The following is a 144,179-nucleotide window of genomic DNA, read 5'->3' as shown; positions in this document are numbered from 1 at the left end:
TATCTGAGGAGGTCCCATGGAGATCCACATAGAGAAAAGTAAGTAAACAATTATTATTGCTTTATTTAAGAAATAATGTAACCTATGGTAGATTTTTAACTGAAAGGTTATAGTTTTATAAATTTATGGTGTCAATTCAATCTCTGATTAGTGAGCTGGTTACTTTACTAAACAGAAATTCAAATTAGAGATCACTTTAAAAGGTAAGGAAAACACAGATCAAGCCTCATTTCATTTTATCAGGATGAAAACTATTCATGATAGTATCTGAAAACCCTTTAAATGTTATAGTCTACACTATGTTGGTATAGACTTTGCCTTCCAATTAATTTTTTTACCATTCAGTTTTAAACCAAAAATAGGCTTGATCTTTTCTCTATCAGATTTTCCCATTCATGGTACAAGTTCTACCACATTAAAAAGTATATTAACATTTCATTTTAATCTCTTCATGTGATCAGACTCATTTATAGTTTTTTACAGTTTCCTTTATTAGAGTGGCAATGTGTGTGTTTAAAAATAAGGGTAATAGGAGCATGGTGTAGCTATGATCAGTCTTAAAGAAAAAAAGAATTGTTTTTGCAGTGGTTTAAATGACTTTATTACATTGTAGCATACAATATATTTTCAAAATCCCTCAAGTCCAAAGATAATTAACAGAAAAACTTATTTCTTAATTACATCAGACAACACATTAAAAGTGAAATAAAAGAGAATTTAAATAAAAGTTCGAATATAGTTATGAACCAAAAAAGATGATCAGAGATCTAAAAAATTTAACCAAAGAATGATCACACCTAAGATGAGGAAAACAAGCATTATGGTACTGATAAAAGAAAGTTAGAGGTAATTAAAAAGGGCTTTTTTGAGAGATAATTGTTAGAGGGCTTATAAAATGTGTTATTAACAAATCTTTGAGGAGGCAAAAATCTAAATTTCACAAATGCAATTTTAATCTTCAATCACAAATTCTTCTACTGTGACTGGGAAAGTCTTGAGTTCCTTAAACTGTAGAATTCAGGATTTTATAACTTTGCAAGCAAGAACTGGCCAGATCTTACAATCTAGCATTTCAAGGAAGTTCTAAGAAGCTTTACAGACAATAGTAAGTTATTTTCTCAATAAAAAGATAAGGTGATCATAAGACAAGGAGTTTCAGATCAAATTTTTTTGTAAAAAGATTTAGTTTTTAAACAGTATTTTGAAACAAGAGAGTGATTTCAATCTAAATTTCTAAATTATAATTTAGCTCTGAAAAGATATTTAATGGGAGATCATTTGGGGCATTATTTTGAAAACTCTCAAACCTTAATTCACTTTGCCCAGGATTCAAACCATTAATGATGTTTATCAAAACTCTTTAAGTATTGATAGATTTTGCATTTCAATAAATGTTTCATCATTCATTAATATCATGATTTGCTTGAACATTAAAACTATAGGTTAGAGAATAACACTTTTACTTTTGAGGTCAATATCATTATTATCATCATCTTCATCATCAAGCCAGGAGGAGTGGGGAGATAGGCTAGTCAAAGGGAAAGTGGTCATTGAACAACTGCTGCTGCTCCTGCTCAGCCACGTTCTTCAAGGTATCCTACACCGTGTTCAGCTCACTCACTAGGCTGGCCAGATCTTCCCCAGAGAGCTTCTCTATGGCACAACTCTCTCTTTGGCTACAATGGGGTGGTAGACAGAATCCTCGGATATTCCGACCAGTTCGACCAGGCGAAATCAGCACATAATTCGGGTCCAGATCATCACCATCCTGCAGATCATCAGCATTGAGATCCATCTTATGCTCATCTGAAGGCTTGTAGCCTCCAAGTCGGTCTTTGATGATTGGATCAAACCCCTCCTTGAGCAGCACATCAAAGTTCTCTTCATTTCCGGCCACACTGCCCATAGTTATGACGAAAGAGTTCCCTGGGTTGTCCACACCAATCTGGATGGCATCATCCAGGGTGAAACCGCTGGGGGTGAATTTATCCCGGAGTTTTTCATAGAGCTCTGGGGTCAGCACCTTAGTTATATGGTTGTGCAAGTGGAGGTCAGGGTTTTTCTCCTCAGCGGCAGAGCAGGATTTCAGCATGTGGCTACTGGAGAACGGCATGATGCCGAGAGGCAAGGCTGCTGCGAGGGTCGCAGAAAGGGTTAGGATTAGGATGAGGATCAGAGGATGTTGTGACCGTGAGGAGTTGCTGCTGCGTTCCCAAGTCATATTCACCGGGGCTCAGTCACCAAGTCGTTTTCCTTTTTTTAAACAATTATTTTCCTTCTTCGTTGATCAGACCAAGGCATAAACTAAGACCAACATATAAGACATAGATAAATAAAGCATGCGTGTTCAAAGCCCAAATAGTGAATTAGACTAGAGTATCCCCTGTAGTTCTTTTCAGTTTTAAAAATTTTAATTTAATTCCCCCAATTACATGTAAAAATGATTTCCTACACTTTCCAAAGAATATTGAGTCTTGACTCCTCTCTCCTTCCCTCCCCTGCCAACTCCTTACCTCTTTTGAGATGGAAGGCAATCTCATATGGATTTTATTTGTGCATTCATGTAAAACATTTCCCCATATTAATGCTTTTGTGTAAGGAAACCAAAATAGAAAAAAAAATTAAGAAAGTGAAAAAAGTTTGCTTTTGTCCAGATTCAGACAGTTCCTTTTCTCTGGAAGGAGATGGCATTTTTTATTATGAGATCTTGGGGATAGTTTTGGATCATTGTATTGCTGAGAATAGCTGTTATTCATAGTTGTTCACTGTAAAGTAGTCCTGCCACTGTACAATGTTCTTCTGGTTTTGCTTATTTTACTCTGCTTTGATTTGTATAAGTGTTTCCAGGTTTTTCTAAGCTCCTTCTGCTTGTCATTTTTATAGCACAATAGTATTCCATTATAATCATATATTGTCACTTACTCAGCCATTCCCTAATTGAAGGTTATCTCCACACTTTCCAAATCTTTGTTCCCTTAAAACGAACCGCTTTAAATATTTTTGTACATAAAGGTCCTTCTATTTTTTTTTAATCTCTTTGGGATATAAACCTAGTAATTGTATTGTTGGGTCACAGCCTATGTACTGTTTTATAGCCCTTTCAGCATAGGTCAAAATGGCACTCCTGAATGACTGAATCAGTTCACAGCTGCCCCAACAATATATTTGTGTCCCAACTTCCCCATATCCCCTCCCAAGTTTTGTCATTTTCCTTTTCTGTCATAATAGCTAATCTTATAGGTGTGAGGTAGTACCTAAGAGTTGTTTTAATTTGCATTTATCTAAATAAGAGTGATTTAAAGTACTTTTTTTTTTCATGAATAGAGAGCTTTAATTACTGTCTGAGAACTGCCTATTCATATCCTTTGACCATTTATCAAGTGGGGAATGACTTAAATTCTTATATACTCAACTCATTTCTCTATGTATTTGAGAAATGAGGTCTTTATTCGAAAGACTTTATAAAGAATTTTTATACCATTATGATTACCATGCATTACTTTTAGTTCTATTTATCTCGCTAATTTATGACTCCCCTTCCCTAATTTGCCCTCTTTTCTATCAGCCCCATCCCTTTTCTCTTCTTCCCTTCCTCATCTACTTTCCTGTAGAGTAAGATAGCTTTCTATACCCATTAATTATGTGTGTTCTTTTCTTACAGAACCAATTCTGATGAGAGTAAGCTTAGTTCACATGCTCTCCTCCCCATCTTCCTCATCTTCCCCTCCATTGTGAATTCTCTTTCATGTCTCTTTATGTGTAAAAATTTACTCCATTCTATTTTTCCCTTCCCTCTCCTCCCAATATATTTCTCTTTTTCATGCCTTAATTAAAATTTTTTTAATCATCTCAACATTTTCAACATGTCTCATGGAGTCATTAGTTTCCACTTGCTAAATTCTAATTTTTAAGGCACAATTTTCTTTCTTTTTTTTCCTTCATCTTTATATTCTTTATTTAATTTATTAATTTAAAATATTTTCCCACAGTTACAAAATAACTTTCTATCTTAAATTTCTTTTTTGCTCATTTTCCTGCTTTTTCCTTTTCTTTTAGTTTAAAAATCTGTTAAAGTTATGCTTTGTAACTGGTAAAAGAAGTACTGATCAAAGCTTCAGATTCTTTATGCAGCTGCCTTTAGAGTTGGTACTGGAGATCTGCTTTCATTTTTTTAAGATAGTATGACATAAGGAGAGGTGTATTTAATATTCTCTAGGACTTTGTTCTGGTTTGTGAGGATCCCTGAGAACTCTTTTACCCCTGGGTGCTGTTACCAGGGTTCCTTGGTCCCCTGTGGTGGCAAGTGCTGGTATAGGTTGGTGTGCCTCCTCACCCTGGGACTGTGTCCCAGGACTGTGAAGTGGTTCAGTGTGTGACAATGCAACAAAAGTCATGTACCCAGAGCCAGCAAAGGGACCCCTATAATCTCCCTCTAAACAATTGCCCAACCCCACTTATCATCTATGGTTGAGATTTCAGAGGACCTGGCTGCTGTTTCACCTGTCCCCAAAGCCTATTGCCTTGGTAAGGCCTGATCTGGAAGGCTATACTCCATCTCCACCCTGATGCACTAGATCCCTTGTGTTAGCTTTCTAAGGTGTTTTGGCCTGAAATATTAATTCACCTTGTCTTTTTCTAGGTTATGTTGCTCCAAAATTCATTTTGAGTTGTTATATCATTGCTTTTTAGAGGGAAATTTGATAGAAATCAGATAGGTCCATGCACTTTCTCTGCCATCTTGGCTCTGTCTCTCTTTTTAGCTTATAAGCTATTACTGCCACTGCTGTTTTTATTTTATTTTATTATTTTTTAAACTCTTACCTTCTATCTTGGAGTCAATACTGTGTATTGGTTCCAAGGCAGAAGGGTGGCCAATATATATATATATTGGTTACAATAGTGGCAAATTTTTTTTTTCCTGTGGCAGGGAAAATTTAGAGGACTATATTCTTTGCCTTAGTACAAACTGGCCCTTCTGTTAATATGGGTTCTGTCATTTGGCACATTGGAGTAGTTGAATAAGAGAATGGAGCTGTGGAGCTTGTAGCTCATGTAGGGCAAGATATTTCAGATAATTCTGCCCAAAGGCATACCTCTCTTTCCCAAAGCAGCTGCTTTAGTGTAGTCTTGACTGAAACAATTGTTTCCTCTTCATGGATGATATTGCAAGCTTCTCGGTTCTCGATTCAATAGTCTAGATTTCTATAATGCTTCTTTCCTATTCCATGAGACAATTATTTATAAAACATTCATTTATAGGTTTATATACAATATATTTACAACAGTATTGAATGAGGACTTTTAATATTAAGCTGTCCCTTTTAAAAATTTTTGAAGGCTATTTTACTTTGCCTAACATATAGCCTATTATTACTAATTTTGAACTCTAAATTCTATAGTATCAAAAAATATAAGCCCCTAACTGACTTTTTCTCTAAATAAGGCTAATCCATTTGAAGATATTAGTAATGGTTAGATGCAAAATTCTTAAATGTAGCCCCTAGAGATTCTATTGTTTGTCTATATTCAATTCTCCAACTAGTTAACTATTTACTAAAAAACATTGTAAGATTTTATAGACTTCTTTTGAGGTCAGACTATATATAACTGATAGTCAGACAGACTGACATGAGTGGAGCTGGATCCAGCTGACTCCCACAGCCACTTTTTTAAGCAATTTTCAGATAAAACAACCTCCCTGTTAGTTTTATTTATTTATTTAAATCATTAACTTCTGTCTTAGAATCAGTATCTTGCATGGTTTCAAAAGCATAAGAGTGGTAAGAGTTAGGCAATGACGGTTAAGTGACTTGCTCAGATTCACAAAGCTAGAAAGTATCTGAAGTGTAATAGTGGGATTTGGTAAGGGAATGCACAAGAAGGAAACATAAAAATCAGGTTTATTTTTTGGGAAAGGGAAGAAGGAAAAGGGGTAGGAAAAATATTACAATTACTCTTAAACCCTAATTTCTATAAACCTATCTTAACCTAATTTTTCTAAGCTAAACAACAAGTTTCCCCAACACCAAATCTCACAAGTGGTGTCCAATCAAATTGGCCAGGATCTTCAAATGAAAATTGTCCAAAGCAGGTCCAGTGGAGAAGTGGGTCTTCAGTCCTCTGTTCTAGCTGCCAGCAGCCAGTTCAAAAGATTCCTCTTTCCTCAGGTGGTATCACCAAAAGTCAGAAACCTGTTGTCAAACCTCAAAACCAAGGTCCTTCAGGAAAGAAGTGCCAAGACTGTTGGGACCTTAGAATCTTTACCTTTAGGCTCCCATGTGACTCTCTGTCATATGCTCCTGTCAATAAGTTTGCATTGCACAGTTCTTTTGCAAAAGTCCTCTTCCTATTACAGAGGTCAGATTTAAACCCAGGACTATCCATCTCTAAACTTGTTCCCTATTAGTTGTAAACCAGATCCTTTTGGGGCAGTTTACCCCAATCCCTTCACTTTTAAACAGAAAATATGGAGCAATTTTGATAATTCAAGATCTAAGAAATGGATGTTTTCCAGTGTCACTGACACGTTGCCAGTGTGGTAGGCCTTTCTTGACTGATAGCTCACATAGGTCTTTTAAAAGTGTCCTTTCTCTGAAAAAAAACAGAGAAAAGGACCTGTCATAATATATCTTGGGAAACTAAATCAATAGCAAATCTGTCAGGCATGTGTCTAATCACTGAAACCCAAAGTACTTTCCTACCTATCTAAGTCCCTAAAGTAAATCCATATGTAACTAAATTTCTGCTTAAATACTTTAACTTGAGGTACCTATGAAGAAGAAGCAAGGTGTAAGAAATATAATTTGGGTTTTTGATTCAATATGAGAGTTATAAAGTAATATCGTGGTCACTGATTTTAAAATATAGCTTAGGTCAAAATGACGTTTAGTAGTTTTTATTTACAAAGAGGAGGGAAGAGTGAAAGTGTAAATGTAGAAAAAGAGACAGATTCCTAACAAGACTACCAACCTTTTTTTGGTGAAGTCCAGCTGAGCCGTGGCAGGGGCTTCCCCAAGACTCTCTTTCAAAGTGGATTTCCTGGTAGTCCTCAGCCAGAAGTCCTGGTGATGTCTTCAGTCATGGCTCCACCAACACAGTCTCCTCCAAAGCCAAGGCAGGAATCTTTGCCACTCACCCAGCAAGCCAGCTCAGGATCCAGGGGAAAAGTCTCCTTCAAATCAGGAAGGGAATCTCTAAAACAAATTTTTCCAAATGCCAGGAAGGGAATCTCTAGAATCAATCTCTCCAAATGCCAGGAAGGAATGAATGCTAGACCATACCGGTCCCTTCTTTTATGCTTCTTTTTCCACATCATTTCCTGTTACTTCTTGTCACTTTCCCTTCTTCACAAAAACCAATGGTAATCTTTCAATTTGCCTAGCACTGCCTAAGTAGGGGGCTGGCGGTGGCCTTTGGAGGTGTGAGTTTACTCTAATAAGTGACTTGTGAACCCTCATACTTAATGGTATGTAGGGGTACTTAAAGTTCTTGATTTTATTAGCTAAAAATAGACAAGGGGAGAGTTAATCCTATCTTCACAAAGGCAAAAAGCTACACTGAACTGCATATAGAACAAACACAAAAGATTTAATGAAAGTGAAAAAGATCCAAAAGAGAAAAGGAAAAAAAAATCTACCTAGTTCAGGGTGCTTGGTGGACAGGGAGCTCAGGCTTCAGGGGTCCCTCCAGGAGAAGGTCTCACCATGGAGATCCAGGGAAATTCTGCTGGAGGGGCCCCTGGAGTCTGGAGTACATTCCAACTGTAAAAAAAAAGGAAAAAAAAACGGGGCAAAGATCTGAGTAAATCCAGCTTTTTAAAATAAGAGCTACAGGTTACAAAGCCAGGGCCTATAAATTCCCACAGCCTGGTCTGAGACCCCTAGTCTTAGTTTTTACAGATTTTATGAGCATAGGTAGTGCCTCAACACTTCAAACAGATGAACAGGGATTATGGATAGTGCAAGGTGCTCAGGTTCTGAACAGGGGTGATGAAAAGGAACCTCTGCCCCTTTTCCCCATCTCTATTTCTTAGGTGACTTGGTCATGAAACCTTGAGGCTAGGGGTCCAGTTTCCTTATGTCACCACCTCTAGAATGTGTGACAAGGTAAGGAAATCCTTATACTTTTCAGACTTGCAAAAGCTCTTAACATTATTCCTTCTTTTATTACATCTTAATACTTATGAGTGATCAAAAGCCACTTAATTAAATTTCTTCTTACAGAGATTAGAGCGGGACAAGTATATCTGAGGGCTTTTGGTATAGATATTATAGTTGAAACCATGTGAGCAAATGAGATCCTAAGGGGGAGGAGAAGAGAAGAGGGTCTATTGAGGGAGGCCAAAATGACCAGCCTTGAAAATACAGGAAAGCCTTAACAAGCTGGCTAGCCTTGGAAGTTAGGAAGACCCCAATAAACATGCAGCTGCAGTAGGTACCAGATAAAGGCCAGGAAGACCCCAATAACATAAAATTGTCAAGGTCCCAAGAATAGTATGATAAGGGCTGAGGGGAGCCAAACATGCTGGCAATATTCCAAGAATCATATGTAGCAGATAAGGGGCTGGAAGGGGGGGGGGCACATATGCTGGAGAGTACTTAAGGCCCAGCCTCTCAGAAGCAACTTGGAACTCTGATGGCAAGGGTTCCCACTGATGCACGTATCAGTTCAATAAATGGCCTTTCTCTGCCTGTTTGCATTGTCCATGGATCTTCCTTGGTGGTGGGTGAAATCCCAGACCTTAACATTTCGGGGCTCGCCCATACCCCCCCACCTTGGAACCTCCTGGACAGGAGGGCCTAAGGCACTGCCTTGGACCGGACCATCAGGTGAACTGAGTGTGGTGTGGCTGTGTGGGCAAATGGTGACCGAATGTAGCGTTTATGGTCAGGGGTGGGGAAGGAATACGGTCCGGGGCACGTCGGCACTCGGAACTTTCAGGGTTGTCGAGGCCCCTGAGCACGGATTTCAAGTCTCCGTCTAGTGGTCAGGTCCTGAGCACGGGATTTCGCGTCCCTGTAAGGTACCCTGGCACTTTTGGGAATTCCAGTTCCCTGGGGACAGAGTTTGAGTCTCTGTCGAGAAAGGGGTTGTTCAGTCCCCTTTTGGGGAAGATTTTGCACCCCTAGGAGAGACTGGGGGATGCCCCACGATCTCTAGGTGATTTTTAGACACACTGAGGTTTTTTGGTTTTTTTTTTTGCCACAGGGAGGGATCTGGTGGCCAGCCGCTGGCTGCTGGTCCCTGACAGCCAGCCAGAGGCAGTCGGAGATAGCCGAAAGCATCGAAAGCATCGGGCCACTGAGGAGTAATTGCTGGCATCAGGTTTCTTCACTGATTAAAACCAAGCTGCTTTGAGCAGTTGTTAACCCTTTCCTTGCAACTTCTCGGTCTCAACAATTGAAAATCAGCCTGCTTGTCAAACAGTTTGCTTAAGGTTTTACGGTCCTTACAAGTAAGAAATGAGATATTAAGATAAGCTCCTGGGATCGGGGCAGTTTACGTGTCTGTGTCTCTGTTGTTTGTCTTCTGGCTTTTGCTGTTTGTCTTGTGTGTCTTTCTGTATTTGAACGCAGGTATGTGGATGTGTGGGAGAGGGTGTCCTATAGGGTTCTTTGAGTCTTTGTTGTGGTTGGATTAACAGGAAAAAAAGGGGGGGGGAGTTTGGGATGCAGGGTCACAAAGGAGAATAGATTTTGCACCCCTGCTCCCTCTGCCTGAGTTCCAACCAAGCAGGCTATGATGAAGTAACACTGTGCCTGCTCCTGCAGCCAGCTTCAGGGCGGGAGAGAGAGTGCAATTACCTGTTCAATGATTTTTCCCTCCTTCTCCCTTTGGATGGGCCCCCAAAGGAGTGGAAGAGAGAAAATTCTGAGCAGAAAAGGGAGATTCTTACTCCACAGTTAGAAACTTTCACTTAAAATTAATTCTCAACTTGGGTGGATTGCTAATGATTTTGATATGGTACAAATGTAATATATTACAACAAAACTCCTGATTAGAAGTTTGCTTTGTTAAACCTTGCAATGCATAATGACTTCAGTGAATTTGAGAATTGTGTAAATGTAATTGATAGCAAGTCTGATGCAGAGAGGAAAGTCTATTCTGTATGGCAGAAATTGTACTGACTACTTTATAGATGTAAAAGTCATTCAGAAAAACTTGTGTTGTTGAAAAGAACTTATTCTAGAATTTGAATTTGGGAATCCTTCAAATCACATTTATTTTAATGTATGTGATGTCAGAAATAGCAGCAAGAAATTATATTACACACAAAGAGTTTTTTTTTTAATAGTTAATCTGTGCATGGGATTAATGAGATAAGTGCTAAAAATTGATATTTTACAAAAGGGGAAATTTTTAAATGATCAAGGTTATATGAATTGTTTTTAAATGTGCAAAATACAAAGGAAGGAATTTGTAATCTAGAAATGAACATATATGTATTCAGATGCCAAATGCTGGAAATTAGTAATGCTGAGTGAATGCTAAATATGTATGCATTATATTATGAAGAGGATTAAGTTTTCCACCTAAATAGGTTAAGAGTATATGACATACAACCTGTATGCCCTTAACAAGATAAATTCAACCAGCCCTGTAATCGAGAGGGCTTTTCATGAGGATTAAATACAGTCTAGCTCCAGATATATCCGAGAGGTCAGGCTGGAACGCCAGGTAACATGTAGCTAACTAGGGAAAGGTGATTAAGTACATGTGAAAGGAAATAACTTCATATCTTATAACCTAGCTAGATAAGTTAATAATTGGATTTTGGGGTGTCTGGATTCATTTTATGAAGTGCTCCATTTCAATGAGAGTAATGAATAGAGATATTAGTTGATATTATGATACAACAAATTATAAATTGGAATTTAATCAAGTATGTAGCAATATTTTGAGCTAAAAGAAAACTAAAATGGAGGATCTAAATGCTTTGTACTTCAGTTTGGTTACACACTGAAACATTGCTAAAGAACTTAGTCAAAGTTATTTGGAAGTTGTGGAGTTCAAACTAAAAGTTCACTGAGAGTAAATTATTATGAAAGAGGTTTGATAAATTCAAAATTTTAAATTGCAGTAAGCTAGTCACTGGTTAAAGACGGATGGGCCAGGGTTGCTAAGTAATAAAATCTAAGTCAAGGCTAGCAACCTTGGGATAAAATTGCTCAGAAGCTATTAACCCCTTCCTTAAACCCAGGAAGGAGAAAGAAGTGCTTATAACATTATGAACTGACATAGGGGCTTCGAAGAGTTAACAACCGCTGTGTGATAGAACTTAAAGATGAGTATGTTTTAATTGTAGGAATGGAGGTTTTAAGGTGCTCAAGCAAGCAAATATTGCCAGCCCTGGCTGAGCAAAAAAAGCTTGTTTGCAGCTGTGGAATCTCACTACAAACATTCCAGGTCCAGAATGATAAAATGAGTTCAGTAATATTTAATTGATAAAGTTACCTCATATGAGTTCTGGGATTGTTGGCTGATATTTTGATTACATTTTGATCTGTATAAATATACTTGTGGTAATGGCCAAAGAATGGGTAGGGTATTAAAAATGGCATATATGTGAAAATGCTTGCTCAGAAATTTATGATTATTATGTGAATGGCTGCTAAAATGTGTTTAAGTATTATTTGGATGTAAACAAAACCTTATTGTAAACCTGACTCTAGCATATATTTTGTTACCTCAGTCTACCAATTTGTGCTATGAACTGAAATTTATGGTTGAGCTCTATGCTAAAGACTGTTCAATGATGTCATCTTTTAAATCAGAATTCTTTTGGGTTACCGATTAGCAGTTGAAGTGCTACCAGGGGGCTGGTTGTTTGACTTATGATGGTAAAAGCATGTTAGAGAAAGTGGGGAGGTATGTTGGGTTTGGATTTGGTAGAAGGGGACTTTGATTTAGAGTCCATAAAGCTTTAGTATGTGGGTTTGTAAAGGAAGGATGGACGGTGTGTTCTGCTTTTAAGCAGAGGGTTTTGAAGGAACAGAAAGGGAGAGAGAGGGTGAAAGGGAACAGATGAATGTTCTGCTCTCACAATTGGCTCTTTAACTTAGGGATAATATATAAAGTGATGTATGTGGGAAACTCACACATGATTCTTTCATTTCTCTGGACAGTTACCCTGAAGTGATTCCTGCATGACCTTGTCTTAGTCTTTCAGATGGCCTAGGTCCAGGAGGTGATACAGCCCTGATTTATAGGGAACTACTTAATTCAGCACTCATGTGACTACACCTGATGTGTAAATACATGAAAATAATGGAGTGATCAGCCTTGTAGGGATATTAAAGGCTTGTTTGGGGGTATGGAGATTTGTTCCTGGATTGCTGATAAGCAAAATTTCTCTCAGCTGAAATGGGGGAAAACTTGTCTTTTAAGGAAAAAGAAGGCTTCTGGGACCCAGTGGCAAGTGCTCTAAGGAGAGAAAAAGTCCTAGGATGGTTAGAGAGAAGGCAGCCCAAGGCTCACTTTGGACTGAATTTTCCTGACCATCCTCGAGTGGAACAACAGTGGCAAGTGACAGCCTTGCTTGGTATGTCTTTTGTGACTTGGAGATATTTCCCTTTCAGGGCCTTCTTCCTTCGTGACAAAATTCCCATGATCAGCACATAATGCAAATTGTGATATTAAAGTTTCCATTTCCTCAAACAACCCTAATAATTGGGAATTCTCAAATTGTTAGGAACATGCTTTGAGAAATAAGTGGAGTTTATTCCTAGATGGCTTGTATTTGTAGCCTTAATTTACCACAGTTGAGGTTTGGTTCTTGAGCTTGGGAATATAGCACACAGCCTTCTTGGTTTCCCCAGCTTCTGGGGTAAGGAAATACATCTGTAAGATATTGTTACTCCAGTGTTTATAGATGTTATAGTTAATGTGTACTTTGCAATGGGATATTCTTTAACAGAAACATCACCTACCAGCTCTGCAAACAACTCAGGAAGGGATCTGTTCCTGTCAGAAGATGATTTCTGAGGATGAAGTCTGTTGGTTAAGATACCCAAATGCAAATGTTTAATGTTCATTGCTATTGTATTAATGTCCTGTTCCTATCTGCTATTTGCCCCAGTACCCTTCTATCTTAGAAGCTGACCTCCCCTTGTGACCCATCTGCCAATCGAGGGAAGCAGTGGCTGGACACCCTTCGGATCTCCAGGCAGTTCTCCACCGACATGGGACTCTGGAATTCACTGAGGACGCGCCCCTAAAGACACTGTCTGCAGCCTTCCCTCCCCCTCTTATACTCCTCCCTCTCTCTCCTACACATAGGTAGGGACAGCTCTACACCCATGCTCAGCACTGAAGAAACTACAGAAGATCTGGACCTTCGCCATTTTTCCCTTAGATATTTGGAGAGGGGAGGGGAGGGGATGGCAGGGGGCACTGAACCAGGTGGGGCCTGAGATTCTGGCCCTCTGGGAGGCTGTGTGGTTCCCCTATGGATGGCTGGGCCTGCTATATAGCAGGACTCACCAGAAGCAGTGGGGAGACAGCTAGCAAAAGGAATACATGACCCACTTACTTCACTTTCTCCCCCGCCTCTTGGTTTCCCCCTCCCTTGTCACAGAGTATCCCTCAACTGGGAAATACCTTATCCCCCCCACAGGAGCGCACTGGCTGTGCCCCACTTCTGGCCTACAGCCCTGTGTCTCCCCCAGCTCCCTCACTGCCTCACAATAGTACCCCAAGTGACCTACTATGCCAAGCAGGACCTCCTCTTCCCTAAGGAGGGGGCCTCTGTGCAGCCTTGGGTGAGGAGTGCTGCTTCTATGTTAACCACTCAGGGATTATTAGGGACTCCCTGGGCAAGCTACGAGAAGGTCTAGAAGCTCTGACGGAAGGAGAGGGAAACTGCCGGCCCCTGGTGCGCCCACCTTTTCAATTCTTCTCCCTAGTCACGTCCCTTATAGGACCCCTCATAATCTTAACCCTACTCTTGACATTTGGCCCCTGCGTTTTTAACCACCTTGTTCAGTTCATGAAAGACCGGCTGGATGCCATCCAGGGTTTGGCTCTTCGACAACAATACCATCCCCTAGCCACTACCAAGAGCCATGAGCTGCCCCAGTGGGCAGGCCTTCCCTCTGCCCCCTAAAAGAAAAAGAAGTTGGGAATGAGGGAGGCCAAAATGACCAGCCTTGAAAATACAGGAAAGCCTTAACAAGCTGGCTAGCCTTGGAAGTTAGGAAGACCCCAATAAACATGCAGCTGCAGTAGGTACCAGATAAAGGCCAGGAAGACCTCAATAATATAAAATTGTCAAGGTCCCAAGAATGGTATGTAACCGATAAGGGCTGAGGGGAGCCAAACATGCTGGCAATATTCCAAGAATCATATGTAGCAGATAAGGGGCTGGAAGGGGGGGGGGGGCATATATGCTGGAGAGTACTTAAGGCCCAGCCTCTCAGAAGCAGCTTGGAACTCTGATGGCAAGGGTTCCCACTGATGCACGTATCAGTTCAATAAATGGCCTTTCTCTGCCTGTTTGCATTGTCCACGGTTCTTCCTTGGTGATGGGTGAAATCCCAGACCTTAACACTATGACAGAGCCTTAGAGGATATTATGTAAATGAAGATCCAGAGGAGCTGTCAAACAGGTAGGAAGAGAGTGAGGAGAATATAATGTCATGAAAACCTAGAGAGAGGCTAGCCAGGTGCCTCTGTGGTAGAAAGCCAAGCCTGGAGACAGAAGGTTCTGGGTTCAAATGTGGCCTCAGATACTTCCTAACTGTATGACTGTAGGCAATTCACAACCTTATTTGCTTAACCCTTACCACTCTTCTGCCTTGGAACCAATACTTAATATTAATTCTAAGACATAGTAAAGGTTTAAGAGAGAGAGAGAGAGAGAAGGAGGGAGGAAGAAAGAAAGAAAGAAAGAAAGAAAGAAAGAAAGAAAGAAAGAAAGAAAGAAAGAAAGAAAGAAAGAAAGAAAGAAAGAAAGAAAGAAAGAAAGAAAGAAAGAAAGAAAGAAAGAAAGAAAGAAAGAAAGAAAGAAAGAAAGAAAGAAAGAAAGAAAGAAAGAAAGAAAGAAAGAAAGAAAGAAAGAAAGGAAGGAAGGAAGGAAGGAAGGAAGAAAGAAGGAAAGAAAGAAAGAAGGAAAGAAAGAAAGAAGGAAAGAAAGAAAGAAAGAAAACATCTAGAGAGAATAGAGCATCAAGAGAAAGAGGGTAATCAACTTGACATGGGCACTGTACCCCCAAGAAACCCAGGGGGAACTATTACCAGGGAAACTCCCTTGCCTTTGCATTCTTGTGACTCTTAACCTAGAAACACCCAATGACCCCACCTAGAGTCCTGAGATGTTTATCCTCTTTTGTCCTCTAGATTTAAGATGGACAAAGAAATGAATCTTTATGTCTCCAGGCAGGCCCCAGTCAGATGACCATCTCACCCCACCAAATGCCTGAGGGACTAATACTCTAGGTCACATCCACACCAGGACATAGCATCTAAAGAATATATAAACCCCAGAACTGATGTGTCTGGGGGGACAGCCTTTCCATCCATGCTGTCCCCATGGGGGAACAGCCTTTCCTTTCATGCTGTCTTCCCAAGGAACTGCTCCCCATCTTGCTGTTCCACCTTGCTATCCTCCTGGCCACTCTCAACATTACTTTCTAAATTAATAAATCTCTTTTTTGTTTTTAAGCTAAGTTCTGGAGTCTTGCATTCTTGCAAAAGGTATCCTTCCCAAACCCCAGGGGTATCCTTCCTGCCCATAGCATTTTGGCGCCCAGAAGAAAGAGGGAAACCCCAGGGGTACACATGGCCCCCCATAACAAACTGTATCAAAGACAATAGAGAAATGAAGAAGAATGGGTATTGAGGAAAAGGTCATTAGACTTGGCAATTAAGACATCATTGGTAGCTGCTTTGGAAAGAGCATTCAGTTGAATGATGTCAAAAGTCAGACTATAGAGAGTTAAGAAGAGCATATGAGCAAAGGAAGTGGAGAAAGAAATTGTAGGTGACTCTTTTAAGGAGTTTAGGACCAGAAGGGAGGGAGGTGGTAACTAGTGGGGATGGATTCATTTCCCCCCTGTCCTTTGGCATCATCTTTGGGGACTTCATATTACTAATGAGAATTTCTCTATCTTACTTTTGCTCAAATGTCTCATCTCAGATAATTTATCTATCCACACCATTTTAGCTCCACACTGGTACAATTAGACCTTATCTCTCACTGTCATACATAATGTGAGATTTAAAATGATGGCATATCTTCCTTCAATTTTTTTAAATCCTCAGGGGTAAAAGGTGTATGATGCCTTACAGATATTAAGTTTCCATTTTTATTAAAAGTGGGTACTTCCCTTAAAGGAAATAAGCTATCCAAATTATTTGGTACACCTGTATCTAGGCTTCTTGCTCCATATTCAATTGGGTAAGTCTGAGAAATAGAAGAGTTGGGCACATTAAAAGGAAGGATTTGTTGTTGTCCCATTGTGCCAGAAAATTCAGAGGTAGGATGTGAATTTAGGTTGGAATGTGAACTTAAAGTAGATTGTGTAGGATGAGAAGGAGGAGCCAAGGAAGAAGTGTGAAAGGATACAGAGGTGTTTGGATTGGAAGAATCAGTAAGGTGTAAAGTAGAGGGATTAAGATCAGAAGCACCAGTAGGGTGTGAATTCAGAGTTGATTGATTAGAGTTAGAGTTTTCTGAGGCCAAGGGGGCAGGGGGAGGGGTGGGTTCGTTAAGAGGGTTATTGTCCATAGCAGGGTGGGACAGAGATTCTGATATTGTTCTTAACTCTCTGTTAATGCTTCTTATAAAAGTTACAATCTCTCCCTGACCTTCCTCTATAAGGTCCTGTCTAGTATTTAGTTTTTCCATTTGTTGAATATGAGAGGGAGCAATTAGTTGGTTTGACTGAGAATTGAGTTTTTCAAGGAAATACAATATTAAAATTACAACAATCAAAAACTCAAGGAAAAGTAGTATGTTGATTAGATTTTGCCATAAGTTCCATGTGATGAGCCCTTTCAGAGACACAAGGAATTCTGTATTTATAAGATTGGTCATGGGGCTGATGAGCCAGCTGCTAAGTAAGCTGCAGACCAATGCTAGTTCTAAGAAAAGAACAAAGTATTTACTGAAACTTCAGTTGTTAACTAAGTTCTGAACTGTCTGTGTCTGAACTGTCTGTGACTCCATATTTCCAAAGTAAAAACGTGGGAAGCAGGGCAAGGCCAAAAAGTTTTCCTAGGTTTTTCTAATCCTAATTTAGGCAATTGCTAGCCAGGACCTTAGGGCCCTGTTGCTAAGATCTAAAACAGCTTAATTTAAGGAGAATCAAAAAGGTTTTTTACTCACCTGTTCTTGCAGCTGTAAATTGAAGTCAAGTTAAAACAGAAAACAAAACTGATTGATAGACAAGTAATAAGGCAAAGAGATAAAGGAAAGAGATTTCACAGAAGTCTTTTGAGGGTTTCTCACCAACTTTGTAAGGTCGCCATAAACTGTGAGATTTAAAATGGTTGAGGTGTTAAACTGTAGTGATTAAAATAGTGGAAGATATAAATTGTGATAGATATAAGAGAGGGTGAGTAAATTTGACTGCAGTAATATGTTTCACTACAGTGTCTTGGGTTTAAAATCATATATCAGGTGGTCGCCAGGGAAACATTCCCAATTATTCAAATACCCAAGTCAATTGGGTATTATAGAGATTTTAATTAACAATACAATGAGTAATCAAAGAAAGAGAGAGAGAGAGTAAGAAAGGAATAAGTATGAAGGGCCTCAAGCCAATATGGCCTAGACCTGAGTCTTAAAAGAGAAATCAGTTTTTTTTAACACTCACCACAAGGTCTGACTAAACAAGGATACTAGTGACACTAGGCCAGCATCCTTCCTCAAAGAGTCTTCCAGCCAGAGATTGTTTTAAAGGGCCTCTCTCAAGAGCCTCCAGAGCTCCTACCCCAGAGGGACAAAGCCCCTCAGAGGAGCTCCTCAAGGAGCTATCCTTCAGAATGAGAGTCAGAAATTGAGATTCAGATCCTTCATGCTCTTCTCTGAGCTCTTATTTTTAAGGGCAAAATCTCCTCTGTCACCTCCCCTAAGTCCTTACATCTACCAATCACTGTAGATGTTTCTAAAGGACTGCCCATTTTGAATTCACAGCTGAGTAGTTTTAATCTCTTTAGTAAGTCAGGAAAAAATGCTGCTGTGTCGACAAATTTCATTAAGAAAAAACCTCTGAATAAGTTATCACCCTTTTAGGTTTAAGTAGTTTACAAGTTGCCCCACCTTTATAGGTACTTAGTATCCCATTGTATCAATTCTAAAACAGTCATGACTCAAAGAACTTCCTGTCCCTTCCATAAGCATGGATCAAAGTACTTTCATTGTTTAGCAAGCAGTTTCTGTCCTAAAGCAGTCTTAAGTAGGGTGGAGCAGGGACACTCCCATAGCTAGGAGCCCCCACACTCAAGTAGAGTTCTCACCATCTGCTAGGGAATTTTTTTAAGTAGAAGATTCCCCAATGGGGGAAACCCCTAACATTCATAAGTCTGAGAAATTTTGAGGTTTACAATAACTAAAACTCATACCTTTAAGGCTCTGAACTCTGAAATTTTACTTTCTGTCTACAAGTTTCAATCTTTCTACTTGTCTTGCTCTTGTGAACAAAACCTCCATTATTCCACCCTTTCATAGTTCTTCCTGTCTGTGAATCCCATTTTGTCTTCATTTTCTTTTCTACTCAGTTTTGAGCCCATGATCAGTCCCTTCAGTTTTTGCTAGCAGCTACCTTAGATCCCATCACCTTGTCACAGCACCTCCCCACCTCCCCTTTTCCCATCCCTATGACCTTCCACAATTTGCACTCAGGTAATCCTCAACCATATGTAACTCTATCAGATTTTTCAATATTCTTTATCTGTGTAATGTCACAAGAATATGCTGGTTTGCTTCTGCATGTGTGTGTGTGTGTGTGTGTGTGTGTGTGTGTGTGTGTGTGTGTGTATATATATATATATATGTCATTATTGACTTGTCTTCTTGTCATTACGAACAGCATCTTATGCAAGAATTTGTCTGACTTTGCTTCATAAGTTTCACATAACATAATATTTAATTTTACATGCTAAACTCAATGCAAATTTAGATGCAAACATCAAAGAATTTTTGGGTTTAGAGTTATCTAATTTCTCAGTTAGTTCCCAATGAAAAATGAGAGAAGGGGAAATGACTTGGGAATGAAAATAAACAGAGGGACAGCTAGATGGCTCAGTGGATCGATAGGTCATGAGATGGGATCGTATGTTTAAATCTTTTTTCAGACATTTCTTAGCTGTGTGACTCTGGGCAAGTCATTTAACCACCATTGCCTAGCCCTTACTGCTCTTCTGTCTTGGAACCAATTGATTCTAAGATGGAAGGTAAGGATTTTTATTTAAAAAACTAAAACTAAAAGTAAATTGAGAGCAGGGTCTGATGTCCTTCCCCTGCCTGGCTACATACCTGGCCTTTCATGTATTTTCACAACTAGAAAATTTTTCTAGGCTTTCAGTCCCATTCATCCTCATCTTTTTCTTCCCCCATCCTCTTTGTCCTAGTTAGCCATGACTGATACTAGTTTCTTCTTAGGGTCAAATTCCTTTGCAAAAATTCATTTTTCCACCAATCACTGAGCACTAAAGATCTTCATGATGCTTAAGATTAAGTTCCAATAAGATCGTTCTGAGATAATTAGTATTGTAATAAATAGATGCTGGTGCATCAGTTGTAATAAAAAGGATACTGTGGAGATATTTCTAATTGTAATAAATGAGATACTCTGACTGACTAGAGAGTAGTAGGGGAAACCTCAGGGTGCCTAGTTGTAATAGGGAGATACTACTACTAGGGGAAACCTCAAGGTGCCTAGTTGTAATAGAGAGATATACTAGGGGAATACTTGAGGGTGTCTATCAATTATCTAGATGGCTAATTAATACTTTTCCTACCCTCTTCCTCCCTCAATACCACCCTTTACCACCCTCTTCTGAAGCCTTTAGCTTTGCCCTCCCTCCTCCTTCCCTGAGTGGACTATGAGATTTATGAGGAAAATTCTCTTTTCTCTTCCTTTCTTGACTAAGGGGGTTTATTGGGAACAACAGGACAAGGATGGAAGATGAGGTAAGAGGGATGGGGTTATCCCTAGTCTATAATGAGGATTAGGAGGATTTTGGGAAATATCAGTCCTGTCACAGCTGTTTGAAGGACAATTGATTTTCTTCTGTCTTCTAATCAGACCAGTATATAATGGTCAGTCACCAACATCAACCACAACAAAGCCTCAGCCTAGGTCAGAAGACACCAGTCTCTCCCTTGGTCAGAAGCCAAGGCTTCTGATGGATGACCCAGTTCATCTGCTGGCCAGGATCCAACTGTTTTTTCCTGGGAATATTCCAAATGGAATGTTCACCTTGATTGACAGATGATGTCCCCAGCTTTCTGTCTTGCATGCATGAAAATTCTCTCTTCCTTCATGCCTCTATCTCTTTAACTTTTGTTCTATTTATTTTACAGTGAAGAATTCTCCCCCAATACCCAAGGCTTAAGATCTTAACCCTATCCTAATACTAAAATTTTACATACATATCCCAAAGAGAAAGTCATTCTGATATTCCCTAACATTAACTCTATTTAAAAAAACAGACCCTCACTTATTTCCCTCCCTCTCAGGATCTCAACACCTCCCAATAGGCTGCTTTGGTGGTTTCTGTGATGCCCCATGCCCTATTAATAATGATACCCAGAATTACAGTTGTTATCCACACCACAAAGGCCAAGAAGAAAAGAGGGGGTGGCAATGCTAGCATGTAATCCCTAACAAACCCATGCCCAAATAGTAAAAATCCCAACAATACAGATTCTACTTTGTCTTTCATATCACCATCCCATTCCTTATTGATAGTCCCCTCAGTTTGTGTATCTTGGTTCCAGAGTTGCAGAAACTAGGCTGAAAGAAAAATCAATTTCATGATGGCCAGGCATAAGAAAATAAACCAGTTGAAACTCTATAATTTCCCAAACAATTTTCCAGAGATCAAATTCAGAGAACAAGTTAGTTCTTAGTCTTCTCCATTTTAAACCATTCCTGTTGGAATCTCCTGATGATTGTTTTCTTTTTCTAGCATTTATATATTTTCTCACATAAAGAGTCAAAAGCAGACATATGATCAAGTATTAAAAGAAAATTTCAGGAAGATTGTTGGGACATCCAAGGGGAAGAGAAGCAGAATAGCTATCTTCAAAATTTTAAAGGGATGTCATGTTTGTTAACTGGCACAGTGGATAAAAGAGTGCCAGGCCTGAAGTTGGAAAACTCATCATTCTGAATTTGAATCCATTATTGGATACTTATTAGCTGTGTAATCCTGGGTAAGCCACTTAATTCTATAAAATGATCTGGAGAAGGAAATAGCAAACCACTACAATGTCTTTGCCAACAAAACCCCAGAGTTAGGCAAGACTGAAAATAGGCAACAATCTGTTGAACAGAAATTAGAATTGTTCAGCTTGGCCTTTCAAGAGAGCAGGATTAGGAGTAATAAATTGAAGTTACAAAAAGGAAATTTTAGGTTTGACAGCAAGAAAAACTTTCTAACCATTAGAGCTATTCAAAAGTGAGATGGGCTCAAAGGTGATTGGCTCTTTCTCCTCAGAGGTCTTTAGGCAGAAATTAGATGATGTCTTGGATATATTGGGAGGTGTGAAAGAATTTTCATCCAGGTATGGGTTGGCCTACTTGGCCTCTGGAATCCTTTCCTCAGAAATGCCATTCTGTGCCCTTTTTGCTTTCCCACTATTATTTTCTGCTTATAGCTTGTTCATAAATTGTTGTTTGCATTTTATCTCTTCCATTAGAACAAGAGCTTTTTGACAAGGACATTTTTTTTTGGCCTTTCATTTTATCTGTGGCTCTTAGCACAGTATCAGACATGTAGAAGGCATTTAATAAATGCTAATTGACCTAACTGACTGATTTGCCTGTGGTCCCATAGCTAATTAGTGTCAATGCCAGGAGGGGACCTGAGGTTCCTTGACTCAAAAACCTAGTTTTAAAAATTATATCTTATGGGAGCAGCTAAGTGGCTCAGTGGATTGAGAGTCAGGACAGGACGGGAGTTCCTAGGTTCAAATCTGGTCTCAGAAATTTTCTAGCTGTGTGATCCTGGGTGAGTCACAACCCCAATTGCCTAGCCTTTACTGCTTCTTCTGCCAATTCACATTGCTTCTGAAACAGAAGGTAAGGTTGTTTTTTGTTGTTGTTGTTTTTAATTGTATCTCATTACCTTCATAGATCGCTAAAAATAAAACCCAGGTCAGGTTGTGGGAGAATAAAAGCTCAATGAGGATAGTATTACTATTATTATGAGTTTACAGATGAAAAAACTGAGGCTGAGGGAAGTTGACATTCCCAGGGTCACATAGTTGCAAGTGTCAGAGGATTGATTTGTACTTCTCTATTTTGCCACTTCATTTTCCTGATCGCTTCTAGTTAAATTCTTACTGCACTCATTGCCCTCTGGGTACTTAGCTGTATATCCCTGTGGAATCTTAGAAGTGGTTGCTGCAGGGTCTGGCCAAAGTGTACCACACACATCTCTCCTTTTTTGATGAATGATTAGGCTATGTTTTCTGGACATGTTGTTTTGGGTTGCAGCTAGAGTACCATTACATTTATGTTACACTATTCTACTCCTTCCTGCAATTTCACACCATTTAAGAAAGAATCTTGTGCCATACATTGCTTAATATTTGAAGGAATATGCATGCTTCCTGGCTGCTCACAAATTTTTCCACTCAAATTGTTGTTTCACAATTACATACCTTGGAGTTTGAAATGTGTTTTTGTTGGCTTTTGTCTTTCTAATGGTATTCTTGTGCATTCTCTACATTGATGTTTGTCGGTTTTCCAAAGTCCTGGGCAATTTTCTTGAATATTGCTTACATTTTAGTATTTAGGAATTTCATTTTTTTTAAAGTGTGTGATCTTTTGGGAGCCCTTAAGTCCCTAAAATTATCTCTGTCCATCCTGTTTTCAAAATCACACTTGTGCTAGTATAGAATGATTTCATTTAAAAAATTGTTGCCTTTTGTTTCTTTTTATATTATACTTTTTGCTTTATAATCTGTTCATCTCTTTCATGCTTTAAAAGAAATTCTCTATTTAAAAAATCTGCTAATTGAATTTTGAAATTTTGCATGGAGAGTTCTAAGTTCTCTAAGTAAAGGAATTGGTGGGGTTCTAGGCAGTCTTCTGAGGTTTTGCAAGGTTCCTAACCTAGAACTTGGCCCATTAAAAGGCAGCCTGCTTAATTTCTCTTCTGCTTCATTTTCACATGGCAGGACAGATCAGATTGGGAAGAGGACAGTGGAATGTTCCAATAGTCTGCAACAAAGGATGCCTTGTTAAAAGATCCCTAAATGAACTAAGAATTAAGGTTCTTGGATGCCAATTAGTATTTTACTTTTGGGGGTTCACTTCTTTCTCTTGTGGATTTAGGTGGAAATTCTCTCTGGTATATAATCCCTTCTTTGGGGAAGAGTTAGAGTTGAAGTGGTTTAGAGAAAAGCAATCAATCCAGGTTGCTGGTCACATGACATGGAAATCTCAGGTATAATTCTGTAGAATATACCAGGCAGCAAGGTAAATTTCTAGGTAATAGGGTGAACTGGCATCTGAGATTTATAGAGCCATTATTTGGGCATATTCTGAGTCAGGGAAGGCCATTACAAAGTGACAAGTTTAGGTTTGATATAGAGATGGCTACAAAAGGCTTCTTCTGGAGGTTGTGGCTTTTCCTACTTCAAATGTTCTATTGGAGATCCTTGGTCAGCATGAGTTTGGGTTAAATAGCCTCCAGCATGATTCTGTGTTAGTCATCCTATTTTCCTGTGTTAAAAATCAAGACAGCTTTCTAAGGGAAATTTATTTTTTAAATTCTTATTAAAATGTAATTTATTTGCTTTAAATCAGAATTTGGGATCCTTTTCAGCTCTGACATTATAAAAACAGTAGGTCAGCTGAGATCCTAGATCTAGAGCTAACACTCTAATATTTATTGAGTACTCACATTAGACAAGGGCAGATAGGTGATTCAGTAGATAGAGCAACCAGTCTGGAGTCAGAAAGATCAGAGATAAAATTTAGATTCAGATATTCATTAGCTCTGTGACCCTTTGCAAGTCACTTAACTGTTTTGTCTCAGTTTCTTCAAACATAAAAAGAATTGGAGAAAAAAATGGTAAACCATTCTAGGATACCAAATGGGGTCACTAAAAGTTGGACACAAATGTACAACAGCAAACATTGGATAAGTTGTTTTGGGGAAAATAGAAATAAGAATAAGGCAAGGTTCCTGATCTTAAGAATTTGGAATATCTTGGGTAATAAGTTTAATATATATGTGAAATAATAGTAAAATGGGATATAATTAAGTGGCAAATTATATTATGCACACTCTTGGTGCTACAGATGTTCATAAGAAATGAGATAAATGTGGATAATAACAGCTTGGAAGATAGGGGAATTTGATCTGAGATTTAAATAGGCAAGCGCTTAACCCTATCCACATCCAGAGAAAGAACAGTGGGAGTAGAAACACAGAAGAAAAACAATTGCTTGATCACATGGTTTGATGGGGATATGATTCAGGATGTAGACTAAACGATCACCCAAGTACAAATATCAATAATATGGAAATAGGTCTTGATCAATGACACATGTAAAACCTAGCAGAATTGGCTATGGGGGGGGGGTGAGGGGGGACATGAATCATGTAACAATGGAAAAACATTTTAAATTAGTTATATAAAATTTTTTGATTCAAATCTAAAAAAAAAAAACCCAACTACTGCCTTAACTGAAATATTTAACCTGTCTTCCAAAGAACATTTGCTATACTTGAAATATTTAACCCGTCTTCCCTATCTTTTCTAATCCATTAAGAATTAGAAATTCAGGGGCAGCTAGCTGGCTCAGTATATAAAGAGCTGAGCCTAGAAATAGAAGGTCCTGGGTTTTAATTTGACCTCATACACCTCCCTAGATGTGTGACCCTGGGCAAGTCACTCAAGCCTACATGACTAGCCCTTACTGCTCTGAAGAGATATTTAGTATTGATTCTAAAACAGAAAGTAGTAGTTAAAAAAAAGATGAGAATCTGAAGGAAATGTTAGTGATTTAATGTTATTTGTAACAGAGGGTATGTTTTCACATAAGACACTAATAAAGGCTGGACCTAAGATTTCACTGGCACAGAGAATACAACATGAAAAACTTCTACCACCAATGCAGGCATTTTGTAAACTTAGGAAGCACCATATGGGTACTGCTTCAATATTTTCAAACATAATGATTTTAACTCCAACATAATTATCAATCCATATCATATTACCCAAAGACCAAGTGCTTTTAAAAGATTATTTCTCTTGAATTTTGAAACCTCTACCAAAATCATGCTCCAATGTTTCCAAGGAATGTCTTTTCAACAATCACTCTTGGACCCTGTAGGTTATTTTAAGTACATTTTTCCAAGGTGTCCCCCAATATCCACATCCTAGATAGGTATTTCAAGGTGTTCTGTTAAATGTTAAACAACCAGATTTCTGAAGAAAAAATGTAGATAGGACATATTTTTAAGTTAACATTTTATCCATCATTCAAAAAAAAATCTAAACAATCAACAAAACAATAAATCAATATTCTTTTTATTAGCATTTACTGATTTCAGAGATGTAAATGCTCACATTGAAAAATTTTAATTGGTTAGAGCCAGCTCCAGCACATCACTGGATAAAGTTAGAAATGCACTTTACAAATACTGTCTCATTCTTTTGTCACAACCACCTTGGGAGATAGCACACTATAGTTAGGTAGTCCCAAATAGGTTTCATTTATTGTCCTGATGTTTCCCACAATCTCACTTCGTAATTCTGCAACCATAATCAAACCATCACTGCTACTGGAAAAAATGTGGCAACCTTGTCTGACTATAGATCCACTCACCACCTGTATCTTTCTGAAATCAAAATACTCATTTCTTGCCATCACTCTCCTGCATGCTGTCTCACTCATAAGCATTTTACCTTTTTGAGGACAAGGATTTCCTCTGTCTTTACATTTATACCACTAGTGTTTAGCATAGTGTGAGTATTTAATGCTTTTTAAAAAAATGTTTAGTCAAAAGGTAAAGCAGCAGAACCTAAATAGTAACAAGTTCTCTCAAGGTAGAAAGGCTTCAGGTAATGACTCAATAAGATATGGTGTCGGACTTGGCTAAGGTAAGTTTAGAAAGGCTTATCTTTAGAGGGTTGTCACCAGATAAATTTTATCAGCTACAATAAATGATTAAAAAAACAAAATAATATCACTGTCTTGTGATGTATCAGTCGCTTGGAAGATCTTTAAAATATTGAAATAATTTTGAAATAGTTAGGACTCCAAGGGATCTATCTGTGATAATAATTACTAGGTAGCATTTATAGAGCACTTTAAACAGGGATGTGTTGATAAGTTTAACAACCAGATGGCTTAAGGGGGGAAAAAAAACCAAACTGTAGCCAGGATACATTTTAAAGTTTAACCTGATTAAGTTTAATCTGCATTTTAAGCATCACTCTTAAAAATATAGACCATCAACAAACAATTAATCAACCCCCTGTTTTCTTAGCATTTGTTGCTATCCAAGATGTAAATGCTCATTCTTAGAGCAGTAATGAGGGTTAAATGACTTAGCCAGTGTTAACACAGCTAGAAGAGTCTGAGTCCAAATTTGAACCCAGGACCTCTGATCTCTAGGCCTGGGTCTCAATCCACTGAGCCACCTAGCTGCCCTCCACAATGAAAATTTTAAATTGGTTAGAGCCAATTCCAATATACCACTGATTAAGGTTTGAAAAGCATTTTGCAACTATTATTTCATTTTATTATCATCAGAACCTTGAAAGATAGATAAGTAGTATTATAATTTCCATTTTATATTTTATAGATGAGTTAACCCAGGCTGAAAGGTTAAGTGACTTGTCCAAGGTCACACAGCCAGTAAGTTGTTGAGACCGAATTTGAATTTAGGTCTTTCTGATTACAAGTCCATTGTGCTCTATCCACTGTGCCTCATAGCTGCCTAAATTCTACGAGCTCATCAATGTCATTAATTCCCTCCAATGGTGAAGACTGAAACCTATCCATGGTCCCCCACCCACTGTAAGTACCTTTTATGTCCACCCATAAATTTGCCATGTCCATCCACTGTGCTGAGAATCTTCCTCATGTTCTGCTGACATTGTATAATTCTAATGGACCATATAGGCTTTCCCTTGTTCTTGCTATGTGATTAGTCCATCTCTTTCCATTTATGTATTTCTGTCATGATAGCTATTGGTCCAGAGGCGTCAAAAATAAGATTATGGCATGTATGGTACCTGAACAAGATTAAAATGAACCGGGAAATGTTTAATAAAATATATAAAAACAAAGATAATGTCAATATATAGTTTCCTAAGTCAATATGCAGCCCTCAGGGATGCTTACATATATTCTAGGGCACTAACTCTTTCTATGAGTTTATCACCAGTGTCTTAAACCACTTCTCATATCACACTGATGGGGAGACTTTGAATTATTCCCAGCAAATTAAAGAAGGCTCTTCTCATTTCAACTTATTTTGATCAGTGAATTTTTATGCCAGAACTGCCTCCAGCTAATAGCCTTTTTCAAAGGATTTTAACCAAACAGTCAATTAACAATATCAGTAAATTCTACACATTGTCCTATAAAGGTGGAAATTAATATATTAATTTATTTCCATGAAAATACAACATAAAAGCCATTCAAAACAACAATATAATCAGTAGCTTAAGGGCACACCAAGGAGACCAGTGATCATCTATCAGCTAGAAGCTCCCTTACTGCCTCCCCTTACCCCTGAAAAGTGTGTGGGAGAGCTATAGCTAAAGTGTAAACATCTATTCCTGAAAGATTTCTCCTCCCAAAGTCCAGTGTATAAAACATCCTTTTGTTTCCAGCTTATTTATTTATATCTTCAGAATCTATTTTCTAATATCGCTGGTTACAATTTACTTATCCCTCCCCCCCATTGGTCACATTTTTTTTTCATTAACAGAAAAAGTCATACTTTGGCAAAGTTGGTCCTCTTAAATGTGACAAGCATAGATTACAGAAGAAAAATACAGTTTTCTTATATAAATACCATTGGTTCTCTAGTAAGAATTTTAGTCAGGAAAAAAAAAGTAGGAATCTAAAGGATTGATGGGATATCAACACAGACTTCAATTAAATATTACTGAGAAAGGTGGCTTTTGTCATAGTGGGAACACATTCTGTTCACAGTAAAATAGACTAAGATGATATATAGCAGAATGCAAAATGGTTGATTCCTCTAATAAAAGAAGAATTATCACTTCTATTTGCCTTCTGAGTAGGTTCCAGATCAAGAAATGAATAGAATGTTTTAATAGGAAAAACCAGTTACTCAAGAACCTGTAATATTTCTTCACAAGGTGGTTGTCTGTTTTCCTTAAGTACTCCCTTCAATTCCTGGTCTCAAACTGGTTTCTAACCTGAAGCCTCCATGGTCCAATAACAAATCTGGAAAATTCAGATGAGGATACACTTATCACTGCAATTCTGTAGAACCTCTACAGGGGTGTGCAGGGAGGGCTGGAATCTCTGATGTGAGGATTTGTTGAGCTCTTTTTAGAGCTGTTCAGCCACCTTTGGTGTCCATATGCCACCCAGCTCTCACCTGTGGTTGCAAGAAACTGTAGCATGTGCAGTGGCCATGTCCTGGTAAAACCATCTCAGCAAACAGACTAAAATAGGCTGAGGGTAACTGACAGGTCTCAAATCCTCAGTGACTTCAGAAGATGTCTACTCCAAGTACGTGAAGACTTCCCCCAGCAGAATGGATGCAAGAGAACAATTTATCCTAATGGCCATGATGGCAACTAAAGCAGGTGCTGTGAAGCACTTAGAGCTTGGTCAGACTTCAAAGAAACCAAGGTTGTCCACTGCATCTTGGGCCATCACCAGCTGTCCTGACTTTTGTCTTGCCACTGGACTTTGATAACTCTGGAAAGAGAGTGAGGCCACCATCTTTGTGCAACTCTGCCTCATCTAAATCCAACTCATGCTCAAGTCATCGCTGAAGAATGAACAACAATTGAACCTCTATAATTCCTAGTGCTGAGGTAACTGCCTCAGTTTTCAGGGCCTGAGAATCTTCTTCCTGTGAATGAATGCTCAGAATTGCTTATTTTGCTTTACTACATGAAAGGTAAAAAAAGAGGATAGAAACAAAATCTATCACTTTATATTCCTATAGCTGATACAACCTGGCAAAAACTATTTAGTAGTGGCTCAAGGTAAAGCTCTGCTAGACAGAGTACAATCTACTTTCCAGAATGCTATTATTAAGAAGGCATAGAAAGAAACACAGAATGGTGTAGTGATTAACTTTGATGCCACAGAGAGCTCAAGCAGCACTTAGGGATTTACTCCTCTTCAAATATAAAAGTGCATTGTCTTCTCCATACACACAGAGAATAGAAACCCACGCTTGAGTAAAGCTGAAATTTTCTTCATTTCACAGCGGCTCACCAACAAATTCCCAGGCTGGCATCTTAATTCCTTGCTCCACGAGTAAATATAGAAGAGAGTCAAGGATACAGAAAAGCCTAGAATTTGTAAGAGAAAGCACAATTTCACAGACCTTTTTTTTCAATGAAACCAAAAGCATTCAGTGTTTCAAGCCTTGCTCTATGATCTGCTGCAAACATTATGAAATACATAATTTTTAAATAACAGAAAACCCAAAACACTAGTACTAAAAGAACCAATGTATGGCCTTAATTGTAACAGGGGGAAAGAGAGCCAGATATCTAGTTATTGCTAAGCATATATGCACTAGGAAGAACAAGATATTTAGACACCTCACTGTGGCACTACTATAAACCAGAAATAATTCCTTCTTAGGGGTGAACTTGTTTTGCTTTGTCAAAGACACAGGAACAAGAGCATTCATTCTTTTTCTTTCTATCTCAGTATGCTTTGGATATCCGATATGCAGCTATAACAAGGGTCTTATGTAAAATCATGGTCCAATTATTTTTTAAAATTACATATTAATATGTGAAATTTTTAGAATGAAATAGTCACAGGTGTCCAAGTACCTATCCAGTCCATGCTCATTGCTGGAAAACCAGCTTCTGCTTTGGCCAACATTTTGTTTTCATTTTATAACCAGTCCTTAAAAACTGTGACTTTGTTCTTTCACAACAAAGAGCTTCCTTTCCAAACTTGAAGTCATTAAGCTTTTGTTGCCATCTTGACTCCTTTAAATCCAGAGTTGCAGAGGATCAAAGATACCAACTTGATCTTATTGGAGTTTCACTTTGGTTTAAGGCTCTCTCCCGAAGTTTCAGTTCCAAGCATTCTAAAGTTAGTGGATATGTTTTAAGCTCAAACTTGTTTGCAAACATATTTGGGGAGTCATATAACCACTTTAAGTCACCATTTCCAAAGATGCAAATGCCATGTATGTAGTGACCTGTAAATAAAGAAGAAAAAGGAGTTAATAAAACCAAATATTTATTTTCAAAAGACAGAGTGTATGCTGCTTTTTTTTTTTTATCCCAAACCTGTATCGCCTGTCTTAGGATTAATACTAAGTATCTGTTCCAAGGCAGAAGAGCCAATAAGGACTAGGCAGTTGGGGTTAAATGACTTAACCAGAGTCATACAGCTAGGAAGTGTCAGGCCATATTTGAACCCATGTCCTCCTGACTCGAGGCCAAACATGCGATCTATTGAGCCACCTCACTGTCCCAAGAATATGCTTTCAGTCTTTAGAAGCATATTTTTTCCTCCTTGCCCACTTTATGTCTGGCATTGTTTACAGTATAATGCAATTCAAAAGAAATAAAACAAGATCCATGTCCATGGGGAGTTTACAATCTACGAAGTCACAGGGTTCATGAAAAATTAAATAACAGAATGCAACAAACTAAGCTAGTATATATATATATATATATATATTTTTTTTTTTTTAATGGCTTTTGAGTGGTGCCCATTAGGAGTACAGAGAGAAGTTAGAAATCCAGTTACCTAGTGCTCACTCCTCTTCTGCCTTGAAACTGAAACTTAGTCTCAATACTAAGAGAGAGGGTAAGGGTTCTTAAAAAAATTAGTGAAGGAAATTATCTTCTTAAAAGATGGGTGGTATGTGGCTACATGACAAGGGCATTGGAGAATGCCATATCTAAAAGCCATAGGGAATAATTAACATAATTTTAGGGCAAAAAAGGTACAATAGGACTTAACATCCAGAAGAAACTTGAAATAATGTATAATTTAATATGTTGTATAAATGTCAGCAATCATTGTCGTTCTCATGGGTCATTTGGTCTAATATTTTAATTAGCTGATAAAAAAAATTCAAGCTCAGAATGACTTATTCAAGGTTATCCAACTTATCCAACTAGCTCAGAATTTCCTGAGTATCATAGTTGTGTAAGATAGAAGATGGAAAGGCAAGCTGAACCTAGATTTTAAATGGTCTTAAATGCCAGAGTTAGGAAATTTGATTTTATTCTGTAGGTACTAGAGAGCCATTGAAGTTTTTTGAGTGAAAGTGTAGAGGATGACTGTGTCAGGGTTGGGTAACTGGGAGAGAATGAGACTTCTACAATAATCAAGGCTTAGGGTTGGTTCAGTGGATAGAATACCATGCCTGGAGTTGGGCAGACCTTGGTTCAAATATGGCCTTAGACACTTCCTACCTGTGTGACTCTGATCAAATCACTTAATGTCCATTGCTTAGCCCTTGCCATTCTTCTATCTAAGAACTGATACCAAGACAGAAGGTACTAAAATATGTATGCATATATATATATATGTGTGTGTGTGCATATATATTTATATATGTATATATAAAAGAAAGATAATTTTAGACTTTTAAGTTTGAGATAACAGTTATATATAAAGAATTCTGAAGAGAAATTGGGACTGGACACAGATTTGAGAGTCATACACACTAAAGGCATAGTCAGATATATAAATTTTCCAAAGGGCAGTGTATAAATGGAAAAGATCAGAACCCAAAGGTTAAGCTCTGGAGGTTACTCACAATTAGGATGGAGAATGAGAAATTAGCAAAAGGGAAAGAGGAAGCATTGTTAGAGAGGTTAGCAAAAGATCAGGTGAGCATTAGGGAACCAAAAGAGAAGAGAATCTCAAAAAGGTTGCGGTCAGGGCTGTCAAAGTCTCCATGACTGTTGAGAAACGGGCATTTGGCAACTGAGAAATAAATGGGAATGCTGTTTTAGGAGAGCTGTGAAAAATGAAGTTAAATTTGAGTGGGATGAATTGGTTGTGAAAAAAAAAACAAGCAGTAAGAATATGTTTGATGGCAAATAGCAGGAAAAAAAATAAGATGGAAACTTGAGTATATTTGAAGACTGAAGGAAGGAAGCTTTCAGTGGGGAGAAACTAGAGCCTACAGAGAGAAGATTCCGGACTGGGTGAAGGAGACTGATTGGCACAATGGATACGCAATAGCTTTAGGAAGGAAAAAAGGTTTATCATCCGTAAAGGCAGACAGGTGAAGCTCTTCCCACATCAGAGCATGTTCTACCCTTGCTCAAGTGATTTATCCTAAATCCAGTGCTGCCATGTCACTTTCCTACTACATGGTAACTACATATGCTTACAAGATCAACTATAAATTCTCCTGTTTTTCTTTTAAAGCCTATCAAAACCTTGCCCCAACTTGCCTTTCTACCCTCACTGGTCATCACATGCCCTCCTGCAATTGAAGCAAACTGACCGTATCTCTGTTTCATACACAAGATAATTTGTCTCCTGCCTTGTGTCTTTGCACTAGTCATCTCCAGGGCTCTGAAGGCAACAACTTCTCAAACTTCTTGAATCCCCTCTTCTGCTCAAGCATAGCTCTATTACCTAAGCCTTTCCTGGTATATTAACTGCTAGAGCCCTCTCTTCAAACTCTCCTATACTTAACTACTTTTGTTTTGTTAGTTACTCTCTTCATATTTATTCTGTATACATTTACACATATTTACTGGTTGTATTGTCCATTAGAATGTATGCTCTTTTCGAGCAAAGTCAGGCATTCATTGAAGCAGTTGGGAATCAGGGCTACAGCACTAGGCCTGGAGTCAGGACAAATCTATGTTCAAATCCAGCCTCAGACTCTTATTAGCTGTGTGGCTGGGCAAGTCATTTAACTTCTATTTGCTTCAGTTTCCTCAAAAAGGGAATAATAATAGAGGAAACCTCCCAGGTTTGTTGTAAGGAGCATATTTATAAGTTAGCACAGTGTCAGGTACATAGCAAGTGCTATGTAAATGACAACTATAATTATGCTCATTATTTATTGTATTTGTATCTCTAGTCCCGAGTGGAGTACTCAACTTATTTTCATTTTTCAATTGTGTCTAATTCTTCATGATCTTTTTAAGGGTTTTCTTAGAAAAGATATTAGATGATTTGCCATTTCCTTCTCCTAGCTCCAAATGGGTTTGTAGGTCTGATCCAGAAACAATGTGGTGTAAAAATAATAAATGATGAGTTAAAAAATAAAATATTTATTAAAATATATAAAGATAAAAAAAGGATTTCTAATTCTAAGAGATTCTAAATCCACCCAAATAAACTCTTTAGTTCCACAAGGAACTGCTTCTCCTGTGTTTCATAGGCTACACTACTCCTCCCTGATCTGACTAACACAAATTTATTCTATCTAAATAAAAACTACACTATTGTCCTTATCATTCTTAACTTTCCCTTCAAATTATAAAATAGCGAAGGCTATCTGGTTGAGTCTCAACAAGAATCCTTAACAGACTCAGAGTCCAAACCAAAGACCAGGTTTTTCTTTGGTCTTCTCAGAGTTAAATCAATCTATAAAAAACACAATAGAATAGTTAATAGTATTTCCCAACTTGGGAAAGGAAAACACTGAGCTCCTTCAGATCTTTCCCTCAGACAGAGAGAGAGGGAAAGATGTTACCTCCTCCAGCCCTGAGAGAGAGTCTTTGACAACTGCCAGAGACCAACTCCCAATTGCCAGAGAGATTAATTGACACAGAAAAATGGTTATAACTGTCAACAAATGAGATAACATGCTCTCTCAGCTCTGCTTCAAACTCCACTTCTTTCTTAAGCCAGCACTCTACTTTTTTTTTTTATCCCTAAACTAATAAAGAAATACTTGTCTAATATCATCCTTACAATTTTCCCCCTTCGAGCATATGGAGAGATAGAGATAAAAAAATCTCTCCCATATGCTCGATATTCTATATAATTCTAAAGCTATGCCTAACCTTATTGTTATTATATTTCCTAAAAATAGTCTTAATCTTATGCTTATCTTATCTTATTCTTATTGCTACACTTTTATCTATGCTAACCTGTACTAGGGATATAAATGAAAGGAAATAAAATTTCTATGAAAATAAATAATCAAGGAAAACATATTTGCAGAAATTCAAGAGCAAAACATACAATTACAGAATTTCAAAATGGAAAATACAAAATGCAAACTTTTGAAACAGTAAAATACAGTTACAAAAACTAACTTATGTTTTACAAAAAACTAAAGTCTATCATTATTTATTTCTATGGATACTTATCATCTGGTTATAATGTTGCAGAGTTTGTAAGAAATGTGTCCTATATGTGTATGTTATTTTGTAGTGAATACTTATCAAATCTTTAAAGTTACCTCCTCTGCTACTGTCTTCTGTCTTCATGTTGTTACTATGTAGTGTTTGTTTGCAACTATAATGAAAGTGTGTAGTGTTACAATGGCACAAAAATCTTACAGTTTATGTCCATAATCAGTCTGTGTTCTTCTTCTCTGTGTTGATTTGTTTTTCAATGTCTTTATTACAGTTCAATCATCTTTTTGCTGTCATCTATGTTTCTTCTGTTGTCTTCTCCTTTGTCTTGATCTTGATCTGTCTTCATTTCATTCTCCTTCTTGAATAATTTCTTCTTCTGATATCTTTTTGACTGCAGTCATGTTGTCTGATATAATCTCTTCTGTTGCTTTTCTCATATGCAAGCAATGCAGCCAAGTTTCTCTAATACACGAATAGCTGTTGGGGTTGTCAAAATAATATGGAAAGGTCCTACCCATAATGGTTATGTTGAGCTAGTTCTATTAAAGTTTTTTATGTAAACGGAATCCCCAGGTTTTATTGTATGGAGTGTGTACTCTAACGGACCCCCTTGAGTTAAAATTCTCATTTCTTGTACTTCTCTAACCCTATTTTGTAACTCCATGATGTATTCAGCAAGTGTAAGATCCCCTCCACACATAGATACATAAGCTGTTTTAAAACTTTTTGCCTGCAGTGGTGAATGTCCAAATAACATTTCATATGGTGAGATATGCACATCTCTTCTTGGTCTAGTGCACAAATAGAACAGCACTAGAGGCAAAATCTCTGGCTACTTCAAATGAGTTTCCATGCAAAATTTCTCAACCATAGTTTTGATTTCTCTGTTTAGTCTCTCCACCTGCCCAGAACTTTGAAGGTGATATGGGGCATGAAATTTTGGTGTGATACCCAGATTCTCATAAACTTGTCTTAGAACTGAATCTGTAAAATGGTTCTCTTTGTTAGAATCTACTCTTAGTGGTATACCATATCTTGGAATGATCTCTTTCAACAAAATTTTGGCTACAAAGCTTGATGTGTTTTTACTAGATGGAAAAGCTTCTGGCCATCTAGTTACTTGGTCAACTATTACTAGGCAAATTTAAATTGTCCTGATTTGATCATATAGATATAATCTATTTGCAAATGCTCAAATGGTGTGTGAGATAGTGGATGACCACCAAAAGCCTTTTGCTTAAATATGCTTTGGTTAAATCGTGTACACACATAGCAAGCTGAGCAGAGCTTACTTGCCACAGTGCTAATTTCCGGAGTTAACCAAGTTCTTTTAACAGTATCAGTTAATGCTTGTGTTCCAAAATGACCCTTTTTGTGTATTTCTTGGTAGATGTTAAGAGTAAAATGCTTTTAGAAGAATTGGTTTTCCCACTGATTCTATCCAAATTCCATTTTCTTTTCTAGCTCCAAAATTTTGCTCCCATTTCTGAACCTCTTTGTCATTGTGTACTTTTAAAAATCTGTAGTATCTATAACAGAGAGATTCATAATGCAAGCTGGAGCATTTTGTGCAGCATATCACAAAGCCATATCCACTCTATGATTTCCTCTGACAACTAAATCTTGTCCTAAAGAATTCCCTTTGCAGTGAATCACTGCCAACTCTTTTGGTAGTTGGAGAGATGACAGTAATTCTCAAATTATTTCTGCATGAGCAATTATTTTCCCATCAGATGTTAAAAATCTTCTCTGAAGCCAGAGAGAACCGACAACATGGCAAATTCCAAATGCATATTTGGAATCAGTGTAAATATTTGCACGTTTGTCTCTTGCAAGCTCACATGCATGTTTTAAAGTGATTAATTCTGCCCCCTGAGCGCTTAGCTTTCCAGGTAGTGAAGCAAACCATAGGGTCTCAAATTCACTTACTGCTGCAGCACCTGTAAATCTTATACCATCCTGCATATATGATGCTCCATCTGTGAATAAGATCATGTCAGTGTTGTCAAGAGGTGTGTCTGACAGATTTTCTTAAGGCCTTTCTATTAATTGCACTACAATTTCACAATCGTGCAATGGTCCCCCCATATTGGTAAATCAGGGAATAATGTAGCTGGATTTAAGGTGTTACATCTCTTTAATGTGATATGTTCATTCCCCAAAAGTACTGTCATATTTAGCCAGGTGTTGATCTGAAAATGCCTGCGTTCTGAACTTTCAGAGAAGTGCCTCAACTTTGTGTGCACAATAAACTGTCAGTGGGCAATCTAACACCAAGTCTGAAGATTTGGTAACAAGCAATGCAGTTACTGACACCCCTCTTCAGCATGGAGCTATTCCTGCAGCTATGGGATCTAGTTGACCAGAATAATATACAATAGGACATTGGTTTGGTCCTAAGCTCTGAGTCAAAACTCTTAAAGTTATTCCCTTTCGCTTGTGGACATTGAGCGAGAATGGTTTAGAATACATAGGGGACACCAAGAGTAGGAGCTGATAATATTGCCTCTTTTAACTTTGCTGGCTTAACTAAAAGTTGAGGAAGGGTATTCTAGGGGGTTGATGAAAGCTATAATGAAGAGGCTGACCTAGTAATACAAGCTATTAGGGAGTCAAATATATTCAAAAGTGAATTTAATAGATTTCACAAATAGAGAAAAGTTGAATCAGAGAGCTGGGCCAAGGCATAGAAGATGCTCTGGGTACATGGGAGAAGAGGAAAGATGAAGAAATTTTAAATTTGTGATGAGAGTTTGAGATTTTAGAAGGTAGTCCTGATTGGTTGTAGTAGTGCATAGAGTGGAAGAAAGTGAGGGCATACTCTGAACTGAGTCATATAATAGAAGGATTTGAGAAGGGAACGGGGAAATGGAAGGAGAGAGGGAAATGGGGAGAAAGGAGAGAGATAGCCAAGTCTAGTCTTCCTGACAGAAGGAATATGTCTCCTCAGAGAATAGTTCTGGGAGGTAAAGGACACCCACTGTCACATCCCTTCAAAAACCTAGGGTCACCCCACTTTCAAGGACAGATGTTGTTCCTTGAGTTAGGTAGTTTGAATCCCTGGGATTCTGAGGTAATCTTCCCATTTTGGGGAGAGATGTGATTCTTCCCAAATCTTCTGTCCCCTTTCCTAGCATCAGAAACCAACTAGACCTAATTCTAAAGTAGTAAACAATTTATTTTGGTTCACACAGGGAAGGAGAGATAAGGGTGTCTGGCAAGGAAAGTGGGGAGTAGGAAACCCTAAAATTGGCCCCCTCTTGTAGACCAGTCCCCCAAGTTCTCAGGGTTCAAGACTGAGTACCTTGAATCCTCCTCCAGCCAGCTACTGGTTGATCCCTATTCCTCAATTAACTAGCTTTTAATTCAGGAGTCTAGGAACAGGTCAGGGAGAGAGAGAAATCTCAGGGAGAGGTCTGTATGTCTTTGGCCAGCATGAGTCCAAATCCAAAACCCCCTTGAGAATTCTGGTAGCTGTTTTTGAAGAGTCTTAATAGATGTGTTTTTGGGTCCCAGAAGGAATAATAGGTCCCATACAGATAGGCTCTTTCTCAGCTACCAGGGAAACCTCCTTTTCTTTTCCACCTCCCAGGCTGGAAAACCATTGACAGTTGGAGCTTCTCTCTCACTATCCCTCCTCCACTGCTCTTCAGCTGATCTCTCTACTTCAGCTTGGCTTCCCATTGTAACATCCTAGATCTCTCTTTCTTACATTACAATCATCAGTGTAGAGGAAGAAGATGCCACAAAAAGAAGTGGTAGGTGGTGACAGCAAAGACCTGGTGGTAGTGTTATTACTTAATCGCAGAGTTGTTAAAGTGAAGAGAAATGGACTGGTAGGGTGCTAGGAAGGAAACAGCAGTCCAATATTTTCTATTATATCTCTGAGCTTAAGGTCGAGGGAAGAGAAGAGACTTCTAAGGCAGAAAGCAGAGGATTACTCTGTGTCTGTTGCGAACAGTCAGTTGTTATGATATTAGAAAAAAAGGTTATGGGTCAAGGTGTAGTTTTCCCACAATCAAGAAGAATTTCTCAGGGTTCAACAGAAGTGGCAAGTAAGGTACTGCCTAGTGGATAAGGCTGGGTAGAGACAGGCTGGCCTGGAATAGAGTGTGGTGAAGAGGAGAGAGGAGAGAAGAAAAAAGTGAATATGTGGGATGGAATGGGGACCAACAAGTGTGAATGATAGGAATAAGGAAATGAAAATGGGAGGCAAAATAAGAGTTCATTTTTTTTAACTTATGAAAATTAAAGAATATAGAAGGTATTAGGGAGAAACACATACACACACACACCCCCACACACACCCCCTCCTCCCTGTTATAGACAAAAGAGCGGGTGCCATAAACTGTGACCACAAAAATATGAGTTTAAGTCTTTGAATTGCCAAAACTGCAAAGATAAATTTTTAGTGTCTTGATTTTATATTAAAAATAAAGTGGTCACCATGAGAAAAATTCCCAAATATGAAATACACATCAGCTGGGTTTTATGGAGATTTTAATCAATACAAATTAAGGAATTAAAGAAAGGGAGAGAGACAGAGTAAGAGGAAATAATAGGAAGGCTAGGGCCATTGGCCTAGGCCTTTTCTTTTAAGAGAGAAAACTAAGTCAGTCTTTAATCCAAGATTGCCCCAAGCAAAACTCTAGTGTTCAGAGAGACCCTCCAGTTCAATTCCTGAGCTCAACTAAGTTCAGCCACTGAGAGACCTCCAATTAAGCTTCCTAAGCTGAACTAAGTCCAGAGGCCTCTGACCTCCTTTTAAAGAGAATTTTCTCCTATGTCACCTCCCCTAAGTTTTCACATCTACCAATCACAGTAGACTTTTTACAAAGGACTGATCAGTCTTAGTTTTTAGTTCTCACCTTCTCTGGGTAGATTATATCTTCTGAGTAAGTTCACACCTCTTTGCCCCTTGCAAGTTGCCTGACCTTTTAGTGATTAATTTGACCTTCATAGGTACTTAGCACCCTTTTGTATTACATCTAAAAATAGACCTAGCTTAAGGGCTTTTGCCTCACCATAAGTATGGGTTAAGTACTTTCATTGTTCAGTAAGGAGTTTTACAACTTTATCTTCCCCTAAAGTATGCCTAAGTATGGGTGGAGTAATTTTAAAGTTCCCAATACATTCCTGATCAAGTACCTCCATTGTTTAAATGGGAATAGCCTTAACCAAATGTTTTAAGGTAGAGTTTGAGAAATTTTTAAGATTCACACCCCCAGATGAAATCCATTCTAAACAGAAGAACAATGATGCTCCCTCTCTTTTTAACTGGTTAAGTAATGGTCCTTCTTCATTACTTCTAATTAAAACTTTCCCCTCTCCTAATGCCATATACAAAGCCAGTTCTAAGGAGCCCTCCGTGCCACAGGCTTTATATCATCCTGTGCCAACAGGATCACAAAGGCATCTTTCAAAGCACATATCATAATATAAAGGTCCACAAAGGAAATGATTGAAAGGGAGGGGAGTTTCTGTCACTGAAAAAAAAAAGTGGTTAATAAAAATAGGGAAGAACTTCTTTACTTAATCAGTTGGATCAGGGAATGTGGTGGAAAAGAAATGAACTGGATTTCTGCCCAACCCTAACCACTATCTACAACTTACAGAGAACAAGAAGGGAAAGAAAAAGAAAAGCAAATGAATGATTTTTCTAATGATGCAAGAGAGATTTCTTGTAGTTATCTGTAGGTACACACATCCACAGAGAAGAATGACCTAATATAGTATTTTCTTGGTAGCTCCCTAGTACTTCAAGGACTTTAGAGACTGTCATTTCAAACTATGAATTGATGATGTGATCAATGTAATATAATGTATATAATAATGTAATTAATGATTAAGTGATGGACAGATTGGTTCAAAGGCAACTGGCAAATCAGTTCTTCTAACATGTATTTTGCTTTATATGCTACAAATCTCATTTGTGCAAATATTTCAAAAGAAGTTCTTTGGACCAAACTCTGTTCATATATAAAATGTCTCTATTATAATCAATCAAGAACCCCACCCCCCCAGCAACAACCCAACATGCAATAAATAATTAATATTATGCACATTAGTATTATATTTCATATTATCTATACTAATAATATTAAGTGTCAAGTATTTTAAGCAATGTGCAAAATTTTGGGATTACAAAGATAAAGGTCAAAGTGTATGCCCTTAAGAAGGAATTCTGTGGAGAATACATATACATAAATACATATATGAAATAGGTACAAAGTAATTCTGAGGATGAGACACTGGTGACTTGGGGGAAACCAGAGAAGATTTTGTATCTTCTTTACAAATCTTCTCTGATTTCAGATGAATCTTCTAGCAAATGGAGGAATCTAAGTGGCATAGGCAAGGAGAGCCTGAAGTCTCTGCATGGGGGATGGCTTTTGCAGAGGGACAGAAACAGGAGATGTTGTGTTAATATATGAGGAATAACAAGACCACCAAGTTGGCTGGGTCACACGGTTTGTGAAGTGTAGGAATGTGTAGTTAACCCGGAAAAGTAGGGAAGGGTCCAGATTGTAAAGGCCAAATGTTATTCGATCACTTCAATTGTGTACAGCTCTTCATGACCCCATTTGGAATTTTCATAGCAAAGATATTGGAGTGGTTTGCCATTTCCTTCTCCAGCTCATTTTATAGATGAGGAAAACTGAGGCAAACAAACATCAGTATTACATAAGAAATTCAAATATAAACTTGTCTATTTGGCATTAAGACAAGTTTATATTTGAATTTTTGAGGTAATAGATAACTAATAAAGAGTTTAATGAATAGAAGAATCAGTTCTGTACCACATGAAAAACATTTTAGCAGCGAGTTATGTGGAGGATGGAAGAGATTTGAGACAAGGAAACCAAAAAGGATACTGCTGCAATAATCTAGATGAAAGATAACAAGGGCCTGAATTAACATGGTACCTTTTGGATGAGAGAAAGGTTGAGGAGGTAGAAATCAAAAGTTCTGAATTAAATGTACATGTAGGGTGAGAATGAGGAAGGGTGAAGATGACTGAGATAGAGAACCTGGGTAACTGGCAGGATGGTAAAAAAAGGAGCTCTAAAGAGAAATAAAAAGTTTAGGAGAGAGTGGATCTGAGGATGAAAATAATGAGTTCTATTTTGTTGGAAACATACAAAAATGTTACTGATTTATTTGGATTTATTTTGTATCCTGCTACTTTACTAAAGTTTTAATTATTTCAACCAGTTTTTTTAGTGGATTCTCTAAGTATACAATAACATCTGCAAAAAAAGTAATAGTTTAGCTTCCTCTTTGTCTATTTTAACTCCTTCAATTTCTTTTTCTTCTCTTATTGCTGTAAAGATAATTTTAGGATTGTGACCTAAAATCTAGATTTAATTGGCTGCCAGAGGAAATCCCAAATAAAATATCCAAATCGGTCTGGAAATTTATGGTAATTTAATTAATATAGAGGGAAGGAATTTAAGGAGAAGGTAGGAAGAGAATATAGGATTTCTCCTGACTGGCCTATGCCAGGGGGAGTTTTAAAATCCCCAACTCTAGGTCTCTGAAGATTAGAGGCTTCTAAGAGGATAAATTGGAAAGTAAAGGAGGAAAACTCAGCCAGAAACTCACCACTGAACCGGACAATAGCTTGTAACCACGCTAAGATGCCAAAAGGCCCAGCATGCTGCTACCAGCCAACTCTCTGCCACCAAAGGTACCGGAGAGAGGAAGTGAGCCAATATATAGACCTTTCACCCTTGTGTCCCCTCCTCTAAATGCCCATTCTTTAGTTCTCATCTTCTTTGATTAGATTATATCTTTAGATTTACTTAACACTTCTTTGTTAAGTTCACCTTTTGTTAGATATTTGACCTTTTTGTGATTAATTTACCCTTTATAGTTACTTAAAACTTTTTGTAATAAGATCTAAAAATAGGCTTAACTTAAAGTTCTAGCTTCACTATAAAGTAAGAACTAAGTACCTTCATTATTCAATCAGGAGATTACAACTTTATCTTCACCAAAAAGTAAGATCTAATGTAGGGTGGAATAATTTAAAGTTCACATTGCTAAAGCTAGCATTTCAAGTATAATATTAAATAACAGTGGTGATAATGGGCATCCTTGTTTCACTCCTGATCTTACTGGGAAGGCTTCTAGCTTATCCCCATTACACATGATATTGCTGTTGAATTTAGATAGTTATACTTATTATTTTAAGGAAAGGTCCTTTGATTTTTATGCTTTTTAGTGTTTTTAATAGGAATGTGTATTTATTTTATCAAAAGCCTTTTCTCTATCTATTGAGATAATCATGTGATTTCTGTTAGTTTAGTTATTGATATGGTTAATTATGTGGATAGTTTTCCTAATATTAAACCAGCTTTGCATTCTTGTTATAAAATCCCATCCATTCATAGTGAATAATCAATGATTTCTATTTTGGATGTGCTAAGTTGGAGGTATCTTATGAGAAACTGCAATAAAGATGAAACAAAAAAGGACATTACCATGACAGCCTCCATGGTCTTTTTCCATGTCATGCCATTTTATAGCTCTGAGATTTCCTTCCCAAGATGCATTTGGCATTGATCCAGGGACACCTGTAATGTGGAGAAAGGAGAAAAAGAAATAAGAGCCATCGAAAAAAAGATGGGTGAAGACTAGCATCTGGCTACAGAAAAATGGAAACTATTCTTTACACTGCTCAACAACCAGAATTTTAATGCTTCAGTGATGACCAAAATAGTTTATGAAATGAACAGACTAAGGTGTTATGGTTCTATCCTTTCTTTTGTACTCCTGAATTGTTTTTCTTTGGAAGGATAAAGACTGGAGGAGGAAAAAAGAATTTGACTGGACCTATGATTTCATAAGTATAGTGAGGAATGGATTCTTACAATGTATTGACTGACTTATTTTTACAGTTTAAAAAACTTACAAGTTCTGCTTGTAAAGAGTTGAGAAAGAAAAATAAATTCCTTGAGATACTAAGTTTTGGTTAAAAATCTGAATTTCCATAATCTAAAACCATATTACAAACAATGCCAAGCCTTTGATTGGTCTTTCTAATAGTTACTTCCTCCCCTATTATAAATATTTCAATGTCTGAAGTAACAAATAGGTTATAGGATCTTAATATTAGAGCTAGAAGAGTCCTTAGGTGACCTGCCCAACATCAGGTGGGGGATAAGGGTTACTGGTGGGATCTGACTTTTGAATTCAGAGCCAGTATGGTTGTTATACCATACATCTTGCAGATACTTATTAATTTAAGTTTTTATTAGGCAGCTACTATCTATAAGGATCTGTGCTTGTTAACAGAGATAAAAAGATTAAATAAGAGAAGAAGATTGGTAGGTACAATGGAAAGGGTGTGCTTTTTCTGGGAACAGACCATTTTGGTTCAAGTTCTGATTATATGATGCTGGTGGGTTCTTTAATATCTCTGGGATTCAGTTTTGTCATCTGAAATTAGGAATGATGCTTGCAATAAAATGCTTTTTAAACCTTAAGATACTGTGGACTTTCATTATTTTTAAGACACAATTTACCTTCATGGTATTTACAATCTAGAAGATGAAATACATGCACAAAAAGAAAATTATACAAAGAGGAATGGTAAAAGTGAAAAGATGAGGTACAAATTGTGCTATGAAGAATCTGAAGACGATGAAATAACTTTGTTTGAGGAGTCGGGAGAGATTCTGAAAGGATCCATGCAATAGGTTGGCACTTCATAGGCAGTGGAAAATGGGAGGAATTTTTGCATATGGACACTGCAGAAGTCCATTCTAGGCATGGTAAATGATGAGTAGTTCACTTTGGCTAGATTACAGGTTGTTGTTGTTGTTACCCAATGAATATAAGTAAGGGATCTTTTATTTTGTCAATATGGGAGTGCTCCTAATCTGAGAACTCCCTTCATCAGTCAACTGCCACCTTTATCACCAGTAAATCTCTATTATATAGGATATAGTTTACAAGTCCTAGGGGAAATCCAGAGGCACAGAAGTTAATGTCATGTCTGTAGTAGGATTATAATAAAATTTTGAGGTAGGATTTGAACCCACATCTTCCATGATCCAGAGCCTAGCACTATATTCACTGTCATAGTTTCTATGTGCTATTATTCTGTCTGAGAGTGAGAGAGACAGACAGACAGACAGACAGACAGACAGACAGGGAGAAAAAGAGTGCTATCAAAAAAAGTTACCCAAGCTTAGCAAGAAAAGTACCTATATTATAAAGCGGCAGTCATCAAAACCATTTAGTATTAGTTTAAAAAAAGAGAGGTATATCCATGAAATCAGAAATAATGGAACCTAGAAATCCAATGTTTGATAAACCTTAAAGTAGAAATTTAAGCTTAAAAAATATATTGTAGAATATATTCTACAATATATTCTAAGTGAATGTGATCTTGATATTAAAGATCAAACTAAAATATTAGAAAAGTAGCAGATCATATACTTCTCAGCTACAGGTAAGAGATACATCCATACCCAAAGAAAGGATAGAAGCAATTACAGATGATAAAATAGAAAACTTTGATTATGTGAAACTGAAAAACTATTGTACAAACAAAATTAATGCAACCAGGAAAAAGAAGGGAAATGGTCAAATGAGGAAAAAAATTTTTGTATCAAATTTCTTTGATAAAGGTTTTGTTTCCAAGATATATTAATAATTTGTATATAACCAAAAGCCATTTCCCAATAGGCAAGTGCTCAAAAAATAGAAACAAACAATTTTTAAAAGAACTATAAACAATTAACAGCAACATGAAAGAATGCTCCAAATCACTTGATGGGTAGCTAGGTGGTTCAGTGGATAGTGGAAATGGGAGGTCCTGGGTTCAAATTTGGACTCAGATATTTTCTAGCTGTGGCCTTGGATAAGTCATTTAACCTTAAGTGCCTACCCCTTACTACTCTTCTACATTGGAACTGAAACTTAGTATCAATTCTAAGATAGAAGGTGTGTAATGGTAGAAATTTTAGGCTTCTGGGAGAGATTATGAGCACTGTAATAGTTACAAATGTGGCTACAGTATTTATGTAATATTGAACAATGGCCGCCAAGGAATTTACTTATGAAATTCCTAAAATGAAACACTCAAATCAGAATGAAGTTTATGGAGGTTTAATCACACTGGGAGTAGGGAAAGGAGAGGGAGAGAAGGAGAGAAGAGAAAAGGGAAAGGGGCTATTCAACCTCTGACCAAGGCAGAGGGAGTTTAGGCCCAAAGGGCCAAGGTGGAAAGAATCAGTCCTTAACTCACGTGAGTGATCTGAAGGAAAGCTGTCTGCGGGTGTCCTCCCTGTCCAAGCTCCTAACACCAACCCTGTCTCGCTCTCTCCACAGGAAGTGAGCGAATTCCAGAGGCTGTTCCCTACCTCACTTCCTGTGTCTCACAAATGCCAATGGTTGGCTCTAGCTTGGCTTAGGACAGCCCAGGTGGGCAGTTAGTTATTTCTGATTTGTCATTGACTAGCACATGCCCGTGTAGTGTGGGTGTGCACAATTTTTGGGTGCTATACCAAGATGGAGACTTTTAAAATTCACAGGTGAGAGTCAAAAAAACCCAATAACCTTGAAGTTTTACTTCACCCCCTGCAAACTGGCAAAGATGACAAAAGATTGTAATAATCAATGATGGAGGAGTTATGGGAAGGAAGATAGACATACTACTACAATACTGGTAGAGCCATAAACAAGTAAAACTACTTTAGAGGCCAATTTGAAATAATGCAAATTAAGAATTAAAATGTCCATGATTTTTGACCCAGAAATTCAGTTACTAGACTTATACTAGACTTTGATATATATATATATCAAAGGAAGCAATTGATAAGAAGTCTTCATATCTCCAAAATATTAATATTAATTAAAAGATAGCACTTGTGTTAGCAAAGAATTGAAAACAAAAGTAAGTACTCATTGATTGAGGAATAGCTGAATAAACTTTGATACATGAATGAAATGGAACATCACTGTACTTTAAGATATGACATATTTGATGAATATAGAGAAACAGAAATATCTATATGAACTGATTCAGAATGAAGCAGAGCCACACAGTGACAACAATGTAAATACACACATACACATACACACAAATCAAAACTGAATGTTATAAAATTATAAAGAACAAGCATTATTCAAGAGTTTTGAGAAAATACTCCCATTCCACACTTTTGCATAGGAGAAAGGTGGAAGATACACAAAAATGGCACATTGTATGTGTTTTTAGACTTTTTCAATGTATTGATCAAATGATTCTGACTTTTTCCTAAACCTTTTTTGTCTTTAAAAACATACTATGCTATAGGGGATAGCTCTCTGAGAAGGGTAGGGGAAAACTAGTCATACAAAAAAACCAAAAGACATCAATAAAAACTTATTAAAATATTATTTCTAGATTCACTTTCCCCTCCCTCCTATTACCACCCCCTTCCCTTATCTTTTTCCCCACCTACTTCTCTATATGGTAAGATAGGATTCTATACCCCAGTGAATATGGTTGTTATTCCCTCTCTGAGATAGGTGGAATGAAAGTAAAGTTTAAGCATTGCCCTTTACCACCCTCATCATCCTCTCCACTTAATAGTTTTTCATACCTCTTTAGGTGAGACAATTTACCCCATTCAACCTTTCCTTTCCCTTTTCTCTTAATACAATGTTCTTTTTCACCCCCTGATTTTTTTTGCATGTCATATCATCCTAATCAGCTTATTTCCCCACCCTCTGTCTATATATACTCCTAACTGCTATACTATTAATAAGAATTTTTAAGAATTTAAGAATTAGAGGGAGTAGAAACACCAAGGAAAAGCAACTGCCTGACTACAATGGCTGAGGGGACATGACAGAGGAAAGACTCTGAGCGAACACTCTGATGCAAATACTAACAACATGGCAATGGTTTCAAGTCAAGAACACATATGATACCAGTGGAATCACAGGTCGGCCACGGGGGGTGGGAGGGAGGAAAAGAAAATGATCTTTGTCTTTAATGAAAAATGCATGGAAATGATCAAATAAAATACTATAAAATTTAAAAAAAAAGAATTTAAGAATTACAAATATCCTCTTTCCATGTAGGAATACACACAATTTGACCTTATCCTTAAAAGTTTCTATTTCTTATTTACCTGTTTAGGCTTATCTTGGGTCTTGTCTTTGGGCTTCAAATTTTCTGTTTTAGGTCTGGTCTTTTCATCAGGAATACTTGGAAATCTTCTGTTATTGAATGACCATTTTTGCCCATAAAGAATATATTCAGTTTTGCTGGATAGGTGATTCTGGGTTATAAACCTAGATCTTTCGCCTTCTGGAATATCATAATTTCATATCTCCCTATCCTTTAATGTAGAGGATGCTAAGTCCTGTATAAATCTGACTATAGCTCTATAGTATCTGAATTGTTTGACTTTGGCTGTTGTAAGAGTTAAATTAATGTCCAATAATTCAAGTATTATTTTTATAAAGCTTATTATGACAAAATAGAACCACGTGACCAAGTTTTCTACCTGCTCAAAAATCCCCACTCCACCAAAACTGCCAATAGGAAGGAAAGAGTGCTAGACACGGACCTCCACCTAATTTAACCTGTCTACGTCAGCACGTAATGACAGGAAGTGTGTGGGGTTCTGGGAATCATAGTTTTTGTTGAGGACTGTAGTTTTTTAGGGTAACAGATTTTAATTTCACACTGTTTACATTTTTTTCTCCTTGACTTGGGACTCTTGAATTTAGCTATAATATTCAGTGAAGTTGTTATTTGGAAATTTATTTCCAGATGTGATTTGTTGTTCAATTTTTATTTTACTCTCTTGTTCAAGAATATCAGGGCAATCTTCCTATCTTCCTTTTTTCCTTCCTTCTCCTTACCTTCCACCTTAGCATCAATACTATGTATTGGTTCCAAGGCAGAAGAGTGGTATGTCAATGTGGGTTAAGTGACTTGCCCAGGGTCACACAGCTAGGAAATGACTGAGGCCAAATTTGAACCTAGGACCTCCCATCTCTAGGCCTGGCTCTAAATTCACTGAGCTATTCAGCTGCCCCGGTGCAATTTTCTTTGATAATTTCTTGTAATATTATGTCCAGGTTTTTTTTTTTAAACCACTGCTTTTAGGTAGTCCAATAATTCTTAAATAAGCTCTCCTGGATCTATTTTCCACATCAGTTGTTTTTTTAATTGAGATCTCATGTTTTCTTTTTCTTTTTTTCCTTATTTTAATTTTGTTTTATTGTTTCTTTTCTTCCTTTCTTCCTTCCTTCCTTCCTTCCTTTCTTTTTTCTTAAACCCTTACCTTCATCTTGGAATCAATACTGTATATTGGTTCCAAAGAAGAAGAGTGGTCAGGGCTAGGCAATGAGGGTCAATTGACTTGCCCAGGGTCACACAGCTGGGAAGTGTCTGAGGCTGTTTTATTGGTTTTATTTTTTTGTTTGTTTTTGTTTTTAAAACTGTACCTTCCATCTTGGAGTCAATACTGTGTATTGGCTCCAAGGCAGAAGAGTGGTAAGGGCTAGGCAATGGGGGTTAAGTGACTTACCCAAGGTCACACAGCTGGGAAGTGTCTGAGGCCAGATTTGAACCTAGGACCTCCTGTCTCTAGGCCTGGCTCTCAATCCCCTGAGCCACCCAGCTGGCTCCCTATTTTATTGTTTTTTAATGTCTCCTGAAGTCATTAGCTTCTAGCTACTCAATTCTAATTTTAAAGAAATTATTTTCTTCCATCAACATTCGAACCCCCTTTTTCATTTGGCCCATTCCTTCTTGCATTGCTTTCATTTCTCTTCTCTTCCCAATTTTTTCTCTTCCTCCCTCTCTTTTTTTCCCCTTTGCCGCTCTTAATTGATTTTTAAATGCTTTTTTGAGCTCTTCCAGAATTTGAATCTGAGTCATATTTTTCTTTGAAGTTTTGTGTATGTGTTTGCTTTACCTTCATGATGCCCTTCTGTGTCTGTACCTTGCTCTTTGTCTCCACAAAAATGTTCTATGCCTAGGATTTGTTTTTTTTTTAAGTTTGCTCATTTTCCCAGCCTTTTTATGGATTTTCACTTTTATTTTATTTTAAAAGTAGGCTCTGTTCTCCAGGGCACTGTCTTAAACCTTGATTCTTCCTTGATGCTACCCATAACCTTGTTTCTGGGTTTCTGTAAGTTTCAGTTCTTCATTGACATTTTTCTTAAAAGTTCATTCCTGACTCTATTTTCCTTCACCCTGGTAGTCAATTAATTGCTATGTCTTATACTAAAGATTCTGCTTCTGCAAATCTCTTGAATTCATTGATCATGGCCATTATTCTAGTTAAGCTCTCATCTTCTCTGACCTTGACTGTTGTATTAGGCTCCAAATTGATCTCTGCTTCAAGAGTCATCCTTCTCTAAACCATTCCAATAGCTCCTAAAGCTACATTCCCTTAAGCCAGTTCTCTCTGTCCATGGAATTTTCCTGCTCCAAAAGCACTAATGGCTCCCTGTTACCTCTAAGAGAGATTTTTCTGTATGTTTTAATAACCTTCCTTTCTGTCTTAGAAACAATTCTTAAGACAGAAGAGCAATAGCTAGGCAAAACGTTTTAAGTGACTTTCCCAAGTCACAATACTTGTGGGAGAAGATTCTGGAGTTAAAATCCATCCTTTCTTCCCCTGTACAGGGTCAGGTGGGCAAAACCTATAGCTTAGCCTCACATTAGCTATGTTCTCCAAATTCTTGATTCAGGAGCCTCAGTAGACTACCTCCATGATCTCATTCAGCAGAAACAAATGGAACTCTTGACAAGAGCACCATTCTGTCAGGAACACTGATATTATAAGTGTTCTAATGCATCTGAGGAGATACTTTATATTCTCAGGCTTAGAAAAGACATATAAACTCACACATGAAGTGTTCATAACCCAGTTTAATTCATTTCAATTCAATTAAATTCATTTCAACACTTAGTAGCTTCAATAATATGTGACTATGGGCAAGCCATTTTATCCTTGTGAGTCTCAGTTTCCTCATATGTAAAATGGAGATAATGTTTTCAAGAATGTATAATGAGCTTAGAATCTAGATCTCAATAAACCCTGGTCATTTTCCAGCTGTATGAACCACAGAGAAGTTATTCTGCTGTCCTAGAACCTCAAACAACTCTCTACGACTTATCTAAATAATAGTGGGACATAAATTGTATCGAGGAAGAGAATTCCCACACTGATGAAATCACAGTTCCTTGACATGTTGACTATAGATGTAAGAACTGCCCAGTAGAACTGCCTTCTCAGAAGAAGAAGGCACTTTTAAAGCCTTAAAAAACAGCTTTTAAAATGGGAGGTATTATTGTAACTGATAAAGAGAAAGCCAACTGAAGCAACCCTTCAAGAAAATGTGCTTCCTGCAGATAGTCTAAGCTCTGTAGGGGAAAGAAACCCAGTTTCTTGTGAAAGTCATTGAATATACAACATGTCTTTATCATGCATCCAGTATCTTCAAATACTATGTGAGGTTCTGGGGATACAAAGATAAAAAGTGAAAGTCTCTGCCCTAAAGAGGCTGCATATATTCTATTGGATTCATGCAGTGTGTCTGCATGTTTATATTTGTGTATGTGTGTGTGTTGAGATTAACTTGTACATTGATAAGTTAATACCAAGCAACCTGGGGGGGATGATATAAACAACACTAGGAACCAAGGAGGGAATGTTAAAGAAATAATCCAGTGCAGCTCTTCATCAAGAAGGTGGCTGATGGGAGGAAGAAGCCTACTGTAATGGAAACAAAAAGATGGGTTTCCTCAATTGCATGAAAACATCCATGAGACTTTCTGATCTCTCCCAGAGGAACCTCAGGGATTAAGAGAACATAGAAACACAAATTTAGAGATGTAAGGGACCTTGGAAGCCATCAAGCCTGATCCCATCCTTACATAAATGAGAAAACAGGCAGATGGAGGTTAAATGACTTGTCAAGAGCCAACACAGTAAGTGTGTAAGATAGAATTTGGATGGAAGTCTTCCTGGCAGTGAAATACAGGACTCCATCTAAGTTTCAATCAGACCACTATCATTGCTGTTAGAATCCAAAATAAAGAAATGTTCCCAAATATACAGACATAGACTGAACAAAGTCAAATGAGTAAAACATCAGAACTAATCAGATGCTGCTCCTATAGCACTTCTGGATATGAGTCTGCCAGGCAAGACTTTATCTTAGAAAGACCTAGGTAAGATCAAGGAAAAACTAATATTTTAAGCAGTAGTGCTATATTGTCAGAATGTTTCAGCATTGTGTTTTTTAGTAACCAAGAAAGGATTTTCCCCTGGACATTATATAGATATCAATCATTTGGTGTCCTCATCAGCTTTCTGGCTTCACTGATCATTTTCTTCACAGATCACTCTTGGAGCAATATATCCATCTTAGTGTCATTTCTGAGCATGTCATCAACTAATCAAATGGCCCTTGCACATCTCAAACTCAGTGATGTCAAAAACAGAACATACTCATTCCTATAAACAAACCTTCTTGCTAACTCTTCTAGTTCTGTCAGGGATTCTGTTGTCTTTCCAGTCACTGAGATGTATAACCCTTGAGTCATCTTCTATTTATCACTCTTCCCCACCCCCACATTCAATCCATTGCCAAGTATGGCCCCACCTTCACATCTCTTGCATTCATGACCTTCTTTCTATTCATGTGGCCACTACTTTTATCATCTCTTGCCTGGGATATTTTAATAGCTTTTTAATAAATCATCTTGTCTTTGGTCTCTCCCTCTCCAAATCCATCCTCCACAGCTGGTAAATTAAAATTTCTAGAGCCCAAATTTTGACCATGTTACTCACTACCTTGCTTATTTTTGCTTGATAAAATAACAACTCCTCCATAAACTCAGAATGGGTGAATGACTTGAATATAAAGAAGGAAACTATAAGCAAATTAGGTGAACACAGAATAGTATACTTGTCAGATCTTTGGGAAAGGAAAGACTTTAAAACCAAGCAAGAGCTAGAAAAACCACAAAATGGAAAATCAATAATTTTGATTACATCAAATTAAAAAGTTTTTGTACAAATAAAACTAATGCATCCAAAATTAGAAGGGAAGAAACAAATTGGGAAACAATCTTCATTACAAAAATCTCTGACAAAGGTCTAATTACTCAGATTTATAAAGAGCTAAACCAGTTGTACAAAAAAATCAAGCCATTCTCCAATTGAAAAATGGGCAAGGGACATGAATAGGCAATTTTCAGTTAAAGAAATCAAAACTATTAATAAGCACATGATAAAGTGCTCTAAATCTCTTGTAATCAGAGAAATGCAAATCAAAACAACTTTGAGGTATCACCTCACACCTAGTAGATTGTTCAACATGACAGCAAAGGAAAGTAATGAATGCTGGAGGGGATGTGGCAAAGTGGGGACATTAATTAATGCATTGCTGATGGAGTCGTGAATTGATCCAACCATTCTGGAGGGCAATTTGGAACTATGCCTAAAGGGTGCTAAAAGACTGTCTGCCCTTTGATCCAGCCATAGCACTGCTGGGTTTGTACCCCAAAGAGATAATAAGGAAAACAACATGTACAAAAATATTCATAGCTGTGCTCTTTGTGGTGGCAAAAAATTGGAAAACGAGGGGATGCCCTTCAGTTGGGGAATGGCTGAATAAATTGTGGTATATGTCGGTGATGGAATACTATTGTGCTCAAAGGAATAATAAAGTGGAGGAATTCCATGGTGACTGGAACAACCTCCAGGAAGTGATGCAGTGTGAGAGGAACAGAACCAGGAAAACTTTGTACACAGAAACTGATACACTGTGGTACAATCGAACGTAATGGACTTCTCCATTAGTGGCAATGCAATGATCCTGAACAACTTGGAGGAACCTATGAGAAAAACCACTATCCACATCCAGAGGAAACACTGTGGGAGTAAAAACACCAAAGAAAAACAACTGCTTGAATACATGGGTTGAAGGCATATTGTTGGGAGTGTAGACTCTAAATGGACATCCTAGTGTAAACAACAACATGGAAATAGGTTCTGATCAAGAACAAATGTAATACCCAATGAAATTGCGTGTTTGCTGCAGGAAGAATGGGTGGAGGGGAGGGAGGTAAATAATGTGATTATTGTAACCAAGAAATAATGTTCTAAATTGACTAAATAAACTTATTCAAATGAAAAAATAAATAAATCCTGGCCTACTCTTTCATTTCAAATTTGATATTTCATATCAAATAAAACTATTTCATTGTCCTACATCTAGAACTTAGTATTACCAAAAAAGGCCAAGAACAGATCAGAAGATATTGTCCTGAAGGAAAATGGAAAAACTTAACATCCTTCAGGCCAAGTGAAATGCTTGCCTGTAGCCAAGCAGTAAAATGGTTGAATACCTATATGCTTGTCTAAATGGCAATTAAGCAATTTATCTATTAATGTTTTACCTTTCTCCCCAAATATTCTGAAGGCTGAGCGAGAAACTTCTGAACAGCTTTAAGATTCTGAGATAATGTTGTGTTTTCCCCCCTTATGACCATAAAACAATAAAGAATAATGATTTGATCATATAACCAGAGATTTATATCAAGAAAAAGCTTTAATCAATATAAATTTCAGAGGGTTTCTTGGTTCAGGAGTTCTTTTTATTTCTGAATATTATAACAGTTGCTCACAATGCAATAAAAATCAAGTTTATCTTTACCTGAAAATTACACGTATTATAAAAATCTCAGGAAATTGCAAGCTTTAAAGAGATCAGGAAACTCCCTATAATATGTCATGCTGGTTTGCCAGGCTGGCAGTGAGGCCACAGGAAGAGGAAAAAAGCAGAGATGGGTTAAATTCATTACGTTCCATTTCAGCAGAAAATTCTCTTCAGGCCCTATCACTCCTTAATTGGTTTAGTGATCCAGATAACTGGCTGTATATCCCGGGGCACCAAAAGTTTCCCCCCAACCTAAATCTCTTTCCTCTTCTAGGGTAATTTGATGGAAGGCACAGCCTATAAAACAATGGACCTGGTTACTGTATTGTTTTCTTAGTAAACCCAGGAAAATGCAAGCTCTTTGAGGGTGAGGACGTTGTCCTTTTTTTGTCTTTGCAGACACAGGGCCTACTAAAGGCTTTATGGGAATGAATCAAATGTTTGGTAATACAAACACCTACAAAACAACCATATTTTCTCATAGAACAACTTCATTTTTAGGTATTTGGCATTAAATAAGGCATAGGAGGTCATCAAAATAAAAACAGCTATAAATTCCTATGACTGAATTTCTAGGACTGAATTAAGGTCAATAATTTCAAAAAGTAGCTTTGATTTTATCTATACAAGGAGACCCAAAGTGCTCCCCCCATCTCTCTCTCTCACTCTCTCTCTCTCTCTCTCTCTCTCTCTCTCTCTCTCTCTCTCTCTCTCTCTCTCTCTCTCTCTCTCTCTCACACACACACACACACACACACACACAATTAAAATAAGTACGCCAATGAGCTGTTGTTCAGTTGTTTTTCACCATGCCTGACTCTTTGTGACCACGTTAGGGTTTTCTTGACAAAGATCCTGGCGTGGTTTGCAATTTCCTCCTCAAGCTCATTTTTAGTTTAAACCTTTACTTTCTGTCTTAGTTACAACTATAAGACAGAAGAGGAAGGGCAACAGGGTTAAAGTCACTTATCCAGGGTTACACAGCTAGGAAGTGTCCAAGGCCAGATTGGAAGTCAACGATTTTCCTCACTCCAAGCCTGACTGTCTATTCACTATGCCACCTTCAAATCTCATCCAGAGTGTGATCCTTGGACAAGTCACTCATGCTTTTTTTTTTTAATTAAATTAAATTAAATTAAATTTTTAAAACATTATTTTATTTGTTCATTTTCATACATTGTTCATTGGAAACAGATCATTTTCTTTACCTCCTCCCCAAACCCCCCCACCCCTTCCCTAGCCAATGTGCGATTCGTCTGGGTATCACATGTGTCCTTGCTCTGAACCCATTTCCTTGTTGTTGGTATTTGCATTAGGGCGCTCATTTAGCGTCTCTCCTCGATCATGTCCCCTCAAACTCTGTAGTCAAGCAGTGGCTTTTCCTCGGTGTTTTTACTCCCTCAGTTTGTCCTCTGCTTGAGGATAGTTTTTTTTTTTTCTTCTAGATTGCTGCAGGTTGTTCAGGGACATTGTAAAGCCATTACTGGAGAAGTCCATTACATTCTCTTGTACCACAATGTGACAGTCTCTGTGTACAATGTTCTCCTGGTTCTGCTCCTCTCACTCTGCATCGCTTCCTGGAGGTTGTTCCAGTCACAATGGAATTCCTCCACTTTATTATTCCTTTGAGCACAATAGTATTCCATCACTAACATATACCACAATTTGTTCAGCCATTCTCCAATTGAAGGGCATCCCCTCATTTTCCAATTTTTGGCCACCACAAAGAGTGCAGCTATGAATATTCTTGTACATGTTGTTTTCCTTATTATCTCTTTGGGGTACAAACCCAGCAGTGCTATGGCTGGATCAAAGGGCAGACAGTCTTTTATCGCCCTGTGGGCATAGTTCCAAATTGCCCTCCAGAATGGTTGGATCAATTCACAACTCCACCAGCAATGCATTAATGTCCCCACTTTGCCACATCCCCTCCAGCATTCATTACTTTCCTTTGCTGTCATGTTGAACAATCTGCTAGGTGTGAGGTGATACCTCAAAGTTGTTTTGATTTGCATCTCTCTGATTATAAGAGATCTAGAACACTTTTTCATGTGCTTATTAACAGTCTTGATTTCATTAACTGAAAATTGCCTATTCATGTCCCTTGCCCATTTTTCAATTTGCGAATGGCTTGATTTTTTGTACAACTGGTTTAGCTCTTTACAGATTTGAGTAATTAAACCTTTGTCAGAGGTTTTTCTTATGAAAATTGTTTCCCAATCTGTTGATTTCCTTCTAATTTTAGTTACATTGGTTTTGTTTGTACAAAACCTTTTTAATTTGATGTAGTCAAAATTATTTATTTTGCATTTTGTGACTCTTTCTAAGTCTTGCTTGGTTTTAAAAACTTTCCCTTCCCAAAGTTCTGACATGTATACTATTCTGTGTTCACCTAATTTACTTATAGTTTCCTTCTTTATATTCAAGTCATTCACCCATTCTGAGTTTCTCTTGGTGTAGGGTGTGAAGTGTTGATCCAAACCTAATCTCTCCCACACTGTCTTCCAATTTTCCCAGCAGTTTTTATCAAATACTGGATTTTTGTCCCAAAAGCTGGGGTCTTTGGGTTTCTCAAAGACTGTCTTACTGAGGTCATTTACCCCAAGTCTAATTCTACTGATCCTCCTTTCTGTCTCTTAGCCAGTACCCAATTGTTTTGATGACCACTGCTTTGTAATATAGTTTGAGATCTGGGACTGCAAGGCCACCTTCCTTTGTATTTTTTTTTCATTATTTCCCTGGATATCCTTGATCCTTTATTCTTCCAAATGAACTTTGTTATGGTTTTCTCTAATTCAGTAAAATAGTTTTTTGGTAGTTCAATGGGTATGGCACTAAATAGATAAGTTTGGGTAGGATGGTCATTTTTATTATGTTAGCTCATCCTACCCATGAGCAATCAATGTTTTTCCAATTGTTTAGATCTAGTTTTAATTGTGTGGAGAGTGTTTTGTAGTTGTGTTCATATAGTTCCTGTGTTTGTCTCGGCATGTAGATTCCTAAGTATTTTATATTGTCTCAAGTGACTTTAAATGGAATTTCTCTTTCTAATTCTTGCTGCTGAACTGGGTTGGAGATATATAGAAATGCTGATGACTTATGTGGGTTTATTTTGTATCCTGCAACTTTGCTAAAGTTGTTGATTATTTCAATTAGCTTTTTGGTTGATTCCCTGGGATTCTTTAAGTAAATCATCATATCATCCGCAAAGAGTGACAGCTTGGTCTTCTCATTGCCAATTTTAATACCTTCAATTTCTTTTTCTTCTCTAATTGCTACTGCTAGTGTTTCTAGTACAATATTAAATAATAAAGGTGAAAATGGGCATCCTTGTTTTACTCCTGATCTTATTGGGAAGGCTTCGAGTTTATCCCCATTGCAGATGATGTTTGCTGATAGTTTTAGATATATACTGTTTATTATTTTTAGGAAAGGCCTTTCTATTCCTATACTTTCTAATATTTTCAATAGGAATGGGTGTTGTATTTTGTCAAAGGCTTTTTCAGCATCTATTGAGATAATCATGTGATTTTTGTTGGTTTGCTTGTTTATATGGTCAATTATGTGGATGGTTTTCCTAATATTGAACCATCCTTGAATTCCTAGAATGAATCCTACCTGATCATAGTGGATAACCCTTGTGAGGACTTGCTGGAGTCTTTTTGCTAGTATCCTATTTAAGATTTTTGCATCTATATTCATTAGGGAGATTGGCCTATAGTTTTCTTTCTCTGTTTTTAACCTGCCTGGCTTTGGGATCAGTACCATGTTTGTGTCGTAAAAAAAATTTGGTAGAACCCCTTCTTGGTTTATTCTGTCAAATAGTTTGTATAGTATTGGGGTTAGCTGTTCTTTGAATGTTTGATAGAATTCATTTGTGAATCCGTCTGGACCTGGGGATTTTTTCTTAGGGACTTCTTTGATGGCTTGTTCAATTTCTTTTTCTGATATGGGGTTGTTTAGGTAATTTATTTCTTCTTCTTTTAGTCTAGGCAACTTATATTTTTGTAAGTATTCATCCATATCACTTAGATTGCCATATTTTTTTGCCATATAATTGGGCATAGTAGTTTTTAATGATTGCCTTGATTTCCTCTTCATTAGAGGTGAGGTCTCCCTTTTCATCTTGGATACTGTAAATTTGTTTTTTTTTCTTTCCTTTTTATAATTAGACTGACTAGTACTTTGTCAATTTTATTTGTTTTTTCAAAGTACCAGTTTCTAGTCTTATTTATTAAGTCAATAGTTCTTTGACTTTCAATTTTATTAATTTCTCCTTTGATTTTTAGGAACTCTAATTTAGTCTTCATCTGAGGATTTTTAATTTGTTCACTTTCTAGTTTTTTAATTTGCATGCCCAATTCATTGACCCCTGCCCTTCTTAATTTGTTTATATATGAACTCAAGGATATAAATTTCCCCCTGAGTACTGCTTTTGCTGCATCCCATAGGTTTTGAAAGGATGTCTCACCATTGTCATTTTCTTCAATGAAGTTATTGTTTCTATGATTTGTTCTTTAACTAGCTGGTTTTGGAGAATCATATTGTTTAATTTCCAAATAATTTTTGATTTATCTATCCATGTACCCTTACTAATTATTATTTTTATTGCACTGTGGTCTGAGGTTGCATTTATTATTTCTGCCCTTTTGCACTTGTTTGCAATGATTTTGTGCCCTAGTACATGGTCAATTTTTGTGAATGTACCATGTACTGCTGAAAAGAAGGTGTATTCTTTTTTGTCCCTATTTATTTTTCTCCATATGTCTACCAACTCTAATTTTTCTAAGATTTCATTTGCTTCTCTCACCTTTCTTATTATTTTTTTAATTTGATTTATCTAGTTCGGATAGGGGAAGGTTCAGATCTCCTACTAGTATAGTTTTTCTATTTCATCCTTGAGCTCCTCTAGTTTCTCCTTTAAAAATCTGGATGCTCTGCCATTTGGTGCATACATATTGAGTACAGATATTTCCTCATTGTCTATACTGCCTTTTATCAGGATGTAATTATCTTCCATATCTCTTTTAACTAGATTTATTTTTACTTTGGCTTTGTCCGATATCATGATTGCTACTCCTGCCTTCTTTTTATCATTGGATGCCCAATAGGTTTAGCTCCATCCTCTTACTTTCACCCTATCTGTATCTACCTTCCTCATGTGTGTTTCTTGCAGACAGCATATGGTAGGGTTTTGGATTCTAGTCCAGTCTGCTATTCGCTTGCGTTTTATGGGTGAGTTCATTCCATTCACATTCAGAGTTGTGATTACTAGCTGTGTATTTCCCAGCATTTTGATTTCTACTCCTGGTCCTGCCTTTTCTTCTTTCACTATTTCCTTCTATACCAATGTTTGTTTATAGTCAGCCCCCCTCCCTGTTCCCTCCCTTATTTTGCTTCCCTTTCTACCCCCCTCCCTTCTTATTCCCTCCCTTATTTTCTCCTGTAGTCTTTTTAAAATTTCCACCCCACCCTCTCCCTCCCTTGTACTGCTTCCCTCCCCACCAGTCTGTTTTTTACCCTTCTACTCCCCTATAGGGTGCAGATCTATTCTCTTTCCCAATGGATTGGGTTGTTCTTCCCTCTTTGGGTCAGTTTCAAAGTACGTAGGAGTTGAGTATTTCCTGTCTCCAACCTCTTTACCCTTCCAGTGTATCAATGTTCTCCCCCCTCCTGCCATGAGATTCTTTGTGACATAAATTTACCCCCATTTGTTTCTTTTCCCATTTCTTTTAGTCATAACCTCTTTTCTTTTTTAGCTCTAGTCATGTATATATGTATTATACATATACAAATACATAGACATGTATATGTATTTATGTATGCATATATCTATATACCTATTTATGTCTTGTCTTTTCGTCCTATACAGTTTGTCACTGTTCCCTCTGAGTGTAATTCTTCTATCTGCTCAGGTGATAGCAACAGTTTTTAAGAGTTACCAATGACCTCTTTTCTTATAGGGATACGTATCATTTTAACTTATTGAGTCTCTTATAAACTTTTTGTTGTTGTTTTGTTTGTTTTTTCCCCTCTTTTTTAATTACCTTTTGATGATTCTCTTGAGTTCTGTGGTTGGACATCAAATTTTCTGTTCAGGTCTGGTCTTTTATTTAAGAATGCTTGGAACTCTTCTGTTGTGTGGAATGACCATATTTTCCCCTGTAAGAATATAGTCAGTTTTGATGGGTATTTTATTCTTGGTTGTAGACCTAGTTCCCCTGATTTCCCGAATATCATATTCCATGCCTTTCGGTCCTTCAGTGTGGATGCAGCCAGATCCTGTGTTAACCTCACTGTGTTTCCATGGTTTTCTGAATGGCTTCTTCTTGGCAGCTTGTAATATCTTTTCTTTCATTTGATTGTTTTTGAATTTGGCTATAACATTTCTTGGTGTGTCAGTTGGGGATTAAATACAGTGGATGATCTGTGGGTTCTTTCAATCTCCACTTTCCCCTCTTGTTCTAGGATCTCGGTACAGTTTCCCTGGATAATTTCCTCTAGTATTATGCCCAGGCTTTTTCTTTTGTCGTAGTCTTCTGGTAGTCCAATTATTCTTAGATTGTATCTTCTTGAAAGATTTTCTAAATCGTCTATTTTTTGAATGAGATGCTTCACATTTTCCTCAATTTTTTCATTCTTTTTGTTTTGTTTTATAGTGTCCTGCTGCCTTGTGAGGTCACTTGATTCTAGTTGTTGTATTCTGGTTCTTAAAGATTGGATTTCATCTCTGGCTTTTTGGTCATCTTTTTCCTTCTGGTCTGATTTTCTTTGAAGATCGTCTTTCATCCTCTTTACCTTGTCTTTCATCTCCTTTGCCTCATTTTCCAGCTGGATGATTTTGGCTTTCAAGACACTATTTTCTTGTTTTAGTTCAAGTGCCTCTGTTTCCAGATGACTTATCTTAATTTTTAAGTTCTTTTCCCAATTGTCTTCAGCCTTTCTTAATTGTGTTTTGAGTTCTTCCACAGCCTGTATCCAATTCACTGGGATTTCTGGTTTATCATTTGCTGATCTCTCCCCCTCTGTTCCATTTGCTGAGTAGTAGCTGTCTATTGTAGTTTCTTTCTTCTTTTTCTATTGTTTGCTCAAATTCACCCCTTCTTTACTCCCCGTATTTGTCTGTGCTCTTGTTCCTCTCATTTTCTTTGTTTTTTGGGGGACTTCTATCAGTCTCCCCTCTTGGAGCTTTAATAGAAGATCTCTTGGTGTAGTCTCTGGGGGAGGGTTGTTGGGGGTTTGAGCTTCCCTGTCCTCTGGAGGCTTTTGATTGACTTAAAGTCCAGCAGTCAATGAGGATGGATGGGGAACCTGGGCTTCCCTGTGAGACTTTTGATGGGATTAGATTCAGCTGGTTCTTTCAGAAGACTCTGCTCTCTAAAAGGGAAGGGGTTGTGGCCTCCCTGGGCTCTGAGGGCTCCTGATGGGATTAGGTTCAGCTTGTTTGTACTGAATGAGCCCTAAAGCAAAAAACCTCCTCCTCCACAATCTGTGTTGAATGCCTGGAGACTGACCCAGGTTGCTTTCAAGGTAAGCTCTTCGCAGGCCCTGTTTCTGTTCTTTCAGAAGCTCTGAGGGCTCCTGATGGGATTGGGTTCAGCTGGTGCCTTAAAGCTGGGACCTCCCTTGAGACTCAGTTGGAAGGACCCAGCCAGGGGTCTACAGGCTTCCCCCTTCTCTCTATGTTTCCCTGCCCTCTGTGTTGGGCGTCCCGGAGACTGGCTCAGGTTGCTTTCAAGGTGAGTCCTTCAAAATAGCCAGCCCTGAGGCCCTTTTGCTGACCCTGAAGTTCCCACTGCTGCCGTGGGCTCAGCACTCTGGGTTGGGGGGAATGGGTCCTGGGACCTTCCTTCTGCCTGCCCCTTATATCCAAGTGATCTAGGGTTTTGGTTTTTGGGGGGCCGTACCTTTTGATCCAGGTCCGGGAGGAGGGTTCCCCGGGTCTGTCCTGTTGTTCAGCTTGAATTTTGGTGTCCTAGGAGCTCTCAGTTTGCTATCGGTAAGGAAGGGTTTCTGAGGTCTGAACTTTCGCAGCTTCTAAGCCGCCATCTTGACCGGAAGTCGATCCACTCATTCTTTTTTACCTTAATTCAGTCCTCCCTGCCTGTAAAATGAGGTTGCACTTCATAGCCTCTGAGGCTACTTGTCTATCTATCATCCTGAGTCAGATGAACTTAAAAAAAAAAAAAAACCCTCCCCCCAACCCTTATTTCCTGTCTTAGAAGCCATACTAAGTATCAGTTCCAAGTCAAAAAGGCTAGGCAAAGGGGGTTAAGTGACTTGCCTGGGGTCACACAGCCAGGAAATGTCTGAGACAAGATTTGAACCCCATCTATAATCCTGGCTCTCTATTTACTGAGTCATCTAGCTGACCTATGAATTCTTAGTCTTAATGGATAAAAAAACAAAAACAAATATGGAAGACACGTTAAATGTTTCAATTAAGATGGGTTCTTATGAGCATAAACTTTTTAAAAAATATAACTTTTGTTATTTATTTACAGGCTAAATTTAGTAGAATTTTAACTCCCTGAAAATAGGAATTGCTTTCATTTTTGTATCAGTGCCTCTCTCTAAGGGGTACCCAATATATGTTTGTTAAAATACAGTTGAAGTCAGGTAGACCTTCAGAAATATTTTGAGATCTAAGAGAAATATTGAGCTATTTCTTGAGACAGTTATTAGTTCACAACTTTAAAAGATTAGAGGCAGTGTGAATCACAAACCCCTCCATTCTGGCTTTTGTGACTGAAATATTCCTTCTTTCCTTCATTCAAAAAAAAAATTCTTACCTTTTGTCTTAGAATCAATACTATGTATAGGTTCCAAGGCAGAAGAGCAGTAAGGGCTAGGCAATGGGGATTAAGTGACTTGCCCAGGATCACACAGCTAAGTAAGTATTTGAAGCCAGATTTGAACCCAAGAACTTCTGTCCCCAGGCCTGGCTCTCTATCCTCTAGAGTTTCCCAGATGCTCCAACATTTTATTTCTAATGTGAATTTAATCTCAACTCAAATGATTAGAACCCCTGCTCCACAAGACCATGAGCCATCACTGACCCTCATTTTCAAGAATGTTGGCTAATGCCAACAATGTTCATTGTCATCAGGAACAAATATGCTTTGTGCTTTTTGCCAGAATTATATGACTGGCATCCAGTGGTATCTTACCTAAATACCAAGTCTAATTGGTTTTTGAGAGGTAAGTTTGGCCTTTTGGAAAGATATCTCTGTAGAATAAGGCCTTTAAAGAAATAAGTCATTGTCACAGAAGATAAGAAAGAACATGTGTTTTCTGGGTGCCCCTTGAGAGGCCTCCACTGGCCTGACAACTCAGCTTTTTCAAAACCAAATTCCTCTCAGAACAGCAGGTTTTGTATCCCTTGGCCCCATTGGCTGCCCTTCTTGCCCCTTTCCCAAGTGACAATCGGATGCAGTCCCTGTAGTATACCTCTTAGTGGCTATATTTCCAGGTGCCAAGACATTTCTTCCAGCTCATGCATGTTTTCACAGATGGAGATAGTTTCAAAAAGTCCAAGTGTCTTTGTGATACTAAGTCCCAAAGTCCAGGAACTTTTTTTTTTTTAAACTGGGGAGTGAGGGGAAGGAGAGAAGACGGGGTGGCTAAGTTAGACCTAGAGATGGGAGGTCTTGGGTTCAAATGTAGCCTCAGAAACATGCTAGTTGTGTGACCCTGAGCAAGTCATTTAACCCCCATTGTCTAGTCCTCACCACTCTTCTGCCTTGGAACCAATACATATTATTAATTCTAAGACAGAAAGTAAGGGTTTTAAAAAGTAAACAAAATTTAAAAATTAAAATTAAAAATAAAAACTATGGCAGAGTATGTATATGTGTATTGTAGGGTGTTCCTCATACAAAGACTCCATACCTATGGAAATATGGGGCATGCCTGCAGGAAGTCATCAGGAATGGGGCTGGGTAAGAAGAATTTAAATAGTCTCGCCTATAGCTTCAGGTAAGAAGCTGTGAGAAGCTGTGTCTTTCCACTGCATGCTTGGGAAGTTTTTGAATCATGTAAAGATAATTAGCCCTAAAAATAAAAATGGAATTTAAGTCTGACTTTTTGTTTGGATTTTTCTTTTTTGTCTACAAGTGCCTGGAATAACTCAGGCCCATGTCCAAATCAATTATAAACAATTGAGAAGTCCATACTATATAAGGCAAAGACCTGCAAAACAGAATGAAGAAGCAGGGAGGAAAGACAGGTTCTCTTGGGAATGGGTGGTTTGCTGTATTGTCAAGAATGGAAGCCAGAAGTAAATATCTAAGGCAAAGAATACCCCTATAAATTTGCTACAAGGGTAGCCAGGTGGTGCAGTGGACATAGTGCTAGATCTGGAATCAAAAAGATTTCTCTTTCTCAGGTGAAATGTGGCTTCTGTCACTTAGTAGCTTTGTGACCTTGAACAAGTCACTTAACCCAGTTCACCTCAGTTTTCTCATCTGTAAAATGAGCTAGAGAAGGAAATGGCCAACCATACAATATTTTTGCCAGGAAAACTCCAAATGGGGTCACAGAGAGTTGGACACAACCAAACAACAACAAAAATTTGTCACATATAATCTTGAATTAAGAATGTGGATATATCCTGAGATTAAATTAAATGGAGGATCTCCTATGAAGAAAAAAAATCCAGTTACTTATCATAGGCTCACAGAGTCAGAACCGAGAAGGGTCTCAGGGTTCATTTAATCCATTTGCTTTATTTTATGAATGAGGAAACTGAGTCTCAGTAGGTTACATCTCAGGAGGGACATGCCCAAGGTCACTCGGGGAGTATCAAAGGTAGGATTTAGCCCCAGTCCTCAGACTCTAAAGCAAATATTCTTGTCCCTGTAAATAAGTTTTGTCCTTGACAGCTCTGATATGAAGTGTTCCCTCCCACACCTGAGACTCTTTGGAAGGACCTACATATATGCCCTCTTTGTCAACTCCCTCCAATCTTGCTTGATAACAATAAAGGGAAAAACAATGTTGGAGGACACCTAGAAATAGAAACAGAAAGGGCAGATTTGAGAGCTCTGGTCAGAAGGCTAAAAGGCACCAAAGGTTCCATAGTTTTAGGGATGAAGAAAGTGGAATAAAATTCATCTAAATGCTTGACTCCTCTTGACTTGAGGAATGTGAATTGTTTGTTGTGGTTTTAAAAAAAATTCTGCTAAATATTTCACTATTTTTGGTTTCCCTTGTAATCCTGGGAAGCAGGTAGGTTGGGAGTCAGGAAGACCCAAGCTCAAATCCAGCCACAGACATTTATTAGCTGTGTGAGCCTGGGAAAGTCACTTTGCTTCTATTTGTTAGTTTCATCATCCATAAAATGGGGATGATAATAGCATCTTTTGTGAAGGATCAAATGAGATAATAATTGTCAAGTGCCTGCACATAGTAGGTACCATATAAATGTTAGCTATTGGTTTTATTTTATGCATTTAAAAATAAAAGCATTATTCTAAGGGAGCCATAGGCTTCACCATCCCCCTAGAGGAGACTATAACACAATGAAGGCTAAGAAGAACAAGGAGAGATTTTAGCTAGTCTATAAAGAGACCAAGGAGATACATTAGTCACACTAATATATTTATTACACTAGTCATTAATTCTCTGAACATGTTTGCATTAGTCAATATCCTTTATCTAATGTGGCCCTCAGCTCTGAAAATAATACTTCAGATGCAGTCTGACCATAGCAGTACAAAAGGTCCATAATCCTGGTAAAGTCAATTAACATCTTTAGGTCTCCGTTCCCTCCTCTGTAAACAGGAGGGATCAGAAAAGACAGCCACTAAGTTTCCTTTCAGCTCTAGGTATAACTGTGCATCGAACACTGGAATCAGAGTCAGGGCAGACCTGAGTTCCATTCGTTCCTCAGATATTTTTAGCTGTATGACACCCCCCCTACACACACACACCCCAATTCATTTCTGTCTATAAAATGAGAGTAATAATAGCATCCACCTCCTAGGGTTGTTGGGAGAATCAAAATGTGATTAATATTTATAAAACACTTAGCACAGCACTTGGTGCATAGGAGATACTCTTTCTTTCCTCTATCTTTTCGTTCTTGTTCATACAAACCATTTTGTACGAGTTTTATTTTGTGCTCTTAAGAATTGGGTTTATTTCTTTCTATAAATGTAGTAGCATCTCTGACACATCGTAGGCATTTAATAAAAGCCTGCTGATTGACTGATCTATGTTTGCTTTCACAAATCTGGCTCAAATCAAGAGTACCATAGAGTTTCCAAAATGTGTTTTCCTGTGATCAGTTGCCTTACTATACACCTCCTCCTTTTCTATTCAGGCAGCTGTTCTTATGGAGCTCAAATGAAACTAAACTAGCAAATGTGAAAGTGGTATTTGTGCTACAAAATGGATATTTGCACTTAATGATTAGACAAACCTGGCTAATCAGGAGAACATGAAGGATGTCTCCTCTCTGGTCCCATTGACACTCCCCTGATTAGGAGAAAAAGCCTGACTGTAGCTGACAATTCTGGGAAAGAAAGTACCAAGCAAGGGAGAGGGGGCCTGAGCATTTATCTGAGAAGGGAGAGGTCAAGGACATTAGAGGATCCCATCGAACAATACCAAACTTTTTCACCAAACTGTGCCAAGAAAGTAAGTAATCCAAGACTACACACAATATTCTTCTAACCCAGTACAGGTTGGGGCAACAAGTGACAAAGTTTTGGATTTTCATTTTATATGAGGCTAACTTCAATATGCAGGTGTTTTTATTTTTAGGGTCCATTGAATGGAGTACAAGAGTTTGATTGTTGATTAAAACTAGTATGTAATGCTAAAAGTTAAAAATGAAATGCTAGTTTGCATGATAATACATGTATAACCCAGATTAGATTGTTTATCATCTCTGGGAAGGGGGAGGAAAGGGTTAAGAAGGGAGACAATTTGAAACTTGTAACTTCAGAAAACGTATGTGGAAAATTGTTATTACATGTAATTAGAAAAATAGCTTAAAAATTAAATGCTAAATTGTTTTCTTAAAAAAAAAAACCCATTCCAATTTTGTACAGTTCTCAGAAGTTTTTCTTTATGTCAAGTATATTAGTTATTCTATGGTGCTAGGAATTCCTAAAACAAATGATAACTATATATTTCCCAGATGTACATTACTTAGATCATAACACTTTTAATAGACCATACTTCATTTTTCTCTTGGCCATTTTGTCAGGTTGCTTTGTTATGCTGACAGGCAGAAATTAGCCTGATCTATACCATTTTTCAGTCAAGTCTGACTCTTCATGATCACATTTGGGGTTTTTCTGGCCAAGATAATAGAGTGGTTTGCCAATTCCTTCTCCAGTTCATTTTACAGATGAGGAACCAAGGCAAACATCACACATCGTGTATGTGTGTGTGTGTGCTAGGAACCATCAGGCCACAATGCCTTGACAGTCATGCATGTTGGCTAAGGAGGCCACAGAGTGGCCCTTGGCAAGATGTGACTGCCCACTCTATCCCCTTTGCATAACCTCTCTCATCAATATCCCTTACCCATGGAATTGACATGATTATTATTCCCCCTAGTCTCAGAAGGAATCATGCAAGAGCAAAATACCTGAACCCTAATTCTCTAAAACATTACCAAAAGATCAGACCCTCAAACCCAATCCCAAAAGACTATCATGGGTTAACTTTTACTTAGGTACATAATTCCCAGTAAAACTGCAGCTACAGGCCAAGTCCAGAACTTTCCCACTCACAGAAACTTATTCTCATGAAGCCAGCACACAAATCAATCATAAAGGCCCATACAAAACGTACAGGTACACTACAGGTACACTAAGCTTCAACATGCCTCAGTGGCTCAACTTCACAAATCAGTAACTCGTCAGTCAGAAACTCCCTAGTAAACCCTGAAAAATGATCAGTCTAATATTAAATCTGAATTGTGTTCCCAGTACCTCTCAACCTCAATGATATGATTGTTGAATTGTCTTTAAGAATTTCTGATTGATTACTTCTAATAAGTAAATTTCCTTGATTTTGTAAGCTCAAAACTTCTCACAAGGTAGTGAGAAAATTAAGCCACCCGTGACAAAATCATTTATCTTGCGCGAAACCTTTATTGTCAAAAATCTGTAAGCACATTACAAGAATATTAACCAAGTGATTTGTTAAAAGTTTGTGTATCAGGGGGCAGCTGGGTAGCTCAGTGGATTGAGAGTCAGGCCTAGAGATGGAAGGTCCTAGGTTCAAATTTGACCTCAGCCACTTCCTAGCTGTGTGACTCTGGGCAAGTCACTTGACCCCCATTGCCTAGCCCTTACCACTCTTCTGCCTTGGAGTCAATACACAGTATTGACTCTAAGACGGAAGGTAAGGATTTAAAAAAAAAAGTTTATGTAGCGTTTTTCCAAATATCTCCATTTAGACATGTGTGTTAGGTAATGCATCCGTATGCCAAGAAAATGGGTATAAAAATAAACATCAAGCCCCGGGATGGTGGAGCAGCTATCATATGCAAAGCATGCCCATGGCCGTAAATATTCAGCTGTCTTCCATTTGTTATTTTCTTGACTGATCCGTTCGCCACCTGTTGGGACCCCTGGAGTCTTGAGTGAGTCTGGACTTTGCCTGTAGCAAGTGTGTGTGTGTGTGTGTGTGAGAAAGAGAGAGAGAGAGAGAGAGAGAGAGAGAGAGGATGAATCATTGTGCCACCTAGCTGCTTCCCTAGTCTACATACACTAATAATAAAGACAGATATACCTGGGATCCAATTGAATGTCACCCAGAAGTGCTAATCAGAAATATAGGTGTTCTTGGATCACTGGAATAAATATGACCCAATCATCTTGGAAAACAAACTTAACTTATACCCTCATGAGAGCAACATCAACAGAGTCAAAGTAAATTACTGTTTACTGGAGAGGTAAGGATTTTAAAGTATTGATTATATATATTTTTATGCATGAGTCTCACAGGCAGATATATACTTTAAAGAATATTTAGTCCTTTCAATAGTATGTAAAGGAGGCAGTACCCTGGAGTTGGGTGAGTGATAGTTTCCTCTTTAAACACTTTCAAATAAGTCTCCCTTATTTCCTTGTTGGTTTTCTGGGGGAAATCTGGCCCTCGAGTGTTAATGAAGTATTTCCACTGAAGCTCAGAGCTTACAACATCTCTCATGTTGTTCAGATCAGCCTGAAGCCTGGATGGACAGTCCACCATAGAAGACTAGCTCCATACTAGAAGCAAAGTAAGTGGCTCACCAAGGACCCCATGGCATTTTTAAATTCAGTTGTTGCATTTGTATACATATGAACTTAGAAAACATTTGGGGGCATATAAATTTCTCTGAAGAGTCTCTCAAAATCTTTGTGTATAATCATTGCATAAATCAAAGGAACTGGGCTTCTTCTTTATAGAGATGAAGTATTATATGGTAACTTCTATTCAAATATTTCTTTTGTTTGTTTGTTTTTAAATCCTTATCTTCTGTCTTGGTACCAAATCTAAGGCGGTATGGGCTAGGCCATCAGGGTCACACAGCTGGGAAGTATCTGAAGTAAGGTTTGAACTCAGGTCCTCCTGACTCCAGGTCTGGCACTCTGTCCACTGGGCTACTTATTTACGCCCTAATCAAATATCTTTTACAAGATCCTCTCTGGAAATATGGTGGTAATTTCTTTTCTTATATAAATGCTTTTTTCCCTTCTCTGAGGGTATTATAGGCATGTGTCAGATGGCATTTTATGGACAGATGAGGTCCTGCCTAATATTTTGTTGATTTGATTTACTACTATATAACACTACAAAACAGATCCCACCTACTATGAAAATGGCAAAAGGTAACATCTCCAGAACTTCATTATTTTAATTCTTTGAGGAAAAAAGAAAAACTTAATTCCTTTTCAGGGATTCCAATTTAAATCTCTGGAAGAGCTTGGAGTTTGACTTCTTCTCAATTTTGTGTCATTGTCCAGAATCTAAATTAGATGGGTTGTAAATCATTTTAGGCATCCTGTCAGTTCCATACCTTTGTATCAAATAAGTAATCATTTTCTTTCCTTACAATGTGTTTTTTTGGACAAGATGTTTGGTACAAGCCCAAACCAGCTCAGCCCTGTCAGCTAATTGTTTACAAAAAAAAAAAAGGTATGTTTTTCCACAAATCACATACTGCAATGAGATCCCAAATACTGACTTCCAGTTTCACGTCATCTGCTGTGCCCATTCACCAGTTTAGAAAGTCTCATTTCTTTTTTCCCCACTCCCTTTATCTACAAGTTATATCACAACTTTTATTTTTGTTGTTTGGTATCATTGAAAATAAATACCTGAACCAAAAAAGATATCAATAAACAGAACACAATTATTTGAAGTGACAGACTGGATTATAATGAGATGGTTAAAACAAAACAAAGCTTGAAATAACCAAACCCAATGGATCCATTTTCCTAATGACCATGGTAACCAGATCTGGCTTATAAAGTATAATAGCCTTGTAGAACAAATGGCTTGTCTTCTCTTCTAAGACCAATTCTTGGGATTTCTGATAAGACAGTGACCTCAAGATATACTGACTTATGATTTTTTTTTTGCCTGATATTACTCACTGTTGTACAAGAAAGGTCATCTGCAAATGAGAATGGAAAACAGATATCCCCCATACTTCAATTTTTGAATACCTGAGAAGGAAACTTGAGGTGATCAGTTCTAGAAACCATGAAGCTACTCAAGTCTTCATTTCATTCCCCCATGAAGGTTTTGGACTCAGTCAGCTTCTCAACCACATTTGTTCTTCCAGGATACCAAGAAACAAATGTGCTTTAATTAATCCTTGACATTTTTTTTTCAAAAAAAAAAAATCCTTGCCTTCGATCTTAGAATTTATACTAAGTATCAGTTCCATGGCAGAAGAGTGGTAAAGGCTAGGCAAGGGGGGATTAAGGGACTTGCCCCAGGTCACACAGCTTGCAAGTGGCTGCCTTTAATTTCCAGCCTGTCCCCCTGACTCAATATAGGTGCTCTATGTGGTCATTTGCTTCCTACCAAGTTTGGACTAGTAGTATGCTAGGCTCTGCCATGTCATGTGTTAGCTCTCTCTCTTCCCCCTCTGCCTCTTGTTTCCTTTAAGATTCTGCTCAAGCACAACATTCAGTATGAGGCTGTTCCTGGTCCTCCTGGATGTTGGTACTTTCCCTCCTCTCCTCCAACTCACTCCCCACTGCCAAAAGGTTACCTTTCCATATTTACTTTGCTTATGTTTTATATAGAACTATTTACACACAATTTGTCTCCTTTTGAAGATATACTCCTTAAACCTTGCTTTGCTTTGTACTTGGGACTCTGGTGTAGGCATGGCAGATAGTAGACACTTAAAAAAAGCTTGCTGATTTGACTGGCAAAAGCCCATGATTGATTTTTGTCCTATTCCATCATTGAAGGATATGAGAATCTAAGAATCACAGGATATACGAGTTAGAGATCTCAGAGGACATATTTTCCCACCCATATTGGAGAACATATCCTTCCTTTGTATGAGGACTTCCAGTGAGAGAGAACCTGATTCTTCAAAGACAAAAACATCCCACCCGTTCCAATTTTGTACAGTTCTCTTTGAGAAATTTCTCTTTATATCAAGCCCACATGCAATTTGTACCCATTGCTCCATTGGGCATATTATGATAACAGTCCATAACACTTAGGAGAGAGCAGGGGATGAGATGGGGAGACTGCATTGAAGAGGGACAGAGACGACCTAAGAGTGGGTCAATATTTTTGTGAAAAAGGAAAATAAGGTCACACAAGAATCTGTTAACTATACAAGTTATACAGCTCATGTGTCACGTTACATAGCACCCAACATAACTGATACAGATTTGTGTCAGTGAAACACATTTTATGGGAAATGAAGATGGAAAAACAAGCCAAAATTTACCTCTAAAATCTAGCAAAGCAAATCTAATCTGCCTTCTACAAGCACTTTATCATATTTCCTTCTTTCCTTTACAGATGATGTCTTTTGTTTTCACATTGGTTGTTTCTTGGATATACTCAATTTCCCTCACCTTCTCCAAAACCCTTTATTATAGATAAGCCTTGTGTGATATGGGTCTTCTATCATGACATGAGCAATATGGAAATGTGAATTGCATGAAAATGCTGGTGTAATCAATATCGGTCTATTTACCAACTGGGCAGGTGGGATAGGAAGGAATCTGAATCCTAAAATGTCAAAAACCATTGTCAAAAAATTGTTTCTACATGTAACTGAAAATATACATGGAAAAAAAATAAACCTTTACTTGTAACAGAAAAAAAGTTAAACAAAATCCACAAAGCACTCTACACATCAGCAATCAACTCTAAAATCAACAATCAATGATCTACACCCTGAGATATTTCTTCAAAGAAAGAAGACAGATACATTTTCTTATTTGTAAGAGGTTTGGCCAGTATAGTTTCAGTTTTCACTTTCATTTTGTTGTTCTTTCCTAATTTTTATTGTTATAGCCATTGTATGTAGTCCATAAATTATTGGGCCTAGAGTTAATGTCTGAGGTCACATCTGGCCTCACACACTTGCTAATTGGGTAACCCTGGGCAAGTCACTTAACCTGTTTGACTCAAGTTTCTTCATCTGTAAAATCCTAGTAGTAGTCTCTCCGTAACCGAGGATGACGATTATCTTTGTGCGCTTTCATCTGTGATGTAGATGAGTGTGCACAAAAACACTTGTGCGTGAAGGAGATTTATGTGGAAAAGTCAATGCACATCTATAAAATATGAGTAATAATAGCACCACTATTCCAGGGCTATTGAAAGGATGAAAGGGAAAAATTTTTGGAGGGGAGATGAGGAGAGATAGACAGACAGATAGAGAAATTATATTTGTAAAGAGCTATATAAATGCTCTGTTTATTCATTTTCCAGTCACATCCAACTCTGTGACCCCACTTGAGATTTTCTTGGCAAATATACTGGAGTGGTTTGCCAGTTCCTTCTCCAGTTCATTTTACAGATGAAGAACTGAGGTAAACAGAGTTAAGTGACTTGTCCAGGGTCACACAGCTAGTAATTTTCTGAGATCAGATTTAAACTCAGGAAAATGAGTCTTCCTGATTCCAAGCCCAGTGGTCTATCCACTATACCACCTAGTTGCCCCCCATAAATGCTAGCTATACTTTTCTATGATTCTGATATTTTCATTTTGTAGCATTTCATACAAATCTTCTAATACATTTTCCATTACATTTATGTATAACAATTTCATAGAATCACATAATTTGAGAGTGGGATGGGACCTCAGTAATCTTCCAGGTCAACCATATTGAAAAGGAACCTAAGCATAATTTATGTGGTAAGGAATCAATTAATCTCTGGCTGAGGATGGATGTTTAAAACCAAGGTCTTCCCCACCCCACCCTATCCCCACCCCTTCTTCAAGTATATTGGGGTTTTTTTCCTTCAAAAATGAAGGAAGCTGCCTCAAGACTTGACTGGTGAAGGGGGTTGAAGGATTAATCCTCTTAACCAGTTTTACACAACAATGCTAGGACCAGACTTTCTGCTCACCAAATCCAATGGCCTTTCCTCAATTTTCATCCTTCATCTCTCCGTAAGCTTTGACACTTTTTCAATCATCCTCTGCTCCCTGCTATTCTTTTCACTAAGTTTTGGGGACACTACTCTTTCTTAGTTCTTCTCCTCATTCCACTCCTTAGTCTTTTTTCCTGAATCTTCATTTATATCATGCCTACTAACTGTGGGTGTTGTGTACATGCTGTTCCTCCATTAGACTACAAGCTATTTGAGATCAGGGGTTTTCTTTCTATCTGTAGGATTGAGTTCAGAGCCTACCACTTGGTACATGCCTAAAAAACTTGGGCAGCTAAGTGGTACAGTGGAGAGAGGGCTGAGCCTGAAGTTCAAATCTGGCCTCAGACATTTGCTAGTTGTGTGACCCTGAGCAAGTCACTAAACCCTGTTTGCCTCAGTTTTCTCAGCTGTAAAATGAGCTGGTGAAGGAAATGGCAAATCCCTCCAATATCTTTGCCAAGAAAACCTCAAATGTGGGGTCATGAAGAGTCAGACACGACTGAAAATACTCAACAACAATAAATGCTTGCTGACAACTTTTATCATGAAGAGTCAGACACGACTGAAAATACTCAACAACAATAAATGCTTGCTGACAACTTTTATCTATTCTACAGGATTCACAGAGAGCACTGAGTGAACGAGATTGCAATGAGCCATTATATTTCCTCCTGCACCTTGCTCAAGATTTGATCCTAGGAGGTTATGACTCAGAATCAGCAGTCACTTCAGGCAGGGATTCTTGAGCTTTTTTTCTGTCTTGGACTTCTTGTAAGTCTGGCAGAACCTGTGGATTCCTTTCCAGGAATAACCTTCTTAAATGTGTAAAAGCAAATACCTGAGATTACAAAAGAAACCAATGATTTTGACCCCAGGTTACAAACCACTGATTTAAAAGTCATAGGCAACCTATTACTCTCCAGCTTTCCCAAGCTTATCTCACAGGACTCCTTTGGCCATACAAAATGAGCCTGCCAAACTGGATTATCTGTTTGTTATCCCTTGTGCATGTCCTATTCCAGGTTGTTCTTTGTGCCTAGAGTACCCCCCCCCCCTTCCCTTTAACAGCATTTGAAATAATAATTTTCTTTCAGGGTTTACCTTAAAAGTTTCATTTCCTTACTGAATTACTGATCATTGTTTTGGAATTAGAGGGGACTTTGGAGATTTTTTAATTCAGCCCTCCTTATTTTACAGGTGAGGCACTTGAGAGACCCAGAGAAATTAGGATCCCACAAGATCCCAGAGGTGGCAAACACTAAATCTGATTTGACTAAAAATCTCTAACTCAAGAAATCAGTTGGGTTTTTGTTATTGTTGTTGTTTTTCTCTTTCTACACCCTGTGCCAATAACTCTGATTTCCCCAATGAGAACTGTCTTTCCATTCCTGGAAACAGGGAAGTACTTAGAGTGTAATTTCTATTTAGGCTACTCAATTCTATTTTGCATTATGATTATATTGAATAATATTGCATGTTAGTGTATTACTAAAATGTTTTGACTAAAAGTTCTATGAAGTCAGAGTGTATGCCTTAATTGTCCTCTTAATCCCAATAACAGGAAAAGATCTTTTTCACATAGTAAGCACTTTAATTATAACCTTTCTGCAAAATTTTGTAGAAATTGTTACAGAAAAAAATTTATTTCATCCTATTAGGTAGTTCTTACCCATAATTAAATTCAGGGACAAAGAACTTCACTATATAAAGTCAATCACAGGGCAGCTAGGTGGCTCAGGGGACAGAGAGGTAGGCCTAGAGATGGGAAGTCCTGAGTTCAAATCCAACCTCAGACACTTCCTAGCTGTGTGATACTGGGCAAGTTACTTAACCCCAACTGCCTAGCCTTGGAACCCATACTCAGGACAGATTCTAAGATAGAAGGTAAGGGTTAAAAAAAAAAAGTCAACCATTAGAATAAAAGTATCTTGGAATTTGATACAAATACCACTACAGAATTACTTTTGTTTGTTTCATTCATTCATTCATTCACTCACTCGACAACTATTTGCAATGGCCATTTTTGTGTGTATAAAACCTTTTAAATTTAATTTAATCAAAATTATCGCTTTTATATCCTATAATGTTCTCTCTTATTTGTCCATAAATTCTTTTCTTATTCATAGATTTAACAGAATCTTAGGAGAATTTGCTCCCCTAATTTGCCTATGGCAGCACCTGTTATGTCTAAATCATGTACCCATTTTGACCTTATCTTGAGATGTTAATCTATATTCAATCTCTGCCATACTATTTTACAGTTTTTCCTGCAGTCTTGGTCAAATAGTGAGTTCAGCAAAGACCATTTTAAAAAGAAATACTTTGGGGAAGAAGCATTTAGATAACATTTTAAAGTTTGCAAAAGTGCTTAATATATATTATTTCACTTGATACTTACCATAACCCTCTTAAGTAGGCATTTTAATAAACCCCATTTTAAGGATGTAGAAACTGAGGCCAAGAGAAACTAAACTGATTAGCCCAAGATCATTGAATTGCTAATTGAGATTGGATTTTTGTAAGAATTGAGTAGAGACTCTGAAATCGAATTTTGCAGTCTGATGGAAAGACTGGCCTAGAGGGCAGGGAAGAGGAGCTGAGGATGCAGGAGCGGAGAGAATTCTGAACCAATGGATGGACACTTCTAGCCTGGGAAGGATAGAGCCACAAGTGCTTCCTGATGGTGAGAGAGAGATTCCTGATTTGAGGACAAGAACCTGATTTCCACTTTGCTATATACCTGTCTCCAGCTAGAAAATACTCCACCAATCCCCTCACCATTAGACTCCTGCTACTCAAGACTGACCAAGTTGGACTCTGAGGCAGGGGCCAGTCTGCCCTCTCATTTGGGTCTCTCCCCTTTCCACCATTCCCTGGTTAAATAATAAAGATATTAGCTTAAGTTAGCGTAAGATTAGAAGATAAGGAACAGGGTGTTTGGCCAAAAGGTTGAGGGGCACCAAGCCTCCAGCCAAGGACCGTGGATTTCAAACATCTGTTGATATTAATTGTTGGGGCTTTCCTGATCCCTCCCATCCTGCTTCCTGATCTCTCCTGCCTTCATTCCCCATCCCTTTCAAAAAAAATTTCAGTAACTGTCAGTTAGAGATTGGTTAGAGCTTTCTTGAAGGATAAAAGTTGGATGTGTGGGCACAAGACCAAAAGGTGAAACCTTTGTTTCATCTGGGACAAGTAAAGAGTCGGCTTGTCTCTAAGGTTATAGGGAAGCGTCTCACAACAAAGACCCTTAGCCCTGAAAAGGACTAGCTGGAATATCACATCCTCCCAGCAGTTTGAGGAGTTCCCTCTTCAAGGGAAGAGAAATAGACAGACTCCTCCTCTTTCTCTCTGTGATCCTTAGCCTTGAGGTCAGCCAATCTTGGGGAAGGAAATACATATCCATCTCTTCACAGACTTTCATCTTTTCTCACATCCCTTTGTCTCCATATTTCCCTTCAACCCAGCACAGGAGAAACACCTCCATCCAGTGAGTTAAAACCTGTTTACCCCTCTCCATTAGAGAGAGGAGAGAAACCCCCCTCCATTTGCCTCCTCTTTTACATTAGAATTCACTCAAAGTCAAGTTCTCTAAGATGGAATAGCACTGTGCTATAATGAACAACAAATAAAAAGGATTCCGAGAAGCAAAAGAAGGCATATGAACTGAATCAGAATGAAGTAAATAGAAATGGGGAAAAATATACATATGTAACAACAACAATATAAATGGAAAATACAATAAAAAATTAATTTTCTTCCCCAACACTGTGCCAATAACTACTCTGACCTCTCCAATGTGAATTGGTCTTTCCCTTCTTGGAAATTGCCGAGAAGTTGATAACTTCTTAACTTGTTGATAACTTGTTCATATCACTCAATTCATCACTTCAGTTTTGCATTATGATTACTGTATACATCTTGAAAAAGTTACATTAGTGCATTTGCAAATCCCTTCTGACTAAAATTTCATCAAATCAGAGTACAGAATTATGAACTACAGAACTATAACCAAGTTTATCTCTGAAGAAATGAAAACATAGACTTCCTTACTTCTTTGAAGCAATGAATAACTATGGGTATGGAATATTGCACATACTGTCATGCTTGGTTGATATTCTGATTAATTCTACTACTTCCCCTCCACCCCCCTCTTTTTTATTTTGGTTATAAGTGATGGTTTCTGGGCAAGGGAGAAGGAAATGAAGTCAATGTTTTAAAAAAAAAATCCATGAAGGAATTATCATTTCCAGAATAAAATGTACATACATTCTCATTATTTGTCATATAACCCTCAGAGACAAAGATTAAAAGTTGAAAGGATTTTAGTGATTACCTAGCCTGATACCTCATTTTATAGATGAAGAAACTGAAAGCTCGAGAGGTTAATAGCTTCACCCATAGGTGCAGGGCTATAAAGCAGCAGTCAGGCTCTGAACATAGGTCCTCAGCATCCAAAATGTATGCCTTTTCTTACTTTAAATTGTTACCTTCTGTTTTAGAATCAATACATAATTCAGTATCAATACCTAGTTATCCATTCTAAAGCAGAGGAGCAGTAAGGGCTAGAAAACTGGGGTTCAGTGACTTGCCCATGGTTTGTTTTTAAATTTTTTCCTTTTGTCTTGGTACCAATTATAAAGGGGTAAGGGCTAGGCAATCAGGGTTAAGTGACTTGCCCAGGGTCACACAGCTAGGAAGTTTCTGAGGCCAGATTTGAATCTAGGCCCTTCCAAATCCAGGCCTGACACTCCAGGCCAAGCCTATCCCTTGTGTTACCTAGTTGTTCCCGAACCATGTACCTTCAGCAGTGATGGTGATGAAATCCAGTTAAAGACAGAGTTCTCCAAACAATCAAAGGCACAGTTGGTTCTTGTCATTCATAAGGACTGATCTTTGCTTTTTGAGAGCTTTCTCAGAGCACCATTCTACTGTTCATAGTGCCAAAAATGGAGAATTTTTTTTACCTTTTGTCCTATTAATAGTTTATTAACAAAGTTGCCAAGAAAAAGACTTTGCAGATTATACTATATTGATTTGTCAGAACTTAAAGAAGCACATCCTTTCCTATAGGTAGGAAAAGAATTTAAAAGTGGTCTTTGGGATCAAATTTGACTTGGTTAGAAGAAAAGATAGTGTTAAGCACTTTAAAAATATTATCGCATTTAGTCCTCAGAGAGTCCTGTTAAATAGATTCTATTATCACCTCCATTTTATAACTGAACCTGAGACAGATGTCATCTATGGTTAGATAATTAGTAAATGTCTGGGAAAAGATTTGAGCTAAGCTTCCTGACTCTCAGGCAGTCAGGTGGCACAGTGGATAGAGCATCAAATCTGGAGTCAGGAAGACCTGAATCCAAATTGTGCAACCCTGGGCAAATCACCTTGTGTGCCACAGTTTCTTCATCTGTAAAATGAAGAAGGAAATGGCAAATCACTATAGTATCTTTGTAAAGAAAATTCCAAATGAGATCATGATGGGGTTGAACTGATTGAAATAGCAAACAACTTCCTGACTCCAAGCTCTAACCCTCCACTAGTCCTGGGAGTTCTCTGTGTTGCTGATGAAATCGTAGGTGAAGACTAGAGTGTATAAAATAATTCCTAACATCAAGACTCCCTCTGAATCATCTAGCAAACAAAAGAATGAAAATGTGCTTTTTTCCTTCTTCTTCAGTCCCATGAATAATAACAACAAACACATTTTTTTTCTAATCAAGGTACCTAATGGAAATTGAAGTTTATGAAAATACCTTTAACTTTCCCACCTATAAGTCACTTATGTGTATACACTGAAGTCACAATCAAAGGCTAGGATCATTTCCAAAGACTGCAGAATTCTTTCTCTTCTCTGCATATATACTGTGTCTATAACAGATTAGGAAAAGAATCTGAATAGTCTGTGGAATTCATCCAATGTCATTTAGCAGGATGAGCAGAGGGAAATTTGGTAGGTGAGGAATCTCAATTTTTCAGTGCTCCTGAAGTCAGAAATACTAATCAAAAGTTCCTATGCTGTTGCTTCTGACTATTTTAGACATTTATGAGTGAAACAGGGAACCTTAAGAGTTAACTGGCAATAAGGGTCAGCTAGGTGGTTCAGTAGATAGAGAGTCAGGCCCAGAGATGGGAGGTCCTGGCCTCAAGACACTTCCTAGATATGTGACCTTGAGCAAGTCATTATTAACCTCTATTGCTTTCGCCTGACTGCTCCCCTGCCTTGGAACTAATACAGAGTATTGATCCAAGATGGAAAGTGAGGATTAAAAAATAAAAGAGTTAATTAGCAACCACATGGTATAAAACTGGGCATCTCTTTATCTTTGAAATGTTTCTTCTACCCTTCTTCTACTTCAGTTCTTCTTATAGCAGCAGTTCTCAAATTTTTTGGTCTCAGGAACCTTTCATATTATTAAAAATTGTTGTGAACTCCCACCCTAAAACTAGGATTAATGTACATTATCTATTGATATTTACCATATTAAAATTAAAATTGCTGTTATGAAAATAGTTTGGATATCATGAACCCCTTGAGAAAGTCTAAGGGGTCCTCCTTGCCTTCCAAACTACCCTTCAAGAACACCTGCCTTATAGTAACAACCTGGGGAAATCCTGTGGACCTCAAATTGGCCATAGTAAAGGAAGAAGACATTTTGTCAGCTTCCTGGTGATGGTTTTTGAGAAAAAAAATCCGGATTTGTCTACAACGTTGCCGCTATTTGAGTATTCTATTGAGGGAATGCTTGCTATAAAAATAACCAATTAATTTTTTGAAAGAAACCAAATGGAATAATGTGCTCACTTCTCTTTACGCTATAAAATTATGTCTTGGTTGATGAATATCCCATTGGGAGATATCCATGGCCACTGTCCTGAACGTTGCCACCCATCCCAAATAACATTTCTCTACTACATTTTCCCCATGATAACACCACATACACACTTCATCGTCTTTGTTCCAAGTTGCTTGCCTGAGTCTCCTAAGTGTTCCTCTAAAGTGTGGACAAGAACCAGGTGAATAAAAAATAAGCTAAAATTTAGCTGACATCCTACAATCACTTCATACAACTACTTTGTAAGATGTACAATAATGGATTAATATCTTTGCCTCCATTTCATAGATGTGAAAGTGAGGTTGAATAACTTCCCCAGGGTGACAAGAGCAATTAAGTGTGTGACTAGAGGTGAGAATAGAAAGAAGGGAGTTGGGAGAAAAGATATAAAGTTCATAAGCTTATCTGACTTCAAATCCAGGGATTTTTCTGAAGCAATTTCAGAAATACTGAGCATTTTGGTCCTATATGTCTCCTCTCATCACCAAATCCCTGGGGGAAAAGTTACTATTGCCTCTACTCCTCTCACTAGCTTAATTTTTTTTAAATATTATGCCCTCAGATAATCAACAAACCTGAACATTTTAATACATAGTACGCGGACATGTTTTCTCTAATAGAATGCATATTCCTTGAGGGGAATCACTATTTCAATTATTTTCTTTGCATCCTCAGTGCCTAACATATTGCCTGGTATGGGGCAGGGATTTAATAAATGCTTACTGATTGGGGGCAGCTGGGTGGTTCAGTAGATTGAAAGTAAAGCCTAGAGATGGGAGGTCCTAGGTTCAAATATAGCGGCTTCAGACACTTCCCAGCTGTGTGACCCTGGACCAGTCACTTAATCCCCATTGTCTAGTCCTTACAACTCTTCTGCCTTAGAACCATACACAGTATTGATTCTAAAATGGAAGGAAAGGGTTGTTGTTTTTTTTTAAAGTAATAGTCAGCATTTATGAAACACTTTAAATATGTTTTATTTCCTTGAATCAATTTTAAGAGGAGTACTACTAGGAGCTCAGTGGATTAGAGCCAGGCTTGGATATAGGAGGTGTCTTTGGCTCAAATCTGGCCTTAGACATTTAATAGCTGTGTGACACTGGACAAGCCACTTAACTCCAATTGCTTACCCCTTACCTCTCTTCTGCCTTAGAACCAATACTTAGTGAGAATTTTTTTTTAAACCTTACTTTTTTAGAATCAATACCATGTATTGGTTTTAAGGCAGAAGAATGTTAAGGACTAGGCAGTGGGGATTAAGTGACTTGACCAGAGTCACACAACTAGATAGTGTCTGAGGCCACATTTGAACCCAGGACCCCCCTATCTCTGGCCCTGGCTCTCAATCCATTCAACCACCACACTTCCCCTGAATAGTAATTCTAAGACAGATGGTAAGTTAAAAAAAATAGATGCAGGCACTGTTATTCACCTACTTTATGGTTTAGTAAATTGAAACTTAAGAGTTTAAATGACTTGCCCACAGTCATACAGTAGCATTCAAACTCTGGTCTCCCCTGACTTTAATTCCATAGTTCTTTCTGCTATACTACAACCCCCCTTTTCCCTTGTTTGAGTTTTGTGTATCCTGTCCAAAGAGTCAGGGACTTCTGTTGCTGACTTAAGAAAGAAAGGAAGGAAGGAAACAAATATTTATTAATCACTTGCAATATTCCCAGAACTGTGCAAAATGCTTTATAAAAATTGTCTCATTTGAGCCACATAAAAACTCTGGAAGGAAAGTGCTATTACTATCTCCATTTTTATAGTTATAAATGAGGCAGAAATTAAGTTCATATAGCTAAGTTATTAAATGTCTAAGGCCATATTTGAACTCAGGTCTTCCTGACTCTAAGACCAGCTCTCCATTCACTTCCTCATCTAACTGCCCATAGAAAAGTGATACCTTTTCATTGGTCATTGGACAGCTGGGTCCTCTTGGAAGAACACAGTGAGCTTTTAGAGGTAGGCTCTCCATAGAGACATGGACTATCCTAGGGCTGTGATGGTAACCTATGGAGTGGGTGCCAAAGATGGTATGCAGAGATGCAGAGTGGGCATGTGGGTTCTCTGTGGGCATGTAGCCACCACCTTCCCTCCCCACTCCCACCCCCAAAGTTGATACTGGAAAGGCAGAGGGACTCAGCCAGAGCTGCTCCCCTCTAACTCTCCATGTACCTGATGGTATTTTTTTCACATCTCCTGCCCCTCTGCCCAGCAGCCAATGGGAGCACAAGGGAGGGTGAGTAGGTGGGTGGCTCACAGGCAGCAGAGCTGGAGGGGAGCAGAGTCCTCCAGCCACTCCCTCCCCCTCTCTACACTTGCTGAGGACATTCCTCACTTCACCCATCCCTCTGCCCAGCAGCTCAATGGGAGCACTTCCTCCCTCCCTGTATGGTATAAGGGGGTGGGGGAGTGTTCTTGGGTTAGTGTAGCCATAGGCAGGTTAGCTGACAGGAATGAAGACTAGCTCACAGACTCATCTTTGGGAGAAAGCAAACTAAGGCTCCCAGTCATAGATACTGAAAGGGAAGGTCAATTAGCCAGAATCTGGAAAACAACAATGAAAACAAGTGAAAGGAGTCTCATACAAGTTCCTTTTCAGGTTATCCTTGTGAACAGCAGAGAGTATCTCATTTTCCCTTGTTTAGGAAGAGAGATTCAGGTTGGGAAATTTTTAAAGACATTTTATAACCCCAAGAAGCAGGAATGATTGAATAGAAAAGAATAACACAAACTGTTGGCATTTACTATATCAAGATAAATTTATGAGCAGCTCATATGTTAAATCCTCTCTCAAACAGGAAACTATCTCCCTATTTTAAGTCAGAGAATAGCAAGACCTTGTTTTAAATAACCAAAAATATGTTCTAAAACCCTTTATATAAACTGAAAATAGTGCATAATAGTGAGTCCTTTTAATTAATATTTTATTTCAATTTATTTATATTTTATAATTTATACATTAATTATTTAATAAGTATTTCTTATACAAACATACCGGGACACTTGAGGACTTTTTTAAGCTTACCAGAGCTACCAGCATTGCACTCTTGTACTTTGGGGTGTGACAAGGAAATAATGTAAAAAATATCATTATTTAAATTGCAAAGTTTAAATTCCTTTTGAGAAGAATTTTAGGTAAAGAAGATGCTACCTCTCTGAATCCAGAACTGAACTGTTGGAGAAGTCACCATGAAGAAGCCTCCAGACCACAAGTTGCACAAAATTGAACTTTGGGTGTGGTTGATTGAACATTTATTTGTATCTGTACTTTCATGCCAAAGGGGACTGCCCCCTAACTGGCTTTTTGTCAATGCGTTCAGCAATTATTGGTTTTATTCTTTTGTTTCTCTTATCCTCAAATTATTATAATCTTTAAATTGATTATGTTTTCATGATCCTTTGGAAAAAAATTAATTTTTTTCAAATGATCACACGGAGGAATGTAAAAAATAGACTCGAATACAGGACTACAATCCCCATGAGCCTTTGCTCCACTTCCCCAGAAAGCCTTGTAATCTCACCTGGGCGGAGATCAAGAAGGTATTTAAGCTGATTCAAAGGCTTTTGAAGGAGGCTCTCGGGGTTGGACTTCCTTTTTGGGGCAGGCGTGGCTTTTTTTCATAATGTAGATGAGGTTGTATCTAGGCCTCTCTATGGCCTAGACACGTGTTTCTTATCCTGTATTTTCTTTAATCCTTAATCTTCAATAAACCTCTAAAAAATATAATACTCCTTGCAGAGAGAAACTAATTTCTACCTGCCCCAGTCTCCCCTAAATTTTAATCTTTACAGGGGCCAGTGTTAATAACAAAATAGCATTAATATAACAAAAAGAAGCACTGCTCTTGACCATTACAAGTAAGACCTCTGATGCAATAGTTAATATTTGATAAAAAAAAAAACAAAAAAAAGCAATGTAATGACTCACACTAATACTTCTCAGAGAGAAATGTGGGTAACTATAAATTTCAATATAAATGTGACTGGGCAGACTGCTGTGAGACTTTACACAGCTTGGGATAATGACCACGATTTAATGCACAATTTAAAATTTTTTAATTTTATGTATCTTTCTGTCTTTATTTTTTAATTGCCAATTGCATATACCTGAATTCACATATGTCGAGTTCACATAAAACAAGGTCTCATTATACATTTTCAAAAATTAGGTGTATATTATGTCTAATACCCAGGAGGCAGCTAAGTGGAGCAATAGATAGAATACTGAGCCTGGATTCAGGAAAACCTTATTAGTTCCCATCTAGCCCCAGATCCTTATTAGCTATATGATGCTGGGCTAGTCACTTAATCCTGTCTGCCTCAGTTTCCTCATCTGGAAAATGAGCTGGAGAAAGAAATGGCAAATCACTCCAGTATCTATGCTAAGAAAACCCCAAATCAGGTCATAAAGAGTTGGACACAGCTGGAAAATACCTGAAAAGAAAGGTTATAGTATTTTTCTCAATTATTTTCTTCAACTGTATTTTTTTTTGAGGCTCAGTAATTTTGAATCTTTTTTCATTTGCCTTTCATAGCTAGAAAAGAAAGTGGCAAACTGCTCCAGTGTCTTTGGCAAGAAAACCCGCAAATGGGGTTGCAAAAGTCTGACCAACTGAACAATAATAAATATGTATTGTTTTCCTGGCCAGCAAAGTCCTATAGTAGGACAATCTTTCAATGTCTAAACAAATTAATGTGTCAAGTGCCATAGATTGCCAGTTCTAAAATAATTTGTATCCCTTTTGTTTTAACACATTTTAATGCAATGAGAGATAAATAAATATATTATTTTATCAAACAAGAGGACTTGAACCTGTTTGGTGTTTGAGGTTGCAGCTGTTTTGACATATGTCAGAAGCTGAACTTCCTCTGAGCAACATTCTATCAAGCACTTACTTTTCGCTACCATCCTGGCTCCCATTTGCTGCTGAAATCTAGTCCTTTTTCTGTCTTTCATGGTGTGGCAAACTTTCTATAGTCCTGGCTACTGATTGTGTAAATGCATAATTGCTTAAATCATTTTAGTTGATTCAAAGACCTGTTATAGATTTGTTTTTCCTTTACTTAGATTTTTTTAGACATAAGGCTTTTACATTTTGTATTTCATCCACAAGTTATTTTTCTCTTTTATTTGGATTTTTTCATGTTTTTTATTTTCTTTTGCAAATTCGTTCATATACCTCATAACTCAGCCATGCATCCCTGAGTGATCGCTGTGTTTATTATTATTCGCCTCAAAGGGGCCAAGTTATTGTTGTGAACTTTGATTTAAATTTGAGCAATTTTAGGATAAGAAACTTGCAACCTCCCAGAATCCAGAATGCACCATGAAGATAGATGCCTGCATTGACCACATGCTGTACCAGAGGATCCAGAGTGAACTTTGGGATGTGAATTGAACTATAGGGGGATTGAAATGCTTTTGTTTTGAATGTATACTCTTATGCCAAAGGGGACTGCCCCCAAATTGGCTTTTCGTCAACCTTCATTGACGAATCATTGGTTTTATTATCTTTTCCTTTTATCCACAAATTATTGTAATCTTTAAGTTAATTATGTTTCCATGCTCCTTTTGGGGAAACTGGTTTCCCAATACGATCACAGGGGGTATGTGTAAATGGAGATTTTTGAGCCTTTGGACTTCATCCCCCAGAAATCCCTTAGAATTTCCCAAAACTCCCTTTTCTTGTGTCCCCTCATTTTGCATTATTGTATTTAAGTGGCTGTAACTCCTCCCTCTTCCTCTTTTTGAACCTGCCACTGGGCTGAATTCAGGCAGTTCTTTTTGCCCTAGTTATTATTAATAAAACTTTTAAAATATAATATATAGTTATTGATCATTAATTTTGAAACCCACAATATGAAGGTCAACAAAGCAAGGTGGAAAGACCATGTGACTTGACTGATTAAGAAAGATGGAAGTGAAACAGACAGCATGGTGCCTAGAGGCAAGAAGACCTCAGGTCACTCTGACTTCAGCCACTTATTAGTTGAGTGACCCTAAGCAAGTCCCTTAGCTTTAGTTACCTGTAAATGGGGACAAAAATAGCACCTACCTCAAAGGGCTATGAGGATCAAATCAAATAACTGTCAAAAGCACTTAGCAAACAGTATCTCATACCTAGTAGGAGCTATATAAATGCCAATTCCCTTCCTTTCCTCCTTTTTCTTTCAGGAGGTCTGGATTCCAATACTGTATTTAACACTTATTACATTAGCTATGTGAACAAGTCATTTATATTCTCTAAACCACAGTTCCTTTATCTGCAAAATAAACATAATACTGGTATCTCCTATCTCATCAGACTTTATGATCAAAGGCGAGTGCATGTGTGCTCGCAAGCTCTCTCTCTCTCTCTCTCTCTCTCTCTCTCTCTCTCTCTCTCTCTCTCTCTCTCTCTCTCTCTCTCTCTCTTTCTCCCCCCCTTCTCTTCCTCCTTCCCTCCCTCTCTCTGATTTTAAAGATTTTTAAAATGTCACAAACATATGTCAGTGTAATACTTTGTAATTCATAAAGGTATAAAGTTACTTGTATATTTATCTCTATCATAAAGTAACCTGGAACAATGAGCTCCATGAAAAGGACGGTCATTACAGGAAATACCTCGGGCCTGCTTAGAAACATAACATACATTGTGAAAAAGATTATATGAGCTCCAGCCACACCCAGACTGGACTGTGCCAAGCCCCCACAAATATTCCACCGTACAAACATACCTTGTTAACAGCTCAATCCTTCCATTCAGTAGGTACTCTACCTTGCGAGAAAGTTTTTAGATTTTGTTCAATTAACTTCTTTGCCATTCCTTTCCTTTCATTACCTGGCACTAGAGGAATAGCTAGGGGGCACAGTGGATAGAGGGCTCAGCCAGGAGTCAGGAAGACTCCTCTTCTTGAGTTCAGGTCTGAACTCAAAAGACACTTACTAGCTCTGTGACCCTGAACAAGTCACTTAACCCTCTTTGACTCAATTTCCTCATCTGTAAAATGAGCTGGAAAAGGAAATGACAAACCACTCCAGTATCCCTGCCAAGAAAACCCCAAATGAGGTCATGAAGAATCAGATATGATTGAATTAAACATTCCTTCTCCCATAAGTTTGTGCCTTCCATGGCTAGAATGAACTTTCTCATCTTCCCCTTCAGGCTCAGCTCAGGAATCATTTTCTGTCTCTAATTCCCACAGCTTTATTTTTTCCTTTACTTATGTAACTTTTTAGTTTAGGCTTTTTTTTTTTTAATCTGTGTACATTCTGGTTCTCTTGTTTGAAGGCAAGCAGGGCAAGGACTTCTTCATTTTATTCCTAGCACCCAATACCACATCTCCCACAGAATATATGCTTAATAACAGTTTGCTGAATCAAATCAGATCTAAGCTAGAAATCCAGGAAAGCCTTGAACCAAACCATATACGGAAAAGACCCAGTAAGTGAGTTAAATAAGCCAAAGCAGTGAAACAATTTGGTAATGTTATATATAGAGCAGGGCTGAAAGGTACTGAGTAGAAAGAGATACTCAAGTCAGGTAGCAGATTTAATTATCATAAAACCTACAAAATATTAGAACAGGAAAAAATTCCAATCAACTTACTCATGTTAATAATGAGAAAAACAAGGTACAGAAGGGAATGGACTCACCTAAAGTCACACCATAAGTAAAGTACAAAGTCAAGAATCAAATATTGGGGAGCACTTAGATAAAAGAACCAGACCCAGAGATGAGAGGTCCTGGAGTCAAATCTAGCTGTGTGACTGGGGGCAAGTCACCTAATCCCTACTGCCTAGCACTTAATTCTTTTCTTCCTTGGAACCAATATATAGTATTGAGTCTAAGACAGAGGGTAAGGGTTGTTTTTTTTTTTTTAATGTATCACCAGATTTGGAAAGCCACTGTGGAGGTCCTTTGATCCCATAGCTTCCAACACAAAACAAAATAATGGAAAGATTTTTTACATAATATAAAAAAACCCAAAAGCTTTAAAAAATACTTCTATCAAGTCCAAGACAGAAGGTAAGAGTTTAAAAAAAAAGACAGCTAGGGATGGATCAGGAGTCAGGAAGACCTGAATTCAAATCTGACCCCAGAAACTTATTAGCTGTGTGACCCAGGCAAGCTACTTAACCTCTCTCAGCCTCAGTTTCCTTACATATACATATACTTCTAGCATTGTGAAGAGCAAGTGAGAGAATATTTGGAAAGCGCTTTGCAAACCTTAAAGAACTATATAAAAGCTTGTTATTAATGTTCTTAGTAAGAGACCAAGAATTTGTGGTCTTGTTTATTTCTAATAAGGAGAAATAAAGAATACATTACAATCCCTCTAGGATATGGAACAAAATGGCCTTATTGCATCATGCAGGCACATGCTACAGAGTAGACTAGGACGTAGTCCAAGCACAAACACCACTTTGTATTGATCCTTAACAGAGTACTTTGCTCTTAAGAAAAAAAAGGAAACAAAAACTCTGAGCTGATTGGAATCTTACACAGAATTAAATTTTCTCTAGTATAAATTTGTTTCCCACCCTCTTTAGCTGTGATTATAAATGTTATTGAGAGAAAAGAAAGAAAAGAAGAGGGAAAGAGGGACAGGGATAAGGGAGAAGCAGAGAGGAGGGAAATGATAAGAGGAGAAAGGGAAGAAGAAAATAAGGGAGAGATAAGGCTAAGCAAATATTATCAAAATTATCTACGCAAAACAAACACATAAGAAATAAAAGCTATAGCAAGCACGTGGCTAGAGGTACAGGATTTAAAAAAGGAGATAAGCTATGGCACCTAATTGCCATATAAAGTGTGACAAGGAAATCACTTTAAAAGACTGATATATATTAATTTAAGGTCGCCAAGGAATTCAGCTATGTAATTCCTAAATGAAAACTCAAGTCAGCAGTCAACCTTTTATGGAGTTTAATTACAACAGGAGGAAGAAAGGAATTAGAGATAGAGAGAGAGAAAAGGGAGAGAAGGGAATAGGGCTTAAATACCCCTTCTGTTTAGGCTGGGCCAAAAGGCCCAAGCCCTTAGATAGCTGGGGCAAAGAAAAGAGATCAGTCCCTATTACTCACGTGACCAAAATGGAGAAACTGTCTCAGAGGCCCCCACCTTCAGCTTCCTTCAGAGCAAGCTTCTCAGAGCACACTCCAACCACTCAGACAAACTCCTCAACCACCACCCTGAGTCTTCAGACCCCTCTCTCTTTAAGGAAACCATCCAAGTTCCCTCCCCTCAGTTCTCACATCTACCAATCACTGTCCATCAATTTCCCTGTGCCAATGGAGGCTCTAGCTTAACCCAGGACTGCCCAGAGGTCTCTGGCTTTGCATATGTCTGTTGAAGGTCATATTTTCAAATAATTAAATCTTTGATCCTTTGCTACAGCCCTTCCTAAATCCTGTTAACCTGAGTAGGGTAGAGATTGGAATAATTAAATTTTGATCTATGCTGCAGCCCTTCCTCAATCCTGTTAGGACTGAGTAGGGTGGAGATTGATTCCAAGTATCTCCATTGTATCAATTCTAAAATCAATCATGACTCAAAGAAATTCCTGTTCTATTCTTAAGCATAGGTCAAAGCCCTTTCCATTGTTCAGCAAAAGGTTTCTGTCCTAAAGTAATCTTAAGAAGGGAGGAGGAGGAAACTCTCATGCCAATGGGGTTCACATTCCAATAGCCAAGACCCACTATCAATAGGAAATTTTTCAAGTATGAAATTTTCCAATGGTGAAATTTCCAACATTTATAAGTCTAAGGAATTTTAAGGTTTACAAAAGGATATATACAGTAATAAATGATGGAAGGGAAGGCACTAATAAGTTAGGGGATTAGGAAAAGTATCCTGTGGAAGGTAGAACTTGAATTAAATCTTGAAAGTGACCAGAAATTTCAAGAGTAAGAGGTAAAAAGAGAGGGCATTCCAGCCAGGCATGAGGACAGTCTATGCAAAGGCATAGAGATGGGAAACAGCATCAAATGTGAGAATTAACAAGGTGACTCATATGGATGAACTGTAGAGGGGAATAATAAAAGAAACCTGGGAGCTGGATTATAAAAAGTATTAAGTGCCAATTATTAAATGTCTTTACATTTGATCCTAGAAGTAACTAGTTCTGGAATCACTGAAATTCAATGAATAGGGGTGGTAATGACACATTTGGACCTCCACTTTAGGGAAATCTCTTTGGCAACCTGTATAGAGAAGGGATAAGAGCAGAGATTTTGAGTTAGAGCCACCAATGAGAATGCTATAGTTATCATCCATGTAATGGATGTTCTAAAGATTGAGAAGATAAAAGATTTGGAAACTGACTCATCACTAAGAAGTGAGAAATGAGAAGATAATGTCAAGATTGTGATTTCGGATTACTGAAAAAATGTTGACATTTTCAATAATAGAGAAGTTCCAAAGAAGAGCATGTTGATATAAAGGGTGATAAAATCGCTTCTTCCTTAAACTTAGCTTTTTTCAAACCTAAACAATTTTTAGGAAGAGACAAGATCAGCCATACTTCACTCACTCTTTCAACTTTTTCACCATGTTTCAGTTGCCTTCTCCTTCTGACCCTGTGGCCTCCTTATTCCTCTTCTGAATCTCCATTTTCAGCAATCTTTGCCCCCAGGCACCCTCCACTTTTCAGCTCTCTATTTAGAAAGAAAATCCAGAAGGCAGCAACAATCTTTCTTTTTGTTTATTTTTACAGCCCCAGTTGTTAGCATAGTTTCTGACACATAGTAAGTTTTTAATAAGCATTTATTTTGGATTAGATGATCTTTTAAAGTTTTTTTCATTCTAAAAATCTCATGTGCAAATGTGTGGTACAGAAATGTTGTTGAGTTGTTTCAATTATGTGTGATTTTTCTGGCTCATTTTACAGATGAGGAAACTGAGGCAAGCAGAATTAAATGACTTGCCCAGGGTCACACTGCTAGTCAGTCTAAGGCTATATTTGAACTCAAGATGATTTTTCCTGATTCCAAACCCACAGAAATGTAAACTTATAAATCACCCATGATTCCCAGCTGCTAGTGCTCTTTCCCAATTACTTCACCCTGAGAGTTGGACTTGAGAGAGCAATATAATGCATTTGATACTTCCTAGTAGTGTAATCACTCACTTCACTTCTGGGGCCTCAGTTTATCTGCAACATACTAATAACCTCTTTAGCTCTTAGCTATCAGGAGGCTCAAATGATATAACATACAATGTGCTTTGGAAACCTACATAAATGCCAAATATTATAACCAGGGGTTATAGAGTATCACTATATATATACTGTAATATTATATGATAATAATATATAATAATATTAAATATAACCAGGGGGGATACTTGTGTTCCTGAGCTTGCCTTGCCTGCTGAGATGCCTTTTTTTTTTTTAAACCTTTCCCTTCTGTCTTAGAATTGACTTTGGGTCTAAGGCAGAAGAGCAGTAAGGGCTGGCAATGGGGGTTCAGTGACTTGCCTGGGGTCACACAGCTAGGAAATGTTTGAGGCCAGATTTGAACTTGGGAAGATGAGTCTTCCTGACTCCAGGCCTGGCACTCTACCCACTGTAATACCTAACTGCTTGAAAGGATGACCTTTAAGCATCTCAAATTTAAATTGCCCAAACATAAGTCATTATCTCCACTTATCTCAACTCACTCCTCTTTGGATCTTTTGTATCACTGAAGACCTCAGTCTCCAGGTCTGGCTCTCTAACCACTGAGCCCCCAAACTGCCCCTGCTGAAGTGCTTTTTAAGTGTTTGTTGGAAGCAAATAGAATCCTTTGGTCCTAAATTCATAAGCCCTTCAAAATATGGAATAATTGACTTCAGTAAAGCTAAGCTTAGCAGTTTTTTAGCTTTCTTCATGTTGTTTATTTAAAAATTTTTTAATTTTCTACCAATCACATGTAATAACAAATTTCCTCTCACTTCCCCAAGTTGTACCATTGAAATTATCTCCCTCTCTCCCCTTTCTCCCTCCCAATTGCTGGTAGGTGATTTGATCTGGATTATACATGCATTATTATGCAAAACATTTCCACATTATACTTTTTTGTGAGTAATCTTATAAAACCAAAACATAAAATCCAAATAAACAATTGAAAAATCATATGCTTTGGTCTGCATCCTGACTCCTAACAGTTCTTTTTCTGGAAGTGGATACATATTTTTTTTAAATGGGGGATGGGGGCTGGTAGGTGGCCTGGCAGATTGAAAGACAAGGCTAGAGATGGAAGGTCCTGGGTTCACATCTGACCTCGAGTATTTCCTAGATGTGTGACCCTGGGTAAGTCACTTAACTCCCATTGCCTAGCCTTTATCACTTTTCTGCCTTAAAACCAATACATAGTATTGACTCTTAAGATGGAAGATATGGGTTATTTAAAAAAAAATAAAATGTTATTTTTCTCACCTGAGACTCATCTACAAACACAGGATGGGTAAACTCCTTAATTTTACAAATGGAAAAATAAAACCCAAGGAGGTTAAATGACTTGCCAGGGACTATAGATTTGAACCTAGGTCCTTTGACTTCAGAATTGGGACTTTAATATCAGTCATGTAAAAGAATAGATGTATAAAAAAAATAGCTTTGTGGCTCATTGAATAGAGATCCAGGACTAGAGATAGGAGGTCCTGGGTTCAAATTTGGCCCCATATACTTCCTAATTGTGTGATCTTGAGTAAGTCACTTAAACTCCCCCCCCCCCCCCCTTGCCTAGCCCTTACCATTCTTCTGCCTTGGAACTGATACTTTTGATTCTAAGTTTCTAGACAGAAGTTAAGGGTGTTAGTGACTATAAATGTGTATGTATATGTAAATAAAAGGTATTAATGTACATAAACATTTAAGTGGCCTACATGTCATTTATTATCAATGAACAAGCATTTATTAAGCACCCAATAACTGGCCAGACACTGTTAAACACGGAGGATGCAAAAAATGCCCAAAAAATGCCCCAAATAAAAGTAAACCAAAAAAGTATAAGTCTCAGTTCTTAAGGGGTTCACATTTTAATGGTGGGGACAATATGTAAACAACTGTGTGCAAACAAAATCTATACAAGGTAAAATGAGAGGTCATTTCACAGGGAAGGAACTAGCAAGTCGGAAAGGGAAGAGGCAGCTGGGTAGCTCAGTGGATAGAGGGCCAGACCTAGAGCTAGGAGGAGATCCTTGGTTCAAATTTGACCCCAGACACTTTCTAGCTGTGGCCCTGGGCTAGTCACATAACTCCCATTGCCCAGCCCTTACTGCTCTTCTGCCTTAGAACCAATACACAGGATTGATTCCAAGACGGAAGGTGAGGGTTTAAAAAAATAAAAATAAAAATAGATAGGGAAAGGTCTCCTGCAGAAGGTGAGCCTTTGAAATGAATTCTGAAAGGAAGCCATTGGGGTTGGGTGGTGGAGGGAAGGGGAGAATAAATAATTTTTAAAGGTCTATCTATTTTTATGTGTCCCTTTTTATGTGAATTTTTATTTAAATTTATATGTTAGCTAAGGGTGATGTCTAACCAGATTCACTGTAAACCAAAGAAAAGTTATGTTTTTAAGGAGTAAACTTTGCTTAAGGAATTTCACATAATGTACCTATTAAGTAAAAGAAGCTTAATAATGTGTTTTTTAAAACCAAAACCTAATATAAATAATATAAATAAAGTTGTAGGTGGTGATAGGTTTTTTGGTTTTTTCTTTTAAAGAAAAAATCCCCAACAACTATTCTATCCTTATAAGAGAAACAAGCTCTTTGGGGCACAACATTTTTTTCCTTTTATAATAATAACTATAACATTATTATTATCATTTTTTTTGTACCTGCGACCAGCCCTAGTGTTTTCTTGTCCTCCCTAACTCTTCCTCCCCTGCTGGGATCACTCGTTTCTTTTGGCAACTCAAATCCATTTATAAAAAGAGAAAAGGACAGATAGACCTTGCTGTGCAGGAGAGAAGGACCCAGACAACATCATCTTCTAAAAACCCCTCCATGAAAGCCCCTCACTTGACAACCACAGGCCACACACTTGGTGCAATGGCAAAGATCCCCGACTATAAACATACTCCATAATCCGACGGTTTCTTTCACAAACTCTCCAATCCAATCAACAAACAAGCCAGTGCTTACTAGGTAGAAGGCACAGAACTAAAGGTTGAAGAATAGAAGAAGCAAAAAACAGTCCTAGCCATCAGAAAACTAACCAGATTTTCTTGCTAAGAAGTGATTTGTGGGGCCTGGACTCCCTCCTCCATTATTTCTCTTCCACTCTTCAATCTTCTAGAGATTGCTTTAGATATATGATACATAAAGAATGAATTATGAATCAGTCCCTACATAGGAGGCTTGGAGTGATTCCTAGTTTTGGTGGGAGCAACAGCTGACAGTGAAGTGTCTTATAAAATCAAATTTCCTCCAATACTGTGAATTTCATTGCCCCTGACCACTTAAGCTCTGTCCATTCCTTTCCAAAGTGAAATTCATACACATCTACTTTGTGCTTTCAAGGGCTGCCATAATATGACTTGCTACTTTGAGACTGTTTTAAGGCAGGAAGGAAGTTTCAAATAACAATCAAATGTCTCTGTGATACTACACCCCAAACAGGAAGATCTGTGGTTAAAACAAACAGGTGTGTGTTTGTGTGTGTGACAGATAGAGACACAGAAGACCCAGAAAGCAAGGAGATACACAGCTACACTGGGACATGGTAGGGCAACCTACCAATCAATCAATAAAAAATATTTATTAAGTGCTTACAATGTGCAAACACAAACATGGAAGCCAGCAGTGTGATTCCTATAACTCACTATGACTTTCCATTACATACATGGGCGATGGAGAGTTTGGGAAAGCTAATCAGTGTTAGAAAGAAGATTTTAAGTCAGTCTTCTGCCTTCAAAAGCCTGGAATTCCTTGGGACTTTGGCCAAATCAGTTATAAGAAACTGAGAAGGCTTAATACTATATAAAGCCAGGCCAGAATTTCTTTAAAAAAAAAAAATCTGTTCTCTTGTCATCTTGAGCCAGCCCAGAAATAAATGTTTCCAAAATATTATTCTTATTCTGTCAAAACACAGTTTTGCCTTTAAATCCAAATATTTAGTAACTTTGCCTCACCTGCTTAATGTGTTAATCTGAATAAATTATCAGAGCACATTTTCTAGATCTTAACTCAAACTGAATAATAAAGATTTTACAGTATTAGATTAGTCATTTGTGGCCGACTCATACATGAAGGAGGAAATGTTGAAATAAAGATAGCTGTTGATTCTGGTGTCTGGGAACTTTGGAAGAAGCCATCAAGTAGAGGGAAAAGAGGTTTTGGAATCATAAGGCCTGTCTTAGACATAAAGGAACCATATGACTGGGCAAACCACTATTCAGGACCACAGCAAGATACAAGGTTAATACAAGATAACCAAGGAGTATCCAATAATAAGGAGAACTAGCATTTATATAGGACTTTTAAGGTTTACAAAGTACTTTTATTCATCCATTGGCTTTTTAGATCCTGAAAACAATCCAAGGGAATTAGGTGCTATTATTATTCCTATTTTACTGAGGGGAAGATTAGGCTAAGAGAGGTGAAAATGTCAGATTTGCATCTAGCAAAGTGATTTGGGGCACTTTACCTCTCACCCTAAATTCCTCATCTATAAAATAGGGAATGACACGGGTTGAATTAGATGGTTTCTAAGATTCCTTCCAGCTCTCAATCTAGGATTCTATCATCAGTGGAGGGAGCCCATGTACCTTAAGTTCTACAAATTCATGAAATAATAGGTCCTGACAGAAATAAATCTTTTTAAGATATAAAAAAGAAATATCTGACTGAAGGTAACAACAAAAGAAGAGTTTCAAATGGTCCTCATTAATGTAAGACTAAGAAATGAGGCCTTACCTACAATGTCCAAGGCAAAACCATTTTGTTCCTTAAAAACAATAAATACTATGATTATAAAGCAATGAGAACGTTTTTCTTGGGTAACTGGTAACCTGGCTTATAAAAGCAACTATAAAGAATTAAAAAAAAATTTTTTCTGGGCAATGGCAACATTTCAGGAAGAAGTACAGGGCTTCCCAAGTAGACTGACTGTCTCCTTTGGACTAAATAATGTACAGGTGGAATTTTAAGTTGATATATGCTGGAAAAGTTCAACTTATGACTATAATCACAACTCACTAAAAAAAAGTAACTTTGGGAACTCTAGATGTTGATACTAGCCTTGAAAAGTATCACCACCAAATTTGATCAGTAAGTCTCTTACCCATCTCTAAGCATTGCCTTCCAAGTTATTCCAGTAAGATGTCACATATAAATCTATAGATCTGAAACTTACATATTCATATCTGGACATATAAAATCATGCCTAAGATGCTTTAGGTACTGAAAGATTTATTTTTTAAAGGCCCCTTCATAAATTATTCTAATGACTAAAGTGCCCCACAAATGAGTCTAGTAGGCAGGTAGAATAAGAAATTACACATACCAGTGAGCCGATTAAGAGTCACCCAGAAATGCTCATCCGGACTGTAGGTATCCCTAGACCATTGGAGTAAATCAATGGCTCGATGATCTTGGAAGACAAAGTTGACAAACTCTTTTGTGAGGGCAACATAGGCAGAGCCAAAGTAAATTACAAGTTTATGGGGAGGGGAGGATTTTAAAATCTTGGTTTTTTCCATATATGAGGCTTTCTGGCTCATATATTCTCTAAAGACATATTTTGTCCTTTCGATGGCATGTGCAGGAGGCAGCACCCCAGGGGTGATATTTTTCCCTTTAAATCCTTTCAAATGCTGGATTATTTCCTTATTGGTTTTCAGAGGGAAATCCTGCCCACAGGTGTTGATGAGGTATTTCCACTGAATCTGAGAGGCTACAAGGTCTTTCATACAGTTCAGGTCAGCCTGGAGCCTAGATATTCCACCATAGACAACTGGCTCCATCTTGGAGGCAAGGAAAACATTGGAGAAGCAGCTCACCAACCACTCCACAGCATCTTTAAATTCAGTAGTCGCCTTCTCATCCATGTGAATACAGTATACATTTTGGGGCATGTAAACTGCCCGGAAGAGTCTCTCAAAGGTTTCAAAATCCTTATGTACCACCATTACATAGGCCAAAGGAAACTGGGCTTCTTCTTTCGAAAGGGGGGCGGTTATATAGTGACTTTGGAGCAAGTACTGCTCGCAGGAGACTCTTCCAAACGAAGGCACTAATACTTTCTCCCACTCAAATACTGGCCTCCCTTCAACGACTGCATTACAAGATTCGTAGAGAGAATATCGCTCGTTAGATACATTAAACCGGTGGTAACTCTTGGAATCATAGATATGATGGTTGTACAGTACGAAGAAGAGGACCAAGCTCAGCAAGGGAATGACAAAACGATAATACCTCCCAAAGTTCATGCTTTTTATTCCACGGAGGAAAAAAAGAATCCCTCTTCGGGACTGAGAAGTGAGGACTCAGTTCCCGAAACCTAAGTCACCCAGCCTCCAGCTTACTTTTCTGGAAGATCTTGCATTGGGGCAGCTTCTCAGCTGTGTCTGCTTGTCCAGGCTCCAAAGAAGACATGTGGTTTAATTAAGAGTAGCTCTCTAGTTCTGTCTCCAGGCCATCCCCCGGCTTCAGCATTGGATAGCAAAGATTCCGTCCCTTACAGCGCGCTGCGTTCAGCTCCCTCAGTCTGGTAACTAGGCTTTAAGAGCAGGCAGCTCAGCTCAGCTCAGCTCAGTTCAGCCCAACCCAGCCCAGCTCTGGGTTAGCGCTTGATTTGCATATGAAAGCATGGGGCAGATCTTAGCAAATTACATTAGGGGCGGCTAGAAGATCTTTGGCTGGCAGGAGCTTTTGTTTCTTTGGCCTTCCCTTTACCACCTACTCCCATTCACTAACCTATTTATTCTGCTTTCTCGGATCCTCCCACCCTGGTCCCACCCACTTAAACTCTACCAGTTTAGCGCCTCTTTCTTTCAGCACTGGCAAAGGCGCTAAAGTTGTAACAACTGTACTTATCAATTCGTTCTCTTTTTTCTCTTTCTGACTTCTTGGGACCTCTTACTCAATTAACTAGTATCTTTACCTTCTGGGTGCTAACGTAGGAGGACAGCGAAACCTCCTACCGTTAGCACCCAGAAAAATGCACTTGCATTCTGAACTAGTCATAGTAACTTTTAGCACACACACAAAAAAATCTTTGTTGCTGAGGTGTTAGTTCACCAATTTGCATCAGGCTGAGAGCATCAGGTGGGGCCCAGTGGCCCTAAGTCATTTAGTGGGAGGCTTGAGAGAGTCCCCTTTGAAATGCATCCTTTGCAGATAGGGTGGAAATCTTAGCTTTGGGGCCTGGAACCTAGTATTTTTAAAGGGATTTCTAACAATGACAACAAACTCTAAGAAATAGGGATTGTAGAGCACAGATTAGCTCCTGTTACATATAGTCAGTCAATGTCTAAACATTTATTAAGTGCCTACGATGAGCCAGGCACTATGCTAAAAGCTGGAATATACATGGTGGAGATGATTAGTTGGGAGGTTACTATTTTATTATGTACAGAATATGGGAGATGGGCCCTTTGAAAATTTGGGATTTGGCACTCTAATGTTTTCATGTTTCAACATTTTCCATAAAATTTACTATAGGAACCTTGCATTTAATTAAACACTCGATCTGGAAAATGGAACACCTGAGTTCAAATGCAGCCTCAAACCCTAGCAATGTGATCTCAGGCTAGTCACTTAATCTTTGATTGCCAGACAAAAAAAATCCACTGGAGAAGGAAATGGCAAACCACTCCAGTGTCCTTGCCAAGAAAACACCCCTATTGCTCTGATCCATGGAGTCAAAGAATAATCTGGCATGACTGAACAACAATAATTGGAATCACCAATGACCTTAGGAGAAAAGAAGAGGGATTAAGCAGACCTGGTAGTGTGGCAAAGGGATCTGTGTTCTTTCTTTGCTATTAGATAAAAAAAACCCTTTTGCTTTGTCTTAAAAACTTTTCCACAGCTAAATGCCATTGGAAATTGACTTGAAGGTAGAATGATCTGAGTCTGAATCCTTCCTCAAATACTAAGTAGCTAGCTGTGTGACCCTAGTAAAATCATAGTATTTCTCAGCCTAATCTTTCCTAATCTGTTAAATGGAGATGATAAGAGCACCTATCTCATAGGATTGTTATAACATAAAATGAGTTAACAGGAATAAAAGTACTTTTGCAAACTTTAAAAAGTATTCACATGAATGCCAGCTATTATTATTATTAAAAGAACAGAATTTTCTTTATCTGTAATCCCATAGTCTATTATCCTTCTACACAAGAGTTCTTCCTTACCGTGAGAAATTCAGTAAATGACTGATTTTCAGGCAGTCCCTACAATAAGGCAGGGTTGCAGAATCTTTTTCATGTCCTATAACCCTTTGGCCAATCTGGTGTAGCCCACGAACCCCTTCTCAGTAGAATTCTTTTAAATGCATGAAACAAAATACATGTAATTATGGTTACAGAGAAAACCCATTATATTGGTTTATAGTTTCAATTATGTTACAGTTAAGAAGATATTAAGTACCAAGTATCAAAATAAACATAAAAATACTTTAAAAAACAAGTTGATAGGCCCCAGATTAAGAACCTTTGAAAGGGAATCTTCAACCTTCTGTACTTATTATTATGGCTTCATCCTTCATTTTCCTGGAGATTTTTAGTTATTCAGAGTTTTCATCTTATTTTACTTCATCTGATCCTCAGTGGAGTGCTGGGCCTGGAGTCAGAAAGAATAATCTTCCTAAATTTGAATACAGCCTCAGACACTGCGTGACCTCAGGCAAGTCTCTTAACCTAGTTTGCCTCAGTTCCTCATCTGTAAAATGAGACAGAGAAGGAAATGGCAAACCACTTCAGTATCTTTGCTAAGAAAACCCTAAATGGAGTCATAAAGTGTGGTGTGTGAAAGTGGACTGAACAACAACTGGTAGGACAGGTTGTTGTTGTTGTTATTATTATTATTATTCCTGTTTCATGGCAGAAGAAACTGAAATACCAGAAGTTATATGACAGCCTGCATGGGGCTTAGAGATCATTTAGCCCAATCCCCTCCCTTTGCTAAGGAAGAAGTTGAAGTCCAAAAAGTCTAGGCTCCAGAGAATGAATTAAGTGTCCTGAAAATGACCTCAGAAGCTCATCACATCCAAGTCCCTTGTTACTGGAAGAAAAAGAAGTTCCCTAAGGGGAGCTAATTGGACTAAGGTTCTACAGCCAGTAGGTGAGAGAAATGAGACTAGAATCATTGTCTTGGGACTCCTTAAGCAGTTGATATTTTGAACATGAGAGCTGAACATTGCATGAGAAGTTGGAGATTGTGGGTTGCTGATAAGACCTACAGTTTCGTCTCTGTAGGGAACTCCCGGATTCCTAATTCCTCTCTAATAGAGCAGAAAGCAGCTGCTCCAAAACTTACTTCCTCCCACCCAATCCCGCCCACCCGTTTAGTTCCTCCTTAGTACCTTTTGTTTTAGCTTAGTATTAGCACCTATAAAAAACAGCTAGGTGTCAGAAAGGATAGAGTGCTGGACCAGGAGTCAATAAGACTCATTTTCCCCCAGTTAAAATCTGCTTTTAGCCACTAGCTATGTGACCTCAGGCAAGTCACTTAACCCTGTTTGCCTCAGTTTCCTCATCTGTAAAATGAGCTGGAGAAGGAACTGGCCAACCACTCCAGTCTCTTTGCCAAGAAAACTCCAAATGGGGTCAATGAAAAGTCCAACAGGACTGAACAATAGCAAAATAAAGGGTCACTCCAATCTTGGATATATGCTGCGGGCATATATATATCCAATCTTAATGAGACAGGACTTGAACCGACATCTTATGATGCTGAGGCCAGCTTACTAACCCTTAATATCATGGAGCTCTTGTTACTATAACTGTTGAAAATAGAGGTGGGGATAGGGAAAAAGAAAAAAACAGATGGAGCACCAGGGCTATGGATTCCCAGTCTACAGGACACTGTCACTCTGGTGTCCTAACTGGTTTCCAGGCAACAGAACTCACAACAAAATTTAATCAGTATTGATTCAGCAGGGGAAGCTTCCAGTTCTCTTTGAAAAGTACCATGGTCTAAGAACTCTCTCCTGTTGTACCATCAGAGCTGTACTAAAAAATCTTTTTTTCTCCCCTAATCCCACAGGGAAAAAAAGAAAAAAAAATCCTTTCCTTTCCCCAAGGCTGTAAAGTAGGTTGGCTTGCTACCTTTTCTTCCTTCTCCTTCCTCCTCAGAATTATAAAGTGGAAATTGGGCTTTTGGAGAAGCAACAGTTGAACAGACTGCCTTCCCTCCTACTTTCACTTCTCTCTGGCTGCTTCACAAACTGTGCAGTTACAGCCATTTTAGAAAAAAACATGCCCCAGGCCAAAGGAAGAGAGGTAGAGGAGAGGAGAGGCAAAGGATGTTTCCTGCAGGTGCAGGCTGTATTTTTCTTTTGTTTGCCTTAAACTGTTTTGAAATCTTGGTGATTTGCTAATGAGAACATGCCCAATCAATCCCCTAAATGTGAATGATTGAGCCAAAGTAGATTGCAAATCAGGTCTTTTTCAACCTTCTTTGGAAACTTGGAGATTTACAGCAACAGTCCAAGAAAAAGCATATAATATATGTCTATATATAAATTTATTGTATATGCAATTATATATTTTTTTCATTTGTCTGGGCCTTTAAAATGATTTTGATGAGCAGCAGCAGAACATTTTTGCTGATAGAATGATGATGTGATGCCTTTTAAGCAGATGGCTGAACAGGGTGAATGTTTGGCTAGTATCCATGGTAACAAGGGTTGAATGGGCATTTTCTTCCAGCAATTGAAAGAGTAGGTTATTCATTTCCTACTAGAGCTTTGGTTGATGTTAGTGGCTTGGTTGTATTTTGGGGATCAATATCCTGAATAATGGACATCATATGACCATTTGGGGGGCCATATCCTGATTATCCCTGCCCCATTACAATTTTTTTAAACCCTTACCTTCCATCTTAGAATCATATTGGTAGGTAGGTAGGTAGGAGAGCAGTAAGGACTAGGCAGTGAGAGTTAAGTGACTTGCTCTGGGTCACATAGCTAGGAAGTATTTGAGGCCATGTTTGAACCCAAGACTTCCCATCCCTGGGCCTAGCTCTCAATCCACTGAGCTACCTAGCTGCCCTCTTCCATTGCAAGTTTAAAAGTAGCTTGTTACTCAAAGGACCAGGAATGATGAAACAATAAAATCTCAGAATTCCTAATATTAAAAATCAAATGTTGGTTCAGCTTATTACTAAAGAAAACTGTGTATATATATATATATATATTTATATTTATTTATTATTATATATTTAACTTTTTTTACAATGATTTGGTATTCATTCAATTGTGGGAAAATTATAATAATCCTAGTCTATGTGTTGGTAGTTTAGTAGTAAATGAAGATGCAAATGTAGCTTAAAAAGACAAGTTATTAAGGCAGAAAAGGTTAGGTAGTACTTTTAATTTTACTGTCACCACCCTAATACAAACTCTCATTATCACCCCCCCCCCCTTATAATTGTGAGAGACTCCTAACAGGTAGGCTTTTCTGTCTCTATTCTCTCTCCTTCAATTCACATCATCACCATAGCCACATAGTTATTTATATGGAGATATGGGCCACACCCCAGTAAAACCATCTAGGCAGTTGGGCTAACAGGCTGAAGCTTCAAACCCATTTGTGACTTAGGGGGATTAGTTGTTCTACCCCAACCATATGAAAGCCTCCCTCAGTGAAATAGATGGATAAGAACATTTGTTCCAGTTGTCATGAAGTTGTCAGAAGCAGGTACTGTGAAGGCTTAGAATTTAGTCAGACATCAAAGATATCAAAATCATCCACTGCATCCTGAGCCATCACCAGTCATCTTGACTTTTGTCTTGCTTTGGACTTGGATCACTCTGGAAGAGACAGTAAGTGTGAGGGCTTTGTTCAACTGCCTCATTTAAATCCAATTCACACACAAGTCAAGACATTACCTTATAATGTCAGTGGTACTCTTTTTATTTGTTTTTATTTTTTAAAATATTTTAAATTCTCAATTTGCAATAATTGTCTTCCCCCCTCTTCTTTCTCCACTCTCAGAGGTGGTAAGCAATTTTATCTGGGTCATATATGTATTATCAGGCAAAACATACTTCCATATTGGTCACTATTGTAAGAGAATACTCACATAAAACCAAAACCTTTAAATAAAACCATAAATAAATGAATGTAGAAGATAGTATGCTTTGATCTGCATCTGACTCCAACAGTTCTTTCTCCAAAGGTGGATAGCATTCTTTTTCATTTAAGACCTTCAGAATTGTCACAGATTATTGTATGGCTGAGAATAGTAGTCTTTCACAGCTGATCACTGTACAATATTGCTCTTACTCTAGAAAATGTTCTCCCAGTTCTACTTATTTCGCTCTGCATCAATTCACGTAGACCTTTCCAGCTTTGTCTGAAATCATCCTGATTTATCATTTCTTATAGCACAATAGTATTCCATCACCAACATGTACCACAATTTGCCATCAATTTCCAATTCATTGCCACATAGGTCCTCTTTGAAAACAAAGGCCAAACAACAACAAATAGATAACTCAGGGATCAGCAGACCAGCCTGGGATGGTCAGTCTCTTTCCATACCGGACTAATGAATTCTGAGACTATATGACTTTGGATCTCTCCCTGTCTCTTTTTGCCTAATGAATAAGATAGCACTCTCTTGATAGCAGGATAACATCACCTGCAGGTTTTCTTTTATACTGTAGGGACAGGATTCATGTTCCTACCTGTGGGCCAACTTTGCATAGACAAGGGTGATAGCATCACTACATACTCTATTTATTCCTTGTGTGTTTTTAGAAACCAAAGGGCCACACATATGTAACCATTCAAGTCACATTAGGCATCCAGAGCAAAAGCAAAGATCTCTGACTAGTAATGACAACTCATTCTTATGGATAGTTCCCATCTCATATGACTTGTTATAATTGTGTAAGATCCTGGCAGCACTTGTCTATTTCTATTGCTGAGTCAACCTGTCTTTCATAATTACCCACAGCTGTGTTCTTTCTTCAGAAAGAAACCGCTTCTTAGAGTGGTCTGGCCAGATTTCAGAGACATAAGTGATCTAGTGATAAGGAATTTGAGAGTTTTTCCTTTCTTCCTGTTAGGTTACTGTGAAATGACTCCCTTTCCCTCCCAAATGTGTGGGGACTTTAGAAACAGAGGTATAGATGATCAAATGCAAATATGAAGAATATGAATTCTCTGAGAAAGAGAATAATATTATTGTAGAATTTAGGTGGTGGTGGAGAATTCAAAAATACTGGTGGGTAACCAAAATAGCATCTCTATACTCTCTCATGATGGATGTAGAGTAGAAGGCATGTGGATAGTGGAAGTAGTTGGAGATTTAAAGAAACTGTATTTTAATGAGGGAGAAAATTGGAATCAAGAAGATGATGAAGGTAAGCCATAGGGAGGTACCACTCAAAGAAAGCATCAGATTATTATGTTCCCCATTTTGTTGTGATCTTCAGTCATTTCAACTCTTTGTGATCCCATCTAGGATTTTCTTAGCAGATACCGGAGCTGCTTGCCAGTTCCTTCTCTAGCTCATTTTGCAGATGAGGAAACTGAAGCAAACAGTTATGGGTCACATAGCTAGTGCATGTCTGAGGCCAAATTTGAACTCAGGAAGAACCTTTGTGACTCCAGGCTGGGCACTCTAACCACTGTACCACCCAGCTACCACACATTTCACAAAAGAATTGTAAATTATTAACAACTACATGAAAGAATGTTTCCAATCATTAACAATAAGAGAATTGTTAACCAAATAACCCTGGGTTCATTTTATATTGCCAGTCCATTGGCAATGCAATTATCCAGTGGCAATCATTGAACCCAGGACCTCCCATCTCTGAGCTTAACTCTCAATCCACTGAGCCACCTACCTGCTCCCTCCCATTGCAAATTTAAAAGTAACTCATCACTCAAAAGACCAGGAATGAGGAAAGAACAATGCATCAGAATTCCTAATGTTAAAAATCAAATGTTGGTCCAGCAAGGATCACTTGAGATAGGAATTGTTCATGAGATTATGGTAACACAGGCACAAGAATACATTGTTGATAGAGCTGTTAATTAGTACAACTGTTCTGGAATGCAGTTTGGAATTAGGCAAATAAAGTGGCTAAAATGTCAATACCCTTTGACCCAGAGATTACACTGCTAGGTACATATCCCAAGAACTTCATTAACTAAAAGAAAGGCTCCTTAAACAACAAATCTATCTATCTATCTATCTATCTATCTATCTATCTATCTATCTATCTATCTATCTATCTATCTATCTATCTATCTTTGTTGTTTATGGAGCCTTTATATATATGTATATATATATATATATTTTTTTTTTTTTTAAAACCCTTACCTTCCGTCTTAGAATCAATCCTGTGTATTGGTTCCAAGGCAGAAGAGCAGCAAGGGCTAGGCAATGGGAGTTAAGTGACTTCTCCAGGGTCACATAGCTAGGAAGTGTCTGAGACCACATTTGAACCCAAGACCTCCCATCTCTAGGCCTGGCTCTCAATCTACTGAGCCACCTAGTTGCTCCCATAGCAACATTTTTCATGGTAACAAAGAACTGGAAACAAAGTAGAAGTTCATTATTTGAGGGAATGGACAAATAAATTGTGGCAAATGAATGCAGGGAAATATTTCTGTACTTTGTGAAATGATGGAAGTATATCAGCTCACTGGAAATGAAGTAAGCAGCAGGCAAGGAAACAGTATACATAACGACTGTGCCAATACAGGGGGAAATCTAGGTGTCCGAAAAACTAATTTTGGCAATTTTGCAGACACATGCATATAATACTGTTTACTCTGTTGTTAATTCAGGGACATCCTGTCAACATGGTTCCAAGTTGCTACTGAGTCAGGGTTTGAATGACTGTTGAGTCTACAATTATAATATGGGAATTGGAAGGAATTTTCTGTCCAGGTAAAAGAGGAACTTGTTTCCTCAATGGCCAAGAAAGTGAGGGAAAATAATCTAGCTTTGCAATGGGGAGGGGGGTTTTGGGGAGATAAACTAGGAAGGACTAACAGAATGACTCCCAACAAGGAACAGGAAGACTAAAAGGATGGAACTAGAGAGTAACAGGAATAGACTAAATCAGTGACAATTCAAGATAACTTTGTAACAGATGCCTATAATTTTCAGACAAGGCTGATGTATGAATTTATTTCACTGGACTACATTTTATGAAGGAGGGCTTTGAGGTAGGGGCAGAGCTGATGGAGAGACTAAAGGGCATAATGCTAATAGTGCGTTAAAAGAAATTAAAGAAGAGTGTTAATAAAGCATTAAAAAAACAAGTTAAGGAAGTCATAAGGAAATTCAGAAGGGGGCTCATGCAAGAAGGGACTGGGCCTGGGCAGATTTAATCAATGGAGGGAGCTCCCAGATGAGGAAATACCTCCTTCAAAGCACCTGAACCCCTTGTCTACAATGCTCATCCTTAGAAAGTTTAGAGCACTTAGAATTGGCCAAGGTCACACAACTAGACGCATTAGAGGTAGGATATGAATTCACTTCCTCCCAACCTAGGGGCTAGCTCCCTAACCACCATGTTATGTTGTCATTAAATTTAACATACGTCTTTTAAAAAGCAAATTGTATATGTGTAATTAATTTCTGTACCCTTGAACTATGATTCCCAGAACCCCACTTTCCTGCTCACATGTTCTGACATACAGAGGATAACTTGGGTATAGCTCTATCTCTGGGGCTCTGCTTCCTGTATTTGGACGGGCTGTCAGTGGTTCTTTTAAAACAGACAAGGAGAGCTTAGTCATGTGGTCTAATTTTGTTAGCTAATTACCTTTTTATTCCTTTATTTCTAATGATTATTAATAAACTTTATAAAATAGAAGTCGAGTATTGGACATTAAATCCTATTTTAAATATAAAAGACATTCACAGTTTCATCCTTCAGTTTTCTCCTTCAGTTCTTTGTATTCATGTTGACTGTTATTTACTGAGTTCATAATAAAAATTGTAACTGTTTCAAACTGACATATTTTATGTATTGTTTGTCCCCCTTAGTCTCACACCCTATAGTGTAATAATTAGTCCACTGCAGTTGACTATTGAAATGCTGTGAATGCTGTGGGAAAGGTCATTGTAGGAAAAATTAAAGGGATGGGCTTCCGGGAAGAGAAGATTTTCTCTTTTCCCTAGAGCCAGTTTCAGCAGAAAGTTATTATTCAAGCTAGTGGCAAGAGAGCTTGACCAGGGAGCTTCCTGTTTGGGCAAAGCTCTCAGGACCGTGTTTTGTCCCGGCATTCCATACCCTTCCCGAATCATGAGGCCCTCACAACATATATTCTTAATGAGTTGAAAGAGAAGATCACCTATCAAGTGACACTGATGTATCTTTCAGGTCCATGTCACACTTTCTGTAACTTGGCCATCTCTTTACCTTTGATAGGGAAACAAACATTTAGATGGTGTCAACCATGTGCCACTGTTTTTACCATACTGTTTTACCATATCCTCTCATTTGATTCTCATAACAACACTTTTGGATATGTGGTGTTATTGCCCCTATTTTACAGATGAGGAAACTGAGGCAAGCTGTGCCTAGCCCAGGGTCATAACACTAGTGTCTGAAGTTAGATTTGAAACTAGGTCTTCTTGATTCCAAACCAGTGCTTACTGCCTGTGCCACCTAGCTGCCGCTGAAAGGTCCCTCCTTCAGGAAGGGTTAGTTTTTTTTCCACAAGGGCCACACCTGCAATTAGGAAACCTTTCACTTGTGAATGATGGTGTTGTAGAAATTAAACTTTTATGAAGCAATCAGAGAAAATGAGGCTGATGACTTTGTACAACTCTTTTCAATTAAATCCAAACTATATAAGTCAAGACCTGAACCCTTGATGCCAGTGGTTCTCTTAGAAAAAGGACAAACAACAATAGTCGGCAAGTACTTGAAAAAAAAAAAACCCTTACCTTCCATCTTAGAATCAATGCTGTGATTTGGTTCTAGTAGTAGTAGTAAGGGCAAGGCAATGGGGGTTAAGTGACTTGCCCAGGGTCACACAGCTAGGATGTGTCTGTTTTCAGATTTGAACCCAGGACCTCCCATCTCTAGGTGTGGATCTCAATCCATCTGGGGGCAGCTGGGTGGATTGAGAACCAGGCCCAGATATGGGAGGTCCTGGGTTCAAATTTGGCCTCAGAAGCTTCCTAGCTATGTGACCCTAGGCAAGTCACTTAACCCTCATTTTCCCTAGCCCATATGGCTCTCCTGGCTTGGAACCAATAATCATTATTGATTCTAAGATGGGAGGTAGGAGTTATATAAAAAACTTTTTTTTGTTTCTTTGTTACATTAAAATATCCAGTTAACTCCCTCCCTTCCCTTTCCTCATTAGATGTACTGTGTGCCTACATATGAGGTACCAGACCAGGCAGCTGGAGATACAAAGACAAAAGAAATAGTCCTTTACCTGAAGGACCTTATATGCTAAAGGAGAAAAGAACATAGAACCATCTTTAGTTTTAAAAACCCTTACCTTCTGTTTTAGAATCAATATTTTATATTGGTTCCAAGGCAGAAAAGCAGTAAGGGCTAGGCAATGGTATTAAGTGACTTATCTAGGGTCACACAGCCATGAAGTATTTGAGTTCAGATTTGAACCCAAGACTTCCCATCCCCAAGCCTGGTTCTCTATCCCCTGAGTCATGTAAACAAATACAAAAATGTAGAGACAGATGTAGAGACTAGACGTGTAATTTTGGTGATAATAGAAAACTCCAGAGTGAGGGAATTTCCTTTCCCAGACCAAGTCAGCATGTACTCTGCAATTTGGTTTTTGAAATTTGCCTACAGCACTGAGATGAAGTAAACATGTCCAGGGGAATAAAGCCTATATATATCAAAGGCAGACTACAGACTCAGGTCTGTTGGGCTCTAGTACCAACTCTCCTTCTCACCTTGCCACACTGCTTCTCCAACAGACACTATAAATATGGGAGGAGGTAATTTCATGATAGGGAATCAGGAAAGGCCCTGGTAGGAAGTGGCACTGGAGCTGAGCTTTGAAGGAAGCAAAGAATCCCAAGGTGAAGGTGAGGAGAGAGTACATGCCAGGCCTACGCAGAGGCAAAGACTCAAGCAGATGAAATGTTGTGTGAGCAGGACAGCAAGGAGGACAGTTTGAACTATATCTGGTGTGCAATGTTAGGTGAATAACATTTACAATGGTAGCCTGGATTAAGAATTTGAAGGGTTTTAAAATGCCAAAGAAATTTGTATTTGACTCTAGATACAAGAGGGCGGTAGGGGATCTTTCTGAATAGAGGAGTGCAATGGTTAGACCTCTATTTTATTAATATTATTTTGGCAACTGGATCAGAGAGAGGAGGAACTAGAGGGAGGAATGGTGCATATGAGAAGTGACTAACTGAACTGAGGTGGAGAGGAGAGGAATGTCTGAGAGGAATGTCAAGGAATCAAATTGGCAATTCACCCACTGATTAGATCCAGGAGATTTGGGAAATAGAACAGTTTAAGCTGATTTCAGGCTAAAATGCTGCATATCTGGAAGGATGTTGATGCCCTCAAGAGAAGTAGTGAAGTTGGGAAGAGTGCTAAATTTGGGGCCAAAGATAATGAGTTCTATTTTGGACACACTGAATGAGCCTAAAAGATATCTATCCAGCTAGAAAATTCCAATTAACAATTATTCAAGTTGGATTGAAGCTAAGAAATGAATCTAGGGCTGGATATATGGATTTGGGAGTCATCTGTGTAGAAATGATAATTGAAACCAGATTGCTGATGAGATTTATAAAAGAGAAAGCATAATCAGATTAGAGGATTCAGGACAGAGCTTTGAAATGAACCTTTAGAGCTTGATACATGAATGACAAATGAACAAGACCAACTAAAGAAGGGTCACACAAAGGTAAAGAGGAGGAGGGAAAGTGGGGCAGGGGAGAGGGATAGAGAGCAGGGAGAGAGAGAGAAAGAGAGAGAGAGAAAGAGAGAGAGAAAGAGAGAAGAGAGAGAGAGAGAGAGAGAGAGAGAGAGAGAGAGAGAGAGAGAGAGAAGAGAAGCTAGCAAAGAGTATTCTAGAGGAGAGGGTAGTCAACAGTGACTTTGGTAATTAAGAAATCACTGGTAATTTTAATTTAATTTAAAAAAATAACCTTTTATGACTATCTTTTGTTTTTACATTATATCTATTTATTTTCCTTTGCAGAGAGCTCTCTCATATATATAAAAAACATTTTTAAGAAAAAGAGGAAAAACCTAACAAAACTGATCAACAAATTAAAAAATCTGACGTTTTCTATATACATACACATATACACATACATACATATACACACACACATGGTGTGTGTGTGTATATATGTATACATACATCCTTTAATTTAGCAAAGGAGTTGGGAAAGTTATCTTCTCATATCAGTTTTTTTAAAGCCTTACCTTCTGTTTTAGCATCAATCCAAGGCAGAAGAGTAGCTCAGCTCTATTCTTAATGCCAAGCTTACTATTCTTTCCATTCGTATTATTGTAATCATTGTATATATTGCTTTAACTTTATTTACTTCACTTTACATCAGTTTGTGTAGTCTTTCTATGTTTCTCTATATTCTTTGTGTTTTACAGCCCAGTAATATTGTATTACATTAACGAACCACAATTTGTTTAGTCACTACCCTGGCAATGAGCATCTGCTTTGTTTCTGTTCTTTGGTGTCACAAAAAATGCTACTATAAACATTCTGGTACATATTGAATCTACCTTTTGTCAGTCACCCCTTTGGGGTATATGGGATAGAATTCAAGCAATGGATTCTCTAGATCAAAACATCAAAGCATTTTAGCCACTTTATTTACATAATTCCAAACTTCTTTCCAGAATGACTATACTATTTCACAGCTCCACCAACAATGTATTAATCCACTCGTTTCTCTTCTATCACCTCCAACACTGACTATTGCCAAGTTTTGTCATCTTTGCCATTTTCCTGATTGTGCAGTAGAAGCTCAAGGTAATTTTGAATTTCACTTCTTATTATTTGTGATCTGAAGCATTCTTTTCTATGGTTGTTATAGTCTGCAATTCTTTGAAAACAGTGAATATCCTTTCACCACTTACCTGTTGAGGAGTTGATTTGGGTGTCATATTTCTGTCAGTTGTCTTAGATACCAAACTTATCAAAGAATTTGACACAAAGATTTTTTTTCACCATTTGAACAAGATGAGAAGACAAAAGGGTCTTGGAAAGGCTTTTTGTCATGATGGAGAAATGAGGATTAAAGATTAGAAAGTGAGGGAGTGAAGAACTAGAACACTAGAACTAGAGAACTAGAAGAACAATAATTCCTCAACATAGTAAAAATAGAAATTTTTGAAGCACTTAACAACTGAGAACAGCTCCATGACCAATCACAATTTTAGAGGACCAATGATGAAGAATACTACCTCCCTTCTGATAGAGGAGATGGACTAATATGCAGAATGAGACATATTTTTGGACATGTCAAATATGAGAATTTTGCTTCTCTCTGTTTATTACAAAGGTAAAAAATGTTCCTTTCTTTTTCCCCCCAGGAAAGATAAGTGGAAGAGAGAAAAAATGAATGCCTAGTAGTTGTGTGTGTATCAGAATTATTAAATAATTAACTTACTTTCTGCTTGTGGACCACTATAATAGCTAGTTCTTCTTTAACTACACCACTGAAAAGCCAATTATTTCCTAGTACTTAGAAAATGTTAGAGAAGAGTTACACAGAACAATAAAAGGTAGAAAGTCATGTTTGTACCTGGATGGCTCACAGAGACCTCTCTTTTTTTTACTTTTTTTTCTGTTTAAGTTATTCATGTAACTGTGACTTTTTCTGCTACTTTTGATCTAAACTTTCATTTACTTTTTTTAACTAATTACACATAAAAACAAATTTCCACATAAGTTTCCCTAAGCTATATGATAAGACTTATCTCCCTCCTTTGGATCTGGATTATACATGTATTATCAGGCAAAACATTTCCATATTGCTCATTTTTGAATGTATAAAACTCTTAAGGAAAAAACAACAACCCTTACCTTCCATCTTAGAATCAATACTATGTATTGGCTTAAAGGCAGTCAAATGGTAAGGGCCAGGAAATGGGATTTAAGCAACTTACCCAGAGTCACACAGTTATGAAGTATCTGAGGCCAAACTTGAACCCAGGATCTCCTGTCTTAAAGTCTGTCTCTCAATCACTGGGCCACCTAACTGCCCTCTGAACTTAATTCTTACAGATATCTTCCACTGTGCAGTCATTTTGAATTCTAATCCTGCTTTCTGAAAAAACCCTGCCAGATTATTGATCTACCACAGAATATAGTAATAGTCAAAGTTTATGTAGCACCAGCCCCAGGCTGAGACTACTCAATAAGTCTACAATTCACAGTATAGTGCAAGATCACCTTCCTCAGTTTATTGATAAATAGGTTGCCTGAGGAAAAAAACTGGGATGAGAAAACTCTCACTGCCCAGTTCTACACATTAACACCTTCATGCCATAAAAATCCTGTGCTCCTCTCAGCACATACCCCTTAGCAGGTGAAGCATGGGAACAAAAAGAAAATGATTAACATTCATGGGTGATTTTAACAAGGAACACATCTCTACCTGCTCTGCAGAGGTGGGAGACTATGGATGTGGAAGACTGAACATATTGTCAGACTTGATTGATGTGTGGGTTAGTTTTGTTGAACTGCATTTTTGTTCTTTCTTATTCTTTGTTATAAGGGATGCCTCTCTGGGCGGTGAACAGAGAAGGGATATACTGGGAAATTAAGTTATTAAAAATGAAAGCTATCAATAAAAATTAAAAGAAAACAAAAAACTAGAACTGGGGATATTTAGCTTGAAAAAAGAGATCTTAGGATAATGGATTTAGAACTATATAGGAGGGACATTATATATCATTTTACATACAAAGTAATAAGGAGCAGATTCCCCTTCCCCCTCTACCCCTTACTAAAAGCAATAATCTCCTTTCTATCCCCAGTGGGGATTGCACACCTTTTGGTCTCAGTCTCCAGCAATACTCTTTACCCAGCACAAGAAGAGAAATTGGAAATGTGATCAACAGAGACAAATAAACTAAAGTTAATTTAATCACATCCCTAGACCAAGTCAAAACTCAGGTTCTTGACAGAACTATGAGTCAGGGTGGGATGTGAGGGAAAGAAGAGGGTCTCTTGTGAATCTTAAAACTGCTTAGACTCTACTTCAGAAGATTTGATTAAGCTATTCCCCTATTTTAACAATGGAGGTACTTGGTCAGGAATGTATTGAGAACTTTTAAAATTACTCCACCCTACTCAGACAGTGCCTTAGGGGAAGATAAAGTTGAAAACTCCATATTGAACAATGAAAAGTCTCTAACTCATACTTATAATGAAGCTAAAACCTTAAGCTAGGTGGTCTATTTTTAGATCTAATGCAAAAAGGTGCTAAATACTTAAAAAGGTTAAATTAATCACTAAAAGGTCAAGCAACTTACAAAAGGCAAGCTTAACAAAAGAGGTGTAAAGTTTTAGTCTAACCAGAGAAGGTGAGAACCAAAGAAGATGAGAACTATGAATGGGCAGTCCTGGGAAAAAGCATCTACTGTGATTGGTAGATACGAAAATTTAGGGGAGGTGATATAAGAGAAAATTTCTTTAAAAGGAGAATTCCGTTCAGTTTGGAGTTAATTCAGTTTGGAAGCTGAATTGGAGCTCTGAACTCAGTTCAGGAGTTCAGTGGAAGACTGGAGCTTGCTTGAGATGATCTTGTGGTGAGTGATAAAGACTGACTCGCTCTTCTTTAGGCTCAGGCCTAGGCCCTTTCTACTATTTTTCTCTTTCTCTCTCCTTCCCTTAATTCCTTCATTTGTATTCATTAAAATCTCCATAAAGCCCAGCTGACTTGGGTATTTTCATATTTGGGAATTTTCCCATGGCAACCACTTAATTTTAGATTTTAAATCAAGACACTAAAAATTATCTTTACAGTTTGGCCGAAACCTTTACAGTTTTGGCAATAACAGTCTTGGCAAAACCACATTTTTGCGGTTACACTCTTATGTGCACCAGACAGGATTCCTTTTCTATAATCTCTTTGTAGTGTATCTATATAACTTGTGCTTCTCTCTTCCCCTTCTAGAAGTTTACTCATGAGTGAGGATTTTGAAGTATCTGAAGGGTGTGAATCTTAAATTTCTCAGACTCTACCTTGGAACATTTGGTTAAGGCTATTCCCCATTTTAAACAATGAAAGTACTTGGTCAGGAATGTATTGAGAATTGTACATTACTCCATCCATACTTAGGCATACTTTAGGGGAAGATAAAGTTGTAAACTCCTGATGGAACAATGAGAAAAAGTCCCCAATCCATACTTATAGTGAGGCAAAAGCCCTTAAGCTAGGTCTATTTTCAGATCTAATACAAAAGGGTGCTAAGTACCTGTGAAGGTCAAACTAATCACTAAAAGGTCAAGCAACTTACAAAGGGCAAGCTTAGAAAAGAGGTGTGAAGTACTCAGAAGATATAATCTACCCAGAGAAGGTGAGAACTAAAGAGTGGTGAAAACTAAGAATGGGCAGTCCTAGGAAAAGCATCTACTGTTATTGGTAGATGTGAAAATTTAGGGGAGGTGACACAAGAGAAAATTTTCTTTAAAAGGAAGGAGCTTGAGGCCTCTGTAGTGAGTTCAGCTTTGGAAGCTGAATTGGAGGTCAGGAGTCAAGAGCTGGCTCTTGGATTCAGTTCAGGAGTTCAGGATTTCAGTGAAGAATTGAAGTTTTGCTTGGGACAAAATCTTGTGGTGAGTGATTAAAGACTGACTTAGTTTCTCTCTTAAAGAGAAAGACCTAGGCCATTTTGGCCTAGGCCCTAGCCTTTTACTACTATTTCCTCTTACTCTGTCTCTTTCCCTTTCCTTAATTCCTTCATTTGTATTAATTAAAATCTCCATAAAACCCAGCTGACTTGGGTATTTCATATTTGGGAATTTTCCCCATGGTAACAACTTATTTTTGATTTAAATGAAGACACTAAAAATTATCTTTATAGTTTTGGCAATTCAAAGTCTTGAAAACCCACATTTTTTCATGGTCACAAAGGCATTCCTCACCTCATCCTTCAACCACATATGTATGTCATACATATATTTATGCATGTGTATATATATACACACACACAGAGATATTTCACCCAGAGTTTGAATCTCCACAAAGATTATTTCCCTACACAGTTTGTTATTACCTTTCATATAAAATGACAAGGTTTGAGGTTCTAATGTTCCATTTATCTCTAACTTTATATCTCTTTTTCCAGGCTAATCATCCCTAGTTCCTTTAATACAAACATTTGTTGATTCATTTTCCTTCAACATGTTTTCAAATTCTCTCATCATTCTGATGATCTTCCTCTGTATCTGCTGTTCTAGAACCTCAGTGTACTATATAAAGTGTGGTACCTCACACCAGACAGAATGGCAAATGACTTCTATTATCTCAGGCAGATCATGAGTAGAAGTAGTTGGCTGAGAATGAGTGGGGAAGGGAATATATGGGAAACAGGAAGAAAAAATATGGAAAAGTTGTTGTGGGGATAGTGACAACCAATTAGGGAAGAGTAAAAGATTGCAGTGCAGCCCTGAGGACTTAGTTGAGATTAGATAAAATAAATTTGTAATGGGTACAGAGTAAGCATAATTGGGCAATTTTCTGTAGCACCATTCAATACATATTCACTACTCAATTAGCTATTCTTCCCTAAATGTAGCCCACATTTGTCTATCTATAGATCAGTTCCTGGTTCAGTAGAATTATTAACTCTCCTGCCCTGATCACTATATTCTCACCTAGAGTGCTGTAATAGCAGCCTAATTAATCTTCCTGCATCTGCTTTCTCTCCTCTCCAATCCATCCTCCACACCCAAATGGTATTCCTAAAACATATATGTCTGACGTTACTCCTCTGTTCAAAAAGCTCCAATGGCTCCCAATTGCCTCAAGGATAAAATATATAAATTTCTCTATTTGGTATTTAAAGCCCTTCTGAACATGGCTCCAGGCTTAATGAACATTACTTTTCTTCATACACTTTACTTTCCAGACAAATTGTCCTATTGGTTGTTCCCAGTACAAGACATTCCATTGCTTGTCCCCTTTCTTTTGCTCCAGTTACCTACCCCTTGTTTTCCATACCTCCCCGTCTTGTCATAGACTCCCCTTTCTTCAGCTTAGAAACTCTAACTTCCATTAGTACTCTGTTTAAATTCTCTCTCCTATGTAAGACATTATTTTAATCCTCCCCACTACTAATACATGAGGCACTGGCCCTAGAGTCAGCAATACTTCTCTTCCTGAGTTCAAATCTGTCCTCAGACACTTAACTCTGTTTGCCTCTGTTACCTTCTCTGTAAAATGAACTGGAGAAAGAACTAGCAAACCATTCCAGTATCTTTGCCAAGAAAACTATAAATGGGGTCATGAATAGTTACATATGTACATATATATTATATAGCATTTGTTTATATATTATATTTATATATGAATATATTCATGTGTATATATGTATATACATATATAATTTGCTTATCTGTATGAATATTCTAATATCCCAATAAAACATAAATTCCTCAAGGACTGTATCATTTTTACATTTGTGTCCTTAATACCTAAACAGTGCCTGACATGTAATGAGTACTTAATAAATGTTGACCAAGTATCAGTGAAATGTCATTGATTATCAGTGAGTATTAATGAACTAAGCACATTAACCAAAGATTGCTACATTACATGGTTAATTTGTGTCAAATGGGAAAAATACAGAACTATTAAATAGTAAAAAAAAAACACTTTAATTAAGGAAAGGGGTTCAGTACTCTCCTCAAGGCCTCCACACAGAGCCCCAAGACTCTGGCTGCTCTGGTCACTGACCCCTGGGACCGCCAACCGTGATAGATCGGACAATTCCGAGGAACAAAAGAATTTGGGGGATGCAGGGGCCGGGAAAGATGATTGACATTACCATAGCCATAAAGAAATGGGAGTGTTCAAACTATACTGACAGGATACAATCAAGCTTGGGAAAGGAATCATGGCTAGAGGCTAGGATCGTGATGGTGAACCTATTACACATGTGTCAGCACTGACATGTAGCCATTTTCAATGATTTGAGGCCGCATGAGGGCTCAGCACGCCTCAAAGCCCTCCTGGGGAGCTGTGTGCCAGCAGCTGTAGCCATGGCCATGCCCCAGCCTGGGAGGGGTGAGCAGTGGGCTGTGTGCACCAGGCAGCTGGGGTGTGTGGGGCTCCCCCGGGGGTGAGAAGGAGTGCCTGTGCAATGTGAGTGGACAGGCAGGCTGGCGGGAAGCAGCAGCTGCTATCGCAGAGGCCCCTGAGCCAACTGGCTGGGGTGGGGTGGGTCAGGGCTGGTCTGGGCCTGCAAAAGACTAAGCAGGGCTCTGGCCCATGTGCAAAGGAGGAGTGCCTGGAACCGATTATCAGACACTTTTAGCACCCTGAAAAATATAGCAATGGCTTTACTCACAATTTTTCCCTCTATGTACTTTTGTGAGACCTTATTCTCAGTGTTAAATAATATCAAAACCAACAAAAGAAACAAATTGATGGATGAAGTTAGTAGCCCTTGCTTAGGCTTGAAGTGTACAAAATACCCACCTTCAATTGAAGATTTAGCCAATGAAATTCAGCAACAAAAAAGTCACTAATAGGCAGGTTAGTTAAAGAATTCCCCCTCTCCCTCACTTATAGTTCAGGGTACCCCACACAAGTTAAATAATATCAAGACCTGCTGGGAGCCATCAAAACCATGCTGTTTGACATGGTCACAGGTGGAAAGCAGCCCCCAGGAAGGATAGAAACACTTACTCAGACCACCTCTGTAAGACTTCTCTCACTAACATCCTTTATTATTGGAATTGCTATGATTAGCATTCTCTCCCCAGCCCCAGGAAAAATAGATGAGAGCAAAATGCCTGCAGGGTTAATACAGATATCCCACTTTATCCCCCCAGAATATCACCAAGAGAGTCTACTTACAAAATTAAACCTAAGGATTCTTATTTACCCACTGTATTGAGACCCTTTTCTTCAGGTATAACACTCATAACAAAACTGTGCTTGGAATCCCTCCCCCCTATGTATAGGCCAGGGACAACAGGTATATTAATTGCCTTCCATGGAGAGGCTGGTAGGTGTGAAGATTAAAATTAACTCTACCCTGATTGTGAAGATTAAATTGTGACCCCTGACCACTTTTAGATTTAATCACCAAACGTGTAAACACCCCATTCACACCTGAGTGGAGGAGGTCTGTGACCTCTGTGTGCAATATGGGGTGATGAATCAGAATTAAACTGACTGCCCCTGGGTAGTCCTAAAGCAAAGCTTCAACTATGATTGGCAGATGTAAAATTAGGGGAAGGCCCAGGAAGTGACACAAAAGAAAGTGTCTTTAAAAGGGAGTTACAACTTCCTGAGTGAGGGTATTACTTGGAATTAAACTTCCTATGAGGAGACAGTTCTTAATTCTTTGGAGATGAGACTGGAGAAGAATCTGCTCACTGGACCTGAGACCCTATTCCTGGTGAGGCAGTTCTTAAATCTCTTCCTTTGGACTGACATGTGGTGAGTGAAAAGGCTGACTCCTTTCCTGGATTTTTCTGTAAAAACTAGCCTCAGGAGAGATCCACCTCTTGAGAGAGACTTCCCCAGGTCCTTGACTTTGCAGAGGCCAGCTAAGGACTAACTCTCCCTGCCCGGGGTTGAGCCAGGTGACAGGAGTAAATTACTTAGTGCTTAGGCTAGATATCTTACCCTATCAAAGCTCAAAAGATTGCCCATTACTGGGCTAGGATGTAAGGGAAGTGGCTACTTACAGTGGATACTAAAAGAGTGGTCCCTGCCCAGGTGTGAGTCTTCTTGGGAAAGGGTCTCAGATACAATGGGGGAGACTACTTAAGACAAAAAGAATACTTTGCATTTGCTTAATCCCACCTAACTGGGATTATCATTTACCTTAGGTCTATTGTTCAGCCAGAATCTAGCTAAATCTGAAACTTCCCTCAGGATGAACTCTCATAAACTTGGGGTTCATCAGATCTTACTAGGCTACAAATTTGGGGGTTTCTAGATTCTACATTGACACTTATATTAAGCTTGCATTACTGCAAAATTCTGGGGACTTTTTTCATGAGATTTCCATTTCAGCTGTACTTGCAGAGCTGACTTTTTTAAAAGCTTAGAGACAATTTTTTTTTAATTCAAAGATTTTATTTTACTAGTTATATGTAATAACAATTTCCAACATACATTTTCCAAAATTATAAGATCCAAATTGTCTCCCTCCTTCCCTTTCTTCCTACCCTCCCAGAGATGGTAAGCAATTCGATCTAGATTATACATGTATTATCATGCACAATATAGTTCCATATTGGTCATTATTATAAGAGAATACTTATGTAAAACCAAAACCCCCAAGTAAAACCATAAAGAAACTAATGTGAAAGATAGTGTCAACTTGAAATCTGGAGACCCCAAGCTTACCCTTGCCCTTTTAAAACTCAAGTAGTAGGTATACCTGTTTTGGGCTAAACTATAGACCTTAAAGTGTTTGGGGACCCTAGTTCCAGTGGGATTAGTAGGCATAGTCAAATGTTGAGTATCTGTTTCAGAAACTTTTCCCATTGTATTAAAGTCCTCTCTCAGGAAGGCCAGCTCTTGATTTGGCCTTTTCCTTTGTATTCATTATAGTTGACTGCTACCAGATACCCCAGTACCTGGCTGCAACCTCTTTGCAGCTTGCTTGCAGCTTGTCTATGTATGCATTCTCTGCTCCAAGTTCTGTCACTCTTTGGAGAAATCACAGCATGGTACCTTATTTCAGGGACATGTTCCCAGAGTCCCCAGGATGTAGGCCCTGTGTAGTTCTTGGCACTGGGCTCTGAGTAGTGGCCAATTTTTGGACCTATCTCTTTCCTGATTAAAGATTTGTTTTTTCTGACCATTTTGGTAGTTCTGTGTTATTTACAAGTTAACAATAGTATACTTTGATCTGCATGTGACACCAACAGTTCTTTCTTTGAAGGCCAATAGCACTCTTTGTCATTTAAGTCCTTCAGAATTGTCTTGGATCATTGTATTCCTGAAAGTAGCTAAGTCTTTCACAGTTGATCATTGACCAATATTGCTTTTAACTATGTACAATCTTCTCCTGGTTCTGCTTATTTCACTCTGCATCAGTTCATGTAGATGTTTCCAACTTTTTCTAAAATCATTCTGCTCATCATTTCTCATAACATCATTCTCATGGAATGACAATAGTATTCCATCACCAACATATACCACAATTTGTTCAGCTGTTCCCTAATTAATTGAAATTCCCTCAATTTCCAATTCTTTGCTACCACAAAAAGAACTGCTATGAATATTTTTGTACAAGTAGGTTTTTTCCCTATTTTTATGATCCTTTTGGTATACAAACCCAGTAGTGGTATTATACAATCAAAGGGTACACACAGCTTTATAGCCCTTTTGGCACAGTTCCAAATTGCCCTCCAGAATGAATGGATCAGTTCACAATTCTACAACAATGCCTTAATGTCCCAGGTAACAATTTTTATCACAATTGAATTTCATCATGTTATGGTCTGCCCAGTGTTATGTCTCCTGCAAGTGTGTATCAGTCCAGAAGAACTTGCCTACCTGTAAGTTGGACTAAGGAAGAAATTTTTGTTAGGAATATAAGGAATTGAGAATATGCCATTTGGGAAAATATGTCTGAATATTCCTAGTAATTACACATGGTTGTTACAAAGTCAATGTTTTTTGAGTTGTAAAATATCATATAAATATAAGATATTGCCATTGTTGTTAGAACTGAATTTTGTGTTGATATATGTAACCCTGAAATATTTCAAGGTCTCTTGAATGAGATTCATAATCATTCAAAAGATAATCCACACTGGCAAAATAAAATATATAATGATTACTTATTATCCAAATAATGACATACAATTGGATATGGACAGTTCACTGGCTATTACATCAACAAGAGACAGTGCAAGTGAATTTAATTCTTTCTAGCTGGGCCTAGAATTGGAAAAAAAATGCAAGTAGGAAACTTTCAAGTGCTTTCCCATCAAGTCAGCAAGCATTTAAGCAATTACTATGTGGTAGCTACTGTTTTAAGTGCTGAGAACACAAATATAAATAAAATGAAAGACAGTCCCAGACCTCAAGGAGCTTTCTAAAAAATATCATCAGAGAGATGTATGATTCAAGGAAGAGGGCTTGCAGAATTATCAGAGTAAGGGATGACAGATGGACAGAACTCCTGCTGCTATGGTACCCACATAATGTGAAGAGACAGAAAGGAAGGATCCCCAGAACATGAGATGTATCCCCTGAAAGAAGATTTAAGGGAAGGCACAGGCAAGATTATCAAAAGATGGTGGTGATCAAGCCATAGGAGGGAATACCCACAACTATGAGATCAGAGATCCATTTAAGTGATATGGACATAAAATATTATTAGCTTTTTCAATTTAACAAATGCTTATAAAGGTACCCACTATATGCTACATCCTAGGGACTCCAAAGTCTTCAGAGACCTTATTTTCTACTGAGTAGAATGGATCTACTGTGCAAATATAGGTGCGAATAGAAAATTCCATTTGAGAAGAGGAGGGCAGTATAAATGTAGTGTTCTGGTGGCCCACTGATTCACAACCTGAGAGGCTGGGGGAAACAAAAGGGTCCTTTTGGTATTAATAGGAGTCTTGTTTCCATAGCTCTTAGTTTCAGTTGAGAACAGTTGGCTTATATAATACAGAAGCTATCTGAAGCCCAATTCAGCAGTCAGAAACTACCGCTTTTGAAAGAACTGTATAATCCATTGAGAAACAAAATTCTCTAAGAGGGATTATAAAAACAATGAACTTCTACATAGCTGGCAGTAAAATGGCCTTAAAAAAAGTTGAAGTTGAAGGCCCTTCCTAATGCTAAATTCAGGCTTTAAAAATTTCCTTCTCTAAATTAGTGTAACTCCATCTGGAGTTCTAATTAAAGGGGATATTAGAATGCCCTATTTCTTTAGGTTACATTCCCTCATGATGTATATACCTGGTAGATTTCCATATTGAATACATACTTCATCAGGGTCGAACTAAAGGCATGGATTTATGCTGAATGCTTAATTGAAAATGTTTCTGGAATTAGGGCTAAATATTTAGGATTGAGTCGAAGAAGAAAGGGAAAATTTTTGGCAAGTTCAAGAATACAATTTTGCCTTTAAGGCAAGAATATTTACACAACAGCTCAGCTACATCCTAAAAGTACAAGGGATATTTTGATAATGCAATGTATGATGGTAAAGAATGACAGTAATTTAATACAAACCCATTTGTGAGAACCCAAAGCTTCAGGAACAAAGAATCATGGAATTTTTGAGTTAGAAAGAACTGAAGAACTCATCTAATGCAAAGCCCTCATTTTTCCATTATAAGGTACCTTCTGGTTTTTGTTTTTTTTCTGGTCTTCTACTTATATGGGTAAATTAGATGATTGATTTTCTGATATCTGGAAAAATCTAGTAGAAATGAAACTGAATTCACACACTCTACTTAAAATGAAAGTCATTGGACTTCTTACAACTTTAAAGCTGTTCAAACAAATCTCATTAGGAAAAGAATCTATATCCCATCATGAAATTTCATCACTCTATTTCCATTTTAAGGTGCTATGATCCTAATTTCAAAATCAAACCTCAAAAGGCATGAAAGGAAAAGAAGAAGTGGTAATTTCTGAAATCAAGGTAATTTCTTTCTTTTTTATAAAATAACCTTTACTTTGTCTCAGAATCAATACAAATTATTGGTTCCAAGGTAGAAAAGTAGTAAGATTTAAAATGGGGTTAAAAAACTTGGAGTTAAATGGCTTGCCCAGGTCATAGAGCTAGGAAGTATCTGAAGTCACATTTGAACCTATGACCTCTTATCTCCAGGCCTGGCTCTCAATCCATTGAGCTACCTCAGTATCCCTGATTAAGGTAATTTCTATGGCAAAAGGAACTAAAAATAATGAGGCAAACATAAAATTACAAAGGTACACAAAATTCAGGTCAAAGTACTGCTCTGAAAAGAAAATTAGTGCTGGAGACCTGAAGAACATGGTGGGTATAATTACTGAATTTCTACTGTTGACTTCTGAAAAATTATGGAGAACAGATGTCACATGAATAGGAATAAAAAAAGTGAGTCTGATTTTCTTTTCTTTAACTCTCCAGTAATATTTTATTCTATTCTACCACCCCCATTTTACAGAGACAGTTTTAAACATTTGTTTTCTGACATTTTGTGATCCAAATTCTCTATTCTTCCCTTCCTTCTCCTCTCCCTGAGATAGCAGGCAATCTGATATAGGTTATATATGTGCTATCATGCAAGACATAATGAGTCTAATTTCTAAAAAAAGGAAAAATGGATTCTTCAAACTATGGGTTAGTGAGCTGGATTTTGATTCCTAACACAATTCTGGAACATATTTTTCAAGGGTTCCTTCAAACAGTTAGAAAGCAAAACTGTGATTACATAGAACCAACATGAGTTGATCATAAGTAGATCATGTGAAACTACCATAATTTTCAGTTTATCAAAACACTCCCTCTCAAGGGTGATCAGATTAAGAGGGCGTTTCCTTCGACATGTAATACTTGATGTCAGAAAGGCATTTTATAATCCCTCCTATGATATTCTAGGAGAAAAGATGGAGAGATTTAGGATTGATAAGAGTACAATTAGATCAATAAGTGGCCCTGGGGGGAGTAAATGTAACCATGTAAATTCAGTAAAAAGTCTCTAGTAGACTCTCTATGCTAGGGATCTGTCCTTGGTCCTATGCTGTTCAACATGTTTATTCATGGTTTGGATAAAGGCATAAATGCCATGCTTATCAAGTGACATGAGAGTATCTTAAAAAAGCCAAAATGATGAACTTAAATCTACTAAAAACACAAAGCTAGAAAAAAGACCTAGTAGTTTTAATGGATTGCAAGCTTCATGTGAGTCAACTCGGTGAAATGTTGGTTGAAAAGCTAATTGAATCAAGTAGATTTTGGAGGTTCCCAAGTGCCAGACTAAATAAAGAATCTTCTTTTAATCCCTAAGTAACAGGGTATAAGTGAAGATTTTGAGTAAGGAGATGACATAGTTAGATTGATGCCTTGGGAAAGATAATTTTGAGAGCTTTGTGAAAAGTGGAGTGAAAAGGGAAGAGCTTGGATTTGGTAAGACATTAGGAAGTTGTTATGATTGTCCAGGTAAAAGATGATGAGGGATCTACACTGAAGAACTGAAAGGCATGGAATATGATATTCTGCAAAGCAAGGGAACTAGGTCTACAACTAGGTCTACCCAGCAAAACTGACTATATTCTTACAGGGGAAAATATAGTCATTAAATAAAATAGAAGCATCTGTAAAGAAAAGACCAGATGTGAATAGAAAATTTGATGCCCAAACACAGAACTCAAGAGAATCATCAAAAGGTAATTAAGAAAGGGGGAAAAAGATAAACAAAACAGCCAAAAAAACCTTTTTTTAAGAGACCCAATAAGTTAAAATGACATGTATCTCTATAAGAAAAGAGGACATTGGTAATTCTTAAAAAGTGTTATTATCACCTGGGTAGCTAGAAGAATTATACTTAGAAGGAACCGTGACAAACTATATAGGATGAAATGCCAAGACATGAATTTGTATATAGATACATGTATGCATAAATATATATATATATACACACACAACTAGAGTTTAAAGAAGGAGGTTAAAACTAGAGAAATGGGAAAAGAAACAAAATGGGGTAAATTTATATGTCACAAAGAAGTGCAGGGCATGAGGGGGGAAGAACATCAATACACTGGAAGGGTAAAGGGGTTGGAGATAGGAAACTCAATTCATACATGCATTGAAATTGACTCAAAGAGGGAAAAACAATCAAATACATTGGGGCAGAGAATTGATTTGCGCCCTATAGGGAAGTAGAAGGGCAACAAATGGACTGGTGGGGAGGGAAGTAATACAAGGGAGGGAGAGGGTGGGAGGGCAGTTTTAAAAACAGTAATGAAAATAAGAGGGGAATAAGAAGGGAGGGGGGTAGAAAGGGAAGTAAAATAAGGGTGGGAATTAGGGGGGCTGATTAAAAACAAAACACTGGTGTAGAAGGAAATAAAGAAGAAGGGGCAGCCTTAGGAGTGGAAATCAAAATGCAGAGAAATAGAAAGCTGGTAATTATAACTCTAAATGTGAATGGAATGAACACACCCATAAAATGCAAGCAAACAGCAGAGTAGATTACAAACACAAAACCTACCATATGTTGTCTACAAGAAACACAAATGAGGAAGGTAGATACATATAGGGTAACGGTAAACATATGGAGCCAAATCAATTGGGCATCAACTGATAAAAAGAAGGCAGGAATCACAATCATGATATCTGACAAAGCCAAAGTAAGAATAAATCTAGTTAAAAGAGAAAGGGAAGGCAATTACATCCTGATAAAAGGCAGTATAGACAATGAGGAAATATCTGTAATCAACATGTATGCACCAAATGGCATAGCATCCAAATTTCTAAAGGAGAAACTAGAGGAGCTAAAGGATAAAATAGACAGAAAAACTATACTAGTGGGAGACCTGAACCTTCGTCTATCAGAACTAGATAAATCAAACCAAAAAATAAATAAGAAAGAGGTAAGCAAAGTGAATGAAATTTTAGAAAAATTAGAGTTAGTAGATATGTGGAGAAAAATAAATAGGGACAAAAAGAATACACCTTCTTTTCAGCAGCACTTGGTACATTGACAAAGACTGACCATGTACTAGGGCATAAAAACATTGTGAACAAGTGCAAAAGAGCAGAAATAATAAATGCAACCTTCTTAGACCACAATGCAATGAAAATAATAATTAGTAAGGGTACATGGAGAGGTAAATCAAAAATTAATTGGAAATTAAACAATACAATTCTCCAAAATCTGTTAAAGAACAAATCATAGAAACAATAATTTCATTGAAGAAAATGACAATAATGAGACATCCTTTCAAAATGTATGGGATGTAGCCAAAGCAGTACTTAGTGGGAAATTCATATCCTTGAATTCATATATTAACAAATTAAGAAGGACAGAGCTCAATGAATTGGGCATACAAATTAAAAAACTAGAACATGAACAAATTAAAAATCCTCAGATGAAGACTAAATTGGAGATCCTAAAAATCAAAGGAGAAATTAATAAAATTGAAAGTCAAAGAACTATTGATTTAATAAATAAGACTAGAAGCTGGTACTTTAAAAAAAAACAAATAAAATAGACAAAGTACTGGTCAGTATAATTTAAAAAAGGAAAGAAAAAACCAAATTAACAGTATCCAAAGTGAAAAGAGACACCTCACCTCTAATGAAAAGGAAATTAAGGTAATTATTAAAAATTATGATGTCCAATTATATGGCAATAAATATGGCAATCTAGGTGATATGGATGAATATTTACAAAATATAAATTGCCTAGACTAACAGAGGAAGAAATAGAATATCTAAACAACCCCATATCAGAAAAAGAAATTGAACAAGTCATCAAAGAACTCCCTAAGAAAATATCCCCATGACCAGATGGATTCACAAATGAATTCTATCAAGCATTCAAAGAACAACTAATCTCAATATTATAGAAACTATTTGACAGAATAAGCAAAAAAAGGAGTTCTACCAAATTCCTTTTATGACACAAATATGGTACTTATTCCAAAGCCAGGCAGTTCAAAAACAGAGAAAGAAAACTAAAGACCAATCTCCTTAATGAACATTGATGCAAAAATCTTAAATAGGATACTAGCCAAAAGACTCCAGCAAGTAATCACGAGGATTATTCATTATGACCAGGTAGGATTTATACCAGGAAAACAAGTATGGTTCAACATTAGGAAAACCATCCACATAATTGACCACATCAACAAGCAAACTAGCAAGAACCACATGATTATCTCAATAGATGCAGAAAAAGCTTTTGACAAAATACAATACCCATTCCTATTGAAAACACTAGAAAGCATAGGAATAGAAGGGCCTTTCCTAAAAATAATAAACAGTATATATCTAACCATCTGCAAACATCATCTGCAATGGGGATAAACTAGAAGCCTTCCCAATGAAATCAGGAGTGAAACAAGGATGCCCATTATCACCTCTAGTATTTGACATTGTACTAGAAACACTAGCAGTAGTAATTAGAGAAGAAAAAGAAATTGAAGATATTAAAACAGGTAATGAGGAGACCAAACTATCACTCTTTGCAGATGATATGATGGTCTATTTAAAGAATCCTAGAGATTCAGCTAAAAAGCTAATAGAAATAATCAACAACTTTAGCAAAGTTGCAGGAGACAAAATAAACCCACATAAGTCATCAGCATTTCTATATAGTACCAACACATCTCAGCAGCAAGAATTAAAAAGAGAAACTCCATTTAAAATCACCCTAGACAATATAAAATACTTCAGAATCTATCTGCTGATACAAACACAGGAATTATATGAACACAACTACAAAACACTCTGCACATAATTAAAATTGGACCTAAACAATTGGAAAAACATTGATTGCTCATAAGTAGGATGAGCTAACCTAATAAAAATGACAATCCTACCCAAATTAATTTACTTATTTAGTGCCATACCCATTGAACTACCAAAAAACTTTTTTGCTGAATTCAAAAAAACCATAGCAAAGTTCATTTGGAAGAACAAAAGATCAAGGATATCCAGGGAAATCATGAAAAAAAAAATGGAAGGAAGGTGGCCTTGCAGTCCCAGATCTCTAACTATACTATAAAGCAGTGGTCATCAAAACAATATGGTACTGGCTAAGAGACAGAAAGGAGGATCAGTGGAATAGACTTGGGGTAAGTGACCTCAGCAAGACAGTCTATGAAAGCCCAAGGATCCCAGCTTTTGGGACAAAAATCCACTATTTGATATAAACTGCTGGGAAAATTGGAAGACAGTATGGGAGAGATTGGGTTTGGATCAGCATCTCACACCCTACACGAAAATAAACTCAGAATGGGTGAATGACATAAATATAAAGAAAGAAAGTATAAGTAAATTAGGTGAATACAGAATAGTATACATGTCAGATCTTTGGAAAAGTAAAGATTTTAAGACCAAGCAAGAGTTAGAAAACAATTACAAAATGTAAAATAAATAATGTTGATTACATTAAATTAAAAAGGTTTTGTACAAACAAAACCAATGCAACCAAAATTAGAAGGGAAACAACAAATTGGGAAACAATCTTCATTACAAAACCCTCTGACAAAGTTCTAAATACTCACATTTATAAAGAGCTAAACCAATTGTACAAAAAATCAAGCCATTCTCCAGTTGATAAATGGTCAAGGGACATGAATAGGCAATTTTTAGTCAAAGAAATCCAAACTATTAATAAGCACATGAAAAAGTGTTCTAAATCTCTGATAATCAGAGAAATGCAAATCAAAACAAATCTGAGGTATCACCTCACACCTAGCAGATTGGCTAACAAGACAGCAGAGGAAAGTAATAAATGTTGGAGGGGATGTGGCAAAGTCGGGACATTAATTCATTGCTGGTGGAGTTGTGAATTGATCCAACCATTCTGGAGGGCAATTTGGAACTATACCCAAAGGGCACTAAAAGACTGTCTGCCTTTTGATACGGCCATAAAACAGCGGGTTTGTATCCCAAAGAGATAATAAAGAAAAAGATTTGTACAAGAATATTCATATCTGTGCTCTTTGTGGTAGCAAAAAAAAAAAAATTGGAAAATGAGGGGAAGCCCTTCAATTGGGGAATGGCTGAACAAATTGTGGTATATGTTAGTGAAGGAATACTATTGTGCTCAAAGGAATAATAAACTGGAGGAATTCCATGTGAACTGGAATGACCTCCACGAATTGATGCAGAGTGAAAGGAGTAGAACCAGGAGAACATTGTACACAGAGATCGATACACTGTTGTACAATTGAATGTGATGGACTTCTCCATTAGTGGCAATGCAGTGATCCTGAACAACTTGGAGGGATCTATGAGAAAGAATGCTATCCATTTTCAGAGGAAAAACTGTTGGAGTAGAAACATCAAAGAAAAACAGCTGCTTGATTATATGGGTCGAGGGGGATATGATTGCGGATATAGACTCTAAATGAACATCCTAATGCAAATACCAACAACATGGAAATAGGTTCTGACAGTGGTGTTTCAGGAAGGGTTGGGGGAGGGAAGGGAAGGAAAGAATATGTATGATTCTTGTAACCAGGGAATAATGTTCTAAATTTACTTAAATAAATAAATAAATAAATAAAAGATGATGAGGGCCTAAGTTGGGGTAGTGACCAGCTAAGGAATTAGAGAATCCTTTTGCAAAAAAGTTTAATTTACAAGATGTGGTAATAAATCCTTGATCTTTTTGAGGTTTGAATAGGGAAAAGTCATTTGATTAGCTGAGAGGGAAAGAACAGTCAGAGAAATCCTACAGGCAACTTAAAATAATTGATGCTAAAGGGAGTTGGAGATGCAGAGATAGGTGATAACTGAACCTATTGCTGTGGATAAGATCACTGAAGGAATGAACAGAAAGAGAAAACTCTTGTGAATAAAATCTCAGACAGCATCCACACTTGACATGGCAGAATGGAGATAATGAACCAACAAAAGAAACCAAAATGGATTAGGTTGGAGGAGAACAAGGAAAGGGCCTTGTCACTGCCATCAGGAAAGAAAAAAAATATCTAGAAGGAGGGAATTGGGAGGAAAAATGTTTTATTATTTATTATTTGTTAATTATATTATCTGAACCTAGTTTTAATTCAGAATATGAGGTGGGAACCATTTAAACCCTAGAGCCACTCCATGGAAGCCAGAGCAAGGAATGCTTAGACTACACCCAGGTCTTATTTGGGGTGTGTCCGATAGTTTGTGTTTGGCTTAGTCCTAATTTTATTGAACTTTTTACTTACTGGCTGATATCCATCTCAAGCAATTTACTTGCGGGTGGGTCCCTCGGTTTATATGCTAGTCTGAACTCAATATAATAGAAATATCAGAGATTTTACCAACTTTCTCCTTTATCAAATGACTTTTAAAAATTGTTTCTAAAAATATTTTTAGGTTTTGTTTTTGACTAATAGGATCTGGCAAAATGTTTCCAAAAAGTTGAAGAAGACGACTAAGAAAAGATCACTAAATTTAGCAACTAAATCAGTCACTGGTGACTTTAGAAAGAGCTATTTTAGTGAAATGGTTAGGTAGGAAGGCAGATGACAAGGGGCAGTAAAGTGAGGGTTGAGTAAGGGGAGGCTGGAAATGTTGACCTTATTAAAAGAATAATCTTAAAATGGAATTAATAGAAGCATAGGATTCATAATGAAGAAGAAGATGGTTCTGGTATACTCTTACCTGGATGGACCACATTGGAAATGTTTTCATTTTAAGATACTACATTTTAAGAAAGAAATTCATATGGCTATAGATATCATGAGTTTATTTCCTTGAAAAATACCTATCCATATCCTTTTACCTCTTATCAATTTTGAGCTAAACAAAGGACATTGAATAGAAAGGCAAGAGGACTGAAAACTATGAGCTAGGCACCTACACAGTTAAATGGTATAGTGGACTCTGAGTTGAAATGAGACCTTAGACACTTTTTAGCTACATAAGCCTGGGCTTGTTAATTATCATTATAGTATGCTCATTTGAAGGAAATGAGTCCATTTGGCTTATAAAACAAAAGAGTTGGGGGATAGAAAGTGGCTACCATTTGGAAGAGAGTTTAAAATTTGTTTTGCACAGAATCCAGAACACTGATCTACAAGCAATGGGCAGAAGTTGTAGAGAGGCAGGTTTCAGGCTTAATGAAAGAAATCCAAATTAAGGCTGTCCAAGATGGAATCAGCTGTTTGGAAAGTAGCGGGTTCTGTCTGCCTCACTAGAGGTGTTCAGGCAGATATTGGATGACTGCTTATTAGGAAGCTTATCAAAGGGATTCAGTTTCAGTTTTAGGTTACATTAGATGACCCCATCCTACCTTTTCACTCTGAGATTCCATCATTCTATTAAAGTCTGAATATCTGATCCATGAACTAGAAAACAGTTCCACAAAATTCCCTATGAAATTCCTTAGGGGCTTGGTGATGAAGGGTGTAAAGCAAGCTGCCCTGTCTTCTCCCTTTCTCATAAATATGCCAACTAAGAAGGCACATGGTTGCTCTGCTCAAGCTTCCCTTGTTGGGCGTGGGTGTGTCGCCATGGTACCTAGCCCTGGCTCCTCCTCCCCTTCTCTAACAAGTTCCTGCATCTTTCTGGAAGAACTGCAACAAACCAAGGGATAAAAAATTGATGCAGAGGAGTGATTCTATCATTTAGCATAATCCCTGGCACACAGTAGGCACTTAATAAATGCTTGTTCACTCTATCTAAGCATAAGCCAGACTGGCCATTGATAAGAAGGAAAGACTTTTTCTGCTCACACTCAAGCAATGTGTGCTCCCTGATACTAGAGAAGACAGTCTAGGCCTTAAGAACACAATCTAGTAAAGGCAACTTAGACTGTATGCAGATATAATTAGAGAACAAAATCCAGGAAATCAAGAGTTTTATTCTATGGTGACCAAATCCATTTTTTTGGGTTTTGAATTTTCAAGGTCTTGTAGTTTTACCTTGTTGTACCTTTTAAAGAAAACGGGCACCAATTTTTTTTTCCTTCTTGCATTGTAGTCAGAGGGGTGGAAGGGAGTGTCAAATTCATCTGATGGTAGTCTGACATTAACTAACAGGGGGTTCTTTTGGCTTCTGAGGGAGGAAAGACAGGGAGAACACCACTAGCAGTAATAACAGTCTTGCAGCATGGACATTTAGTATGCAGTGAGTGACTGGGTTTTCAGAAACAATTATTCTCTATAAAGCCTGGCATTAAAAATAGAAAAACTTATATGATTAAAGGTATTCTGTTAATGAAGGGCTGTCTTGGAACTGTGCCTAAGCTGGCTTGAATCCTAAAGTATGATGCTGTCATCTATCTACTGGCCAAGTGTAAATGTGCAATGACATTTGCAGTTGGAGATCAATTTGTGTGTAACTTGATACTGCGTTTGAGGAGAGACATATACAAAACTGGGGGGGGGGGCGGGGCGCTGCTAGTAGTTATTTTTTTTTCATTTGGCTTTTTTATAGCATCTTGCAGAATTCAGATGCATAATAAATATCTTTGAATAGAACTGAAATTCCATTGACTGGGTAACCTCTCCCCCTTTTTGGCAAAAGTACCTACAAACATTTAACATAAACAAAAAAGTTAAAAAGTCAAGTCAGTATTTTTTTTTAATTAACTTCTGTCTTGGATTTGATACTATCGGTTTCCAGACAGTAGAGCAGTAAGGACTAGGCAATTGCGGTTAAGTGACTATTCCATTGTCACACATCTAGGAAGTGTCTGAAGCCATTTGAACCCAGTACCTCCTATCTCTAGACCTGACTCCCCATTTACTGAGCTACCTAGCTGCAAAAGCATTTATTAAGCACCTACTATGTACCAGAAACTGTGCTATTTTGGCACAAAACCCCAAAACAAACCAAAAAAGAAATAACTAAGTATTCCTGTTTTCAATAGCTCACAATCAAATAGAGGAGATAATGGGCAAATAACTATGTAAAACAAAATACATACAGGATAAATTGGAAATAACAAACAAGGAGGTGATGACAGATGACTGAGAAGTGACAAGTTGATGAAGACAACTGGATTTAGTCAAAAAGACTACTAGATTCAGAATGAGTAGGATAACCAACCTGGTTCTAGATGACTGATGATAGAATATACTTTTCTTTCCATAGGTGGGGTACAGATAGACAATGGTTTGGAATATTACATACATATATATACACTGTCATAGCCATTGGATGGGACAGCTTTGCTTGATGTTTGTTGTTGTTCTAAGAGAAGTACAGTGTGTTTGGGAAGTGGTGTATTATGGTGTTCAAAGTATGCATCAAAAGGATATTTTAAAAGGCCAAAAAAGTACAGAACACCCTGAAAGCTAACTCAGAGATTCTGGGATCCAGCATCTTGTTTTCCAGGGAGAGCACTCAAACAGAACATTTAAGATCTTGCTATCATACTCTAAATACAATCATGATCTCTTCCAGGTTGTGCTGTTGATAAAGAGTTGAGCCTACAGTCAAGAAGATGAGTTCAGGGTAGCTAGATAGCACAGATTGAACAAAAGGCCTGGAGTTGGGAGGACCTGGATGCAAATATGGCTTCAAATAGTTCCTAACTGTATAACCCTGGACAAATCATTTAACCCAGATTGTCTAGCTCTTGGTACTCTTCAGTCTTAGTATTGCTACCAAGACAGAAGGTAAGGGTTTTGGAGAGAAAAAAGAGGGAGACTTGAGTTCAAATCCTGCCTCAGATACTTAAAAGCCATGTGACTGTGAGCATTTCACTTAGCCTTTATTTCCTCAGATGTCAAATGGGAATAATAATAGCATTTATCTCACAGTATTGTTGTGAGAACCAAAGAAGATAATATTTCTAAAAGCATTTAGCACATTTTAGGTATTATATACTTATTTTTTTCTTCCCCTTCTCCTTCCCTTCTAATACTGTAGCCTCCTAATGACCTGAATAAAGATAAATTTTTTCTTCCTGTTACCAAAGTTGTATAGTTCAGCTTTAATTCTTCCTTATTTTCTTATCTCCTGAGCCTTAAATAAGTTCCTTTCTTCAAAGACAAATCTCCTTAGTTAAGAGAAGGGGAAAGTGATTTGTGGGAAACTACCTCTTATCTATCTCAAATTTAAAGTATGGTTAAATTGATTCAAAGAACTCCACTGAGGGTAAGGGTAAGGATACAATTCAGTCCAGAATGGTTCCTATGTATATTGCTTTCCCATATTAGGTCGGAATACTGGCAGTTTTACAGTCCTCTAGCAAAAAGCCCAGCATTTCAAAATATACTCATGAAATATTATCTGGGAATCTAAATGGAGGGAAATTTATATTCTATTTCTGAGGGGGAGGGGGGAAATCAGTTCTTCAAGAGATTGTTTAGCATACCTTATCTTAGGAATTAAATAGACACATACCTGGAATCCTATTGAGTGTCACCCAGAAATGTTCATCAGGACTGTAGGTGTCCTTAGACCACTGCAGGAAATCAATGGCCCGTTGATCTTGGAGAACAAAATTGATAAATTCCCTTGTAAGGGCAACATAAGCAGAGCCAAAGTAAATGGTCAAATTGTGTGGAGGTGGGGATTTTAATGCTTGGGTGTTTATTACATAAGATGCCTCTAGACCCAGATGCTCTCTATGGATATATTTTGTCCTTTCAATGGCATGTGCAGGAGGCAGCACCCCAGGGGTGATATTTTTCCCTTTAAATCCTTTCAAATGCTGGATTATTTCCTTGTTGGTTCTCAGGGGGAAATCCTGCCCACAGGTGTTGATGAGGTATTTCCACTGAATCTGAGAGGCTACAAGGTCTTTCATACAGTTCAGGTCAGCCTGGAGCCTGGATATTCCACCATAAACAACTGGCTCCATCTTGGAGGCAAGGAAAGCATTGGGGAAGCAGCTCACCAATCTCCCCACAGCATCTTTGAACTCAGCTGTTGCCTTCTCATCCACATGAACACAGTAAACATTTTGGGGCATGTAAACCGCCCTCAGGAGTCTCTCAAAGGTTCCAAAATCTTTATGTATGACCATTGCATAAGCCAAAGGAAACTCAGCCTCTTCTTTTGAAAGCGTAGTTGTTATGTAGTGACTTTGGAGCAAGTATTCCTTGCAAGATTTCCCAGATACTGTTAGAGTATTTTCCAACGGGAAAGCGGTTTTCCCTTTGATAAACGAATTGCAGACTTTAGCTAGAACTAAAGTGTTTGTTATATTTAGCCTCGGAAGGCTTTGATCACTATAGATATTAAACATGTAGACCAGAATAAAAAAGACTACAGTAAAAATAGGAACTACAAAAAGATAATGCATCAACGAAGGCATGTTTCAAAGCTAGTCAAAATCATGAAGTGCTTGCTTCCAACTTACTTTTTTTCCACCTGAGTTGGTATTTTGGTCCAAACAGCTGCCTCTTCCGCCCAGGAGGACACAGGGTGCTCACTTTCCATCTCTTTCAACGAGCCTGGCTGCTCTTTCCCTTCCCGGGCTGACATTAGGAACCGTTCCCTCCTCTTTCCTCTGCCTGCTTGCCTGCCTCTCTCAAACCTTCTTTGTCTAAATCCCAGTAGCAGGTTGCTTAAACCCAGCCTATATTTCCCCAGGCTCCCAGTTTGCATCGGCAAGCTGTTTTCCCGTAGGTAGGAGCAACTCCGAACTCCCAGAACCCACTTTTCCTTTTCAGATTCCGCTTCTCCAGTATTATCCTTTTGATATTCTCGTTTTGCGGGGGGAGGGGACCTGAGAGGGGGGATTACCCTTTAGGGAATTAGCATAGTGAAAACCAAAATCTAAAGCCGAGTTCTGGCTAGCGAGCCCATTTCCTGCTAATCATTGTACAGGCGGTAGCATTTCCCCCAACCCCCCACACCCTCTCCCAGTGCTGCCGTAACCTACAACTTATCTTCTCTCCTGTCGCACAGGCAAGCCGACAATTGTACAGACAAGCAGATCACGCTTCAGTCTTCTGTGGCGGCTACAAACTTCCTCCAAAGGATTTGTAAAGAAAAACAGACCCATCACGGAGATGAAACAAAGAAAAGTTTCTCACTCCTCATCAGGAACAAGAACTACAGAAATTAAGGGTTTAGAATTGCGCTGTACGGTGACTTGTCTATGTAGGCTAAATAATTCATGCCCCTGGTAGTTTGGGTGGAAAAAGTCCCCCGAACTCCAACGGGGTTGGAACAGAGCTGACTGGGCCATGGCGTCATAATTATTTCTAGGCTGAGTACCATATTTGCCTAAAGATGAGTTTTTTTCAAAGGTATTCACCACCAACTTTTTGTGCTTCTCAAGAGCCAGTTTCCTCTAAGAGAAGAGAGCTGAGTTCTAAATTAGAAAACTATGGGCCCAGATGATGGCAGCTAGATGGCACAGTGGATACAGCACTGGGCTTAGAGTCAAGATGGGAGTTCAAGTTCAGCTGCAGACACTAACTGTGTGGGCCTGTGCTAGGCATTTAACCTCAATTGGCTTTGTTTTTCTCAACTATAAAGTGGGGATAATAACATCTACTTTACAGGATTGTGGTGAGAATCAAATTATATATTTGTAACATGTTTAATATAGAACCTGGATACTACTCTCTCTCTCCTTCAAAATCAGGCCCCCGACATGCTGACTATCTACCCTGGGAGAAGTCATTTAACCTTTCCATGTCTCAGTCAACTCTCTAAGAGGATTTATAAGTTTCAGAGCAGGTAGTAATTTGGATTGGTGGGGGGATGTACGTGACTAAGAGTCCTTTATATCAATGAAATATCAAGTTTGATAAAAAAAGAAAAAAACCTTTAAAACAAAGGTGACATTGCTTTCAATTCCGGAACTCCTTTATGTTGCTTCTTTCTTACCCGAGAAAATCCACTCATAATCTTCATCTCACTCCAACTTTTGACTTTCTGCTGTGTAGTCTTCTCCACCCCAAATGGAAATCTTTCCATGTCAGAAGTAGTGTCCCTAATGTCTTTCTCCCCACCTTTTTAATCCTGTCATTCTCTACACTGCCCCTTACTAGCAACATATGAATTAATTCTTCAGTGTCTTTCTGTGTTTTGTAAGATTAAGAAAAGGAATAAAATACATATAAATTCATCTGGTAGAGAAAAAAATGAGTTCAATATGTAATCCTAATCAGTAGTGAGGATATCAATATCAGAGGCTTCCATTTAAATATGTATTGGTCATATCTTCCATCCTAAAGAAATTTAAACCATGATGGAAACCAATTTATTAGAGAAAATCCAATATTGTATTGTATTATATCTACTTTGGTTTAAAGTAGAGAAGATACTTGTTGACATTAATTTTATAATTCAAAGCAAAGTATCTTGTAGAATCTTAGGATTTAGACCCAGAAAAGTCCTCAGAAATCAACTAGCTGGGGGCAGCTGGGTAGCTCAGTAGATAGAGAGCAGGCTTAGAGACAGGAGGTCCTAGCTTCAAATCTGGTCTCAGTCACTTCCTAGCTGTGTGACCCTGGGCAAGTCACTTAACCCCCATTTCTTAGCCCTCACCACTCTTCTGCTTTGGAACCAAAACACTGTGTTGATTTTAAGATGGAAGGCAAGAGTTTAAAAAAGGAAAAGAAATCATCTAGTGCAACCCCCTCCTTTTGTGTATGAGGAAACTGAGGCCCAAAATAGGGAAATGATTTTCCCAATGAGTGGTTAGCAAAGCTAGGAAAAAGTTTGCATTGCTATTTTTTTTAAAGCTTGAATCTTCCAAATTATTAGACTATGTAAAGTAATTTCATTGTATAGAGGTGGAGTGTAGTGAGCAAAGCCATGGATTTGGAGTCAGAAAGAAAAATTCCACTTGAGACATTTCCTCATTGAGAGATCATAGATCACTTAACTTCTCTGTTTCAGTTTTCTGTATTTGTAAGTTGGAGATGATAATAACCTCCTAATGTGGTTTTTATACACATCTATGTAAGTGTTATGTAAATGTAAGCTATTATTATTATTATCACTGGATAAAGGCCAGATCCCCATTTGAATTGTGTGTTAAATCTCTCTTTCCTCACCCAAGGTGTGAGATTTAAAATGGTTGAGGCCTTAAACTATAGTGATTAAAATGGTGGAAGATATAAATTGTGATAGATATAAGAGAGGGTGAGTAAATTTGACCACAGAAAATATGTTTCACTACAGTGTCTTGGTTTTTAAATCAAATATAAGGTGGTTGCCAGGGAAATATTCCCAATTAATTCAAATACCCAAGTCAACTGGGTTTATAGAGATTTAATTAACACAAATGTGGAATTAAAGAAAAGAGAGAAAGAGAGAAAAAGGAAATAAGTATGAAGGGCCTTAAGCCAATATGGCCTAGACCTGAGTCTTAAGAGAGAGAGATCAGTCAGTCAGTCTTTTAACACTCACCACAAGGTCTGCCTAAGCAAGGATTCTAGTGACACCAGGCCAGCATCATCTCAGCTGTTTTCACCAGCTCCCTCCTCCATCTGAATGTTTCAGAATCAGTCCTTCCTCAATCTGAATGTTTCAGAATGAATCTCTAGCTCTTCTCTGAGCTCTTATTTTTAAGGGCAAAATCTCCTATGTCACCTCCCCTAAGTTCTTCCATCTACCAATCACTATAGATATACATGATATTCAATTTTCTAAGAGAAATTAGAATAGCGAGAGAGGAAATAGAAAAGAAAATAAAGCAAAACCAATGTTTTGCTAGGCGCATTGACAGAAAGCCAAATTAGGGGCAGTCCCTTTTGGCATAAATGTGTACATTTACAATAAATGTTCAATCAAAGCTCAGTTCAATCAATCATATCCAAAGTTCATTCTTGATATTCTTGATGAAGTGTAGGTTTTCCGGCATCTTTCTGCAACAGTTCATTTTTCTGGATATAAAAGTTTCAAGCTTCTTTCTTGAAGATCTTTTCTCGAACAAAATCAAAATCTTGAATTTTTATAAAAGTACAATCTTAAACAAAAAATCAAAATTCTGGATTTTTATTAAAATACAATCTCAAACAAAAAATTCAAAATTTGAAAATTCTTAGATTTTAAATTAAAATACAATCCCCCCTGAAGTAGGTGTTAAAAAACATTCAGTTCAACTCAGAATGCAATGTTGAGTTATGGGGGTGTATGAGTCAATTATCAAAAGAAGAGAAAAATAATCAAAAACATAAGGAAAAATTCAAAATAGGCCCTGGTATAGGTCCAATATAAGGTAATTTCTATCCCACAAGCCTGTAGGACAGAATGCAGTAATATGTCATTTAGCCATTTGCAGCCAAGACTACAGGAAATTTCCATAATATAAAAAGAAAAGAATTAGAATTCTATTTTGATAGGGAAGCATCATTCCCTCATCTGATTTTTTTGTCATTCTCAGGGATATAGGGAGCCAGCATGATAGTCAAACTTTGTACTTGTATGAGTACTTCGTAAAGAGTGTAGATACAAGGAAGTCCTATGACTTAACATATGTCAAGCGTCGCAACCTCGAGTCCCACATTAGTATTTCATGTGTGCTCTTTTTGGCACTATTCAGTTTAAATCTGTGCTCCTTGTTTTTTATCCCTTTTTCTGGAATCATACATAAACATTAATCACAGTCCTATAATATTTTATCAATAAATGGCAGGTTCCCATAGTTTAAAGCTTTTAGGTATATATTGATATTATAGCAAGAATATATATTAACTTCTATTACTGCAGGAAAAAATATTAATATTAATTATGTGTACCTTCAGTACAAAAATGAGAAAAAATCAAATATTCTAATCAAAATAAAGAAAAGAAATAATAAAAATAAGGAAAAAAATCAGTAATTCAATGTGTTCTCAAAAAAAAAAGCATCCACTTCTCTAAGGATTATTATCTCCAATGCATGCGATAGGTTTCAGTCAATCAGTCTCAGCGGAAGATGCTTTCTTCACATGTGAGCAGTGAATCCAAGAGTCCTTTTCTCCAATCTTTATGGATGGTGGAGTAGTTAACAATATTTGGAATGGTCCTTCCCACGAAGGCTGAGTTGCTCCAGTACGCTTGAAATTCTTAATATAAACTTTATCTCCTGGATTCAGGTCATACAGAGAAAAGTCTAGTGGTCCAGCTTGTACTGCAGCTCCGGATTCATGAAGTTCACATAGTTTGTGCTGTAACTCCTGTATATAGGGAGCAATAGTAATATCTCCCCCTAATAGTGAGGTATATGCCGGGGAGAAAGGTTTAGCCTGTATAGGCGGATGTCCAAAAAGCATCTCAAATGGTGAAATATGTAAGTCTCCTCTAGGCCTGCTTCTAAGATAAAATAGGGCCAGAGGGAGAATTTCAGGCCATTTTAAATGGGTCTCAGTGCATAATTTGCCAATCATAGTTTTAAGTTCTTTGTTCATCCTCTCTACTTGGCCTGAGCTCTGGGGATGATATGGAACATGAAATTTGGGAGTTATTCCCAAGCAAGAATATATCTGATTTAGAACAGAATCAGTAAAATGACTCCCCCTATCGGAATCAATACATGCTGACAGGCCAAAACGAGGAATAATTTCCTTTAAAAGTATCTTTGCAACAAAATCCACCATGGCTCGGGTCGCAGGAAATGCTTCTGGCCATCTGGTTAGTTGATCTACAATTACTAGACAAAATTTATAACGTCCAGCCTTTGGCATTGTTATGAAATCTATCTGTAGATGTTCAAAAGGTGTGTAAGCCAGAGGACGTCCACCAAAGGCTTTTCCATGAAATGCATGTTGGTTATATGCCTGGCAGGTAGAGCAGGCTGAACACACTTTAGAGGCTATGGTAGTTATACCAGAGACTATCCATACTCTCTTAACAGAGTCCACGATGCCCTGGGTGCCAAAATGACCATTTTTATGAATAGATTGTCAAATTTGGTTATAGAAACTTCTAGGGAGCAGGGGTTTTCCTTCAGATGACACCCACACTCCATTAATCTGTTTTGCTTTGAATTTTTGTTTCCATTTTTTCCACTTCCTTTTCATTATAGGAAAGTGGTAAATTTAAATCATTATATGTTGTTAATGTTAAAATTAATTCAGGCCCTTCTATGGCTGCTAGCTTTGCAGTGGCATCTTCTCAGTCATTTCCTCTAGAGACAGGGTCAGTGCCACCTTTATGGGCAGAACAATGAACTACAGCTAGGGCTTCAGGAAGCTGGAGAGCAGAAAGAACTTCATTAATAATTTCTGCATTAGCTATAGATTTTCCAGCTGAGGTTAAGAATCCTCTCTGGAGCCATAACATTCCGACTGAGTGACAAATGCCAAAAGCATATCTAGAATCCGTATAAATTGTTGCCTTTTTATCCTTGGCAATTATACAAGCTTGCTTCAGAGCTATGAGTTCTGCTCCTTGAGGGCTAATGTTAGAAGGTAGTGAAGCTGACCATTCAGTGGCAAATTCTGAGACTACGGCAGCTCCAGTGTAACGTATGCCATCCCTCATAAAAGAGGAACCATCAGTAAATAAAATCAGATCTGCATTGTCTAAGGGAGTGTGCAAGAGATTATCTCGAGGCTTTTCTGCCATGGACACTAATGTTTCACAATTGTGTAATGGTTCTCCTGAAGTTGTTAATCTGGAAGCAAGGTGGCAGGGTTAAGAGTAGTACAACGTTTTAAAGTAATGTTTTCACTATTTAATAAGGTTATTTCATATCTTGTAATTCTCTGATCTGAGAATGCCTGTGTTCTATGTTTTATCAATAATGCTTCTACCTCATGTGGGCACATTATTGTTAATGGACATCCCAATACTAAATCAACAGTTTTTGTTACTAGTAAGGCTGTAGCAGCTACTCCTCTAAGACATGGTGGTGCTCCTGCTGCTACTGGGTCCAATTTAGCAGAATAATAAGCAATTGGGCGCTGAGAAGGTCCCAAAGTCTGAGTTAATACGCCAGAAGCTACTCCTCTTCGCTCATGCACATACAAAGTAAATGGCTTGTTGTAATCTGGGATGCCTAGAGCAGGGGCAGACATGATAGCCTTTTTTAGATCTGATAGAGCTGACAAGTGTTCAGGCTCTAATTTGAGGGGTTCAGGAACTGAATCCTTTGTTAATGCTATAAGGGGTTTAGTAATTTCCCCATAGCAAGGAATCCATTGTCTGCAAAACCCTGTTGCTCCTAAAATTGCTCTCAACTGTTTCTTAGTAGTAGGAGCACTTAAATTTTGAATATTCTCAATTCGTTTTGGAGAAATATAATGAGCACCCGCAGTCAAGATGAATCCCTAATATTCTACTTTAGGGAGACACCACTGAACTTTATCCTTCGAGATTTTATGTCCTCTTTTGTGCAAATCCAAAAGAAGGTATGGCTCAAAGAACTCCTTTCCTTTATAAGTATGGTTTTCAAGTACTTTCATTGTTTAGCAAGGAGTTTTCTCCCCTAAAGCAGTCTTAAGTAGGGGTGGAATAGGGATAATCCCATAGCAAGGAGTTTTCACATTCAAGTAGAGTTCTCACTATCTGGTAGGGAATTATTTCAAGTAGGGAATTGGAGGATTCCTCAATGTAGAATCATTAAGTCTGTGGAATTTTAAGGTTTACAAAGGCTAGATTAACAAAAGTCTTAACAAAACATTGCCCTTAATAAAACCGTAGTAATCACATTTTTAATGCTTATAAAACTGAACTACTTGGACAATTTGGAATTTACATTCAAAATATATCAATAAGTCAGAACTAATTGTGAAAGAAACCAAGAAAAATCCTTTCTTCCATTATTCTTTACTTTGTTCTCAATTTTTCCTACAGCAGAGTTTTAACAGTCAAAGTAGTGCTTTGCTTTCCATGCCAATTGGTTATATCACAATATATTTTTCTCTATGCATCCCTACCAAAAAAATCAACAGACAAGTCCTGTTGACTGCCTCTACAGCATCTCTTGCAATTGTGCCCGTCTCTCTATTGTAGTTCAGCATATAGAGTGCTCCGTCTGGAGTCAGGAAGACCTGCCTGAGGTGCAAATGCTGCCTCAGACACTCACTAGCTATGTGATCCTAGACAAGTCACTTACCCTTTGTATGCCTTAATCCATTGTGTGGAAAGGAAACAAGACTGACAGTTTGTGGGGGAAGGGGCCAACCATTCCAATATCTTTTCCAAGAAAACTCCATATGTGGTCATGAAGAGTCAGACACAACTCAAAAACAACAACTGTATTCTTATGGTTCCCATAATTCAGCTCATGACAGTTGAGGACATTTAGTCTGTCACTGTATTTTCCCCAATTGTCTCTATGCTCAAAGTCTCTCTCCTCTCCAACCTATTTTCCATACAACTTCCAAGATAATCTTTCAATATCTACAGGTATATGAACACAACTACAAAATATTCTTTGTAGAAATAAAGATATAAATAAAATTGGAGATATTAATTGCTCATAATTGGACTGTGGCCTTAGAACAAAAATGATATATAATACTATAAATTAATTTACAGTTACACTAAAACAATCAAAAATTTATTTT

The 144,179-nt window shown here is 37.8% G+C and overlaps 2 protein-coding genes across 3 annotated transcripts; both read right to left on the bottom strand.

The window, feature by feature from the left end:
- Window positions 1–587: 587 nt before the first annotated feature.
- LOC103094078 (creatine kinase B-type-like) lies at window positions 588–3,108 on the bottom strand. Its single transcript, XM_056820870.1, has one exon. It carries the CDS (start codon window positions 2,219–2,221, stop codon window positions 1,598–1,600), a length of 624 nt encoding a protein of 207 aa, XP_056676848.1. The 5' UTR covers window positions 2,222–3,108; the 3' UTR covers window positions 588–1,597.
- Window positions 3,109–25,701: 22,593 nt separating this feature from the next.
- LOC100027080 (N-acetyllactosaminide beta-1,6-N-acetylglucosaminyl-transferase) lies at window positions 25,702–136,909 on the bottom strand. 2 transcript variants are annotated; one of them, XM_056823412.1, is made up of 3 exons: window positions 135,121–136,909; window positions 43,159–43,251; window positions 25,702–30,576 (listed from the first exon to the last, which is right to left on the bottom strand). In XM_056823412.1, the coding sequence occupies exons 1-3, from the start codon at window positions 136,034–136,036 to the stop codon at window positions 30,386–30,388; spliced, it is 1,200 nt and encodes a 399-aa protein (XP_056679390.1). In that variant the 5' UTR covers window positions 136,037–136,909; the 3' UTR covers window positions 25,702–30,385. The 2 variants fall into 2 exon arrangements, with proteins under 2 accessions (XP_056679390.1, XP_001377481.1); XM_001377444.4 differs by lacking the exon at window positions 135,121–136,909 and adding an exon at window positions 97,270–98,701.
- Window positions 136,910–144,179: the final 7,270 nt, after the last annotated feature.

The sequence above is a fragment of the Monodelphis domestica genome, chromosome 3 (genome assembly GCF_027887165.1).
Source record: "Monodelphis domestica isolate mMonDom1 chromosome 3, mMonDom1.pri, whole genome shotgun sequence".
Classification (NCBI taxonomy): domain Eukaryota; kingdom Metazoa; phylum Chordata; class Mammalia; order Didelphimorphia; family Didelphidae; genus Monodelphis; species Monodelphis domestica.
This window is presented reverse-complemented; position numbering and strand designations above follow the sequence as displayed.

Coding starts and splice junctions, on each gene's coding strand:
- LOC103094078 (XM_056820870.1), bottom strand. CDS start 2,221: ATGACTTGGGAACGCAGCAGCAACTCCTCACGGTCACAACATCCTCTG.
- LOC100027080 (XM_001377444.4), bottom strand. CDS start 98,194: ATGAACTTTGGGAGGTATTATCGTTTTGTCATTCCCTTGCTGAGCTTG. Junction 43,252..97,269: donor GACTCTTAATCGGCTCACTG/GTATGTGTAATT, acceptor TCCACATTACAG/GTGTCCCTGGATCAATGCCA. Junction 30,577..43,158: donor AGACCATGGAGGCTGTCATG/GTAATGTCCTTT, acceptor CTTTATTTACAG/GTCACTACATACATGGCATT.